We start from the raw sequence: 144,179 nt of genomic DNA on the forward strand, positions 1-144,179 counted from the left end.
CGATCGGAATCTACTAAACGGCGTTCTAAATATTTCCCTCAAAATTACATTTCCTGTGAATTTGAACCGATTCGGACCGATAGATTTTGAGAAATTTTGAAAAATCTTAAAAAAATAAGAAATATTTATTTTTAAACTGGTTTCTTTATCGATCAATTTCAAAAACTAATCCGCCTTTGAGCTTGAAAAACCACGTCGATCGCCACCAAGCTGGTCAAAAGCGGTTGATTCGTTCGAGAGATATCGTACACGAAAGAAACCCGAAAAAGTGTTTTTTCGGGATTACTCCGAAATTTGTGGTTCGATCAATTAAAATTGCAAAATTATTTATGAGGATGATAAAACTGCGTCGAATGCCGCCAACCGCGTGAAAATTGCTTGTTCCATTCAAAAGTTATTGCGGTTTGAAAATTCCAAAAATAGTGTTCTATGAAACTTCTGTCAGACTTTCGAGCTGGGAGAGCTCAAATGCATAGAAATGTTATTTCTTTGAACTCAGCGAGCTCAAAATATCAATTTTAAGCGCCCAGGAATGGAATTAGCGGGAAGTTGCAGGGATGGCCCTTTAGGTGAACCGTTTTTCTATTTTTTTTTTGTCAGATCAGGCGAATCCCTCTAGATAATCGTCAGATTATGAGACAGTACGTTTAGAACATAAAGATGAACCACATATATCTTAATCTGACGCGCTTGAGTATTTCAAAATTGCGATTTTTATTTGCAAATTAAGAAAATGGCTGTGGGTTTGCGTCCCATCGAAATCGTCAGATTAGTGAATGAGAGCTTTTTTTTGGTGCACTTAACACTCCCTTAGAAAATCTGACGCGCTCGATAAAAATTTTTTTTTTTTAATTTTCAACCCTTAAATACAACCACCCGCATCATGCAAACGATCAGATTAACATACGTACATTATTAAAAATACGTAGGGCATAGATGCTATCAATATCTGACGCGCTCGAGGATGTCCATGCAACAGTTTTTTTTTACATATTTAACTATCTATAGCTGCTTCCCCCACCGATGAAAAGGAATTTATCATATAACATTTTTTTCTTCTTTTTATCTAAGCTTTGCATCCCAATAGGTCTCTACGACGCTCGAGTAAATCCCCATTTAGCATCGTGGGCTCCCCTACCATAAACTAAACACAGGATCCAAAATTCAAACAATATTGTATGTATTCAAGTACAAACGATAAATATATATATTCTATATTCATTTTTTCGAAGCAGATGTAAATGTATTTAATATAATTATAATTAATATATCATAAAATCAAAAATGTGTGTATAAAATTAATGCTGCTAATATTAAGGGTACTTCGCTATTTGAATTTTATAAAAATAATTGTATAGGAATTAATATTATGCAGAACTTAATAATAATATTGTAATTATATGGATCCCTCACGGGTAAAAGCTTCGTCCGAGGCATTCCACAATTTTCTATTTAGGAATTCTAAATGAGAACTTAATTATTTGAATTATTGTTAAATAAATTTACGTCTGCTCCAATGAAAAATATTTTTCTTATTTTCAGTAAGTCAGCCATTGAAGTTGACACAGTTGTCGATTAAAGACTTGCACGCTTTCATTTGTTTATACTGAACTCTTACAAAGTTTGTGTTTTTGTAAATTTATGATCTGGAATTTATCTCGAACGAATACAATATTAAAATGTTATCATAATACTATTTGGTAATAAAACTATGTTTAAGACGTTAAATTCTATACAAATGTTATATTTTCTATGCATGACAATGAATTCGAATCTATCTAAATATAATCTATTTTCTGAAGGTGCTTTATTGTGAATTCAATTTTAACATTGTGCTTAAAATACCAATATTAAGTGATTATTAAAATGCTCTAGTAATGTTAATTTAAAATATTATTTTAAGTTATTTATACTTACATTGAAATACTTAAAGAATATTTTGTCTAGAAATTTGTGTCTCAATAATATTCGATACGTAAAACCCCGGAATATTGAAATTAATAAAAGCAGTAATAATATTATTGGTAAAAAAATTTAACGATACAGATCAAAACTGTCTTCCACAAAGTTTGTTTCAGGGGAAATTTCATTATTTCTTGCTAGCGTCATTTCATTAGTCAATGACATACAAAATCCATAAATAATTTGTCTCAACACCACGGGGTTACCGACCAATAGTTTTAGTAGTAATTTCTAGTCTCGACACGCAACTTGATCAGATTATGAAAAGTTCGCGAGAGCCTTTTCAGTAGAAGAAGACACCGACATTTGCATGTAATACTTAATTGTCTAAACACTTCTTGTAAAGTTTTTACTTTATGTAGTATATTACCAAGATAACATTAAGTTAGTATTTCAATGTAAAATATTTTACTATGCATAAATTTATTTTTGACACTTACATTGATTTTACACGATAAAACATTTCTAAATATGTACAGACTAGAAGGCGAGGGGTTTTATATACACGTGGTCCTTTTTCACTAATTAGGCCTTAAAATGGGTAAAAGCCACTTACAGACTAACTTCCGTGCTCAGAGTCGTCTATTAAGAGTTAATCGTTGAGACATTGAGTTAATATTAAATTCGTACTTTATGTACTGTTAATATATAATTGACGATTAGAAATTTAATGGACGAGTCTGAGTACGACAACAAATCAGTACTACTATCGTATTAAGATCGTAAAGTAAACACCAAACAAACAGCAGCTTAAAGACTTCTGTTAAATAAAATGTTGTTTTTTGACAATAATTCAGAATTTAACGGTAAAATATGAAAGAGATATCTATACAGCAAGTATTACTTTATGTAATTTTAATGCCTGTTAAAACATGGGTGAGCCTAGAGCTTTTAATAAACTGAAGAATCTTTGCTGGAGAAGGTTGTATGAACGTTAACCATAGGTAATAAATACATTTCTTTACCGACAAGTTTTTTTAGTCAGCCATATTCTGTGCTTGACAAACATTTTACATCAATTTATGGTTTCCATCATGTGTAATTTGCGTAAAAAACAATTATTAGTGAACTTCGGAGTCGTGAATCGTACGCTGGGCTGAACTATTTACTGACTGGTATTATGCAAAAGTCGCTGCCAACAAGCTTAATAAGCCGTTTTATTAACAGCCTAGCCTCTTAACTAAACAGCGCCGCTTAACTAACAGCCTGAAAGATATTAAGCCGTAGCGTTTGTTACATTTAATAAACTGGCTGGCTAATGATTAGGCCATTCGTACGATAGAGTGACCGTGTTGCAGAAATAAAAAGATGAAACTTCTGACATGAAAAATATTAATTTAAAAATTAAATTGCTTGAGTCAGTCACAGCTAACTTCACATTATTATTGTCACTACACTCTTCCATTGTACTTGTTGTTTTTCATTAAAATTTGGAAACCACCATCAAAGTTGTGGTTTGCCAACACCATATTGACAGCTTGAAGAGATTCGTTTCAAGTTTGAGAGTGGCAGAAAGTGGAACTAAATTTTAATGAACAGTCATCAAGCTAGAAAAGTAATAGAACGTCATCGATCCATGTCATTTGCCTAGCTGTTTGATCAACTGGCTGCATGTCTTTCAGGCCGCTAGTTTAACGGAGCTGTTTAGTTAAGAGGCTAGGCTTTTAATGGAACGGCTTATTAAGCTAGTTGGCTGCGACATATGCATAAATTACTAACAGCCGTTACGGGAGTTCGTCACGAAAGAAATTAATAGCGCATACTATTACAATAATGATAATACTGGCTAGATATTACGCTAGGTTGATGTTGACTCCAACTCCAGTCATGAAATCTTCTCGTATCAGAGGTAGTAGAGCTGGGTGTCTGCGAAGAAATTACATTAATTAATATTTGAGGAGAAATATGTGTCGTGGTAAAACGTGTAATGTATCAATAACTTGTTATACACAAGTAGTATGCTATTGAGATAGTATTAGTATGTATTATTGTAGTCCGTATGTGTTTAAAGTACAGATTATGGCTATATGTGACGTGTGTAATAAAGCCATAAATTCAAGCTTGATTTTAATAATAATTTATTTGCAAAAAGATTATGGTGGTACAATCTAAACTTCGCATATTCTGCCACACATAATGGCGTGCAAATTTGTCTTTAAATGTAGAATTTTACATAGTAGTTGACATTATCATAGTCAATTCGTATATTATTTTATCACTACATCATTAAGTCTAAATTGCAATTGATTTGTTACACTAATTATAATCTCACATATAGAAGATCAATCAGTGGCACTACAACCTTTTTAGGTCTCGGCCTCAGATTTCTGTATCTGTTTCACTATCATTTGTCAATCTAATAGGTAAGTAAGTAATCAGCCTCCTGTGACACTCGCTGTCGACATTTTGGGTCTAAGGCAAGCCGGTTTTTTTCACCTAGTTTTCCTTCACCGTTCGAGCGAATACAAAGAAATAAATTCCAGCAGGTGCTTATCTGGAGATCAAACCTACGACCTCAGGAATGGGGGCCGCATGCTGAAACCACTAGGCTACCATTGCGGCAAATAATCTCTCATATAATATGCCTAATATGAACAACTTAATTTGGGAGACGAAAACGTATCGAAGCCACAAATATCTTAAGAAGCAGCAATAGTAATAGTGTGAAGGCTGAGTAAATTTAAAAGTGGATAGACATTTTAAATTTTCTGCAAAGATAAACTACAAAATCAATACATTAGATTGAAGTTTTGGTACAGTATTTTAAATATTCAATTTCCGAGTGACCAGCGAAGCCGAGCACTTTATAAAATTAAATTGTAAGTCTTCCTAGTTTATTGTTGGAAACGATGCCCTGGAGTAAATCCATTGTAAAATACTGGATTGCATAAATACGGTTAAGACCTTAGGCGGAAAGTTATGAGAAAAAATTACAATTTATTTGTCGTTTTATTAGATTTACTTAAGAAAATATAGCAAGTGTTAGTTGGTAATGTAACGATAAATTATTAAACACCTCATTTAAGGTTTTTTCAGCTTATAATGCATTAACATTTTATAGATTTTTGTAGTAGATATCATATTCAGTAAGTCTGAGAATCGGCTACTGTCTTTTAAACCCCTAAATGTTAAGGGTCCACTCCAATTTTTTTAATTTTATTTATTATATAATTTTCTTTGTTTTTATTTATTTGTGATACAGCATACAAAACATACAACCCTTAATTTTGACCCCTCTACGATCAACCCATATTTTTGATTTGTTAATTACTCGAACTCTGAGGTGTATATAGAGAAAAATTCACAGAACAACCTAAAAAGTTTTAATTCAAGAAAACCGAACAGTCTCTGGTGTAGCATAGCAAAATGTTCCATGTTCGTATGTACTAAATAGTTCGCGGGGGCAGCTAGTGTATCTCTGATAAAGTAATACTTAATATAAAAAATGCCTCACTCGTGTTTGTGCGTGGCAGCCCTAGCGCGCGCCAATAACGACATGACGGCTCGCTTAGTCGGCGAGATGGCGTTCCGCGCGCCTCCCAGCAGCGGCCGCTTGCGGGTGCTCGCTCCACCCGAACCAACACCTGCATTTTAAAAACCCAATATTATTTAAATGCCTTTTTTTGAGAGAGATTAGTATTATTTCCGAACCAATTCGACTTAGGGTCCTTCAAGAAAAGAGCATACCAATTCTTGAAAGGCCGGCAACGCACTTGCGAGCCTTTTGGCAATGTGAGTGTCCATAGGCAGCGGTATCACTTAACATCAGATGATGAGTTTTTTCTAATGAAAATCACAGATAAATTTATATAATTCATATTTTTTTAAATAAATGAATATTTTTGGATACTATCTTGCTCCAGGGTTTATCCCAGTTGCTGATTATGATTTTGTATGGAATGACGTTGTAAAAGGGAGAACGTAACTTCAGTATAAACACCAACTGAGGTGCCAAAAACTAACACAGACAAAGCGCAAACTTATAACCACTCTTATGCCTTGATCACACGTACCGAGCAAACCGGCGAGACAGTACTCTCGGTCGAGTACTCGGTACGTATAAACATAGCGCCGACTGCTCGGCCGAAAGAAGTGGCGAGACAATAGCTCGGCTGCCGTTCTACTTACTAGACCGAGTGACTACCCTCCCGCTTCCCCGCACTGTCTCGCTCACTCACTCGGCAGGTTTGAACGTACACTGTCTCGCCGCTCACCACTCGGCCACATGACACACTGGGATGGGGACACTTGATCCCCTATTTTTATTGTTAATTTTTTTATATTTTTTGCCGGGAGAGTAGTTTTCGGCCCAAATATCATGCAAAAATACTAGTTCACCATACATTTGGGAGATTTCTACTGCTAAGGATTAAAATATCTATAACATTCTTAAAATATGTCCCCTAGGGATAACTTTTTATATTTTCTAATGAAAATTAATGAAAATTTCTAATAAGTAATTTTCTAAGGAATGAGTAACTTTGTATATTTTCTAATTATCTTTTTACGATCCAGCTTGTCCGAATTGTACTGAATGATTTCAAAATGTGTGTGAACAGCTACTCGCTTACTACACTGTCTTGGCCGAGAAACATTTTAGTGTCTCGCCGGTTTGCTCGGTACGTGTGATCAAGGCATTAGCTACACTCTCAAATACATACACACACACCCATTCACACACTCACACGTCCACACATGTCTTATAAGACTTGTGTTTGTCTAAACATACTTTTTCTCAAAAAACTGTTTTAAACATGTACCATGTACGACTGAATAATTATTGTCGTATTATTATTTATTTTATCACTTTTTTATTTAGGTACACATATTTAAATAATGTTATATCGTTTTGAAAAACACAGGTACATTTCTCGTTGCACTTTTGATATTAATAAAATGGATATTAAAAATATATACTCCAGTTGTAGTCTCTAGTACAGCTGATATTCTAATTGAAACAGAGAGGATTCATAATATTGCAATGTTTAATAGCTACATTGTAAGTAATTAGTTCGTTATTAATATTGCCAAGTTATTAAGTTTAAGCTTCGTTACAAGCTTTAAGCTACATTGTGTATGCAGACAAAGACTTCTTAAGTGTTCTTCTAGACAGAATCTAAGTAATTTAATTAATTAAAGTAAAATTTGTAAAAATAATAAATAAACCCTTTACTATTTGTGCGTGATATACAAACGAAACTGCAAATAATTGGTGGAAAAAACCAAACAATTACACTTTTTAGCAACCAGTTCAATTGTCAAGTTGTATTCTGACATAGTAGGCCTATTTCCCATTCTGTTCTATCTCGCGCTAGTCTGCTCCATCTCTTCGACTTCCTTTTACTTTCTCTTGGATACCATTCTAAAAAATATTTTCTCCATTTCTGTTTTTTGCTTCATATAAGGATTTGGCACGTTATATTATGATGTCAATTTTTTGTGAAAAGTACTTTTTTTTGCCCGTAGAGATGAATTAATAGTACGAATTCTAGTGCAGTCTTAAACTCAAACTCAAAATTTATTCATATAGGCATTGATATACAAAAAACCCAAGATGCACACTCAACGTCAAAAAAACGTCCTCCAAAAATGAGCGCAACATTCTAAATTGTGCGCTCATTTCAAATAGTCTCGCGTCTAATAAGTGGAGTCGATGTTATTTATTTGTGTTTTTTTTATAAATAAATTTATGTACTTTTGAACTTTTTTGTGTATAGTTTTTGACAAATATATTTACGCTATATAAAGTGTAGGTCAGGAGGTAGCCAATTTAACATTTTTTTTTTAATTTAAAGAAAAAACTTTTTAACCGGATTAAAGTTATGTATTATTATAAATTTACAACTATTTAACATCCAACACCTTTTGTCTTCAGTCACCGTGACCACGCACGCTGTAAAGCACCCGAAAAGTGGGATAAATGTAAAATTATGTTAAATAGTTGTAAATAAAAAAGTCATGTTCGACTCCACTCAATACCTTGTCCTACCGACCACGGTCGGTCGTAAATTTTATTGCTTTAAGTACGTATACACTGCGTTCTAATAACAACTTTAAGCAATTCGCGTAAGGTTGATTTTGCAATAATATATGCTTGTAACTTATACTGTTATAGACATACTGTTATAGAAAGGGACAGAAATAGTGTTTCGGGACACTTTCGAGCGTTACTTTTATTCGAGACTGTGCATCTTGGGTTTTTTGTATATCAATGCATATAGGTAAACAAGTACACATATGAACGTCAAAAAAGAAGTTAAATTAATTGTAAATTTACATTTACTACCAGGTCGCAAGTCAAGGGCGTAGAGCGGGCAAGAAAAACTGGCAAGGAACTTTCCGCCACTCTTTTTAAACGCAAAGTTTTGAGTCATTCAAATTGTTTGAACTGGAGCAAATCAATCTCAAGGATTAGGATCATTAAAGTATTCGTCAATTTTGTAAAAAGCTTTATTGATTAATTTACGTTTAACGAGGGCTTTGAATTTATTTATTGATAATTCTCTAATTTCGCTTGGGAGTTTGTTGTAAAAACGAATACAATTTCCATATAAGGAGTGTTTTATCTTCTGGAGCCTGGTTAAGCTTCTGACAGTAATAAAATGAAAACAACTTAAAATATAAAAGTATGCTAGGAAATCTGTCTGTTAATCTAACAATAAATACTTAAACCTAAACTATGATATGACAATTCAGGGAATATTTTAAGGTGTTACAAGTATATGACAGTTTTAACAGACATATTGATTATTTTTTTTGCGCCCTTGTAAGAATTGGTACGCTCTTTTCTCAACGCTCAGTTGTCGCACGTCCATGTGAAACTCAGCTGGAGGTATTAATCCGAATGACTCATGAACACTCTCCATCTCCACTCTTCGATAACAGCCCGAGAATTATCTACATGCCCAGTGTAAAGAGTATAAGTGCTATCATCTGCATAGCAATGATTTTTTTAAGTTGCAACATGACATGGATATGCAGAATAAAAGGCTCGCGGATAGAAGACTTGTGCGTTCACGGGTTTTAAGTCGGAACATGCCCCGTCACTGATAACCTTGATATTCCAATCAGCCAGAAAGTTGTAAGCTTGAATGAAGCGCAATCAATTCACAACACGAATCTAGTATTGAAGAATATGACTGCAATAATTGACTGATATGGGTATAAAAAGGAAATATAGTAATATATTTTTGTTCTTTGTTTTTGTTTCCTGTTGAATTATGTATATTGTTAAGTTATTTACCAGAATACTTTTAGCAATATATGACTTAAAATAACTTGAGAATGCCACAACGTAAGCGGATTTGAGAGGTCTCGTTCCGTAAGATTAGAATCGAATCAATACTTACTGTACTGAGAACAAGGTATTTCTTCTTACTGTGATTTAAGAAAGAATATCCTGTTAACCTTATCCATTATTTTCTTATTCAATTCTGATAAATCCATTATTTAGCCTTTATATTATTAAGTTTGTGTTTGCTGTTGTTTTTGTGTATTTGTTGCTAGTTGTCAGTACCGAAACATTATGTAATATTTTAATTCTTTATGTATTAAGTGTTACAATTAGTAAAATAAAACCATTGAGATTAATTTCCGTAATTATGTTACTACACACGCTTTTATACCGTGACCAAGTTTTAATTAATTTTGTTAAAAGGCGATGAAGGCGATGAAATGAGGCTTAAACATTTAAAAAGGCATCGGTGTGCGATATGGATTGTTAGTTATAATGGATAAACTAAATTGATTGTGATAAACCTATCCGAGACATGACTTAGCAGTGAGTAAAGCCATGCAATATATACGTACATATACTTACATCCTTTTGAATTTAAAAAAAAACATACTCAGAGTCATTCATTACATTATCTGTGGAATTAAGCACATTTGCATGGAAATTTAATGTATTATTAAAACATTAATGGCTTAAGAGATTACTTTTTAATAAACAACTTTGAGTACGGCCGTGAAGATATAATGATACCAGTTTTTTGAATAAAATAGAGACAAGTTAATTGAAAAAGATTGACGTACCGACCTTGCGTCGCCAGCGCGTGCACAGCTGTTGGCTTGACACCTCGCAATGCGGGGTGGGTATGGAGCACCCCACCCAAAACGGGGCTGCTTAGACCCAGGATGTCTCCTGCACCTGACCATTGTTAGTTTGTTAGTAAAGCCAGAATGCGGTGCTCATTAAGCGAACGATTTGCTGAATATTTTGGTAATAATTAATTCTTATAAATTTATTTAATAACATAAAAAATTAACAACAGTGTTTTCAATAGATGATTCTAAAAGTTTAACTTGAAGTTTTATTTAAAGAAAGAATCAATTTTCGTTAAAGCATTTTCCATTTAATATATGATCCAGTAACTGTTCGAATAACTTAATTTAACCGCAAGTTGTTCTCTTTGCATGTGAAAAGCTGTATTTATTAAATGAAATTTTGTATTAGCATAATTATACGTTTTGCACGTCTGTATTCACACGAAAGATATAATCAGCATAAGTTTTCATAAAGACATCCACGATGATACTTCAAGAATGTAAAGATCTTTGTACTATTCTCACTTATAAGAATTGTATTTTGCGTTTAATCTTAGATTATTTAAGTGAAAAATAGTGTACAATTGAATTAAAAAGACAGATTGGAGTTGGGTGAAATGGCAACTGAATCAGACAAGAATAAAAGAGGCTTGCTGAGATTAGATATTACTCTTTTGTGTTATGTTCAATGCTATTAAAGGGTTACTAATACAAAATATAAAATGATGTAGATAATATTGCATTGCGTCCCATACTTTAAAGGTTTTTATGCTTAAGCAGTTTTAAAAACAACAATAAATCGTTTATTTGCAAAGGAAGTGGTACATTCAGATTGATTAATTATTAAAACTGCACACTCAGCCATATAAAAATAGGCATGCAATATTAATTATCATAATGTCATAATAAGTTAAGTTATTTTTAATTTGTCAACACTTATGGTCTAAGTACTCGCCCACGCTGTGAAGGTGCATAAGTAAAAAAACGTTACGAATGGATTTTAAGAGTGGTTGTAAATCTTACCAAGAATAGAGTTTTGTGTGAGTAAATGGTGTGCGGGCGGTTGTTGCAAAATACCACCTCCAACCAGCAAGCCGTGACTTGCTGGACTTGTCATCTGTAAAACAAAATTAGCTATGAGTTTACATACATATCAAAAGACGACCTACGATTTTATATAAAAATTAAAATAAATCAGTGGCACTACAACCTCTTTAGGTTTTGGTCAGATTTCTTTATATGTTTCATGATCATTTGTCAATTTAATAAGCAAGTAGGTGATCAGCCTCCTGTGCCTGACACTCGCCTTCGACTTTTTGGGTCTAAGGCAAGCCGGTTTCCTCAAAATGTTTTCCATCACCGTTCGTGCGAATGTTAATGTGGACATAGAGAGAAAGTTCATAGGTGCACCGTTGGGGATCGAAACTACGACCTCAGGGATGAGAGTCGCACGCTGAATCCTAGGCCAACACTGCTCAACAATGATTTTATATAGCTGTGTAAATATAAAAAACAATAGTATTGTCTTTGATTAACATAACTCATAACATTTAAAGAAAAACGCTTTTTACCGCATTAAAGTTATGTATTAATTAGTTAGTAATAATATCCAAATTAAAATCTCAAAAAGAAAAACAATCCGCGAAAATAGAGGACACCGTGAGCCATTTTTGCCAAAACCCTCCATCTTTTAGTCGATACCAACTCCGGGGAAATAAATACAGATAATGCAACTTTCTCTGCAGCTGTGATACTTTTTGACATTCAACATCTTTAGTCTTCAGTCACCGTGACCACGCACGCTGTAAAGCACGCGAAACGTCGGATAAATTTAAAATTATGTCAAATAGTTGTAAATTTATAATAATACATAACTTTAATCCGGTAAAAAGCGTTTTTCTTTAAATATAAAAAACAATACAAAAAAATAACATGTTCAACGCCTAAGTTTGTACATCATGTTTCTTCATAATATCTGAAAAAGTCTTTATTGATTCTTCCCATAAATATTCGGACGGTTGACCTTTGATCGTAAACCCTTAAAGGATTTCCTTAAGAACGTGGTCACGTTTTGGAAGTAAGTACCAATAAACGTTAAGTTGGCGTCAGACCTAGATTTACCGGAAAACCGGGTTTTAGACATCTGTTTATGATGATTTTACGAGTTTGATAAACTTGGAAAACGAGATATGACCAAATTCATCGTTTTTTAAACTAAAACGATAATAATAAATTTAATTTAAAACCAGCGTGTGACAAAATTTTTGAGACAATTGTGACGTAATACATTTGAATGAGAGTGTAGCCGAGAGATAATAATCGTGGTTTTTGTAGAATCAAAGTCAATTCTGGTATCATTTTATGTATAAATGGAGTCCAGACAGGATTTAGTATTGGGGAATAAGTCAACGTTTATCATGATAGAAGGGTTAATCTATATTGAGATAAAAAGATGCTCGCTCAATTCCATAACTCCCATAATATTTTGATGGCTCAACAGGACCGGTGTATGATGGTAGCAGGCGAAATACCAACAGATTAGACCCTGTGCCTGAGATGAACATTACATCTCAGGTACGGGGTCATCGAAAGCCCGCAAACTTCTTGCTCTTACACTTATATTATTATTAGAAATTAAATCGTAACTCCGTTTTTTTATTCGAGTAGGAATGTCCTGAGATATACAAACTACAATGAAACGTTTACCATTACCATACCATAAACCATTAGACCAATTGTTCTTATCGGCACTTATCCGGCTATTACCTAATTTTTTCCATGAAAATAGTGATTTATAAGTTTCGGTTCATAATGGCTATATAATCTATGGCTTGGCAACTGTAATCGAAAGGTTTCAGACGCCCAGTTGGAGGCCTACTTTCACAAATGCTTCGAATCGATTTCCATTGTAACCTTTGATTGGAACATTTTGTAAAGGTTAGTCCAAATTAAGGTAGTGAGGTGAAACGTGACAGGAGAAATATACTCAATAGCGTATAGTAGTGATTAAATAATAAATGGAATTTGCCGACTATGTATTATTAGCACCTTGAATATATAAATCTTATATACGTAATTTTTTAAATAATAATATTCTTTTTATTTATATATTTTGGTATAATGAAAAACCTATTATAGTAAGTCCTGAGGTGAATAGAACTGTTCACAGAACATTAGAGTTAATGAGTGGGTTTATTCAAACTTGTGTAATTGTAACAATTGTAGAACTAGAATAAATGTTATTGTAGTCAGGGTCAAAGTCAGCGTTGCACCGCATATATATTTTAAATACTTGCGTCCAAAATACTTCAAGTATAACTTTAATTTTAATAGATAAAGTCCAGTACTATTTTAAAAGAAAAAGTATATTTGCGTCGTTAATTTGAACACATAGTTTCCGTAGATAAGGAAACGGTTGTGTAGTCAAAGTCTACAATAAAAAATAAACATCAGAAGTTAAACTAACCTAATTTAACGCACCACAGAGCTCGTATCACCTAAAAAGTTTCAGTAAAATAACATTGTTATAGTGAAACCAAAGTAGAGCAAGCTTTTTCAATGTTCACTCAATGTACTAAAAGGAAATTTCAATGAGGTATTCACAACATTGGCTAAGCTTAGCACGAATAAAATCATTGAAAAGAATATTTTATACGTAGTTTTCTGTGACCACTTCTATTAAGCACTTATACACTGCTTGTCGAGTTAGCGAAATTTCCATTCCTCGCGTTAATACTTAAACTATTAAAAAGTACACTTGACGTTTTGAATAACTGTAATAAAAGTTAATAGTTTAAAACCTCGTATTATTAGCTTAGTACATATAGAAATAATTATTTTAATAAAATCAGTTCGTACAATTTTTTCTGAAAAAGTCCTCTTTTGTTAAATTTTCTTGTATAAAAGTTTTAAATTATTATAAGTATCATATTAGTCAGTCTGGTGTCCAACATTAGCGCTATATAGTCTTACAGACTGTGTAAATAAACTTGCCTTTATTAAATTAGTCTAGAACCAAGATGAATAGAACCTATCGATCTTAGTCGCCGATGTTATATCAGTCTTTTAATAAAGATTTAGAGTGAAAAATATTTGTAACAAAGTCTCAGGCTAACTTATTTTTACATTTGTTACACTAAAACCAACTAAAAATATATTTGAGAACGCCTTGACTAGAGAAAGGACCGACAAATATCTATTTTATAACTGAGAATATTAAATTACATCTTATAAGTCATTAAAAGTTACATTACTAATTGTAGTTGTAGATTTGATACGATCGTCCATTGTTGTCTACGTCGTAGCAGAACGTTATTCACTTGTTACGAATTCGTAGCAACGTGTTGTAGCGGAAATCGTAGCTGTGCGCTCTATTGGTTACTTAAATGGGAGTATGTTGTATTGTTAAGACGCGATGAGAATTACAATCGCATTTGAAAAGCGATCGAGGATTAATCTTGTTTCTGAGATGAGAATAAGAAAAGGTTTCTTTTTATAATACTCTCTACTCCCCTCTGCCTTTGTATCCAGGGACTTTTTTCTATCTCTTATATTTTTGCTAAAATGTAAGAGAGAGGAAAAATATAAAAAAATAAATTAAAATCATACTCATTCGTGTTACGCGTCTCGCGAGAGAGATTCACCCCGGCTACAACGGTAATATTATTATATACAATATTCAGTACTGTTTGCCTAAATTCATGTACAATATATTAATGACAAAATTTTGTGTTTTCTTTGATTTATAATACTATAATATTACAGCTAACATACATATTATAAAACAAAACACTTAGATAATATACAAATCCAAAACAGATTACATAGATAAACACTATAATGAAACAGAAAACATACTTAAGTAACTACATTAATTAACAAAAATATTAAAATGATTAAAGAAAACTTAAAAATTAACATTAAACAAATGATAATTAATAGTGCATATTTCAGAAACAAATAGCCAAAGTCTTCACATCCTCTTTGGTGAGGTATTAAAAGTTTATATTTAGTCGTGTCGCATCGAAGTAGTATAATAAATTAGAGATAAACTAAAGTATAAAGTGTGTAAGCTTAATTTGGTTAATGGGACTTAAGCTACTCAATTAAACTCTAATAATATACATATTAATCACTACGCTAATTAATTATTATACGGATTAATTAAACTTAATTTGAATTACGAGTATCCAGTTCTAATTGAATTTAGTGAGCCTTCTGGACCTCAAAATTATTGAAGTTTTGCCAGAGAGAGAACAAAAAGTCGTCATCTATTTTCGTTTTTGAAGTTATACTTCTTTTGACGTGTGGCGTGTTAAAGAAAAATGATGAGAGTAATTTTTTACGATGCGCGCGCACACTGTCACAAAAAACCGACACCCTGAATATCTGTTCAAACGTCGGTAATACAATCTGGGCCGCTAGTTGGCGCTTGCATGATTTTTTAACGAGAAAACCCGTTCCAATGTGATAAAAAACATAGTGTTTATTGTAAAATATCAAGATTAGTACATATTATGTCGATTCGATTGGAAGTGACTATTAAACAAGAAAATTGCAATTCGAAGAGGGAAACGTTCCTCTAAAGTGCTCGAAGAAAATTATTACGCCAAAGAAGTATAATTTCTAACGCATGTACATAAGTACACACACGTTTTTTTATTGTATTCTAAACATCGTAAATAATAATACAGTACTACGTCCCTCGCTATGATTATTTTTATTTTATAGACAAGTGAAGTTTTGAATTATTAAGGAAATTTTGTAAATGTGAAACGGAGTGAAAGACGCTTTGAAAGTGACGGACTTTCGATGTTTGCGAAATATATGGCACGATACTGTTTGATCTTACCTGGTGGTGAGGCAAATGTTCTGGCGCAGGTGTGGGAGCTGGCGGTGAAAAATCGCGTGCGCTGGGGGCGTGGCTGACAGGCAAAACAGGGGCACTAGCCAATGCTGGCTGCGTTACTGGTGCTACTGTTGGTAACTGTGAAGAATAGTTTTTTTTAATGGATAGGTTATATTAAGTGGAACCGTCTCCCAAGGATACTTGTGTAGCCAGAGGACTGACGACTGTTTGTAGAATATTTGGACAAATAAGATTACGGAAATACTACCAAGGGAAATATTTGAGGAAGTATAGTATGTTGTAGTGTAATCCACATTACTCCGATAACTTAAAATAATACTGTACCAACCCGTTGTTTTGCTGTATCTCGTATGGGTAATGTCTCTTCGCTATTGCTTCTAGAAGATTCAGGCGGTGTCAGTCTACGTTGTTCATTCTGCGATGACAATATTTGCATTTCTAGCATTTGTTCCTGTCTTATATCGTCGTTGTAATCCTGAAAATAAAACAAAATTATAACTTTTTAAACTAGAACTCACTAATACTTATTTATTACAGGAACACACATTATCCTTACAGACTATGCCAATACGTTAATGTCGAAAAAAAATTATAATAAAGTATAAAATATTAAACACATAATATACACAATATCGCTACTTCATAGTAGAGTAGTATTCACTATCCGAACATATAAATATGTCGATAGTGTCGGAGTCAGCATTCAGTAGGGTCTTTTAACGGGGATCTGTGCAACAGACTGGTGTGCGACAACCTTGGCCTTCGCCGTCGCACATATCCCATAGGTACTAAGAAACCGGGTTCTTGGAGCATACTTGGGTTGTACAGTAAAGTAAGACTTCCAGTACATTGTAGGCCAACTGGCGCTTTATGCCTTACAGGTGGTGAGTCGGTAAAACGAATATCATAAGTTGAGTCAAAGTCAAAAATCATTTATTCTTGTAGGTAACACAATGTACACTTATTAACGTCAACTCACCGGTACTAAAAATCTTCTTAGTTCGGCAAGTGCGTACGCGATACGGGCGTGGGCTTCTGCTGGTGTCGCGAATGCACTGATCTCCACATGCAACTCCTCTGATAGATGCGAGAATTTGGGATCTCCTGACATACGTAGCTCTTCTTCCTGTTAAAAAATCACTTTCCTAATAAATATTCACTCATATTTAATAACTTAAACGATATCGAAAATTAAATAGATCTTTAAGGAGATTATAATATATTATATTAGATTATTATATAATGGAATTATAATTCCATTCATAACGCTGAAATTGAAGGTGGTATTGGATCGCAATGGGGGGGTCGTGAATTCCCCCAAATAGATATTTTTTCAAACTCATCAATTCTAAAAAAATTAGCGGCTCAGCTGATTAGTCATTAGGATTTTATCAGGGATATTCAATTAATTTTGTAATGTTTCTATTTTATTTTATCTTGACTTTTTTTTTTTTTTTTTAATATTAATTTAGAATGTTGTATGCGCCTATAATTGGGGTAGCACTTGGCTTGTGTTTGTGTTTGTGTTACATGCTTGTATCAGTGTCTACTTTGTTGGTGCATAAATAAACAAATAAAATAAAATAAAATCGATATCGAGTTACAAACTCAGACAGAAAATATTTTAAAAACACAGCATTTTGCAGTAATAGTTCTCAAAGTTTCACTGGTTGACTAGAAACGAATAAATCGATTTTTGTAGAGGGTTTCCGGCGGCGTGGCTAATTCAAGTTGGTATTGCAAGATAGAAAAAATATGAAAAAAAATTATGAAAAAAAAATTGAAAATATTAATTTTGATTAGGCATTATCAGTATATTTATAATTAATAAACATTTCTGTCCACTTCTTTCATTTAAAAAATCTTACCAAATAAATCTTAAATATGGAAAATATTAGATATTTTTTATTAGATATTTTTCACAGTTATCTTATAAACATAAAATAACATACCTTCTGTCTATCTTTCATGGACCCTCGTCCCAGTACAGCCATTTTGCACATCGTGTCTTCTTGTAAACGTTTAAGAGAGTTGCCTTTTGGACCGAGCAACTTTCCCACGAAGTTAAACTGGGGACAAAATGCGCTATTTACATAAGTGAGTTAAAGTAACTTCTATAGTTACAACTTAGGATACGAAACATTACAGCTAAGTAAATTAATTTCTAAAACTCAAAACTGTACTTTGCCACCTAATTCTCACAGTTATTATTATTAAAAGTAATTTATCATAACTTTAAACATTTGATACTTAAAGACAATAATTATGAAAGTAATCTTTGACACTTTTGACACGTTTGACTCTGTATTCGATTCGGGTTCGGTAGCGGAACGAGTTCACGAATTGTCACGAAACTTGTTTATCATAAATTCGAGTTGCTATGAATAAAGGTACGGTTTCAGTTCAATTGAGCGGTCAAACCAAGCAGAACCCTTTAAAAGGTAGAATCTAATGTCGAAATTAAACGGGTGATTCCAACTCCTGCTCAGGTCACTTTGTCTTACCTACCCACTTTTCCCGTCAATTGCTTTGTCATTACTTTCGTCTTTAATCCATCTCCCTATCTCACTTCGTCATATTATTACGTCCATATTAGAACTACAAAATACCGGTTTCCTCACACCATTCCCGTAGAAGCTTGTGTTTGATGGATTGCGCACTCAGAAAGAAAACTTCATTAGTGCACGACCGCTTGAGAGTCGAGGCTAACTCTACTCTAATAATAATTAGTTGCGTTTAGAAAATTTTAGTAAAAAAAGACGCACTAACATGTTTAAATATAGGTTATGATACATTGCATACAATGAGAATAAAAATATATTGTTTAACGCAATAAACTATTAACCCTAAACCATAATTCTTGGTCTTGGACCGGTCAATATTTCTTAGTAGACAAGGCTATAAACATTTCAAGTGACAGGATGAACGTCATTCCGGCCTTGCGATCGAATCCAGGGAATTCGTATCCCGTATCCCGTTGGAGCAGTTTATTTCCCGAGCTCCCCTGTGGTTCTGATAATTGGCGGTTTATAAGGGTACGAAATACTTGACACTTTATTACTGTTTCAAATAGAGGTTGGTTGCAAATGAATAAAATTAAGACTCTGTTATTACTAACCCTCTATATTTATTCATCCCATGAACATTTTAAAACTGAGATTAGATAAACTTTGTTAGATGACGTTTTTTATTTTTTTTTCAACTATAATACTAAGTTTGTGTTCGATTAAAATTATTTCAATTCTTCGATCTGTTACAACGGTGTATGACGGTATAAACATTTGAACAGGGATGTTATTAACTTATTGCCATGTTTAAGTTAATAAATTTTGTTGAGTCACGAACGAGTGGCTTTGGAGGAGGTAAATTAAGTTTTCTTAATAATAATTAATTCATGATTAAGTTACAGTATAAATTATCTTATGGTTAAGTAGTTCTAGTATTCTAGCTTATTTATCAGGGGCATTTCTTCGGATGGGTTCAAATTAAATATCTAACGAAATTGAAATAATTTTGGACACTAAATCTTTATATTTCTTAAAGTAATATTTCTCAAGCACTTTCTTGAACCGTACAAATGAAATGGGAAATTTAGATAAATTGAGGAACAGTTTTTTTTTAACTGGCAAAAAAAAATAAAAAACATCTTCAAATGTTTGATACAACTTAGTATATACAGCGAAGATAACTGTGTGTAAATACAAAAGTGAGATAAATTATATATATCTGAAATATATTAGTGAATTTGATCTATGAGCAAATTGGAATGCGACCAAAAAGAAAACTAAGAGGTAAATAGGATCGAAAGCATCTCCGTCACATGTCAACGGGGCAAGAATAAAATAACATTTGCAGACGACACTACTCGTCACTTCCAACTCAATCTATTAGGGACTCTACAATGTTTAGTCTTGAAAAGGCTTAAGAAAATAGAAAGTAGATGTTAAAATATGCAAACAATTTGAAGCTTAAATAAAAAGGAAATTTAAGTTAAATCCATTTTTAAAGCTTATGGGTAAAAAGAATTATGGTAAAACGAAGAAATACCAAATATTAAATTTAAACCGAAAACTGTGTGTAGGTATACACATAACAGACATTTTACCATGCTAATTTGTTAAATTATTTTTCATAACATTTTATTGGTTAACGGTATTTATATAACTTTAGTTCTTTACAGTACCTACAGCTGAAAAATTATTTGCGTTTATAATATGCAAATTTAAGCCAACATCAATAAGTCTAAATTGAAAGTGATTAGGAGTTTAACATGAAATTTTTGGCCGGCAACGAACTTCTGGCAGTGTGAGTGTCCATGGGCGGCGGTATCACTTAATATCAGGTGAGCCTCGTGCCCGTTTGCCTCCTATTACATAAAAAATATATTTAAAAAGCTAAAAAACACTTTATTTCCCAATCACTTTTATCGCAAACAGCCAACGTCAAAGTGGAATAGATGTGTGTAGTCTCTTATTTCGTTTGGGATAAATCCCAGTAATACCCTGCGCGATGGTTTTGTTTTGCTTGGCAGAGCTACCTCAGCTGTATTGGTACAGGTGCAACAAATTTTCACTAGAATCTGTGCTAAGTCGTCCTTTGTTTGTACCAAATGGAGATTTTATTTTTCTTTTATTTGGTACTGTGATTTATTTCACAATTCCTGAATATTTTCCAGAGTTTACGCTTCTTTAGGTTGTTGTATGGAAGTCGGTGACTGCCTGATTAGTTTTTTAGTATTTAGTATACTTATCAACGGATTTCGATAAATTTATATCACAAAAGTGTTTCTTGTTCTCTTTTTCTCTTTTTTTAGTAAATACATAAATTCTATTTTATAAAGAAAATAAGAATGTATCTCTATAATAATTTATGTTATGTATTAGATACTAATGCTAAGTTTTTTTTTGCTTGAATATAAAAAATTTTAAGAGAAGTAGGATTTCATAAATGGGAAAAAATATCGGCTTTGTCAATTTTTATTTACTTATACTCGTAGCCATGGCGGGCACACATAAAAAGAAGAAAAGAAAACAAACTAGTATAAGAATGAACAGTGGGTCAAACATAATGCTTATAACACAATTGATACAAATGCAACACACAATAGACTAGAAAAATATATTTAATACCTAGACCTACAGAGCAACAATCCGATGCAACGTGTATGCATAAAATTATACAAGAAAATAAGACATCACAAATTTTACACACATACATATCAATGATAAGAACATAAGCAAGCTAGCAAGGGAAGAAATTAAACAGGCAACCACAAAATAACTAAATAGAAACCTCATTAAGAGCATGATAAACAAAAACATATATATTATATTTAGTAAATTCTAATTAGGTTCTGTACCTTTGGATGATCCCTGACGGGTACAACCACTCGAACGCAGACTTTAACCGGTTTGTCCCTCGTTATATCCAACATTCTTCGTTCTCCACGCCATTCGCCTGGAACAAATGTATAATGTCACTCACATAAGTACAACAAATAGTTAAACTACAGGCAGTGAGTGATATTTGTTTATATCACTGTCTAACAAAAACTTTCGTAGGTGTGACAGGTGTTTGAAACGAGTCCACTGCTACTATCACACTATCTCTTTTGGCTACAACAGTTTCACTGTTACATGTAATATTATTTTAACTGTATTCTATTGTAACTATTTAAAAATAGTCCAGTTCGATACGATTAGAGAAGGGATAGTTGTGTAGAAGTTTTTGGTAAAAACTACATGAGCGAACTTTTTTCTTTCTTTCAAGATCTATTTAAACACCGCATAAAGATTAGTTAATTCTAACTATTGTAATACTTCAAGGAATGTTTCAGTATGCAGTAGAAGTATTGTAGTTTGTAGGAGGAAAAAAACAAGATCGGAAGCAAAAAGAAATCATTTATAATATAGCAAACAAGATTTCGTACAAGGTTTTTACAAAAGCATGAAATTATAAACCAACACCCGTAAAGGCCAAAGACAATTAAGTAAAAAACTAATATATATTGTTATTTGTATACTAGTCTATATGTTACTTAAAGTGTATTCAATTATTTATAAAATATTTTTTTTTAATGAATGAAGTAAACGACTGATTTATGGTAGTATAGGGCAATGAAAGCCTTTTTCACTTAGATCTATGTTGATTTTATTCATTTTAAATGAGGTCTGAAGACGAAACCGCTAGTTCAATTTGCAATTCATATAAATATCTTAAATATAGCTGGAAGTATTAGCCCATCGCTCCTTAATCCATTTACAAACGTCACAGGCTCAGGTTCCACAGGATATCCGGTTAGAGCCGGGAACGCCTCCAGAATTAATAGACTATAGTGCATTGTCTATTCTTGCGCTAAGCGGTGGACACACTTTGGTCGATTGCCAAAATTAATTATCTTGAAGCGGGTATATTTAATTTATACACTGTAAAAAAAAATTGTAAAAAAAATGAGCAATGTTGGCCTAGTGGCTTCAGTGTGCGACTCTCATCCGTGTCGTAGGTTCGACTCGACCAGAAACCTGAGGCCCAGATCTAAAGAGGTTGTAGCGCCACTGATTTAAGTCATTGTAAAAAATACAACCCGAAGTTTGATGTCGTAAGTTCGATGTCCGGCTTTGCAACAATATATTTTATTTGAAGGGCTGGACTACAGGTGTGTCAAGGATCAATGGAACGATGTATGATAGGAAATAAAAGAATAAACAAAATAAAGAATGCAGTTTAACGAAAAACAACTAAGGTAAAAAATAAATCAACTAAAGTAAAAATGGGCGGGGTACATGGCAAGAAAGAACAGAAAAGTGAAGCAAAATAGTATTAAACTGGTGCCCAAGGTACAATGAACGAAAAAGAGGAATACAACTTAGAATCTGGATAGACCAAATTTAAGAAAGAGCAGGTGGTATATGGTAGAGAGTCCCACCATTCCTCTCTGCATAGTGCAGAGAGGGATGGTGGGTGGTGGATGTAGAGGAGGCCTTTGCCAAAAAAGGTCACACAGACACCTAAAAGAAGATTGAAATAGAAATGTGTTTAGGTTTAAAGAGACAAAAAAATGTCACTTACATGAGAATAATACCTTAGATTAACATAACATTGTAGTCGTTCTTAAAATAATCACAGTAAAAAGATAGCCGTACAAGCAATAAACTTAAAGGTAAAAGTAACCAAAGAAATATGAATTAAAAGTAATTATAAGAAATGAATTTAAAAGTAATTTTGTGTAACATATTCACTTAGCTTCGATTTGAATGAGTTGATTGAAGTAATTTTTTTTATTTATTTGTGGGTAGTTTACTAGTTTAAATATGGTATTTGAATTAAAAGGCTATTATTATTATTATTTATATTTCCATGCAATCATGCTAGCTACGCGATGATGTTAAAGGTTGGGAAACCGATCTTACACCCAACTCAAAATGGACGACATGTGTCTTCTTAAAACTAACTACCTAAAAAGAAAAATTGCCAATAAAACAGATATTCAATTAGAGGCAAATAATAAAATCACCTTCAGATTATTATTTAATCTATCACGAACAATACAATATAGTATTTGTAGCGATTAACGTGCCAAATAGCAATTATATCACGTTCCAATACATACTTTTAATTAAATAGTAACATGAAACAGTTAATTTCAATTTCAATCTGTAAGGATATATTAAATTACAAAGGGTGGAACGCGTGTTTAAAGAGTCATCGAGAATTATAGGAGCAAGGTATACTGTATACCATCGTCAACAATTTATCCTCTATTAACACATGATTTATGAGTGTTAGAAATAATATGATTTAGATTGGTGAATGTAGGCACAAGCCTTTTTCAACTATTCAAATGCAAGATTAGGCGTGAGTATATCACCAAGAGTTTTCAAAAAATGTTCAAGATAATTTTTTAAGCCCGTTAAATATTTTCAATATTTTAGATTGAATAATAATTCCTTATAAGAATTAACTTTGAAACTTTTTGAATTTATACTAACACAATTATTAAGAAATGTAAACTAACCAATTGTTGTATGGATTCATTAATAAAGCTTTTAATAATAATAGTATTATTATTTGTAAAAGTTATCTTGTAAAAGTAGGCTTTTATAAATTTAGGGTACTTCCCTTCCAGAATGCTAAAAATCTTGCAAAAGGCTTAAGTGTGAGACTTCCAAACTTTTGTGAGCTTTTCTTTCTATACACAAATGCGCTTGAGAAAGTTCTTTGATGATAGCAAATATCGATCGGAAACCGGCATGTTTTAGACTGTCTAGACTTGTCTTTTAAATATAAAAATAACCACTGAATTATTTATTATTTGTTTATAGATAGAAACAGATATCGTTGTTAACTGCTACATGAATGTAAATATCTATGCCAGCTTTAAGCGGTACACGTAATATGTTGGGTGTGGGCCAGAGTATATCGGACGTGTTTATTGGTGCTTACTCCTAAACGACGCCTGATAGGACCTAGTAATCTTCATTAGGAAGGAATTTTTGATATAGTGTTCGGGCTAACTTAGTTTGCACATACTTTAATAAGTTGCTTAGCTAAAATATTCACATTAAAGCTTTTTCTCGACTGTAAAAATAAAAAATGTGTGCGTGTACTAGTGTACACACGTAAGAAGTGGAACTTCTTTATGACCTTATTTTACGAAAAATGATCTACTATATGCAACTTTACAGAAATTGGTTAAATAAAGTTAGATAAAGTTTAACAAAAGGCTTTTATTATCATAGACGTGAATTCAAATAATTACAACTATTTCATTTTACCTTACTACTACTACGATTATTACAGAATTTCATTAATTGCATTTACTTGAAGTAATCCGACTAATTTCAAGGCTTTCTCGCGAGACCATTCCATTTCAAACCTTTCAATAAAATATCGGATTCAACCTGCGATCGATCAAGCAATCGGACGTCTAGGCAGAATACGAAATTCCACGCATATCACCTCGACGTCCGCCGTTGCACAACTGAGCGTTTTAAGGCAGTTTCTGCCGCACACCATCACTATGTGAAACTACACGTCCACTGAAGTATTTTCAAACCAAATCGACTTAGGGTCCTTCAAGAAAAGAGCGTACCAATTCTCAAAAGGCAGCAACGCCCGTTTGCCCGCTGTTCTATAAAAAACACGCTTTTTTCTTAATTTAACATAAAATTTGAATTTTGAGGAGTATTTTCAACGAATTTGTAATATTTTTAGCGACGCGCCGAGAACAACGAAATTATCTTATACAATTTTATTCTAAGACTTTTAACCTCGTTACATTTCCGCGTTGCGCGCTGTAATATTGGTGTATGGCATATATTAAATATATTTAAATTCATACAATAAAAATGCATTAAGTTCCTACAAATTTATTGAAATAAAAATAAATAAATCAGATTTCTGTATCTGTTTCATGATCATTGGTGAATCTAATAGACAAGCCGGTTTCCTTACGATGTTTTCCTCCGCAGTTAGAGCGAATCTTAAATGCGCAGCCGAGGATCGAACCTACGACCTCAGAGATGAGAGTCGCACGCTGAAGCCACTAGGCCAACACTGCTCTCTCTAGAAATTTATTTATTGCTACTAATAAATTTGTGAAGAAACCAGTAGTTGAAATATAAACAAATCTTATGATAATATAGGTATAAAGAATTAATCAAGTCGTTTCTTAGTATATTATCATAGTTCTGCCATAACGATAATAAAATAGCAGTTTTTTTATTATATATAAAATAAGCTTTAATCTTAAACATTATCTATAAGTGATTAAACCTATCAAAGACTTCACTGAAGTATTTCAGAACCAATTCGACTTAGGGTCCTTCAAGAAAAGAGCGTACCAATTCTTAAAAGGTCAAAGCGCTTGCGAGCCTTCTGGTTATGTAAGTATCACTTAACATCAGATGAGCCTTCTGCCCGTTTGCCTCCTGTTGAATAAGAAACGTATTAAGAAAATATTATCAATTTTATGTTATACATTTGTAGAGAACTGTCTAATTATCAAATTTTTAGAAGCTCACGATGAATAAAGGAGCGTTCGAGTATTCAGTAACGAATCTTGTGGGGGGGGGGGGTCCTTTTGTAAAACGTTACGATGCGGGGCGGGGATTGAATTACGCGTTATTGTTAATATTATTTTCGACTTTCCAGCACTTTACACCACATAATGGTATCTTTTAGGTTTAAGGAGTCACTAGGTGGTCACGAAACGTTTTACTATACTTGGTTACAGTACTGTCCTTGGGTACAGAAAAACGTCACGGCGCGTTACACGGGGGGGGGGGTTTGTTTAATAATAAAATTGCATGACGTAATACTTGAACGCTCCCTAAGCAGTATGCACGATAGTTTAATACCAGTATCAAGCAGATAATTCTTGCTTATAAAGAATAACACAGGCGTAGAAATGTGTGGCCCATGCCCCATTTTCGGTTTGTTTCGGTTGCATAAACAAACTCTATTAAATTAACGTCAAGATTGAAATTTTATTAAGTGCTGTATAAATTTGAATATTACACAAGCAAGTTCATTCAATTAGACTGAAAGACACGGTCTCGAGGTAGCCTAGATAACGTTTATTTGACTTGACCTTAGCAAATAGTTTTGGTAACAGCCTGATCGTTGTGGCTTGCCAACTCAAATATTTGACTTGGAATTAAATTAACTTTTTAAATCTTCATTTGCGTTTTTGGCCTTTATTTAAGGACCTATTCGGTCGCCAAACTCCAAAAAAGTACATTGTTTCTTTCCATTTTTCGTCATCGTCATTTCGCAAAAAATCCAAACATAGCCAATTCTTGACACTTTGAATTCATTATATGACGAAAATGTATATAGAACATGATTTTGAAATTTACACAATATATTTTATCGCAAGCCATCCATTTCAGAAAAAAAAAATTGAAAAAATTACATTAATTTAATGTTTTATATAACTAATGGATATAACGGGCCGGCGCGCCTCAGTGCTCCAGCTCTCCACTGCGCCCCGCAGTCCACCCCGAGACACTGACACAGCAATTCGTGCTGGGATAGGGCCTTAACGGACTAATTAAGTTACTGTGGTGGGGTATAAAGCTTAATTATAACATATGCTTAATAAAACTTAAAATAACCTTAGTTATAATTTTGAAGAATACGGAGTACTACGAAAGCGTATCGTATAGATTCGAGCGTATGTAAGGTTTTATAATACCAAATAATATGACGTTGAGTGACGATTGACATTACTGAAGACTTTACTGCACCTGCGCTGTTACTTATAATCAACAACATCCTTTAATTGGGATAATTAAGTATATACAATATTAAACATTGTTCTATTAATATTATATAATACAAGGTACAGTGGCAATCATCACCCACTCTTCTCAATTCGCTTACAATGCGCGACACGCACCATTAAATAGTTCCCGCTATATTTGTGTTTTTTTTATGATACTGTATATATACGGGCAGGAGGCTCACCTGATGTTAATTGATACCGCCGCCCATGGACACTCACAATGCCAGAAGTTGCGAGCCTTTTAAGAATAGGTACCCTTTTTTCTTGAAGGTCCCTATGTCGAATTGGTCCGAAAATACTTCAGTGGGCAGCTGGTTCCACTTAGTGGTGGTGCGCGGCAAAACTGCCTTAAAAAACGTTCAGTTGTGGACCGACGGACAGAATGTCATCCTATCGCTGTATTTGAATACACTGCTTAGGCAAATGTCAACAAAATTAATTTCACATAGTTCGATCTGTTAGTTTACGTTAGTTGTTTGTGTTAGCTTAAACTATATTAGAATATTAACACATTATCAAAATATCATCGTTTTAAAATCAACATAATTGTAATTAATATTTAAAGAATAAAGTTATTCATAAATTTTCAGTAGTCTAAATAAGTTTTGTGCATTGATATAACTGGCGAAGCGTACAGTGATGATGATGATGTCATTCAAATAATAATTTGCATAATAAAAGGGCTTCACGAAAAGTTATAGAACATAAATGCTATGAAAATAATAACATACAAATGATAACAGTTTTTGGGTCAAAATGGTGCAAACCGCATCAAAATCCGATTAGAAGCTTTTCCGTAATAGGCTTATAAACAAAGGGACAAATATTTATTTAATATCACGCATACAATTTATTTCGTTTCTGGAAATTTTTCTTTTATTAAAATTGGTCAAAAATCTTAAATATTAATTATTTACTAATTAAATTTTCCTCACTCGAGTTAAGTTCGGGTGCGGTTGTTGAAGGGAAGTTCAAATAAATGAAACTCTTTGTTTGAAGCTAAGTGTCAACTGTCTTTTAATCGTGTAAAACAACAAAACTAACTTAGGTTCTTAAATCTAAGTGACACATCTTTTACCTATAAAGAATATAAGTGTCGACCTGAATGGACATTATTGGAAACGAGAATGTTATATTACAATTTATGAGAGTATGAAAAACTAAAGGGCATAGACTTTGACATAGACATAACATTTATTACTAACAAAAAGGTCTCATTTATTACCAGCTGCTTATGTAAAATGACGTTTTACACTTTATTGGCTACTAGTGTTAGATGATTGTTAACATTTGGTTTGGTAATTATAATCTAAAATATATGTAACTAATGTTAGGTTACATAACTCGTAAAATTAACGATTTACATACATAAATAAAGTCCCTTTCTATTAATAATGTACCAACATTATTAGGTTTATGTGTAGCTGATAAATATGTTTTAATAGATTAATTGGACTGAAGTGGTTAAAGGCCCTGAATCTGGAAACTCAATTATCACTGATTTGATCCGGCAAGTGATTTAGCATTGTCTCAGCTCTGTGGTCGACTTGCTTCATTATGAATGAACCTCACACAGATTAGGAGATAATACTTATCTATAAATGTTTAGTCTGTTCCTAATTCTCTTTATAATAACACCCTTTATGAAAATTTATATCTTTAATCACAAAGCATCTAGTAATCTTTTGTTCTCAATATTATTAAACTTAAAAATAAGTAGTTATAAAAATAGGAAAACCTTTGCTTTCCACTACAACACTGTTTAGCTAAATGAAACATAAATAACGCGGGAAAGTTGTTTGACAATCTTGACATATGGGATTGGAACAGATTATAACTTGTGTAGCAACCCACAGATTAAATAGAATATTCGTGAGAACAATGTTTGTATTGAATGTTTTTACCGCTGGGAGTTTTAGTTTGAAGCTTGTTTATCTATTTAATTAAGTATTTGCCTCAAATGGATTTATCTGTTAACGCTAAATTTGAGGAATACATTTCATATACATTTGGCCTGTTTTATAATTAAAAACAGTAAAATTATACTTTAAATGATTAATGTACGCATTAAGTAATTTTATTAATACATAATCTTACTTATTCGTTACGTAATATGTTATATATTTATTCATAAATATGGTGGTAATAGTGTTAGTATTAGTGATAATGAAGTTTACCCTGTGTGATTTATTCAGTAAATATATAGAGTTAGATAGCCAAATTCAGTATAGAATATTACATAATATATATATAGGTATATATATTATATATATTATATTTTCGTGTTTATGAATCTGATGAATACTTAACTAATTAAACTTCGGCTTAGAACTTAAATAAAGTACATACGTGCCCTTATCTGAAATCTACCCTTCGTCCCTTCAATGCGGGAATATTGAGATAGCTCCGTTGTCCGTAAAGTTTTAAAGTGATACAATCGTACGGGCTTTGTACTAGAAACATTCGTAAACAGAGACAAGAATTTTCTGATTGTAAAACATGACAGAAGACCAATAAGATAGTTAAACATTTATTTATATTTTTTAGTTTTCCGGCGTAACAGTACGTTACCCGAGAATGGTTAAGATTATATGAGAACAAACATGCATAGCGTATAAAAGATACGCGAAAAGATCTAAGAAAAAGAAGTATTAGATGAAATGAATATATTGGTCCATGTCGCTTCTCCGCCAAAACTGCAACTGTATAGGTAATTTCAGACATCCGAGCGCATCCCGAGTTTAAAACCTTCCATCAACTTGAATTTGCCCAGGGTTTTACGTAAATTCAATTCAAGCACTGCCATTCGCATGCAGCATTCCTGGAACTTCGTTTCCGGTACTTTTGTATATCATGAAAGAAATAAATCAATACAAAACGTTTATACGTATGAGCATCTGTATTAAAGTCAAATGTTGCGTGCATTATTGGGAAAGATGCTCCACGTTTCATTTTATACAATAAAGATACAATGTCCCGTTTTTTGCCTTTATAGCGTGGAAATGTATTTAGACCATAAGTTTTGACAACAATTATAAATAACTGTTCTTATTATTATGACATTATGATAATAAATATGACATTTCCATGCCTATTATATGGCTGATTGTGCGGTTTTTGAAGTGAAACTTCTTTAGAATCGTTGTGATTTCAAACCGGATGCAACGGAAAAAGCGACAGTAAAAAGAGACAGACACATAAATTAATAGGATTTGGCGTGGGAAAGAGTGAGAAAGCGACAGTAAAAAGAGACAGACACATAAATTAATAGGATTTGGCGTGGGAGAGAGTGAGAAAGCGACAGTAAAAAGATACAGTCACATAAATTAATAGGATTTGGCGTGGGAGAGAGTGAGAGAGGAGGCATTATACAGTGTATAAACTTTTTTTTATAACGAATCACTCTGAATAATTTTACTACACAATCTATGTTATTTATTTAAAAGTTCTATTTATTAATAACTAAATAAACACCTTTGCAAAAAACTCAGTTCTGTTTCGCGCAGCCCGGACATACAACGACCACTATTTAAGCGTTGTATAAGCATTCGCGGACTATGCTTAAAAGGACAATTAACAATATCCATAGCGCAAAATCACCTGTACCATGAGCACACTCCACATACCTACATCCATCCATTCCATCTTTGGCTATATGTTTATTATAATTGTTTTTGTTGTATATAATTTATGTTAGTTGTTACGAACTAAGAAACCAACAAAAATTGTGTGGTTGGTACGCTTATGAGGTTACTATATGAGTAACCTCACAACCGTTAGCTAAAGCCATCCCTATATAGTCTCTTAGATGATAATTTTCTTTTATGGTAAATGAAAACTTCTAAAAGGAACATGCTTCTTTTATTCCTAAAAATCAACTGCATGCGTCTCACTTTGTATAAAAAGAAAATTATTAACGACATTCTTTAAACATGGTAACCTATCTACCTACATGGTACCATAAGGTAGTTCCATGGGATTATTATATATTTCGCTTTGCAATACATGCATTATTAAAAGGGAGGTATTATAATTGTAAATGAGAAATATGGCAGACAATGGTCAAAGATGCAGGTCCATTTTAAAATACGTAGTCTAAAAAAATAGTGCTAGTAAAAACATGTAAATATCAAATAGTACGTATATGTCACCGTAAAATTGTAAACACCGTTAGATTGTAATCTATCTCGCGAGATTGTAAACTGTCGAAAGATTGTGAACCTCAACGAACTGCTTACAATTTAACGTATTATTATTCGGTAGATTGTAATCTATCGAAGTGAAACCGTCAAATTGTGAAACGGATCGCACCTCGCGCGCTGATTGGTTTTTCTTTCATTTCATGTCCAACACTAACTTAGTTATCATTCAAACTTCTTTGGTCAATCACAGATTAATTTTACTTCCCAACAATTTCATATAACTAATTCTAAAGCTGTGAGTTACTTTCAACACGTTATCAATTTACATTCATCAAAACAATCAATTTACATTCGACAACAAACGAATTAACAAACAAATATGGTGGCGCGGGGCATATTCCGTTCAACCAATCAGCGCGCGGGGTGCGATCCGTTTCACAATTTGACGGTTTTACTTCGATAGATTACAATCTACCGAATAATAATACGTTAAATTGTAAGCAGTAAGCTGAGGTTCACAATCTTTCGACAGTTTATAATCTCGCGAGATAGATTACAATCTAACGGTGTTTACAATTTTACGTTAACATATATAAGTGATTAAACCTTCTAATAGACTAAACTTAATCCATCTCAACATCGCCCATACACACGATACCGTTGACAATAATTGATGGTTTTAACCGACCCACGGTCTGCTTCAATTAATGACCCTAATCAACAGATGAAGCATCTTGGTAGAAATTTTGTTCCTTGAATATTGTTTGTCAAGTAATTAAAATTAAATGATTATATCTTTAAGGATGATGTTGTAGTAATTATATTTTGATTGGATTGGATTTCCGTAATGTTTAATGTAAATGTAATGATTTTTAAAGTTATTCAGCCAGTGTACTTATGAAGTTAAGGTTGAAGGTTTCTGGAGAGAAATAGATGGAGAATCTAAGAACAGATCCAAATGGAAAGTTCAAGAGGAGGCCTTAACCCAAAAGGGGTTGCAGAACACGAAATAAGTAATAATTATTTATCTATTCCTTGTAGTAGTTTTAGTAACAATTATTCTTATTTTTTTCATTTACTATATACTTTTACACACAAATCTTCCAAGACTTCTTTACTTTTATTGTTCATTTTTACCATTATTATTTTCTCTACTATTATTATTATTAGATTATTTTTCTTTTATTGCGTCTGAGGCGCAAACTAACTGTTGTGGTCTCTGGCAACGCCGTGGAACACGTCTGATAATACCTTATGAACGTCAAATAATTAATATATATGAAATGCTTCTAATTTTACATTTACTCTTCGTCAAGGTAGTTCTCAAGTCAAGGGCGTAGAACGGAAGAGAAGAACTGGCAATAAACAATCCCGTTGTACAGCTACAGGGGGCAATGTAATACTTTAAAATGAAGTTTTACAAGATAACTTTAATCTAGTCAAAATAAGCGAAATAAACCCTGTGACATTTCTCCTTTTTGGACGTTATTAAGGTCGGTTACCTTTCATAACGATTTTGAAATGTCAAGCTTGCAACACTCGCTATCTCATATTACAGGCACTTCATCGCTGCATACTTGGATGTTTTCCAATGCCCACTTACTTTAAGCTTTTCTATACACTGATTGATTAATGGAAAGATATATTATGTACTGAAATAAAGCACTTGAAATACTGTAGAATGTCGTGAATTTATATGTTTAACGATAAATTGTTCTTTGAAAGGTTTATTTTAGTTTCGGGTGTACGAGAATTAATGTTTGGAATAATGGCAATTTTTAATCCGTCTGTGAATTGTTAAAAGACGAAATATATTTATGTATTTGATTATATTCTTTTGTTTTTCAAATGGGGGCATACGGAGGCTCATCTGATGTTAAGTGATACCGCTGTGGAGGACGCGTAGTAGACACAGTACACCGGATCACACATTGACTAACGAACACAAAAGAGGGTTGACGGAGATTTGGTAATTCTCAAGATATGAGGTCAGCAGAAGATTCAATTCCATACATTATCTTAGCTATTGTACTCTGATACTATAAAATATGTTTATCAAACGGTGGCGCTACAATATTTAAGTATTGGCCTCAAATTTTGATTTCCATCCCAATGATCAATGAAAAACAGTCAGAGATGGACTGACTGTTTAAAACAATTTTAAAGATGGTCTAGCTAGCGTCTTTACGCTCACTTAAAGAGGAAAATTTAAACAAAAAATTTGCCCCGGGTGAGGATCGAACTCACGACCTTAAGATTATGAGACTTACGCGCTGCCTACTGCGCCACCGAGGCCATTGGTGACACCGCGAAATTTACTGATTGTATGGAATGTGACATTGATATACTCGACTTGCAAAAACATTTTAAAGGTTTAAGAATCGGAGGAATGGTTAGTGCAAACTACCACTTAGTAAAACTATAAAAAGTTTTCAACAGATGTTTAAACAAAAGCCTCACGTCAAAATTCAATATATTGATACGTTACACTGTACCACTGACATTTTTGTTTGCGTTTTGTAGATTAAATCACGGCAGCTTTTATTTTAATTTTAAATACTAATATTATAAAGAGGAAATATTTGTATGTTTGGGATGTTCGCAAGGAAAACTCAAATTATTTTGTTTTTTCCTATAGCAATGCTATATCCGTAATCAACATAGGCTATATTCAAAATATTTTTAAAATAAATATCCAACCGTGCGAAGCTGGAACAAGCTGAGTACCTACTAGATAGAGTATGTGATACGAAAATAGTCTATACATTTGACTAACACGAAACATGACGCTTTGAATACTCAAACATACGTAGGCTTCGTTGGAATCGTAAGGATATTCGAGATATATTTGAAAGTAACATTTTCACAAAATACAGACAAATAAATAAATAATAAATGTTACTAGAAAACAACTTAAAAGGTGTTTTTGTGTCGTATATTACTTATTCAATTCTATTTCGGACTGGTACAGTTTAACAACGCACGGTATAGTGTCTTTTTAAAATGACAATTTTTTTTAAATACCCACAATTGAACACTAAAATTTTAAAATACCCCCAAATGAACACAATTTTTTTTAAGGTACCCAATGAATGAATGTGAATTTAGTGTTCATCACACTGGTATTAAAAAAATTTGAAAGGAACACTAATTCCTATGTTGTATATAAAAAATAATTTGTTATACTTACTATTAAACAACGGTTTTAGAACAATGTGTAACCACAAAGATCATTTTAGATATTAGATTAAAACCAACACGGCCCTAGCGTGCTCCCATTTCAACAAAAGAGATTTCAATGTAAAATATAAAACGCTGAAACTATTTGAACAAAGGGCTACGAATACAGTACCCAATGTTTGAGTTTGTTACATTCAACACTTCTCTTTTTCACTAGTTTTAAAAACGCGCCGGCAAAAATGAATTCAATTTTATTAAAGATTTTTGCCTTTTTCATTATAAAAAAAAAATATTCATTTGACAACAATTCATTATAATGTGTAAGATTTGCTACTAAACATTACTGTAACACATTTGATGAGATTACTGATTAAATATATATATACTGAATTATTTTACATAAGTCGATTCGAGTATTAAAGATGCCGAGATCGGCAAGATACTAATGTAAAGTTATGTAGTGTGATAAATTTGCGATTATATCCGCTAAAGAGTTCTTAAATGTGAATTCGGGTTGCATATAGGCTCGCGATGCATCTAGAGAGTGAGCACATATAATATAGAACCTTATCGGCCAACAAAAGTATATGTGCCCACGAGAATGTAAGTGCGTGCTCCTTTTTCACCATGCCTCCTTCTAATAAAGGACAAATCCTTGTTTTTAAATTATTTTAATATTATTAATTACTTAACATGTCATGTGGTACATGGTGTAATGGTTGCAGCTCCACAAACATTGTGTAAAACAAAAAACTTGGTTAGTAAAAAGAGTGGCGGACAGTTTAATGCCAGTTCTTCTCTTCCGTTCTACGCCCTTGATTTGAGAACTGGCAGTAAAAGTAAAATTCGAAGCATTTAATGTATATTTCTTTTTTGACGTCCATAAATGTACATTGTGTTACCTGAATAAATGATTATCGATTTTGATTGATTTTTTTATTTTGATATAAGTAGGTACATGAGCCTACTATGCCTGACACACGTCAGTATACATGATCCATCGAAAACATCGCCTCAGGATCAAAAAACACTCACAAAGAACAAATGTTTTAATTAATATCGGTTTACAATTCAATTTCTAGATATAATGATTGTAGCAATAAACGCGGACTTTCAAATGATATAGTTAGTTTCATTTCAGGGTTTGCTACGCAAGCTATAAAAATCACGATTGAGTCACGAAATATACTTCGCTTCGACAAAATTTCAAAGAAACCTCTCGATTAGACAGTCGTTCGCGTCGATTCTCGCCGCAAATTGAAAGACAAACGAATATCTTGGATAAGGTTTGATGCTATATTTCAACAAAAAATAAAACAATTGAAAGCCATGACTAGAATGTGAGTTGGATTCCTTTTTACGTTTTTCGGTTGTTTATTTCAAAAAATGTTTAAGAAATAGTTTTTAACTGTATTATTGTTTTGCTCATTTGCCTATAGCAATGTTGATTGTATTGCTATTATTATTTCAAACGTATTAGATTTACCTCATTAAATATTTGAACGCCCACGCTTATACTCGTAATGGCTCTCTATATCTTTCAGACAACAATTATCAAGGACTAAATTAAATAGGATTACAATGTATTTTTGCATCGATTTCATTGTCCGACAACTCAAAATAATAATCTCTTGGTAGTAAGCCCCTATATTATCCAACCCTTTGGTGTTTGTATTTCTGATTTGTCACGTATGAAAAGCGATTACAATTCTAGCACAAACCTGTCGTCAATATTATCACGCTCAATACCATTCTTAATCAAGTGTAAAAAAGGATTTAAATATACCGTGTTTACTTGAATAGAAATGAATTAAAATCTATTCACTAACATTGAAGCTATAAAACAAAATTATCGTTTGATTTAATATATGTTTTTTTTAATCACCGCCATCACCGCTGACGTGGAACCGGGTGGGGGAGGCCTATGTCCAACAGTGGACAAACCAAAACTTAACAATGCTAGCATATGATGGTACATAAATGTTACATTATATGTTTTACAAAAAAGAGTAATACACGCTATATATATATATAAAAAACCGCTTATCTCACTAAGAAAATTATTTAAAGAAATCAGTATTTTAAACAGTTGCCTCCCAATATGTATATGAAAATATTATGTACGTTTATAAAAACATAAATACATTTCTAAAGCGCTAATTTCTTAAACACAAGAAGTAGGAATAGACTTCCTTTTCCAGCTTTCAGACTTTATAAAACTGCTCACTCATTTATGGGGAAATGTATACAGATTACAGATATATAACAAAATTCCAGATCATGTAACCAAACTTCCGCTTAAACTGTACATCAAGGAAACCCTCATAAAAAAAGGATATTACACAGTTCAAGAATATATAGATGATAACTATGTGTGGGCACTAATGCCGCTATAAGATAGAGATGGCGTAAATTGACATGCATGAATAAATGGCTTTTGAATTGAATTGAAACTTCAATGTTCATAATTAAGTTTCGGAAATAAAGGCTATTGCTATATACATTATACTAAAATTCACGTATATCAAATAAACCACAAACACTATTATGATAACAGCTTCTGTATTGATTATGCCTTTATGGCCGACCCTTGGGTCAAATGTATACAAAGGGTCCCTTTTGCCTTTAGAAAATCATTGTTACGTATCATAAAAGATTCTTTTTACTATCATGAATTAGTTCTGATAGTATTTAAGGTACAATAGAAAGTTATGAACTAATTTAATTGATATTTCAATTCCAATACATGAAATGCATCAGTGTTACTCTAGTTGAGCGTGTGAATCTTTACGCTCTTTAAGAGAAGACTCAGAAACGAGACTTAGCGCTAAGTAATATTGAACATTTAGTCTAAATGTTCAATATTACTTAGCGCTACAGTCAAAATCTATTATAACGACCTCGACTACTCATATTTGTTTGTAAAAACCGATAGGCTTAGCCGATGACGTTGTTATTACTTTGTTATATATTATTATAATATGTACTTATTATTGAATGTGTGATTAATATACTCATGTATAAAATAAAACTAAATTTTATTTATTTCACAAGAAAATTATAATAAAAAAACATTATGTACATATAATTTTCATTTTTCTACATTTACAATATCTGTAATTATTTTTTTATAAGGCGGTCTAATAGATTTCGCTCGAGAACTTTTGATTTTGGTCAATAAAACCGGTATGTTGTTCTAAACGATGTCGTCGTAAAGGGTTTTAACTGTATATAGCTATTATAACTTTGACGATTATTTAAACGATCCTAATCCTTAGGATTGATTGGCTCCAGTTCAAACAATTGATATGACTCAAAACTTCGCGATTAAAAAGAGTGGCGGAGAGTTTATCGCCAGTTCTTCTTGCCCGCTCTACGCCCTTCAATTGCGAACTGGTAGTAAATGTAAATTTAGAATCAATTTAACATCTTTTCTGTTGACGTTCATAAGTGTACTTGGTTACTTATATGAATAAAGTTATTTTGAGTTTGAGTACCTGCATTTAATTCAGTGGCACAAAAAGAAACTCATTATGATTTCGCTCGTTTCAAAATATCTCTAACAATTTTCGCAAAGTAAAGACTTTTAAAGAAATTTGTCACTTTAAAAGCAATTTCCTTCTCAAGTACGAGTAAAGCGAAGTCTCTCAGTTACAAAGGTTTTATCCAAAGGAACGCTTTTATTCACAATCTTTATACACTAAGCAAACATACTGAGGACATTCTTAAATGGAAATCATTCTGAAATTAGGGTTATGTAAATTACGTTTTAAGTAATATTTAATAGACTTCGCTGTTAAGTTTTGGTTTTACTTAAAGCCACATACGAAGTCGAGGCAGTAAACGAATTTTCACCCGTATCACCTCGACGTCCGCCGTTCCACAACTGAGCGTTTGTTAAGGCGGTTTTTGCCGCGCACCACCAATTTGTGGAACCAGCTGCCCATTGAAGTAGTTCCGAACCATTTCGACTTACGGTCCTTTAAAAAAACCGTACCAATTTTTAAAAGGCCAGGGACTCACTCGCGAGCCCTCTGGCATTGAGTGTGTCCATGGGCGGGGGTCACTTTACATCAGGTGAGCCTCCTGCCCGTTTGCCCCGTTTAATAAAAAAAAACATTCCTAAACGTACAGTCGTACAGTCAGTCAAAATAAATTTTAATGTTTCGTTTATAGTTTCTTCAAAATTTGATATAAACAACTCATATAGTATTTCACGATATAAACCATGGCTACGATTTTACATTAACTTCTCTGAACACTGTCTCCACTTGCCCTTTCGAATACTCTTTGCAATGTTGCTCTCCGTTACTCTTTGTCAAACCTCTCTTTAAATCGTAATATATTTTTTTAAATGAACTCTCACAATAACTCTATAATGTTAATAAAAACGTAAATACTACTTCATTACACCATCTTTAAACAAAAAGGGTAAGAGTTGTTAAGGTTTTCCAGAGTCCCATTACCAGAAGGCGCCACGAGAGGTCGTGACATGCAATTTGTTCTCAACTTGTGCTTGTTAGCGCTATTGTGCTGTAAACTGTCTTGACACTTGACTAACTGTCACCCGAGGAAATACAATAGATATTCTCCTTAGGTATTCTTTCATTGTGACTTCTGGATTTATCTTTGATTGAAATAATACTAGGTACTACCCACAAAACTTTGTTATGTATTTAGTGTAACTAGCTAAATGAATGCTTTCTAATAAGTATGAAGAGCAAAAGCGTTTTCGATTGTTTCACTGTTTTAACATGATTACGGACGACACAGTAACCGCAGATTACGACGGCACATTTTGGCGAATGTCTAGAACGTAATAATTTATTACCACTCTTTTCGCTGAAATATTATGACCTTGGTGAAACAGAGATAATTATTAAAACTCTTTATATGTTTTCAAACGGTCGCGTTAACTTTTATGATTATTTGGTAGAATTATAATCTAAACTATAACTATCTTTATGGTTGTTTCGAAAGTAAAATTGTGGTCAGGAAAGTAAAATTAGGTCAACTAGTATTACTAACATTGTGCACAAAATATTCCCCGTGGAATAAAGACATCCTCGTGGTTTTTTATAAATAATGTTTTGAATTTTAATCAAAACGCCAAAAGGAGCTTGGTGCATAAGTTGCAGCTCCTTACAAACACTTTCTAAAATACTTGGCTTGGATAAAAATGGCATAGAGTTTTTTTGCTTGTTTTCCGGCAGTAAATATAAATTTAAAGAATTGAATGTTATTATTGACTTCATAAGTGTCACATATATAATTACATGATATTTATATGTCAAGGGAAACTGTGTGTAATGATTCAAAGATACTTTATTTCTCAAAGAATTACATTCACTTAGCGAGAAAATTTAGAGTAAGTTAGTTATGTACATTGTGTTATGAAATTATTTGAAAATACACTATATAAAATAAAAATATTAGTTTCTAACAATATGTACCATATTTGTTACAAAAGTGCAGGTAGATCGCATCGATGTTACAACAGGCATTATGTGACAATGAATAGTAATAATTTCTAAGACGCTCGTTCGCAGACATAAGTAAATGCTAGAATAGCCTTTTCTTTTTTAGGGGCATTTTCACGAAATTTGTTTCACCAAAAAGTTTCGATTACGAGACTCTGGTTTAATTAACATCGTTACGCAGAAATTAAATAAATACTATTATTTTAAAATATTTGCCTATAGTTCAAAATCATAAGCATGATTGGTACAGATATTTTTATTTTGTTTCTACTAACTAAATATTACTTGAAACCGATCCCATAGCTAATATTACATATATTGAACTGTGAATCAATTTTTAGTTTATATAAGCGAGTGCATAGACCTTTTATTTCGTATAGGCCCTCAGGGAGCGAAGGGGTCTTAAGAATATCTGAGAGGCTTTCCAATTTGCTGCTCACTTGCTGTATCTGGCGCTTCGCCAACTTCCATACCAACCGTCAAAGTATAACTTGACCAATAATAACCGGCTTGGTTTCCGTATTATATTAACTATTAACTGTGGACTGTGCAAACGATCATAATGTATACTAAAAATTAAATCAAAATATCATTTATTCATGTAGGAACGTCGGGACTGGCAGTTCTCAAATCAAGGACGTAGAACGTAGGAGAAGAACTGGCAATAAACTAAATGCAATCTGACGAATATAAAAACTGTTTACATTTACTTTTGGTCATCCTCAAAATTCTTTTATCTGTGATTAAATAATCTAGAACGATGCATAGTTATGATATTAGCTTTAGTGAATGTAGGAGTAAATGGATCTATGGTGAACTCACCAATGTTTGCTTATAAGCATGCTAAGCATTAGGCTAGCAAAATTCATGATTTCACCCGCACGTCTCCCTCCGCCCGCTCTAGTGACTTGTGAAACAAACGTATGCCTGAAGTTCGCGTGAGATGACACGGATGATACAGTGTTTCATGGAACAAAAATGAAGTAAACGTCAAGTCCTTTTAATTTAAATAACTCATAAAATATACAATATTAAAATCGCTAGTAACAGCTCTCGGTCAAAGTAATGTGCTGCAATTCAATAATAATATACTCGCCATGATTTAATAAACATGAAATTAGGTGGTTAAAGGTGAAGGTGTAATTTATTTAATAATTTATATGTAATAAATAACATAATTTATAATGTATTGTGTTTTTAATTAGAGTGAACCATTGAAATTATAGTGAAGGATCAATAGACATTAATTGTTTTTAATGCAAGCATCACATACTTAGATAAAATCAAATCTTGATCAGTGATTTTGGTTAGTGCCCGCTCTTAACTTTTAACTCTTTTTATGAGCGATTGTAAGTACGGTTTCAAGAGTTGCTACATCGAATGCAATCAAACCGAGATAAACCAATGAAGTATGTAAACTTTTAGCGTTATAGATAATAGTCAAAATTGGAAATCAGGATTAAACCAATATTACCGTGACAGAATGTGGTGAACCACAACGTCACACGTTGCTATGCGGTCTGTTTCAAAACGATTTTAAAATTGCTTATAAATTTGATAGGAATGTGGTTTTATTTATAGCCGAATAATGAGGCATTGTGGTTGAGGATTTTTGATAAAAATTTAATATTATTTTAACTTAGGACATCTACAACTTGATAAGATATTAACATCATTATTTTTATTAAATTTATGTAATTTTTTAAACAGTGATATTTTTGAACATCATATTCCATGGATTGTTTGTCGTTAGAATCGAAATACAAACAAAATGTTAAAATTTCATTTATATTACGATATCAATTATTATATAGAATACTGTAATCTAGCACATTGAGGAATGTTTTACCTGGAGACAAAAATCTAGTAAATTTTAAGAGAGGTTTTCCAGCTTGGACTCTGCCGGGAAACCCCCATCGGCGAACAACTCTCGATCCATATTAAGATGTATGAAGCCTTCGCAAAACTGCAGTTTTATTTTGTACCTTTATTCAAGTACATCTATATATTAACTCTTAATTCCACGCTTGAACTTAATTTTTTTTCATAATTATGGCATAATCTAATAGAGAGTCAATTTAAAGAAATTGAAGATTTTCTTTTGATAGAAAGGGTTAAATGGGCCGGAAGCTCAGCTGTGCTTAAGTGACACCGCCGCCCATGAACACTCTCAATGCCAGAGCGCTCGCGAGTATGTTGCCGGCCTTTTATGAATTGGTACGCTCTTTGAATGCAGGACACTAAGTATAGGATTTTAAGTTTTTCAGTTCCCCAGAATACGAAGAGCAGCCTGTGCGTCCACCACCGAATGCTGAATGTTGCGATGGTGGAAGCCCAGAGTCACACCCAGGGTAATACCTGTTCAAACTGCACCTTCACCTTCAATACGCTTCCGAATTTACAGAGTCACCCTACCGGCCCAATGTAGGAGTCGTTCCTTGACACTTTCCTGACATCCCGCAATTTCCGGCTCAATTTCGATTCTTAAGTCTCGCGTATCTTTTTTTATAGAAATAACATCATAAATCTGTTTTATGTAAGTTCGATACAACGTCGCACCCGAGTCTGTTATTTTTTATGGTTCACCGGTCTAAGACACATAACAATATACTCGGGTAGGACTTTTATTAGATAAAGATCTAATAAAAATCCTATCCCAGTATATTGTTAAGTGTCTTAGCCTTATGCCTTTATATTTAGTTTTTTATGATGGTATGCGGCGTCTTAACAAAGTAAATTTATTAAAGACATCCATTAACTCACGTCAACTTACCTGTTTATAATTGTGATATGCGATTTAGTTCAATATAAATTTTCCTGGCTGTTTTTCTTTGTTTTTTAATTAGATTTAATCTGTATTAAGACGAACTTATAATAATTATGTCAACTATCAAAGTCAATGAACTAATGTGTCAAGTAATTTTTGATTTATACAAATCATTAATACGAAATTGATTAAAAGGTTCGATATTTGCTTTATCTGATAAAGTATATATATGTATATGTATCATAATTTAATACTACACCACTCATTATAATCCAATTTAGGTAACTTTAACGTGTAGGAAGTGAAGTGAGCTACACATGACTATATTAACATGTTCCTCACTTCACTTGTCAATCGATGTTTAATATTGTACAATCAGAACTATTATAATCAAAAACCATCAATATCATAACTTAATGTAATCCTGATTTTTGGCGTATACACTTTCGGAAATTCTATAGATTTAGTGCACGGCCAGAGTACAGACAGCATAACAAGCGAGGTTGCGGCGCGCGGTCTGACATTCCTGAAGTGTGGACAGACAGGCCGTTTGTAGGTGAACTGCGACCACACCCTTGATAAATGTTTAGACAAAGCATAGCAATATCTATACAGTATAAAATAGGGTCGTATTTCGCTTTTCTGTTTCACATTCTTTTAATTTACGGACTTTTGATGCAAGTTTTCTATTATTTAGATTTATGATTAAACTTTCGTTTCTTTGTCTAAAATTGTACACTTTTTGGAGGCCTCTTATTTTCAAAGACATTGGCAACCCTATGTTTGTTTTATAAATTATACAATAGTTTGTTTTTATAATAGTACTTTTTTTTAAATTAAAAATTGTAAGATATAACAGGCTAAGCCCATTTTGTTATCCTTCTGTCTGAATTTTCGCGATAAACTCAAAAATACTAGATAGAGTGATAAGGGACAATTGTCAAAATAAAAAACCGTCACACAGTTTTAAGATAATACAGATTATAAATTCTCATCACAGACAACAGAGATCTCACTCAAACATTTATAAATGAATCGTCTATAGAAAGTCAAACTTTTGGTTTACATTATCCAAATTATACAATTTATAAAGCATTGTTGAATTTCTTTTATGTAATTCAGTTCATAATGGAACATGACTAGATTTTCCCTGGTCTCATCTTCTCTCTTACCAATATCGCATTATTTAATATATCCTGATATCTACGTAATTCATTATGAAACTCGATAACAATATAATAAATGTATCTTCTTTCAAAAATATATTTTAGCGTATTTTCTTTACTGAAATATTTCGGTATTGCGATATAATTCTCAATAACGCTTATTAAATATCCAATATTGCTCATCGTCTTATTAAAGAATTGTACTGAAGACGAGTGGAACCATCTTTCATTTCGTAATACATTTTATAACAACTTGATATTGTAATAAAATTCAAAATCATTTATTTAAATAGGTAACAAAATGTATACTTATAAACGGCAAAAAAATGAAATGCTTCTAATTTTATATTTACTGCCAGTTCTCAAATCAAGGGCGTAGAACGGAAGAGAAGAACTGGCAATAAATTCTCCGCCACATTTTTTAATCGCCAAGTTTTTTGTTTTACACAATGTTTGTAAGGAGCTGCACCATGCTCCACTTGACATCTTAAGTAATAAATAATAATAAAATAAATTAAAAACAAAGACTTGTCCTGTATCAGCAGGAGGCATGGTGAAATAGGAGCACGCACTAACATTGTTGTGGGAACAACACGCAAATAATTAATCACTTCCTGATATTTAAATAATACATAGCCTTTACTTAAGTTTCAACCTAATGTGACTTAAGTTATGTTCAGTATGTTTAGATTTACTAAACTATTTATGGATCTAAATCTAAAATCAATTTGACTACGATTAGAAGCACAGCCTTATAAAGAAAGGTTTATGTTAAATAAATTTAAAAAAATTAAGCAGACAGAAATGTACCAGCATCGCATCCCTGGTTGTAGCCCTGGTCTCTGATTAATATGCATAATTAAAAGTATTATCTGTAAAAAGAACCGTCATAAATCAAATACTTATAAATGAAATGCGAAGATGAATGGCGGATTTAGATTTGTGGTCTGGTAGGGAAAGTCAAAAATAATAAAAATTATAAATAAGAGCTGTTGGTATGTTTATGTATTAATATTATTAGTTATATAAAAGCAGTGTTGGCCTAGTGGGTTTAGTGTGCAATTCTTCATCCCTGACGTCGTAGGTTTGATTCCCGGCTGTGGACCAATGGACTTTATTTTCTTGTGCGCATTTAACACGTTCGAACGGTGAAAAACATCGTTAGAAAACCGTCTTACCTTAGACTCAAAAAGTCGACAGCGTGTACCAAAAACGGGTCATACGATATATTAGATTATGTTAGGTTATGTAACTTAAATAAGTGTTTATATATTATACTGGGTGTCAGAAATAAAGGCTTAATAATATGTAATAACTAGCTGACCCGGCAAACGTTGTTTTGCCAAGTATATTATTTCTAGGAAACATTTTTTTAGTTCAATAAAGATAACTATCTACTATAATAAAAAATAGGGATTGGTCGTTAAGGGGTGACAATTAAGGGTTGTATGTATTTTTGTATGCTGTATCATAAAAAAATAAAAATAAAAAGTTTTGTCTAAAAAATAAATATAAATATTTAGGGGTGGGACCACCCTTAACATTGAGGGGTTTGAAAAATAGATAGTAGCCGATTCTCAGACATACTGAATATGCATAAAAAATTTCATAAGAATCGGTCAAGCCGTTTCGGAGGAGTATGGCAACGAACATTATGACACGAGAATTTTATATATTAGAGATATATACAAAAATGTATGCTATGGAGAAAGATAAATTTATTTTGTGAGTCATATCGTTATTTACATAACTAAGAATTTAATTCACTGGATAGATAAGAATGAAAATTAAAATAGAAGAATCAGAATTACAATGTCTCGCGTCAGTAATGGTCACTAATTACCAAAGGGAGCTCGACGCTCCAATAATCCAATCATGAAAAAGCATTCAAAGATGAAAGATATGACCCTACCCTTTGAAATGGTATTACTAGCTTTGATGAATTTTCTATTTTTTGTGGCTGAAACCCGGAAGGTTGATTCATGGAGAAACTATAATTATTTGCGCATCTTAAGAAAAATCAATGAATAGAACTTCTAGAGGTCTAGATTATTTTAATAAGTGTCTTGGTAGATTAATAAATCTTTTTCTCTTTTCTGTAAAATTTAGTTCATATTCCCAACATTTCGACATGGTTAGTTTTAAAAAATTTAAATCACATAATTCAAACTTCGTGAACGCTCCTCGCTGTTAGATTTTAGACGGCAGCGTGTTTACTTTACCCAACTCATGGCTTAAGCTACTGTAAAGAACTCCTAATATTTGCTTTTCTAACAGTTTCAACTGAAAACCTTCCTTAGCTAGTCGTTTATTATACGGATAAACTTGTACTTTTCAAGGGATTTTAAAAGCGTCATGATGTTCCTAGCTTATAAGACCGATAGTGAAGTACGGCAGTTAGATTAAGTACTTAGCCTCCTTTGTGGATCACACCATGAGACCGTCAGATAAAATCAAAGATGTGTGCCAAAAGCTTGTCTAAAACAAAGATTAAAGACAAATTTTTTTAATGTAAAAGATGGCAAACGGGCAGGACGGCACCTCATGTTAAGTGATACCATGGACGATGAAGTCACATTGCCAGAAGGTTTGCAACTGTGTTGCCGACCTCTTAAGAATTGGTACGCTCTTTTCTTGAAGGACCCTAAGTCGAATTGGTTCGGAAATCCTTCAGTGGGCAGCTGGTTTTACATAGTAGTGGTGCGCGGCAAAAACTGTCTTAAGAAACGCTTATTGGACCTACGTCCGTCGAGGTGATACGAATGGTATTTTGTATTCTGGCTTGACGTCCAATGCTGAAACTCAGCTGCAGATATTAATCCTAACAACTCCTCTGAACACTCCACCATGGTAAATGCGGTAAAAGATACAGATAGACTCCACATCTCTACGCAACGCCAAGGGATGAAGCCGTTGCGAAAGTGACTGCTCGTCGCGACTCGAATCGATCTTCATTGAATATTAAATAGATATTCCCTTTTCGTTACGAAACTATACAAGAAGTTTCATATTTTTTTGTTTAACGAAAAAATATTTTAATTACGTTTAATCAAATAAAACCTTACATGTGTTACATAATAGCGTGACTGACGACAAGCAATTAAAGTGAAAAATTATGTTGGACTACATAAGTCACAGCATAACACTGATTACGCAAAACAATGTAGCAGTTCCATTGGAACGAATCGTTTCTATACACGCGTTAATTTTATAAGGCAGAAACCTTTTAAATGTCTTCAAAAATAACGTAAATTATTTATATCTATAAAACTTTATTTAGCACAACAATTTCTTCTATCCGTTTTAATAGGTTTACTCTACGTGAGACACTTAAATCTGATTAAATTAGAAGTCCCAAAAAATTATTTAACTTTGTCAACAAAAATGGCTGAGAACTAACTTCTAGCTATGAGTGAATAATGAATTGAAGTAGAATACGTGACTATCACAATTTAAACACAAGAAAAAAAAACTGCTCATTCATTTATGGGGAAATATATACAGACAGAAATAACAAAATTCTCATGTAACCAAACTTGTACCTAGATGAATAAAAGGCTTTTGAATTTTGAATGTTTTTTAATAGAAATCCTGTATTTTAACGGAAAAATTATATACTTTCCATCATGTGTTAGGTTGATTTATAAATATTGACTCTGGGAAGTTATAACCTTTTTAAACAACAGCAGCATTCTCCACCGTTTGTTGCGCACGGGGGCAAAGGCACGCTGGCTGAAGTAATAAAAGCCACCGGATTAAGCTTCAATCGCCATAGGCGCTGCGCCCTTCTACGAGAGGATCATCAATCTCCACCTCGATCTCCCTACCATAGCCCATTGGATGAAGTTGGCGTCCACATGCCACCTCGACCAGGCTAAACACCACCACCAACCCTCTCACTCTAGTCAGCTTCCGTCCTGCCCTTCAGGCGATTGACCACTCCGTGGCAGCCCAAGCCGAGTTTTGGGTCTCGCAGGAGACGCCCTTGCGCTAGTCGCGGGAAAATGCCCATTTCGGTCGAGTTAAGCTCGCCAAAACTGATCTTTCAAGGCCAACAGCGAAATTCCATCAAAAAAAATTCAAGCTGCACCTTTACCTCGTGTGAGTTCTCTTAGTCTAGTATCTTAGTTTTCAAAACGAAAATAAATCGTTGCAAAACGTGCCTTTAGAGTGTGTTTGCACATTCGTAACACACGTGTGTTTGCACATAAACATCTACATTAATACGGTATCAACAATAGCTAGGCAGTTGGCGAGCAATACGTATATGATTCGCTCGTTTTTTTTTAAATTTTCTAAATGAATTAATGTTTAAAGAACTTTATTTCTTATTACAAAAAAATGTATTTTTTTACATGAGGAGACACTTAATATACGTATATACGAACGAGATACACGTCGCCATCGTCCCAATTACAGTCTACTAGGCTTATTCTGATTTGTATCTTTAATGCCCTTTTGAATTGGTTAAACGCGCTAATATAACGAATTTTAGACGGTAATTGTTTAAATAATTGCACACCCTCATACTTATTAGACTTCTTCAAATAATTTGTACGCGGCTTCGGCAAGATAGGCAAACTCGCTCGACGAGTATTGCGTGTAGTGGTGTGTTTCATTTTTTTAAATGATAAGCAACTATGGAGAGAGTTTATTTTTTTAAATTAAGATACAGGTGTAATAAACAGTCTGAATTAAAAAATTATATCTAAATATTTAAGCTTGTACATTGCTGCGTTTTTAAGCTACAGGGGTTTAAATGTGTAAAAACAATCGAATACGAGCAAATGATATAGTATTGTTTTTTAAATTTTAAGGGGGTTTCAATTGACAAAGCAGCGCTACCATAGTGACAGACGTGTTCCTTAATATTTCTTTTCGTATAATTATGGCTATTAAAAAAGTCTGAATACTAGATACGTATAGACATTTTCCTCCCCAGCTCCCTAGCTACAATAACAACTTGTACACGCCCCAAATATTGCATGTTGTATCATAACAAAATTATATTATGTAAAATATGCGTGATTAGAAGTGAAACCTCCATAAAGGCATAACTTCTAATTAATATTCTTGGTAAAGTTTGCGTGTTCGAACCCCTAACGGGTCCTCAAGATTGATTACCGTTTATACTGTGATGGACGAAGGGGTTTGATGGGGCTAAGTGTTCCTGGATATTAGACAATTTTAGCAATAACTTTCCAAATGTTGGGAACATTACAACATTTGGGCAGCGACGTTTTTAAGTCTGAATGACTACTTAATTTTATTTAAGTTTTTCTATAGTATGGTAATTATAGTAAATTATTTAGTGCCTATGTTCATATATATATAGTATTGACTTTGATTTACATAACCTTTACACATTTAAAGAAAAAACTGTTTAACCGGATTGAAGTTATGTATTATTATAAATTTACAACTATTTAACATAATTTTAAATTTATCCGACGTTTCGCGTGCTTTACAGCGTGTCACCGCACCGTGACCACGCACGCTTTTTCTTCACATATATATATTATAAAACGCAATCGTCAAATATGATAGTACTTAAATAAAACAGTGTTGATGTGATTGGCGTATCACACTCCATGGTGACAGTGGTGGATTAGATTTTCAAGTCTACCTCTGCAGGGATTCCGTAAACTCCTTACACAGCCATGGTTTCTATTTCCAAAAAGCGTCATTGTGTTGACTATTATTCTATAAAAGCATTATTTAAGGCATTTTTTGCCGCGCACCACCACTATGTGGAACCAGCTGCCCACTGAAGTATTTCTGAACCGACTTAGAGTTCTTCAAGGATAGAGCGTACCAACTCCTTAAAGGCCGACAGAGAATTCGCGAGCCCTGTGGCAACGTGAGTGTCTATCGATGGTATCACTTAACATCAGATGAGCATCCTATTGTACAAAAAAAATCTTGGATGCCCAAAAACCTTAGATATGCCATCCTTTGTTGGTTGAGTTGTTGCATACTGCAGAATATGGGATTCAAAACATGGGTGATTTATCTAACTAAAAAGCAAATCAAGCTCTAAATTATAAGGACATTAGACGCATTTTTTGCCTATTGGCTAAATATACTAACCTATCTCAAAATTGTTTTATACCAATTTTTTGCAAAAAATTACTGTATAGAAATAATACTCCTACACAATTTGTCCCAAAATTATCTCCGCCTTTGTTAAATTATGGAAACATTCAAATGTACCTAAATTATTCAACTCTATGAAGCGTTTCCTTTCAATTAAACGAATAAGCCGCCATAATGCATCATTATATTCACGCCTTTCATATCCTCAGTCGTTACAAAGAAATATGGCCGGCAAGGGATGCTTTAATGTCTTGTAATTCCAAATAATTTTTGCTCATACCATTTTATTTCAAATTGTATTATCCGGGGTTAGGACTGAAAATACCATTACATATAAATTACGCATTTCAAGTACTTATTACACGTGTTGTGTGTATGTATACTTGTAAGCTTAGCTATAAATACATATTATGTATAAACGTTATTCATAAAAACTAAATACTCTTACAAAAGTACTTTTTCGTCTCTTTCTGTCAAATTGAGTTTACGATGCGATGATAAGGGACAGATGAATGCTTCAGATGAAATACAATAACACTGGTTTTTCGTCAATAAGGTATATATTTAACTTAAGCGGAATTCCGATCCCAATAAATAACGTGGCGCCGCAATTATTATTTCCTCTCTAACTATGATTATTCAAATATTGAGCCCATTTTTTGTCATTGCAAGAATGTTAGTATTTTACGACATTCTTGCAAAGTGTGAATCTGAACAGTACAATAAATGTCATTTTATTACTATAATGTTATTTTGGATCAAACTTAATGCATGAATGCAACTATTTCAAATTCTTACGTCTAATACAAACTATTAACGTAACTCAGTCATGTATCGTATACCTTCAGATTATAACAGAAATTACCAGCAAATATTTAATGTAACTAAAAAACTCTGGTATCTTTTATAAATAATGGCTTTGTTATTCTTCCTTCATATTAAATATATATTATAATGATCAATGAATCTTAGAACTTAGAATTTATTATAAATATATTTACTCTGTTATATTTTTTGTATAAATAGGTAAAACTGTGCTTAATGTTTATGTTTCAATGTGTATTCCGTTTTTGGCTTTTGTTTACAATGTAATTGTTTGGATATTGTTTAGTGAGTAGCTGTAGGAATACTGTTGAGCAAATAAATAAATTTTAGTAATAATAAGAAGAAAATATATTTGTTTAATCTAAGCTTTATTTAGTAAATTTAGGCCCTATAGCATAATTTCACTCGTGGTTACCTTTTAATTACTACCGTGATATGCATAATTTGTCCTATTTAAAGGGCGGGAATTTTGACAGTTGACAAATGAGAAGTGACATCACAAGCGGAAGTTGACGTTATCAGTTTATATTTACGTTCAATTCAGAATAAATTATGTTATAATAAATTTATCAACAAAATTGGATTGAAATGTGTACGCTTATATAATAATTTAAATTCCGCTTGTAATATGCCTATTTCTACATATTAAAATAAAAAATATTTATTTAATAGACTTAAGAGTTGCTTTTCTTCTATACTAAACAACACAAATATGAATATGTTTTATTAAAATGAACTACTTCAAATAGAATTATATAAATAATTTAAGGATAAACGCAACGAAGAAGCACACTCTTCTTTACATTTTCAGTAAAAAAACGGACTCACCATTCTTATGCCCATAGTATCCAGCGCCTGACGACGCCCCACTTCCCGTGGAAGAAGCCTGCTGGGGCCGTCCCTCATCATCCCCCTCTAGGGGCAAAGCTGTCGTCTCCATCCTTAAGCACTCATCACTACAATACTTGACAACACTTCATGATATTCACTGGATATAAATCTGAAAAAATAAAAATGAAAAGATTTAATAATGTCATTATATTTGTTAAATAAACTGTGAAAACTGTTACTTCAAATCTTATATCTCAATTCTCATTGTTGTCAGATAACCTTAAGCTATAAGGGTCTCTTGAAGAAGAATAGACGACATATATGTATATTGACTATATCTTGGCACTCAGTGAGTATAAGCCCTCCCGACAGCACATGGTGACGCTAGGCATGGACAATTACCTAATATTCTACCTCTTCATACAAAACGTTCGAATATACACAAACATATAGTAGTATATCTAGGTCACATCACTTTATAATTGAGCTAAAAGTTTCAAATTATTATTATCAAAATCTCTTTGAGAGTTCTGTTTTATCGTAAGTCACATTTATATGGGGTATATTCGTTTTCTTTCTTGCAAAGAGCAATATGAATAAATAAAAAATTTAAAATCTGTTTATTCATTATAAACAATTCATTACAATGAGTAAGATTTAGGAACCCTTTTTAGTAAACAATACCTGTGTTAGGGTTCCCAGCATTACCAACAAACAGACTTTCCTTTCATAACAAACTTAATAGTAAATTTGAGAACATATTAATATTTTAAATTATGGTCACTCAAAAGAGATATAAAAGAGTATTTATTGTAGTTTTGTAAATAATAGTCAAGCCGATTGTGTGATGTTTTTCGAGTAGTCACGCGGGAAAATTTCCAAGCGTAACAATCAACCTACGATAGAAGTGTCCTGGGTGTATCATGGCATTCTGATTGTGGTCAAATATTGTTTGAAAATATCGATAATATTACGATGCTATTATTTTTCGTTCACCCCCTGACAGAAAGAGATTTAGTTTACATGCATAAGACGGATAATATACAAAATTACCTTGTTTTCAACAAAATCGTTCCAAGCAATATTTAAGACGTTAACTATTAATGTTTAAAGAACTTTATTTCTCATTACAAAAAATATTTTTTATTTACATGAGAAATTTAATATTATATACGAACGAGATACACGTCGCCATCAGCTAATCCAATTTTAGTCTAATGGGGCTCATTCTGATGTGTATCTTTAATGCCCTTTTGAACTGATTAATCACGCTATTAAGCTAGAAAACCCTGAAAGTCTTGCCCGAGCATTGAATAAAGTTGCACATAGTGCTTTACATTCTCTGTACATAATTCAGTTAGCTGGAAGCATTAAATGGTAGCTGAAGCGAACAAAACACTTAGCCGAACATGCTAGGAATACATCGTTTTAAGCTACACTATGGGGCATAGAATGTAGGCGAATTTTATAACGGGGTTTATTTATGTGTTTTAAGGTATTCCGTCGGAAGATTGAGTATCAAAGCTACGAGTTAGTTAAACAAGCTATTTTAGCTGTAATTTATGACAGTCGGTTTCTTTGAATGTTGGTAAAAAAATAATGTTAGTTGTTTAGCAGAATTTTGTTTATTGTATATACTAATATATTCTAAAACGGTGTGTGAGTTAGTAATAAATAAATAGATGAGACAATAAAAGCACTTCTATATATTCAATGGACCAATAAATGCGTTATATGATAGGGAAGAAAAGAATAAATACAATAAAGAACACTATAGATGCTATAATAAAAGTAACTAAAATTAAATGGAAATGGGCACATGGCAAGAGGAACAAACGAGAAAGTACTAAACTGGTGCCTAAGGTACCATAAACGCAAAATAAGAAGACAATTTAGAAACTGGACAAATTAGGGAAAAAGCAGGTGCTACATGGCAGAGTGTCGTAGTGTAGACAGGAATGACGGGATTTGGAGGAGGCCTTTGCCAAAAACGGCACACCTTAGGTAATATGAGTTTATATGTATGTAAAATAAAAAATGATCCTTTCAGATTATAAAAGACGCCGAGAACAAATTTATACAACGTTACAATGTGTTTTAATTGATTTTGAACGTTCTATTTATTTTGCCCCGTAGTGTATATGGGTTAGTACAAATAGCCGTAGTTACAATAGAATTCCCCACATCATATCGACTGCTTGCATATCGTTAAAGGCATTCTATTAGGTTTTGCACATCAATTTGCTTATCCAGAGTAATTTCATTAACTATTTGTGAAAATCCGTCGCTCTTAAGCGTACTAAACAATCTGCAAATACTTAAATTATTATACTAATATACTTTGTAAAACTCCTTATTAGAGAATTTCCGCATCCATTCATATCGACATATTATATCGATATAGACACTCACATTGCTCGCAAGTGCGTTTCCGGCCTTTGAACCAACCAAGGAACGTTGGTAATAATGGAGCGCAGTGTTGCCCCCCCTCCCAAAATTCAAAGGGCAGCCAGAACGCCCAGACAAGGATTCACCGTGATTGCGTGTGGTACCCGCCTGGGGTAGAATGCCTTTCTATCAAAAAAATAATTTTTATACATACATATATCGTTTTTTTGTTTCGAGATGACATTAAAAGACGAGCGGTAACGCAAGTTCGGCTCTGTACGTCGAGACCAAACAACGTATACGGCGAGAGAACGTTGAGCTATTTGCTACTGCGGCTAATTAATCTACTACCCAGTCAGATATTAGATAGCCTAACGTTAGCTTACAAAGCCAAAAAGTAAATTAAAAGAACTACTTGTCACGATCCTAAACAAGACTGCTATTATATGGTTCCATTTATACAAACCACAGCGGTTTTCTTATGTTACATCGTGATTATATTATTATGAAAAATTTATAAATAAATAAAAAGAAGTTAATTCAGTTAATATATAATTATGCTAAAGTTATACGTTTCCTACTTTTCAAGTAATGTTTAATTACGTAACAATTTCAATTTAATTGAAATGATGTGTATTTCATAATGACAATAAAATAAACAAATGTTTTTTAGTGAATTTAGTGAAAATTCAATTTGGTTTATTATGTTTAAGCCATTGAATGACGTTTTACAATTAAACAGAATTGTGTATTATAATTAATTAACTGTATCGTGCGTATTATAATTTAATCATGCAACTTCTAGGTCTTTTCGATGGGCCGAGGGAAGGTTGCGGTTCCGTATTCGTTTTTAGAGAATCTTATTTAGACGACAGAAAAGGTAAAGGCAGGGTTCTAGAATATAAAAAATGATACACATCATTTAAAAAAACAGTAAAAATGTGTAAACAACAGGAAACGAACTTAGTTTGATATTTTTACTGCGCTCAAGACTTCCTTGACTATGGACAGTGGGAAAATTATTTGTAATAGATCAATCCGTTCCGCCATAAGAACATAGTAGCTGTCGCATTTATTAAATAGCAAACCATCACAGCACTGCATTAATACGTAAGCTTAGGATATTCAAACAGTAATTTGAAATGCAAACTGATTTGATTTTAATTACGATGAAAATATAATTGGAAATCATGTTCGTTCATATTACATATAATGATAATCATTTTGCAATAATTAGGACGAATTATGAATGTGAATTAATTATACGTTATTAATATTATAAATTTAATTATATTTTGTATCATCGAAATTCTGCAGTTACCTTGTTAATTAACGTAGCTGTTGCCTGCGAATTTTTCGTTAAAATAACAGTTACCTTATGTCTTAAAATCGAGTGGAGTTAACCTTTGACTACTGAACACATGGTGAACACATCTCCCGTTTGTGTCTTTTCTGTCTGTACTCTGTAGTCTGTATATACAATTATCGTATAGTTAAGTGTCAAAAACAAATGACCGTGGTAACAACAATTTCTTATTTTTTCGCCCATGGCGCAGGCTATAGTCTTTCGACCATACCGCCTAATCTTTCGTAGAATTTTTCCTTTAATTATATATTAAGATCATTTATGACTTAATGTACTTCGTGTTTTTGTGGCACCAACAAGCACAACAGGCTGTATCTTCCCTCTTCACAAAGAAAAGTATAGATTCAAATCTATGACATCATGTTTTTCCTGGAACTCTATTCCACTTAGAATTTTTTTTTTTTGGAGTTTATGGCCTGGTATCTAGACCTTTAGGCCAACTTAGAAATATAGTCTACTACACCCATAGAGCTTCAACAGACATTTTACAGCTGTTGCTTTGGTAAAGATAACAGACCTTTTGGTTCGTTCACTATGTATGCAAATATTTCAAATACACCAAACTGAATTGTTAATTGTTCATTCATAAAGCCGTGCCAAATAGTTGGCTGAATTAATGATAGTTTATGAACTCCGGTCGTTTGATGAATCAAATCTCACAGTGAGCGGATGTTAGACACCTACGTCGCACAATGATAGCCACAAATTTATTCGAACACATTTTTAGTCTGTGAAGCACATACCTACCACAGATTAAAAATGTCCTTTGTTTTTAAGTGTTCTAATAGAAGTGAAAAAAAAAACAAAAATCTTCGGGCTTTTTTGTTTTTTTTAATGTAATTCAGATAATGTATATAAAATATTTTTAATTAGTTCGACCAAGTGCCATTTGGTCTGCACTGAATAATAGAATGACAACTATGTATTGAGATTTCCCGATCTTATATAAAAAGTGACAGAATCCCTCATTATATAGCCTGGCCCGTTTTAATAAAATTGAGAAATAAATAATCAGAAATTACCCTCCATTCCAAAAACATGCAATTACTAAAGTAAGAAATACCGAATCACGATCGCTCAGCAGATAATAATGTAACATTATGTAGTCACGATATTTGAAAATCAGACTCAGACGTTGCCAAAACTATAGTAATAAGGGCTTAAGCTGTATTTTGAGAGCAAATTATCGTACATTATCTTTTTAGGCTGTTATAAACAAGACATTCTCGGTGCGTGAAATAAATTACTGTTTCGACATTTCCTAATTGCTTGGCATATTTAATGAAGATTAATGAAGTTTGTCAGCCTTAATTTTCATAATAGATTTGTAAATTGGTCGTACGTTTGGTTTGCACCAATAGGTGCATGAAAACTAACACGTCTAAGAACCAAAACGTCACAGTATATAAAATTCATAATTGAAACAGATACAAAATTATAAGAGCGATATCAACTGTAACGCTATTATTTTTATTAAATCGTGTATTAAATGTTAAATCTGATGTTAAAAAATAATTATAAATGGCGTAACTCGTAAGTACGAGTTGTAAATGAATTTAGTCTTAAAAAACCTATTTAACAAGAATGAATAATAGATTCAAAATATATTAAGCCTCCAAAGTCTCTAGGGGATATAAAGTCGTTCGTGGTTCAGAAGCCTAAATCGTAGCTAATAACACGCGTAGCGAACAAACAATGCTGTTTATTCAGAGCGAGATAATTATGCATGATTTAAGCACACATCAATTTTTATTAGTTCTAATTACTATGGCATAACAAGAAGTTTGCCATTACGTATAATGTAGTAATATATTAGTTTGCTGTTTCTGAGGGTTTTGTGTTTTAGGACACGACATAGTTTCAAATACAATAAATATATGTGATTAAAAAAGTACAATATAATTCATTGGAAGTAGCTAGAACCAATTTTCGAAGTTTCTACTGTGCTCACTACTTTTTTTTAAATTGGATCTTTATATCCACAGATTGAATAGTTTCATTAGTTTATTGGTAAAATTATGTCTAATGTCATAGATACATACATATGTAATAAAATGACAAGGCTTTTGAGACACGTATTTAAAACTTGCTTATTAAATTAAAGCAATCCTTATATTTTTTTTGGCTATTTCTTAACGATTTAACACTATTTTCTGTGGTCACTTCTCCATTATCTATGCTCCAAGCATACCAAATTCTGACAACCTACGCAATAGTTAAATGTCATGTTGCAATAGACCGTAGTGATGCGTATCTTTGACAACCATCAGTCACAAGTGACACTTGGACGTCAAAAGCTGGCTTCCCGCCAAAAGTTATTATTTACTAGGTGAATCTTTATTTTTGTTATCGCAAAAATAGATTTCCGGTTATTTTGTCTGGAAGATGTTTGTTGGGATATATGAGTGCGACGCAAATTGGTTTAGTGTTATTTTGATAGTTAGTTTCATTTATTTGAATGTAAGAATTGAAATAATATGGTACATATTATGTTTATCGAATAATTGGTAAACTTCTATAAAATTTTACATTTATCATATTTAACTTGTTAAAGCTTATAATCTGTGGTATAATCATTCATTTTAATAATGAAATATAAATAATAAATACTCTTTATTGGCCTTAGATTGTTGAAGATTCTTTAAATGTTTTTTTAAAGAACGTTATCAGCCTTCTGTTCCTGTCGAAATTCTTGGGTCTAGGATATATCGATTTCGTCATTCACTGCTACGCAAGTGTCATGCTGCAGCTGGGATTTGAAAGCACGTTCTTAGGGTTGAAACACTCTCAGTTATTCACTGGGCCAGGGGCCTATAAATACAGTAATTTCTGTTATCCATAAATTTGGAAAAGAAATGTTTTATTTTATTATTAATTAGTAATAATAAAACCCTGATAATCCTACATTTTTAATGTTGTAAGGGATCGTTATTGAATATTGAAAAAACATAAAAAATTACTGATAATAAATTCGAGCCTCGAGTATTTTTATAAGCTCGACGTAGGCGTTCCATTCTTACAAAACTCTAATAAACCGTTGCCAACAGGCCTACAATGACAAGTTTATTGAAATTATTTATACTTTATTAGTCGAATGTTATTTTAACAAGGAGTTTTAGTAAATTACTAATTTAATGGTTTAAACATCACTATTCGTAGTACCAAACTTCTTAATTTAAAAATAATAAATTAAAAAAAATATAATTCGGTAGGTCCTAGTTCATCACAGCAATCTCCTCATCAATCTTACGACATTGATCAGACAAAAAAATTAAATCGTTGGGTGCGCGTAACATACGTAAAAAGCATTATGATATAGCAGTTGATGTGGTATAGTACATTTTTACACGCAATTTTATTTTGTATACATATATATGTTAGAATATTTAGTATGGTTAGTAAATATAATATTTAAGAATAGTTTATTTGATAATTTCTAATTTATTGGTTTATTTATATTTTTTTTATTTATCCGCTTAGGACTACCCATATGTACTCCCCTCCCCATAAGTGTCCCAGTGGCTTTGAAGTAAGTAGCCTTGGACACCATGGCCTACACTGCTAAAAGAGTGCAGGTCGTTATTCTCGCCATGCCGCGCTCAACAACATACGCCGCTTTCTTGCACCCGTCAACGTTCCAGCAATTTTGGAGCCAACAGGCATCGCAAGAGACGATGGCAAGCGGCCGGATGGAATGTCGTTGATCCCTTGGAAAATGGGACGGGCTTTAGTATGGGATGCTACTTGTGTGGACACGTTTTCCCCGTCTCACCTCCTTCGGACAAGAAAAAAAGCTGGGGCGGCCGCAGAGCAGGCAGAAAATAATAAACGGCACAAATATAAGAGTCTTTCCTCCAACTTCGATTTTATTTCCTATGCAATTATTGAGATTGTAAATATGAAATTTGTTAAATTTCATTTATATACTCTTAATACTAACATAAAGAGAACGTCTCACTTCCCTTTTTCAGTTTTGCATTAAAACCCACAGAATAATAAAACGAAAGTAACAAAACGTTTCGTAGTTTCTAAATCACTAAATTCATGATTTCGGGTGTAGTAACAGTCACTTTTGGCTTCACTCCAACTATTTTATGTGAATTAGATGAGATTTGCTCTACTCCATTTCTCATAAATATATTGCAATCTACCTATCAGATAAAAAATTCAACCAAATTAATATTTGGCTACTGGCCACTTGCTTTGAATAAAGTGAAAAGTAGTATTGCTAGTATAAATATTTCGATATTTACATCTCGTCTAGGAGGTGGGCTGAAAAGTTCGAAGGCTAACATAGAAAAAATATTATTTTTTACAGTATTTGATTATTATTATTGATATAATATATTATTTCGCCTACGAGAGCAACGTATTATATATTATATTATAGCGGTGTCCTCGATGCCTTATAGTTGCCTTAATAGTTGGTTTTCCTAGGGCAAAGTCCGAATAATGTTTATCAAGCTCCTTGGCTTCAATAGTATTCTTTTCGCCAAAAAGCAATACTTTATTAACACGCGAAATTCATTTTTATCCATTTTTTAAACAAAGAAAGTACCTCCTTCACTCAAAATAAAACTAATACTCACAAACTAATAAACCTAATTTAATTGGACAGTTGTGAAATTTAAACACGTGTCTTTTGAAGGTTAGGGCTAACTTAAAATTATAGCAATTTAATGCTATTAGCGCCCATCAATGTGTCAGCCTACGAACTATAATGTAAGTTTCAGATAGCGCCTACGCATTGTGAAGAACTACACGAATAATAGCTTTTGTTTAGTTGCAAACGATGATTTACAATTTATTGTTACAATAGTTATTGTAAATATTTTATAACCTTTTTTAGATTTCATGCATTAGTCTTATCTACGCATCTCAGTACAGCAAAAAGATGAGCTTATTAAGCTGCTCCACGCATTCAAGATGATTCTGGAACTGCAAAAAAATTAAGTAATTTAAAAGCTGAACAATAAAAACCGCTTTTAGTTATTTAAAATTATAAGTTAATTTTTGGTAATCAAGAACATACAAAGTACTTATACAAGCAAAATGATTCGACGACATACCTATACCTCAGCTCATACCAAGAAGTTTTGTCAACTAACGGTTTGACATACGAACAGGTAAACAGAATACCATTCATACATTTTCAAACAAACATTTGCCGCCTTTTCTGAGAAAAATTTAAAATATCCAATGTTTATTTTAGAATAATATGTCACAGAGCAGTTCTAGCTTCACTATATTCCGTCGTGAAGCGACATTTCTATTTTACATACTTTCCAAAGTTTGCAGAATATATCGACGAAGCAATGTATTCCCTATCTGCAGATAGAAAAGGCACATTATCATATATCTTGCAAGCCGATATCCGCCCGGATATAAAGGATATTTTCTAACCGGGTTCACCCAGGAGTTATCTAGCATATTGATGGGATTTAAACTGGATATAATATTATTATAATACAGCCAAAAGCTGTGATGTTATGAAGATTTAGGAAATTGATAGCAAGTGTTTGAAAGCGGTCTTCTATTTTTAAACTGCGGAACGATTTGTTTGTAAGAGTAAACTATGAGGTAAGAAATTTATCTGTACTGATTGAGTATTGTATGCGTAAGTAGCTTCTACCAAACAAACTGAATTCACTTCGGAGGTATATGATACATGAAACTGAATCAATGTCCCTGACACAATTGATAAGCTTCGTGGTACCTAGAACATTCTTACGTATTATAAACAGGCCGCGTCTGTTTGTATAAAAAAACTGCCGAATGGATTTTTGGTTTAGGTGTATAATTGATTATGTTTTATGTAAGTTGAATTAATGTTAAAGAGGCAAATGGCACAACCTCTTTAATGAACCGGGGGCACATGGGAGGAGGCTCACCTGATGTTAAATGATATGGACACTCTCAATGCCAGAGTTCTCGCGAGTGCGTTGCCGGCATTTTATTAATTGATACGCTGTTTTCTTGAAAGACCCGAATTTTTCGAATTGACTAAAACTTGATTACTTACTGTTAATTTTTACTATTAGGTATTATTTTTACATTCTTTTTCTTTTTTTGCGTCTGAAGCGCAAACTAACTATTGTGGTCTCTGGTATAATGGCCAGCGCTGTGGCACACGTCTGCTCCACAGCATTATAATGAGCCAGGGCCAGTTACAACCACAACACACACACATTACACACTTAAAATGTACCTTATTCCTTTTCGTTTTCTTTCCATATTTTATTTATATTTTTCTTTTTTGATTATTACTATTGTTATTATTTTGTGTGTTTCTGTGTGTGTGTTTCGTTAGTAATAAATGTTATGTCTAACTGGTTTGGAAATACTTCAATAGGTAGCTGGTTCCACATAGTGTTAGTGCGCAGAAACTGCCTTAAAACACGCTCAGTTGTGGAACGGCGGCGTGTAGGTGATACGGGTGGAATATTCTGCCTCGACGTCCGATGATGAAACTCAGTTAATAATAATAGTACAAACTCCATCCACAGTTAATTATAATATGTCAGATAATCCAATTTGAGCCCAACGCGATTGTACTTAATCAAATTACTTGTTTCGTTTCAAAAAGGAAACTCATTTTATCAAAAACATACTAATAATCTAAATAAACGTTTTTATTCGTACAATTTTGTTTGGCTACAATAAATCTAATTAACTTTGTCGAAATTGTAAAAGTCTTCTTTATTACTTTAGGTCTTTGTCCTATTCACTTACCAAAGTGGAAAATGGCGATGAAATAAAAGTTAATGGCCCGCTTTATTCTGATTTTTCAGATTCAAGCAATGAGATTTTTATCTACTTAAATATATAAAATAATTGAATAGGTTTAGCCCTAAATTAATTTGAGGGAATTTGAGGTATTATGGTTAATTAGTACAACTAACTAATTTAATGTGGGCCTAGTACTTGTCTCTCAGTGCCTCATATAAAATACCTTCTTCGGATAGTATTAATACGAAAAATCACTTAAGCCATTCGACTAGCAAACAGGAAGTGATAAAGCACTTTAAACCACGTTCCAATTTCAAAAATGCATGCGAAAGAATTTTCAGCACTTGTTTCAGTCAACTATCCATTTTAGCGAACATTTTAAGATCCAATCGAGTTTCAATCTAGACCGAACGAGTCCCTGCGGAAGTTTTATGTCTTTCTAATATATGAGACAATGACTTAATGGAATTAAAAGAGTATCTATGGAGGCCAATTGAATTAATTTTGTACGTTATTGGCTGTAGACTAAAGCTTTTGTTGCGGGTTTCGACTAACCCATAAATATCATGAGGATATTTCCGGAGTCGCCCGGGCCCGGCGGAAGACGCCAAGCCTACCAAACCTAATATTAAGCAAATTAAGTCCCTTTTTATAAAAGGGAAGATGTCACTCCCCTGCTGCCTTCCTTCTCGGCCACATCTGCCTGATCGAGAGGTCCTATGTACAAAAAAAAAAACTTCTGTTGCTAACTTATGAACATAGCGACATCCTTTCAACGAACACAGTCTAAAAAGTAATTCATCGATATATGTATTATGAGATATTATTATTCATTTGAAGCATGCTGCTGCGTGCTGTTTGAGTACACAACTAATATAATTTTATGAACTATAATTGCCTCCATAAAGATCGGTGAGCTCTAAAGAACCTCTGTGGGTTTGTTTTTGATTATTTGTTTTATAGAACGAACAAAGAACTTTATTTTCATTTATTTGTTTCCTTATTATGAATGTATTACTTACTACATTAACAAATAGCTGTTTTTTTATTAATATGTTTAGCAGAAATATATACATATATTTTATATATATTATAGATTTCTGATTGAAGGTAAGGTACAGCTTACAAAACGAATATCAAAAACAATACGATAAAGCCCCAAGTTGGAGAATTAATATTAACTTTGGAAGTCCAAAGGTCAGATGCTAATCTTCGCTGAATGTCAAAGAAACATCGACAGAATTACCGTTTCGCCAAGCTTACGTATTCCATCCACATAGTAGTTAATTTAATTTATAGTTTGGAGTATACGTCAAAAGACAAAATATATTTATTCATTTAGGTTTTTGTATACTAAGGGTCGGCGAAACAATCATGAGAGGACTATTAATGTACATTTACTTCCAGGTCTCAAATCTCAAACGAAAGAGAAAAACCTCCTTTTGATTGCCAACTACTTATAATACAAGATACTTGAAACCTGAGCTGTAACCATCACTCCACATACCATGGATTAAAACAATAACAATAAGGATTTTCAGCACTTGTTTCATGTCATGATTGTCATGACATGTCATGTGGAACATGGTGTAATGGTTGCAGCTTTAAACGTTGTGTAAAAAAAACATGGCGCTTAAAAAGAGTGACGGAGAGTTTATTGCCAGTTCTTCTCTTCCGTTCTACGCCCTTGATTTGAGAACTGGCACTAAATGTAAAATTAGAAGCATTAATATGTATTTCTGTACTGACGAGTCATAAGTGTACAATGTGTTACCTATATGATTAAATGATTTTTGAATTGAATTGAATTAACAATTACAAAAAACAAACGGCTCGTCAGTAGAGCAGTTTGTAACGATTGCATTTAATTTTATATTTCAGTCATAAAATTTATATTTAAAAAACAGTTTCACCAATCTAGCGACCACTTAATTATTGTAAAACGTTTTTATATCTTGAAATATATTCTAATATTAACTTTGGAAACTTGTTTGAATTGAATGTATTTGTTAATTTTCCTTTATCGAATTTCAATATTTTTTAAGTTAGCGGTCTACCTGGGCCTTTCTTCCAAGAAAGTCTCCTAAAATCGGAATCCAGGGGCTTTCTTTTTACGAATAAATCGAGGGGAAAACCCTAAGCATAATGTTGACTTGTTAGAAACAAAATAAACAGAGAATTTATATGTGAACACGTAATTACTACGCACCTATACAGTATACATCCCCTTATTTTGAATGTAGGCGTCGAGATCAAAAGGCTGAAAAGCAATTTAGTTTTTATTATTTACTCGCGACTTGAAAGATTACCTTTGAGTTTCATAGAAATCGTGGGTGGATAATCAATATGCGGTGACTGTAAAATAATAATAACGCAGTAAAAGTAATCCCAGATATTGTAAAAAATATAAAACTATAGTGATTATGTAACCTAACATTAGTTAATTTATATATATATATATATTAGTAAATAATTAGAAGCGTAAATCAAAATATGTTAGCAATCGTCACACACTGGAAGCCAAAAATCACACTCATAAATTGTAATACAACATTATTTTTTCCTATAATCTCCAAAAAGGTCGACTGTACTTGTATTGAAGTGTCACTTAGATTTATGAACCTTAGATAAACCATGTAATTTTTTTTAACGTCAATACCCCACTACCCCTAATTTTATCTTAGATATAAGTTCATATTTTAAACGATTAAAATCAGTTGTTACCCAGCTTCAAACAAAGTGTTTCATTTAACATATATCTGGACATATACAACAACCGCCACCGAACTTTTCTTGTGGAATAATTTACTAACCCAATATCATATTACTTTATCAGAGTAGGTACACGTTAAACAGGAGCTTAGCTCCTTACAAACGTCGTGTAAAAAAAGCCTTGGCGATTAAAAAGAGTGGCGGAGAGTTTCTTGCCAGTTCTTCTCTTCCGTTCTACGCCCTTGATTTGAGAACTGGCAGTAAATTTAAAATTCGAAGCATTGAATGTATATTTCTTTTTGACGTGACAACGTCTTATAATTCGATGGAGCCGGCTACACGCACGAAAAAACATGACTCATGCGGCGTTACCTCTGAGGCGTTCCATTTAGGCTTGATGTGCAAGCGAGAGCGCGGAACGAGCGAGAAAGAGGCACAAAAACTTGACATAATTGTATTTATGCGTACAAATAAATGTAACTTGATCAATTCAATTGTGATTTCCATTCCTCCTTCTCTATATCCATACAAAATATCTTTCAGACAAATAAAATTAAAATGTTCTTTTGAAAAATGCAACCATTCCATGAGTATTTTCTTATGACGTTGGCACGTTCAACTATCGTCAGTAAACCGACTTTACGGACAACCGATTTTTTTTGACGTTCATAAGTGTTCATTGTGTTACCTACATGAATAAATGATTTTGGACTTTTGACTTTTATATGAATAAATGATTTTTTACTTTAGTTTAAACATAAATCAACGCAGTTCCCGATTAATGATTTTTTTCAAATGAATGCCAAATCCTACAGATCAACTGTCACATTATAAGACAGTGTTGTTGTCTTAGTCTAAGGCCGTGGCCCCATGTCTACGGCACGGCACCGGCTACCGTGCAACGGCACGGCGCCGTCGCCGTGACACGGTACGACGCCGTGCCGCACCACGGTGCCGCGGGCGGTGTGCGCGGGGGGCCAATTCTCAGTCGATATTTCGCAGGTGGCGTGCGTGCATGTGTTTAATGTGTTTAAAACAAAATGGTGGAAAATATCGATGTAGATTTCTTTATTTCGTTAGTGGAGGCACGTACAGTGCTCTGGGACAAGACAAATGACAATTATAAGGACAAACATTTAAAAACAGAAGCGTGGAAAGATGTTTGCCGAAACATTTTTGAATCATTTGATGACAAGGACATTAAAGAAAAAACAAAACTGGGTGAGTACTAACATTTATTTGTTTTTAATGTTTTTATGATAATGGAGTAGGTACAGTCGTGGTCTCATCGAGATATATTTTTATGCAGAAATAGAACTTGCGCTGCTGTAATAAGATCTATAATAATGGTTGTACACCATACAGTTCCTGTGTACTTTGAGATGACGTCTCTTCCACATAGGAATTCAGTCTTGATAATAGAAGGCAGGTAGGAATTTCTTTTTTTTTCGTGACTGGTTTTGAGTTATATTTTGGTTAATTGCCAACTAAGCGCGCCAATATCGCTATTAAAATATTTAGAAAACTCGTCTCTTATATTTACTGGATTTGATAAAGAAACGTCATCTATAGTTTGTCGCAAGTCCAAAAAGGAGTCATCGATATACAGTTCTTCGGACATTTTACTTCCATCTCGAGATACAACAAAGTTGTGCAATACACAGCATGCTTTGATAATGTCTGTTGCAAAATCATATTTGACGTTTAAAGGCCTGTGAAATATACGCCATTTATTTGCAAGTATGCCAAAAGCACACTCGACATTTCGTCTGGCCCGACTCAAACGGTAATTAAAAATTCTTTGATCAATACTTAAATGTTTCCCTGAGTATGGACGCATTAGATTACTCATTAACGGTAGGCCTTCATCTGCAATAAAGACATACGGAACTGGTTTTTGAAGGCCTGGCAAAGGCTTTGAAACTGGTATGGGGAGTCGATGTTGAATTAATAATTCATATAGTTTTGTGTTCTGAAAAATTGTCGAATCACATTCTTTTCCATACGCTCCAATATCGACATACACAAATCTGTATTTAGAATCGACTAGTCCCAGCAACACGATAGAATTATAGTTTTTATAGTTGAAAAAAAGAGATCCACTGTGGGCGGGACTGTTAATGCGAATGTGCTTCCCGTCTAAGGCCCCCATGCAATTTGGGAAATTTGTTTTTTTGTCAAAGTCTTCCGCTATTTGTTCCATAAGCTCTTCGGTTATTGTCGGTATACATTCAGATAAAAGAATGTCCCAAATAGCACGACATACTTCTTGCACTATTCTGCTGATTGTACTTTTTCCTCGATAATCTGTGAATTCCATATCTCTAAATGAATTCCCTGTTGCCAAAAACCTGAAAAGAGAAAATATATTTACTAGTTTCTTAGAACAGTGTTACCACAAACTGTTTAAGCAGCTCAATTTTCGAATTGCTTTTTTGAATTTATACTTTGGCTAACACTTTGTATACCCTATGATAAATACATGTAGTCATGAAAATATTAACCTAATGTTTTATTGTTGCAGGACATGACATAATTAAAAAATGGACAAACATCAAAGACAACTACATGAAATACATGAAAAAGAAAGAGCTTGCGAACAAATCTGGAGCTGGTGCAAAGAACTTGAAAGAATATCATTTGCACAAACAACTGATGTTTTTAAAAAAAAACGCACCAAATTTAACAGACTGTAGTATATTGGAAGAAGAGTCTGAAGGTCCAAAGACAAATGAAAATACTAGGTCACGATACCGACCTTATGCTACACCTACGCGTAAAAGAAAATACGTTGAAGATGATTTTGAGAACAAAATTATCGAAACTTTAGAAATTGCACAGAACAGACATGTGTCTTTTTTTAAATCAATTTTACCATTTCTGGAAAAACTAGACGACCACCAAACATTGATCTATCAAAGTCGTGTAATGCAAATATTGACAGATTTTAATCAACCCACATATCAATACAATCAACAGTCATACAGCGGCTACCAGACAGCATATCAAAGTAGCTACCAAAGATCACAAGAAGCTACAGCGACTTATCAAACAACTCACAATCCATCATCTACAAGCGTCCGTGACCAAACTTCGCCAAATTCAACCATAGAAAACATATCTAATAATTTAAGCGATATCTTATCAAACACACAGGAGTCCGAATACGATTTTTCTTAAATCTAGTTAGATAATTTAAGAACATCGCAGGGGACCACGACTCTAGAGCGAAAAAAATCGCATTGAAACTCCTGTGATACAAATAATAAACATATTTTGATTTACTATAAGTTCGTTTTATTCTTACCTGACAGTTAAACCAAGCTTCTCAATAGGATCAACAGGTTTTCTGAACACGTATTGTTTTTGTAAACGAGGTGCTAATTTGGTAAATAGTTGTTCAAAACTTGTTATGGTCATTCTAAAATATTCAAAAAATTTCTCATTCCCACATATTTTTAGGGCTTCATATTTCCTTTTGAAATGACCTCCATCTTGGTTCATTGTAAGAATATATGGATTTACCCAAAATTTCCTCTGTTTCTGTTTTTTTTTCATTCGTCGTCTTAGTAACATCAGGAGAATAATTTCGTGATCCATATCCAGATAACCACGTCCGAGTACAACAACTGCGAAATATCGACTGAGAATTGCCCCCCGCGCACATCGCCCGCGGCACCGTGGTGCGGCACGGCGTCGTACCGTGTCACGGCGACGGCGCCGTGCCGTTGCACGGTAGCCGGTGCCGTGCCGTAGACATGGGGCCACGGCCTAAGATCCCGCTATACAACGACCTTCACCGAGATGCTTATTTAATGAAACTTATTTTATATATAATTTAATATGTCAATAAATATAATCCATATGGGTTGCCTAGCAAATTTCAGTCCAGAGTATTTTTAATTAATTTAAAAAAAAAATATTTTTTTAAACATTTCACCGGTATGATTATTAGATAAATTCTATACCAATCGAAAGTATGAAGCCCATAGAATATGCAAAAGTTAGGTTGTTTTTAATCAATTAATTATTTATGTGTATATTTTTTATGTGACACTAAAGTATATAATATACATCTTTAGTATAAAAGAAGGTTTTAGTGATACATATATAATACTACCCTGATTAAAAATATTGATTGAAAAAAGTTCAAAAAATTTACTACATGCAAATTATAAAAAAAAATTTTTTTTTTAAATATTAATTAAACATACTCTGGACTGAAATTTGCTAGGCAACCCATATGGATTATATTTATTGACATATTAAATTAAATATAAAATAAGTTTCATTAAATAAGCATCTCGGTGAAGGTCGTTGTATAGCGGGATCTTATACTATCTGTTTTTAATAAATTTAAGTAACTAAAATATACCCTTAGTAAAATGTTTGTTTTCAATTTTAACAGACTCTCTCAGATTCTCTTCTGTGATGTCTGTGTACAGGTCAGCGTCAGTGCCACAATAATATAAAGTATTTATAAAAACCGAAATTTATACTAAACTACTAAAGAAAGGAGGAAATGAGACTAAAGAAGCATTTACGTACATACATAGGTTATAAATGCACTTATAACATATATGCATGCTATTATTAGATTTTAAGTACTATATTTTATATTTTCTATTGTAATTAATTAGATTTAATTAATTGGGACCATCTTTATTCCTGAAGTGCTCTTGTAATTAATACAATCTATAGAAAAGGCTCGTTTACTTTAAAATCAGGAAAATTATGTGATCCAATTTGTGGTTTTTATTGATGGAGTTTTACAGATTTTAATTAGAGGCACGTCTCGCGTGTTTATTGAACTGCGAGATCAAACGAAACCGTCGTAACAATTTCACATTTTTATTCCAAATCTATTTTGAGAAAGGTCGAGATTCAAAACCTTTGAATCGATTGAAGAAACAACAATTAATTAATCTTTGATGTGTCATTAATTGTGCCGTAAGCTTATAGCTTGGAATGTTTGACATTTAATTTGTTCCCTTTAATATAGTACAAATTCCCTTAATAGATTTGTCTTTCGTTGGATTGAAATTCCCAATCAAAATTTAATAACCAAATAGATTTTTCGTGAAAATCTATTGATAAAGTATCCTTCGTGTGATGGTAAGTGTAGTCTAAGTGGTCTATGAATACGTGGAAGTGCGGTGAATGACAAACAGACGGCGGGAAGCAGTTTTATTTTGTCCTTTGTCCCTATATAAAAACTTAAAAATATTAAGCAACAAAAAATATTTCGAGACGGGTACGGTTCGAATACGGTTCGACGAAACACAAATTTAATAAGTTTATTTATACATTCTATAACAATGTGTATGCCTAAAAATATAAGAAAATATGACATCACAACCTAACTTAAACTTAAGAGCCTGCAAAACAAAGATACGGTAAGTTGGTAGACTGTTGTAAAATATATCAATATTTTCATCAATGTTTGTAATTAAGTTGTAAGAGCGAGATAGCCTATTCACTAAAAGTAGCAGATAAGCGAGCCGTAGTACGTATAGAAGACTTTAAGTTAGTTCGTTAGTTTATTATTTTTTTAAAAGGAATGCTGTTTATTTATTGACCAACACACCTTGCCATACAAAAGGCAGAAGACGTTAAAATTAACTTTTGGTCTAAGCCTCTGCGGCATTTTTAAAAAACAATACCATAAAACCTTATTTTTTATTAAAAAACCAATGGCTCGTAAGAAATTTTCACTAAAATGAAATTTCTTAATAATACAGTGATTCCTCTTTGACACCAATTTATATTCCAATCTCCCTTTTTTCCTTCGTGATGCACGATTCAATTTATTTGTTCTGCCCTAATTTATACGAAGGCTGTTAAATCCCAAAGGGTTGTGTTGTTTCTCATACTCGTACATGATTGCATAAACTAAAACCACAGAATATAAAATGATTTTCAAATTACATGTCGATCATAATGTGTGTTCGTAATAGATACCGTTTTTATAAATTTTATTGAGGGTAACACAATTTTTTTCTTACACACACACACACACTTCACATTTTTTGGCTTTGTTAACGCACTTGTAATTGGTAAAAAAAAAATTACGCCCTAAGTACTGTTTTGTGCGTGTTATGAATTTTTAGCAATTGAACTCAAAGGAATATATTGTTTCTGTGATAATTGTTCCCTTATCCCTACGACTGACATAGCTTTATATTATGTATTGCAAATAGAAATCGTGTATCAACGCCTGTTATTTGTGACACTCTGATAAAATCAATTATTGAAAATTACATGATATAATTCTTTCTCTTTTGTGGAAAAATAAATTGTTTTGTTCATAGGCTGTAACTCAAAATAAAATGTCCGCCTAATTCTGAATATATCTAAATGTATACAAACAAGTTTTGTAGCATATTTTTCATCTCCCCGTAATAAATTGAAATGACCCAATTCGCGCAAATTATAGGAAGTCGTAAATATGAGATGGAGGATGTAATATATGAGTTAATCTCAACAACTCATTCATCATAAACAAACACACAAATTGCTTTCAGTGCGTTTCACTTACGAAGAAAATATTATTCTATTTTCGCACATTGTTCACCAAATTTTATTTTACGTTACTATCACTAACACGACTTTAACTAGGTAGGAAGTAGTTTGTAGTCTTAATTTACTGATTATTATTGGTTTAAGATACGCGAAGTAGAAATCACCATAGATTGCAAACATTTATAACACGAGATAATAGATAAAATGATACTATTGTAAATGTAATGATTGAACATTCCATTTGAGTCTCGTATATCTTCACGTCACGTCATGTAGAGGAGTTTTACGTGCTGACTAATTAGTCTAGTCGACAAGTTGAAAATGGAACAAAATAGAGATACTGCTCTTAAAATTATGTGCGATAGCTCATTGGATCCGGAATGACGTCTAGAAAAATGTGCTAAAAGCGTGTATTAGCACATAAAAAATTGCAAAAGTTATAGACAATTAAAGATGAAAAAAAAATGGCATTTAGTTTTTTGCCAATATTTAATAAACTATTAATATTTAAGAAATTTCAAATAAAGATTCTGAAAGAGGAGGATTTTTCACTTACAATTAAGACGGTCGTTCGAGAAAATTTCGTTAGTTAACAATTATTTAACTTGTTGAAAAATTAACTTTAAGTAAAATTTTCAACGGGAATAAATTAATTATAGTGTTCAGAACACACCATAATTTTTTCAAATTTCAAAAAATATATTCAATACCTTAAATAAATTAATTAATGTGCCGTAGTCGCTTTTGACGCCACGCGCGAATCCTAAAAATGTCACCCGCAGACCTATTTTCATATAAATAATGGAGATAGAGTTCTGGGAGTTTAGAGTTTTTTATTGGAAATTTCCTCCTCTTTCAGAATCTTTATTTGAAATTTCTTAAATATTAATAGTTTATTAAATATTGGCAAAAAACTAAATGCCATTTTTTTTTCATCTTTAATTGTCTATAACTTTTGCAATTTTTTATGTGCTAATACATGCTTTTAGCACATTTTTTTAGACGTTATTCCGGATCCAATGAGCTATCGCACATAATTTTAAGAGCAGTATCTCTATTTTGTTCCATTTTCAACTTGTCGACTAGACTAAATTTACCTGCTTTTCTTTTCCATTCCGGGGCTTGGACCCAACGGACGTATCATCATATTCTATTAGTTTGTTTTCTAAATTTAATACCCTTGAAAAACGCGTTAATCTTAACTGATTCAAATTGAAAAAATATATTTTTTAAATTTTCATATATACACAGCAAGTACATATTACCGGTATCAGAGATATTACGAAGGTAAATTCAAAGGATTACAACTAATAAATCGTTTCACAAATAACAGAAACACGAAAATAACATGTAAATTTCGCCATTACTCTATTTCGATGTTATTCATATAGCGCGACTCGTAAAAACTTCTTTCATAGCTATAAAAGTCGTAGCCAAAATAAGTATGTCGACGTAACGCACGGTAGGTTGGTATTTCAACCGATAACATTCTACGGATTGATTTCGATAGAAATCACATTTTTTCATCTCTTACTTGATTATTCATTTTTTGTAATAGGCAAATAGGTAGGGAATGAAAATAAACGCCGCGAAAACAAAAAATCGTCAAAAACACCCAGTTCACGCACACATATCAAATTAAAAAAAAACGGTACAACCTTGGAGAAAGTTACCAAATTCAAGTACCTTGGGAGCATAATGACCAAGTGCTGGAGGAGAATGATGAAGATAAGCTGGACCGGAAAAAAGACCAATGAAGCGGTGCTGGGTATGGTCGGAGAAAAACGAAATCTGCTGAGTACCATAGAAAACCGGAGAGGGAAGATGATTGGACACCTGGTGCGACACGACAACTTCTTTGAGACCATCTTACAGGGGAAGATAGAAGGCAGGAGAGGATAAGGAAGACCGAGAATAGCTTACATAGACCAGATAGAGGTATATATTTCCAGGAGGTCAAGACACTGACGCAGAACCGCACTGAGTGGCGATCAATCCACAGACAAGAGCCCGGCTCTTAAATTTGGGGAAGAAGTAGGTAGGGTAGGTAGGGACTGACAATGTTTTCCTTAATCGTACGAGCGAGAAGTGGACCTCAGCCCTTCACCTGGTTTACATATTGACTTCTTTATTCAAATTTTTAGAGTAGAGTACAGTACAGAACAGTAGACAACATAGAGTAATTCTATATGTGTACTCGTATCGTAATATGTATTCGAATTGCAAATAACAAACAAAAAAATCAATGCAATCACATTGTTCAAACAAACTAATGTCACCATGTTTATTACTACACAGGCTAAAACTTCTATATTTGTTTGTTTCTACGCCAGTCATACGTTTAATACATTGATTTGCTAGGTTCAATCAATAAGCTATGCTATAAGTTTATATAATGTAAATGAATAGGTATAAATACTCATTTAAGGCTTTTAAAAATATTATTATATGTTTTATAAACTAACGACACAAAAATTTAAACGGAAAGTAGAATATCTCGAACACATTTTGCATTATATCGATACGAAAAATGGATAAATTCAAAAATAAAACAATTTTTAAAAGTTTGGTCCCTGTGGCAGTGTAACATACAGGGAGTATTGCAATACTTATTCGTTGTGCAAGGAAAGCACTACTATCGACCAAGACAACTTGTCTTTAATTAGTGCCTGTGCTCTTGAACCCCACGGCCCAAGAGTCTCAACTCCAAAGGGAACAAAATCAAAGTTGGCGGAGAAAGTCTTATTGAGCCGTTTATTTTTCTGCCTGCTCTGAAGCCGCGCCAGCTTTTGTGCCCGGCCAAGGGAGGTGAAATGGGGCTAACGTGTCTAAACAAGTAGCATCCCATACCAAAGCTCGTCCCATCTTCGAAAAAAGAAATAACTTCTTTATTATTACTACTAGGTACTTATTACTTCCTTAAAAAAATCTTAAAAGTCCAGCAACGTACTCGCTAAAAACTGAGTTTCAATAATAATATTATTCAAACAAAAATCTTTTAAGATTCAATTCTACACAGACAAAGTTGTGAACGTATACTTCAACTTAATAGTGAGACGGTGTCATAGTTATTGTTTGTTTAATAAACTTTGATTAAATCCCGGGATTTATATAAAGAGGACTCAGTGGAAAGTGTGAAGATATTTCAATTAGAAATGTGATGCCCACATCTTCGTAGGATCCAGACCTGATGTATTGATTATAGTAAGATGTAAACATCATATGACTGGTGAAAGCTTTAGTCCACCAAAGATGGAGGTCATCTAGTTATATAATATCAATAATGATACTAATACTAATAATAATTTATTTGCATGGATATGGTAGGTACAATAATGTCAAAATCTAGCATATTATATTACATTATTAATCATTATAGTCAATTCTTATATTATTTTATCACTACATCATCGCATTATTTAAATATATTTTTACTTCATCAAAATAAAATTAATGTTCCACGCAAATAATTATTAATAAAATAATATTTATTCGTTGTAATACTGGCATCAACTTCTAAAAAGTAAACAAAACATCCTAAAAGAGTATACATATTATAACTGTTTCGAATACACAAATAATTCATACATTAACTGAAAACCTATAAAAGATTTCCATCGTGTTAATTTATGCAAATTAATTAAAGAAACACGAATGCCGCGTTACGGCCCGGCTGTACCTAATTTAGATTAATAGTGGTTGGTCTGCGTTATAGCCTACTGTAAAATATACAGTTTTTAACCCTCTGTAATAAACTGTTTTATTCACTCAACGCTCTTAAAAGCTCGGTGAATTAATGGCGAAGATTTCCGCAGCGTAAAAAGAAACAGATTCGCAAATATATCTAAACAAGGTACCTGTCCTTACACAACACAAACTATATGTATGTAGGAGCAATGGCGCTGTCATTGTCATTATATTTCACAGAGCTCGTAAATTAACAATGTCAAAGTTTAACCAGTTTTATAGCTTTAATACTTGTGGTTTATTCGATTTGCCAATATTACTAGATCTTCAAATTAACGATTATTTAGTAGTCTATATTAATTGTAATTTCATAGTCATTATTATTAATGTCGGAGCAATGGCGTCAGTACCAGCTGCCTTTCTCAATATAGTTTAATAACATTTTATTTGATCTGTTAATGTTGCTTTATCAATAAATTAACGAATATTCAATGGTCGATAATAATAGTGCCTCCATAGTCAATATTATTACTATTTTTAAAGTTATAATAAATTAGTTTGTATAATAATTTGAAACTTAAAGACAATTAATATCAATGTATTCTTTGACAATCGTTCCTATCACTGACGTTTGACTCTGTAGTTGATTTGGGTTTGGTCGCGGAACGAGTACCTACACAAATGGTCACAAAACTTGTTTATCACAAATTCGGCCCTCAATTTGATTGAGCGGTCGAACCAAGCAGAAGTCAGTCAATAGTGGACTCTAATGTCGAAATTAAACGACTGATGCCATCAAAGGTCATCATCTTCAATAATTTATGTGTAGATATTAATTTTGTTAAAATTCGTGCTTTCTCGTTATTGTGCCTAGTTCCCCATTTTGTCTCTCTTACCCTTTATTCATTATTTAATTCATTCCCCTTACTCCGTCATGTATAAGCTGGACTGTTAAGTATTAACAAACAATATTAGATATATCCAGACGCGGTGTAGCCCTTTTCATAATGGTGATGCGCGACAAAAAGAGGTTTAAAAATATTTCAGGTGTGATACGAGAGCAATTTCGTTTTCTGACAATAATCGAATTCAACTGTACTGTCGAAAAAACTCTTCTCAATATTCTACAAACCCTATTCCTCAGGTCAATGTGGTAGAAGCAAGCGTAAAATCGCATGCAAAATTAGTTTTTCCGTATAAAATACATAATACGTATTCTGGCTCGCAGTATTTCGGCCCTATCCCATTTCTTTCACACACATTATTGACAGGCGTCAATCTCACAGCGTAACCTTATTCCGGCAAACAATTTGCACTACATTTTATAGTTCGTAAAACAGCTATAAGATCGAAGCAGAGGTCAGCAACTATTCAAACTTTAGTCATTAATAACAACACAATGGCACATAAAATAAGATACGACAGTTTATCTGTTTCTCTCAGTAATACTGCTGTATCAAACCAAAGTTATAATGCTAAGTTGTTCTTACTTCTTGTTTATGTGGATTCAGTTATTAAAGGCGGGCAAGGATTAATGATTATTAGCGGACTTGGTTACCACAATGTCAACGACCCGCATATTATCCTAAAATATTATAATCGTACAATATTATAAATCTACTTTACCGCCTCACTCTACTTATGACAATAACGGATGGATTCCTGTATTACTGATACCGAAATATTGAAAAAGTAGCACTTATTGTTCCAGAATACAATCCCCAATACTTTTAGCTTTAGCGATTGCTTTTTTATAGAGCAGTGTTGGCCTAGTGGCTTCAGCGTGCGACTCTCATACCTGAGGTCGTAGGTTCGATCCCCGGCTGTGCACAAATGGACTTTCTTTCTATGTGCGCATTTAATATTTTCTCGAACGGTGAAGGAAAACATCGCGATGAAACTAGGATCCGTATGTGTATGTACGTATTTATTTTATGGGATTCATATTCCCACCATGTACATCAATTCACTAAATCTTGCAAGCCCTGGCCAAGTTATGCTTTAAGCGTTTTGGTAATTATATTATTAAAAGACATCAAGTCTTTTAATAATAAAATTACTCACTTGGTTGTCATGTAATTCTGAAGAAGCCTTTTTTTTTTTTTTTTTTTTTTTTTTTTTTTTTTTTTTTTTAAATTTCCCACTATCCCCGACTCTTGTGGTGCGGGACCTTATTTTGTACATATATTTTGTAGAAACATATACATACATACATACACTAAGAGATTTCCTAATATACATATATATCCATATATAAAAATACACATATTTCTATTTTATATTCATGGGCCAGTGGGGGCCCGTCTCACCTCTGCTACGCTCTTGTTGCAGCGAGTGACACATCTCACTACCTTACTGCAGAAATCTTCCAGTTGCGATCTGAAGTTTTTTAATATATCCGGTAAATGCTCGGTTGTTACCTTTGTATTGATTTGTTGCTCGAGATCGCACCTGGAGGCTCCGAATACAGGACATTCTACAATGAGATGTATCACTGTCTGACTCGTTTGTGAGTCGCACGTACACGACGGATCTGACTTCAAGCCAAATCTGTGCAGGTATTCAGCAAACGCCCCATGTCCTGTTAAGATCTGCATCATTTGTGGGCTAGGTCTTTTTTGTCTAATAATTTTGTACCCGTCTATAACACTACTTATAAAGAATTTTGTTGTTTTAGCGGTATGGGTATCTTTGTACCGTTTGTCCCACTCCGATATCGTTTTCTGTCTAACCTCTTTCCTGATGTAAGAAAGCGGTATCTTTACGTAATCCACTTTTGTCCCCAATGTTTCCGCCGTCTCCTTTGCTAAGGCGTCCGCTCTCTCATTTCCCGGTATACCGATGTGGGCCTTAATCCAATGAAGGTCTATGTTGATGCCTTTTTCTCGGCTTGTTCTTAGCTTATGACGAATTTCAACTACCTGAGGATTTAGAGAGCGTTCGCCCGTGACGGCTACCAGGGACGCGCGTGAGTCACTATAAATTGCGGCATGTTTTTTGTTTTTGATGACATCATCGACTGCACTGCGGATGGCTATTAATTCAGCTTGGTATACAGTACAATGTCGTGATAGCTTGATTTTTAGATTTTCCGTTTCGCTTCCATTTTCCCATTTAGACCAAGCCGCGCCCACTCCGAGGTTAGTCTTGCTACCATCGGTATACATTTTTAGGATTTCTTCGTTATCCAGCCGTTCGTGGTTATCAACGATGTTAAAATGTAGGCCTGTTTGTTTTGCAGGGTGTGGTAGATCCTTAAATGATGACCTTCGTTCTATCTTAAGATCCTCTAATCCACTCGGAGATAAACCCCTTCTGGCTTCATACATAGTAGCTTCCTCTTGTACTCTTAAATCCAGAGGCAGTGTGCCTGAGAGTAGTATGGAGGCGTTCAGTGAAACCGTCCGGTAGGACCTACATATTTTCTGGGCAAAGCCTCGTTGTAGCTTGCCCAGTGTTTTGCGTACATAAAGCTTTTTCACAGATGGTGCCCAGGCCGCAGCAGCATAAGTAATAATAGGTTCTATTACAGTGTGATATATACTGCGATAATATCCGAATTTAGTCCCCAGTTAATTCTGGCTGCTTTAGATAGCTGTTTGTAAATTTTGATTGCCTTATTACAAACGTTTTTTATATGGCCGTTAAATGTAAGTTTTTGATCTATTTCAAGTCCCAATACTTTAATTTGTTTATCGATGCTGATTGGTTCTGAGTTCATGGTAAGGCGTGGGGTATAAAACTTATGTTTGCGCGTCACCACCATGGCTTTGGTCTTGTGAGGCGCAAATTTAAGTTTGTTTCGGGCACCCCACTCGTGTACGAAGGCAAGGACACGGTTGGCTTTCAATTGAATCTCCTGCCCACTGTTCCCTTCAAATATTATCAGTACGTCATCCGCGAATGCCTGCATATATTCCGTTCTATGTGCCAACTCCTTAAGAAGAGGGTCAATTAACAGGTTCCATATGGTAGGGCCTCCGATAGAGCCTTGGACGCACCCTTTTGTTGTTCCCTTGCTTATCTCTTCTCCAGCATATCTTAGTGTCACCTTCCTATTTTCTAAATAACTATCCATAACTCTTCTGAGGTTTACCGGACAGCCTTCTTCTGCCAGACGAATTTTTATATACGAAGAAGCCTTTGTAATAGCTGTATAATAATCGCTTTCGTCTGTTTTAAAAATTTTATACAAAGTTTTAACACGAATATAATATGTACAAAGTTCACCGGGTCACCTAGTCTACTTATGTGCTTATTTCTAATGCAATCCTAATTACATAGTAATATGAGATTCATGTAATGAGAGAGTTTCATTTCCTGCACCAGTTCATATTTTATTTTTAATTCCACTGCGGCATGCACTTTGCGGGTATTATTTATAGTTTTATTAGCTTTTTATTTCTTGAAATAAATGTGTTCTCTACTTCTCAACTCGTAAAATTTGTTTTATAGTATTTTTAGCATGAAATCGTGAAGTTGACGTCAGAAAGCAAATGGGGTTTTTCCATTTGTCTTTGTATGATGTAGGTTTACAAAGAACTACATCATTTTCACTGAAATTTTTAGTTCTATTTGTGGTTTATGAGTTTTTTATTTATTTAAGTTTTAATTCGACTATAATCGAGGAGTCTTTCAGATTGAACAGATTTCTATTTATTTAATTTTAATTATTGTATATTTGTGTGTTGGAAATAAATAACTATAATTAAAACAAAACTTTATTAATATTATTTATTTAAAGATAGTCTAGAAGTCTTCAGTCACCGTAACCACGCACGCTGTAAAGCACGCGAAACGTCGGATAAATTTAAAATTATGTTAAATAGTTGTAAATTTATAATAATACATAACTTCAATCCGGTTAAAAAGTTTTTTCTTTAAATGTGTAAAGGTCATAGACTTAGTATATACTGGCGTATATACGCCAGTATATACTAAGTCTATGGTAAAGGTTATGTAAATCAAAGACAATACTATGGTTAAACCGTTTTTGACATATAAGCACCCACGCACTTTGAACACGTATAACCTAGTTACCTAGTTATGTTGACAAGTCAATTTAATTTGACTAAATTTTTTACGTTCACTATTAGTTTCCCCGGTCATTTCTACATTTGTATTTTATAAATTATTTTAAAACGTAACATCCTTGAAGATGAAGTATGTTACGATATTTTATAACAAGGAGGATCTCGATAATATAATATATGCATACTAAACATTGTATATTATTGTATACAACAGTCATACATGACGAAGCAAGTATTTGTTTAGCCTGTGATGTAGCTATTCGTAGATGCTGTAGCAGATTCGTAGCTAGGTATTCGTAGCAAGCGAGCTGTAAACCTAATCGGACTGTAGTATTTCGATGTCTACCTTGTAGACCTAGAGTCCTTACGTATTATGACCAATTTTAAGTGTTTACGACCAGCAAAGTTACTTTAGTTTATTTTACGAGTGGAAAGACTCAATATTGCGATGTTAAAGTGATTTTAGATGGAACAGTATGAAACTTATATCATGTTAGAACTTTTACTAACTTTGGAACCCGCATTCACTTCTTTGTATGTGAGATAGATAAAAACTAAAAATGTTCCATCTTTCACACAGATAAAGAACTAATATTTTTTACTACATCATAGAAGTTATTTATTCATATCAACCAGTAATTTAATTTAAAAGCGCTACTGTAATCAAATATGTTTTATTAATGTAATAATACTATCAAAGCATAAAATATTTTCACTATCGTGATTCATGTGCATTTTTCTTTTTCATTTGTCCTTTTTTTAAATAATGTCCTATTCACTGTATACATATGATTCAATTGCTTTGTTTTGTTCCATTTGTTTTGTCTATATGTCTTATGTATACTTCTAGCGCTTGCCTTATCTAATTTTTTTTCTCACTGGCAACCAACGGAAGAGATCGCTCGAAAGCGATAAGGCCGTCAGTTGCCCTCCCCTTCATTTAATAATGTCAACTATTTATGTATTCTATTTTTGTATGCAACACAGTGTTAGTAAATCAGTAATTTTATAAATTACTTCCAACTTTAAATAAAAACTAGGGTCTTGCTTATTAAATGAAAATTGGTGGTTAATTGAATGGTTCCCGATTTATCTTATAAAAAAAATTAGACACACACAATATGAAGTGAAGTTAGACAAGTTAGAAGTGATAACAGAGAATTTACACTGGTTTAAGTCAGTAAAAGTCGTGAATCACCGTATTATTATGTAAAGATAAGTTAGTATTTCAAAGTCACGTTATTTTTGTTCGGAGCCCTTTTGATTTATTCGTGACGCGCCGTCCATGCTAAATGGGCCAAGTTTGAGGACCGTAACAAAATATAATTTACATATTTTCACAATCAGGACCACCCTGTATAATGTTGAATACTCCGGAAATGTACATTTTATTGATTTACGCCATTTGAATATTTATGTATTTGTCACGCATTTGTGGAACATTTTGTTATGTAAATTGTGATATAAAACTTTTTTCTTTATTTTTCCTGTGTGATATAAAATAATAAAGTGAATTTTTATACTTTGCGGTAGGTGGTTGAACTAAATTAATAAATTAACCCTGCAAAAATCACCATATGGGTTGTTATCATATGTATAAGTAAGGATAAACACTTTGTGAATTTAATATATGTTTTTATAATAAAACTAGCTGACCCGGCAAACGTTTGTTTTGCCATGTATATTATTTCTAGGAGACATTTTAAGTCAATAACAAAAACAATCTACAATAATAAAAAATAGGGGTTGATCTTAGAGGGGTGAAAATTAGGGGTTGTATGTATTTTTGTATGTTGTATCATAAAAAAATAAAAACAAAAAAAATTAATAAAACATTTTTTTGGCCTGGACCACCCATGACATTTAGGGGTTTGAAAGATTTTCACACTTACTGAATATGCATAAAAAAATTTATAAGAATCGGTCGAGCCGTTTCAAAAGGGTATGGGAACGAACATTGTGACGCGAGAATTTGATATATATAGAGATATATTCGGAATATAATAATAAAAAGATACTACAAAAGCGCTATTAATATTTACAATAAAAACATTATTTACAATATCAAAAAGTAGAAAATTAAAATCGAATTATACTTAAAACCCTATGTTCATAGATGTTTCCTTCAGATAAGATGATCAGTCTTTACTGCGGCACGTCGCCAAGTTTCCTACACCGTATTAACTAGTAGGGTATACGCGTATAGCGTATATATACATATATTACTATAGTAGCCAATTTTGAACCAAGAAAACCTTCGATTTGTTTTGCAACTGTTAGAAAAAGTAAGTAAAATACAGACTAAATCCATATAATTATTATGAATAATAAAATATTGAAGTACTAAATAAAATGATTATTCAAATAATGAAGAAGCAATGTTTTTGATAAATTAAATTGGCCTAGTTATACAATTTTTTTTGAACATATTTATATAATAAAAAAAAAAATAGAACTTGTTCGCATGTAAAAATCTGCATACAATTGTTCTTTATATCTATGTAAAAAGAATTATATAAACTCGAATGCAGTAGCCTCACACAATAGTAGTAACATGATGAAAAGCTTTGTGCTAGTTCAATTACTGATGGAATTTGTTTTATCTATTCTATTGTTATTTTAATTAAAACTGACATATGCCTTTATCCTTTATTTTATATAATTATTACATGCAATAGATTATTACAAATTTATTTCACAATGACATAAGGCCAAGTGCTCTGTTTTACTAAGAACAAACTAAGAAACTCTGCTGTCTCTGAAGGAAAAACAAATGACATATACAAAATCTTATTTTTTCAAATGAATAGTCCTTGACATTGTAATATACCTAACTTGAAGCAGTTCAATCGTAATAAATGCGTATTTATTCCACCGTATTCTCCAGATTTGGCCCCCAGTGAAATTTTCCTGTTCTCATACCTCAAGAGAATGCTCGCTAGACAGAAATTTTGCACTGATGAAGAGGTAATCGCCGAAACTGAAGCCTATTTTAAGGCTAAAGACAAATGATCTTCGAAAAATTGTATAGCTGCTTTAATCGCTCTCGAAGGCAACTATTTTAAATCAAATGAAATTCTATGTTAGCCTACGAACTTTTCAGTCCACCTGTTAGAAGTTGTTCAAAAAACTATAATCATTACTTCAATTAGGTCATGAATCGATTTAAGAAATTAATTAATTTCTTTAATCTGTCTCATTACATTGTTAAAAGCGAACACTCATCTGTCCTGTTCTATCACTGCGAAAACACTATTTGACAGAAAGAGACGAATGAGTACTTTAATTGTGACGGCGTATTAAGATTTATTTAGTTTTTATATTACTATTTGGAAGATTCAAATAAAACTCATAACATTTGTAAAAAAATATAATTGGTATGCAGTATTATGGAGAATAAATGTGTCTACTTTTTATTATTATATGTTATTTTTTACTAGCGTTATACCGCGGTTTTACCTGCATCGATTTGGTAATATCGTGATGTTTTATGTCCTCTAGAATTCATCTATAAATTACTATTCAGTAGCTTGTAAGTTTTGTCCGTTTAACCATAAGAACAAAAGGAAGAAGAGTTTGAATTAGTATAGATTAACTCATTTAATTATTATAATATTATAGTAATAATGATTAACAGTAATCATTCGAAAAGAGATAATAAATTGTCTAATACTTCATTCGTAAAAAGCGCTTTCTCCGTATAACGACACTCCCAGAAGACCAAAACAGGTGTTGTGTTGCTCGATTCTATATTATACAGGTGACAATTACTTCGAGTCTATATATGCCAGAAGCTTTTTTAAACTAAGGTTTTTAGTATGGATAAAGTTGACTTTTTATTTACTAAAAGCTATCTCGAAGCTTTTCACGAGGAACTAAACCTAGAACCTTAGAGATAAAAAATTCTAAAGCAAGCTCGAAGTGACCACTGACCAGTGTAGCTTATGCTACGTGCTTTTTAATTAAAGCCTTGTCTTACAGTATAATCTATGTTGTACACTTTTTTGCTGGAAACATTTCAAAGCTTGAAGAATTAAAAGTGCAAAAACAAGTGAGCTTCGGAAATAAATTAAAACTTAGGTTAGACAACATTTTATAAAAAATAGAACGGAAAATGTTTTTGTTCAGGTTATTTAATAGGACGCTATATCTATGTTTTATTTATATTTTGAATCTGTGCTTGACAACTGATTGATAGGTACTATGTAATCTGTTATCGGACGTAAAAAAGGATTTTTTAGTTTGTCCCGTATATGTGTGATATTGTTGGATTCGGATTTTATTTGAGTATGACGAACTATTTTAACCTTAAATGTGTGCCCACTAATTTCATAGACGCTAAATTCATATAGAGATGATTTTAACGAAGTTATAAAGTAGGTATTTGTAGGAATATAAATAATATAAAAAATAGGTCTTTTATATCTTCAAAATCAAAGTAAACTTAATTAATAATATATTATTTCAAAGAAAATAAATTATTTTATGTTTTGAATTATTTTTATCTATACTAAAATATATAAATAAAATATATTTTCTAATTTGTTTGCAAGAACCCCACTCTAGGTGAAGGCGTCGTTGAAGGATCTTCAGGTATCACGGTCATGGAACAGCTGCATCCACTCGGGCCAGCCGTTTTGATAATCCCCATGACCCATCTCGTGAGCAATCTTCCTTTATATCATTTCTCAATAAGCCTCCCCACCGGATCGCCCTCATGAGCCATCTCTCGTCTGACCATCTTCCTACATGCCCTGCCCATCTCCATTTAAGCTTTTGTTTAGAAAATAGTTTTGGCCTAGTGGCTTTAGCGTGCAACTCTCATCCCTGAGGTCGTAGGTTCGATCCCCGGCTGTGCACCAATGGACTTTCTATGTGCGCAGATAACATTCGCTCGAACGGTGAAGGAAAACACCGTGAGGAAACCGGCTTGCCTTAGACCCAAAAAGTCAACGGCGTGCGTCAGGCACAGAAGGCTGATCACCTACTTGCCTATTAGATTAGCAAATGATCATGAAACAGATACAGAAATCTGAGGCCCGCACCTAAAAAGGTTGTAGCGCAATTGATTTATTTTATTAGAGCATAGTTTAGGGCATCGATAGCTTTCACATAGTTAAATAATGACAGGTTTTTAATTCTTTGAGGTATTTTGATCGTTATAAAAATAAAGACAGTCCAAGTACATACATATATCCGTGGTTACGATTAACACAAATGACACCTACTTTATACTACAATTATTAAAGTAGCATAATATATAAAGTCAACGTCACGTGCTAAACAACAATTGTAATAACTCGTGTTCTCTTGATTAATATATTAATGTCTAAAACCAAATTTTACATTAGCTTAAAACTGAACATTTTTGCCTAAAGCTAATCCGATTTATATTATCTGAATAATAAATCGTATTAGTGTTATTTTTACAAAGAATACTGAGTTTTATTACTTAACTTACTGGTTGGACCTAAGTGTGGTAAATATAATCACTCGTAGGTGTGCAACTATTTTCTGTTGACATATTTATATATATAATTTGATATTGGATTTTGGTGATATATATCTCTTAGAATGATCAAGTTATTATAGTAAAAATAGCTATCAAGGTATTTTTCGGAAACAATTATTGTTACAAGACAGGTCTATTGGAATTTCTAGATGGGCAATTAAACGTACTAGGTGATAAGTGTGAAATCCAATAAAGATATAGAAAAATATCAAAATAATATTGCAAAAATACTGTTTTTACACGATCCGCAATCCCGTGATGTGTCATAATTTTCCCCAATTCACGGTTAGCAGGTGAATAATAGCGATCTTGCTCCGTCATTGCGTACCAATTACAAAATAGTTTGGACAAAGATTCACCCTCTTTTATTCAGGCGTGATGCGACAATTTCCTATTCTCCCATATTCTATACATACAAAAAACTCTATGGATAAAAGTATATTGTTATTACCACCACATCGGGTTGATTGGAATACTAATAAAATGTTATTGACATCGAGTACATCATATTTAAAAAAAATCTTTAACGGTGATAAATGCGAATTTATTACATTATATACACGATGTTTCGAGTTACGACTGCAGTTATTTCATACTTTACCTATAATTTTCAACACCGAATACGTGTAAAAGCTATAATGAAACAGGCAACGTGGTAAAATAACATACAGCGTATTGCTTAATAACGTCCGGTTTTCCAGATAACAGGTCCGCCCAAACATTATTTTATTTATCACTAGATGAACTCGTGAACTTCGTATCACCTACATATATTTGTGTCAAAACGTAATACAACATTTTTAAAACAGACCAAAGACAACCTCGAACTACACATATATATATATGACATCCAAGAATACACAATAGGAACTGATTTTATTGGAAAATTTAACTGTCGTTTTTAGTATTTTTCTTTACTTATTATTTATGTCCACTGTTTTAACTTTCTCTGGACTTCCACAAATAATTCAAGACCAAAATTAGCCAAATCGGTCCAGCCGTGTTCGAGTTTTTGCGAGACTAACGAACAGCAATTCATTTTTATATATATAGATAGATATCAGAATCAATTAACACAATATTGCACTAACGATTATTAAACAGAAGGCTCTCATGATAATTGATTAATATGTGAAAGTATACTTTGTTATAGTCAAGCATTAATTAAATTACTTCATTTCACGTTTACCCAGAAATATAACTAAGTATAAAAACAACTGACGATATTACTGAATTTGGATTATCAGTTTATCACTAATATATAGACAAAGGCTAACTCATACTACTAATAGGCTTAGCTACATATGATACGCAATTATTTCGCCCTAAATCAAGTCATACAAAAAAAGCGAAATGGACATAAAATTCCAATTCATTAAATCTCAAATATCCAAATTGCGCTGAAAATCACGCACCGATTAAAGTCATTTTGGCTTGAATAATATCCTAAATAATAATATATAATTAATACCACATACCTTTGGATTTATTAACACCTGTTTCAGATAAATTTCACTAATAGTCGCACAATTATAAGCACTACGATACACGCGGTTTTCACAGGACGTGGGCGTGACGTCGTTACTGATCTACAGGCGATTCGGCACTGAAGCTTTCTCAGCTCTAGGAAAATGATGGAACACCGGTTCCATTCAAATTTTCATATAGAGCGCATGTCTAAAATTATCTGCGAAGTAAATACGACTCTATTTCAGTGTAGCACAGTAACTTTCTTTTTGTTTTTATCCCTTATTAATACTATAAATATATAAATAGATAACGACAAATCTGACCCACCTATGGGAATAATTAATTGCTGTTTTAATTAAGTATTTACGAATAAGTCATGTAGACCCTTAGTGAGTTCTTAATATAGAAATCTCTGAAAAAGAAAGCTTTTGTCATTTTCAAATTAGAATTGAATGTGATATTGAGTTTTCGATTTCGTTTTTAAATTTCAAAACGTTTTTGACGATATTCGTTTTCTATTGTAATATTACTCTTTTCTTCCGCGTCTTTTCTGAACTTTCTCAAAGAGAATAAAAAAGTTGTCAATACAAAAAGTTGTCAATACAAAAAGTTGTCAATATACGAAACCAGGCTAGCGCACTTAAAGATGTTGTCATTGGAAAATTGTAGAAAAAAAAATGTTATATCGATTGCATTAAGATATTTAACAATCAGGTTGATTGCCCTTTTAACTAAATTTGAATTTCGTGTCCTTTTAACTAATTTATTTTAATTAGATAAGGCAGGCATCCCATCTTCCCATTTTCCATCCTTTCAGTAGAACGCATTAAGTTCGAAACTCGACATTGAGATTGAGCATTCTGATAAACGAGCTAGGTCTGGATATCAATAGTTGATCCCCTCACACTTTGAAAACAATTTTCGTTTAGTTTTTATAATTTAATTTCTTTGTTGATTTTTTTTATTATCTCTTCGTTTTTTCGCCTATTAGTGCTTGTCACATTAAAAATGTTATTTTATTTTCAGTGTAGGTTCAGTCAGTCAGGTCAGTATGCCGAACATAATTAAATAAAATTTCTTCAAACCATTTCACCTGACAGTTATTATATCCGTCAAAACGATTATTTCATATCAGTTATAGTTATGATAAGTGGTAACAGAATCGTATTTCGTGGTTTATAATTATATTTTAATATTTTTTGAGATTACGGAGATTTCATTACAATAGATCTCTGGAAATTCACACACTCACATAAATAAAACCAATTTGTTGCAAGAATTTCACTGTCCCTGACTACGACTGCTGTTTAGTTTAATGATCAATTTGTGTGGTTTTCACCTATAAATATTGTCATGAGGTGTAAGTACCTATTAATAATTAATAATTGACTAAAATTTTACGATTCTTCTGAAGAGGTTGGTTGGTTGGCTTAAGCGTGCGATTCTCATCCTTGAGGCAGTAGGTTCGATCCCCGGCTGTGCACCAATGGACTTTCATTCTATGTGCGCATTTAACATTCGCTCAAACGGTGAAGGGAAATATCGTGAGGGAACCGGCTTGCCTTAGACCCAAAAAGTCGACGGCGTGCATCAGGCACAGGGGGCTGATCACCTACTTGCATATTAGATTGACAAAAAAATTTATCATGAAACAGATACAGAAATCTGAGGCCAAGACCTAAAAGGCGCCACTGATTTATTTATTTTTATGAAGAGGTTACCAAATGACAAAATACACGAAATTCACTAACGTTCACACAGTTATATTACAAAAGCGATGTGGTTTTTAAACCTCATAAATCTTTACGTTCTTAACAAGAACAGTCTGCCTATATTTCCCGTAAACGGGTTCTCAGTACGACCCGTATATTTGTCCTATACACGTAACTTTGGACAGAGCAAAGTTCGTTTTTTTATTTGTTGCAAATGGCCCCGATACTATAAAGCCCATCGTTTACCCTTTATAAAATGGAGTACATTTTCCCGAATATACTCTATGAATAAACCTCGTATTTAATTAAAATTACTTACTTAAAAAATGCACAAAATAATTATCCTGAATCTATAACTGTTTTATTTAATTTAATAAATAAACCATAGACTTATAAGCAACCCATCACGTGTCGTGAGTTTTGGATCATTCACTAGACATTTCAGCTAATACCTTGAAAACTATCAGTCTGATGATAATCCGGTGTATTAGTTTCCTATTCGCTGCCGTCTCATTCGACAGATAGATCATCTAGATTGGACGGATCTACGGACTGCTATGCTTGAACATGACAATTTCTTCGTTCGGGTTTTTTGATGTCGGTAGAAATCGATTGATTATTCAATATTTCGTGAGCGATACAACGATTATAGTGGACATACAATTTTTTGATACCATTTTTATAAATGATTTGCCTTTAGCCTTAAAATAGGCTTCAGTTTCGGCGATTACCTCTTCATCAGCACAATATTTCTGTCGAGCGACCATTATCTTGAGGTCTGAGAAGAGGAAAAAGTCGCTGGTTTTTTTTTATCTAAAAGGAGACAAACGGGCAGGAGGCTCGCCTGATGTTAAGTGATACCTCCGCCCATGGACACTGACATTGCTAGAAGTCTCGCAAATGCGTTGCCGGCTTTTCAAGAATTCGTACGCTCCTTTCTTGAAGGACCCGAAGTCGAATTGGTTCAGAAATCCTTCAGTGGGCAGGTGGCGGCAAAAACTGCCTTAAAAAACGCTCAGTTGTGAAACGACGGAAGTCGAGGGGATACAGATGGTAACCAATCTGGAGAATACGCTGGATGCGGAAGCAATTCGAAAACCCAATTCATGGAATTTAGCATTATTTTGATGACGTTGAGGTTATTTTACAATATTAGTACCTATTATATTCATAAGACTGTATTTGAATGAAGATGAATTAGTTCGCTTTCACTCAAGGGTTTCATTCTTGGGGAAACAAAGATTGATTAGATGCCAATTTATTTGCGAGGAATATGAAGTAAATTTAAATGTAAAAAAAAATTATCAATACTTAAATGAAAATTAACTTGAGAGCACTTTATAATGAGGGTTATAACTGAGAGGAATATTATACTTAAGATTTGTGCTAACACACCTTAATTGCTCTCCGGAGTAGGCGGAGCGTAGATGTTCATTCAGATGCTGGTAATGTTTAGAAGCTATTTCTGGGTAGAATTTAAAAAAATAGAATAGAAGTTTTATCGCGTGTTTATAAGTGGATTAACTAACTAATCAAAATCAAACAAAACGCGCCGCTGTCTTGACTTTATTTCTACGTTATTCTCCTCCTATTATTTCAATCAGCTTCTACAATCAACTGGTAATAAATATTTATTTTAATTGCTTTTCACAAGCAAAAACACAATATACCTTAATTGCTGAAAGTCTTCCACAGTCCGTTTCACAAGGAATTTTATTTTGCGAACTGTGGAATCGACTCCCGGTGGGGGTCTTCCCTTCCCTTCCCTCCAACTGTTCAAAATTCGAGTATACTCCTCCCTCAAAGGCCGGCAAAGTACCCACCAAAATTGGATGTCTATGGGCTGCGATGACTGCCCTTTTTGAGCGTCCCGCAGGCTCGTTTGCCTCCCTATTATATAAAAAAAAGGGTTGATTGCATGCAAATAATTAATTACAATTAAATAATCAAAGACTGGAAAAGGAGTCATTATAGTCAATAAAGTTCAGTTTACATTTGAAAAATTAAATAAATAAGTATTTATTATTATTCTCTTACATTAAGTGTACACTGTACATGTCATTTGTTATGTCAAAAAACAAGATGTTATTATTCTACGTAAGGAATAACTTTAACAGACATTTTAGACGTACGTTAAGCTGCCTGAAACCGTAGTATAAACGAAATAATCAAAACAGCTATGAATAAAATATGTGTACATGCCTTTAGCCCGGGGAGCCAACACTTCTAAACTTTGGTGGTTAAAATTAATATTGAATCAATTATTATAACTTTGCGAACATGTGCGACTGAGGTTACGTGTAACAAAACATAAGTTTTATGTTTTCCGTAAATTTATAGGAATGTTGTATTTTAATAATGTAACATCTTAGATAAGTGTCTTGGGAAGCTTAAAAGTATTCCCCATAACAATGTCTTAGATATATAAAGACACATTTAAGTAAAACTTCTTATAAACACAATACAATTATTACATTATTTACATAACTCAAAGTGTCGATCAACAGTCGTGGTCAGCTAGAGCCACATCAACTTGACAGATATCTATTTGATTTGTACAAAGAATTTTAGAAATATTAATTTCGTACAGATTTTTGTAGGTAGAGTTATCAAACTAAAATAACAATTATGGCGTATGAATTGCGTTCACTCAACCTTAATTATTGTGTCGTATCGAATTACACGTTATACATGTTAATTCTATCGGACAATTAACGTTGTACTAATGATGACAGGATTCGATTCGGCTGAAAGTCTAATTATAACCTACCAATACAGCATGAATATAATCCTAGCTACTTTCACAGCGTTATGTCATACGGTATTTTACTGTGGGGTGCTGCTGCAGAGGTTCAATCCATATTTGTGCTGCAGAAGCGGGCTGTTCGGGGTATTTGTTGTGTTTCTCCGAGGGAGTCAGAATTAAATATTATGACACTATCTGGTCAATATATTCTTGAAGCCTTGTTGTATGTCCAAAGAAATATAAACGATTTTAAAACAAATGGTGACTTTCACCAGTATAATACGCGAAATAGAACTAATTTGAGTGTACGACCAACCAGGCTCCAAAAGATAAACCACTCCTTATATGGAAATTGTATTCGTTTTTACAACAAACTCCCAAGTGAAATTAGAGTATTATCACTAAATAAATTCAAAGCCCTCGTTAAACGAAAATTAATCAACAAATCTTTTTATAAATTTGAGGACTACTTAAATGATCCTAATCCTTGGGATTGATTTGCTCCAGTTCAAACAATTTGTATGACAATAGGTACTTGGCGTTTAAAGAGTGGCGGAAAGTTTCTTGCCAGTTCTTCTTACCCGCTCTACGCCCTTGACTTGCGAACTGATAGTAAATGTAAATTTACGATTAATTTAACTTGATGATTCAAAAGTGTACTTGGTTACCCACTTGAATAAAGATATTTTGAGTTTGAGTTTGAGTTTGAATAAATGATAAGTAAGAAAAATAAAAATTTCATCCAAAACAATGCTTTCTCGAAATGTAATAGGCAGATGTTTGTTTCATAGATTGTTATTTTTATTTATTTATTAGAGCTTTATTAATAGTCCCCAATCCGGCTGGTCCCCGTGGGGAAAGCGACACCCTCCATTACATATGGAAAACGAAGAACAGAAAAATTATAAAAAAAGATCACACACGTCACATTAATTAAAATTAAGATCATCAAAACAAGACAACTTGTATTGAAAAAAATCTGATAAAAAAAAAGAAAGTGAAATTGAATAATATGGAGGAAGCTTTTACAATTTACACTAATACAATAATCATTTTAAGAAATATTAACTAATCAATTTTTGTATTATCAAATTTAAGAGCCGGGCTCTTGTCTGTGGATTGATCGCCACTCAGCCCGGTTCTGCGTCAGTGTCTTGACCTCCTGGAAATATATACCTTCTCCGGCTTTCTATGGTACTCAGCAGATTTCGTATAATATACAAAATTTTACATTGTAAATACGATTCTAGCACTGCTCTATATCATACACCAGTTCCAACGTTTAAAATAAATTAATTGTAATTAGTTTATCGGTTGAAGCGTGATGGAATAATCTTTCGCGTCTGTAGTTAGATCCAATATGGTGCCTAAGCTCTGGATTAGACAATCCATAAATTAGAATTCAGATGTCTATTAATCATCTTCGAATACTCCATTAACTATTACAAACTAATCGGATGAAAACGTGTAATTCGCAGTTTTATTTTAATCTCATCTCAGGTTTGGTGGATCCGTTGTTAGTATCCTTTTGTCTATAGACAATTTGTATGAACCTTTAACGCCTCTATAAACACTACTAACTTGGACTACCTGATCAACGGAGATCATTAAAGTGTGCCTTTAATTCCCACTGAAAATCTGTGTCTGCGAATGCTGAAGGCAAATTAACTCTGATTTTTACTAGTTAATTACCATCCCTGTATATTACCGAGTGTGTGTATATATTTCTTTGTCTATTTAAGAAAAAAATATTAGTGATACAAACCAGAATGTTTTATTACTAGTTTCATGTCATTATTTAGGAGTATAGTCAATAATTACCAGTGCAATATCGCATAAACGCTAATTTCGAATTATGTAAACAGATAGGTCCGTAAATAAACATTGTATTTATATGTAAGGAATATATATGGGAGTTAACAGTTCAGTAGGCTAATTTATTAAAAGTACCATTATTATATTTGCCTTGGCTGTGGAAAGTATTATGTTGACAGATTAGGTCGTCTCTCAATATTTCAAACTACACTTTACAAAATACGTTCGCTAAGAAGTTTGCGCGATTTTTGCGCTTTTAATATTTCCTTCCTTTTATATCTTGGCCTTAGATCTCTGTATCTGTTTCTTGATTATTTGTTTTTTCTTATAGGCAGGTACATAGGTGATCAGCCTTCTGTACCTGTCAGATGCCTTCATGAGTACGAGTCCTGCTCAGTCGGGGTTCAACCTCAGAAATAAAAGTCGCTCGCTGAAGCCACTACCCCAGCACTACTTACTGCTTTTTTGATAATAAAAACCAGAAAATGTACCCATACCGTCCGGGATTTTTGCAAGTAATATAATAACTTATAACGGTCACGAATATATACTATTATAATACGAGGGCGGTCCGATAAGTACTTAGCCTCACCGCTCGATAGCACCACTATCGCAATAGCAATTTTTCATCGCTTAGAACATTCTCGTAGACAGCTACTGTAAAAATTTCAGCCGAATCGGACGTGTAGGTTTGTTTTGACCGCGTGTGAAAGCGAGCGTGTCCGGGGATTACGGAAAAATCGGCCCAAAAAGTGCTCTTCCATCAGGATACCGCACTGGCGCAAACCTCCGCCTTCACCACGGCCAAATTGGTAGAATTAGGCTACGAACTTCTGCCCCGTCCACGAGTGCGACTTCGTTTTGTTTCCATATTTGAAAAAGTCACTCGCCGGGTAGAAATTTCAGTCGAATGAGGCGGTTATCGACGCCACGGAGGCCTCCTTTGCACACCTCCAGAAGACGTATTTTTCAAACGGGTTAAAGAAGTTAAAACATCGCTAGGTCGAGTATACTCGATATATGTAGTTCAATATATTGAACTAAAAGAATATATTGAGAAATAAATCGCCAAACAAATTAAAAAAAAAAGGGTGCGTGTACTTATGTACGCGCGTAAGAAGTTATACTTCTTTGGCATTATTAAAAATAGTTTTGGATTGCATGCAAATAATTAATTACAATTAAATAATCAAAGACTGGAAAAGGAGTCATTAAAGTTCAGTTTACATTTGAAAAATTAATTAAATAAATATTTATTATTATTCTCTTACATTAAACAAATAAAACACTATTTATCTTTAAAACATTTTTATTTCATTATACTATTTATTTTTAAGTGACTCTAATGTCTTCATCAGAATTTCGGTTTGTAATTTTAAATTAATCATTACTTGGTTGTGCATCTACGAGGTTTCTCCAAAACTACTTGCTTTCTGCAACAAATAAGAGAATATTAATTTAAGCTCTGTCCATGCAAAACTTAAAAATTTTTATAATTCATATTATAAATTTTTTAACACATTTATATTAATATAATTATATAAATGTGTTAATAATATAATTTGTAGCACATGCTACAGACCTGGATAGCAACTTTCTTTTATTCTATTTAGAGATAGAGATAATTTAAATATAATACCGGTGTCTTCCTTGTAGGTTTCTTTGGAGTTGTTTGGGGATTCTTGTTGTTCAGTTCGACATGATTTTCTTTAACCTTTCTTTAATCCTACAAAATAATGAAATTGTTAAGTTATGTTGTCACTGTTGTGCACACCTTTGTTTGGCTTTTTTAGTATTCAAGTTATGTCAAAACTGATTTATTACCTTGTCATTGTTGGCTTTATTTGCTTTTGGGATATCAATTGTTTCCAATATGATTTTATTTGTAATAACCTGAAATATATAAATAACATCTATTAATTTAAGTATCATGGTGAGTGGTTCGCACTCAGGTATTAAGGTGTATTATACCCACTGTCCATTATAAGTGGGAATGGGCTCACTTCTGGCAGGACAGAGTTTCGGTACTACAAGTGCAACATGGATGTTTTGAGGTATTACAATATCTCTAACTACCCTGTAGGGGAATAAAGTAATGTTGTAAGCATATGCCTATGCTTGAAAGGTTGAACCTTGAACATCACCATACATCATATTTATAATTAACATTCCTACCTCGACACCATCACAATCAAATTCATTGAAATCTACTTCAAACCATTGTGTCTCGAGAAGGTGATGGTGGCTTTGTTCCACCTCCAGTTTTTGATGTTTCACGGCGATAAGATGACAACTCTTTTTTTGTATTCAATTTAGTGCACTTCCACTGATTCATCAATTGTTTTTTGTCTCTTGTCCTTATATTTGCTAGATTAAATCTGAAAAATTACATGTTTTGCTTAAATAATGTGGTCATTTTTTTGAGATGCAGGTACTTATTAAAATGTTTACTTCTCTGTTATATCGCTCCAAGCCTTCATTTTCTCCTTATTAGTATTCGTGCTTAAATCTTTGTTCTCAATTATTGATATATAGGGTCGTAGAATATTTCTAAAAAGTTGCTGTAACAAACGCAATAAACAAAAGCAATGAATAATGGTTCATGTTTCAGTTTTAATCAACAATAATACTCGATAATACATACGGATAGTTAACCTCAATTGTATTGAAGCACTCAGGAAGGTTAGCACAGTTTTTTCACAAATATTTTATATTATTTCACAAATATTTTGTATAATGAAAATAACTAGGTATATAATTATTAATTTTAAACAATAATTAAAACTCCTATATTTGTTTAAAAGGTAAATGTCATTGTCAGATGTCAATTGTCATGGTCATTCAAAATTCTTGTTAAGCTGCTAAGCTAGAATATGCGTGAAGTTAGCTTCACGCATATTCTATTTCTTTTTACTTGTAGTTTGTCTTATTCCCATCTCGCTCACGCACGCTATATCACACTGCCAATTTTGTGTCATAGGTGCGCGCGCAATCGTAAAATTTCACTCTCATCAATTTTTCATAACGCGCCTAAAGAAGTACAACTTCAAAAAATAGGCTTGTAACTACTTATCGGACCACCCTCATATGTACTATGTGTTTACTATGTATATCACTACTCTACTTTATTTTACATAAATTAAAAGCATAATATCATTAAGGAAAGACTTCATTTTCAATTTAACTACTGAAATCCGCGCTCCAAAGTCTAAGTAAGGACAAACGACATTATACAGTGGTCTAAGTGTGAAATCGAAATAAACAACCCCAACTTTCTCAATATACATGAATTAATTTATTAAGTAGTAACACTTGTACCCATTTTGAGGGGAAAAATTAGGTCAAGCGCAATCAGATGTTGCCAATCTCATTTATTTCTCCCCTTTCTGGTTTATTTCAATTACAGCAATTCGTCGTAACAAAGCGTGAAATTATTATTGAATAAGTGCTTTTTAAAATATGTTCGTTCTTTAATAATTTATGATATTCATGATATTGTCACATTGTAAAGCAGCAGTGTTGTCGTCATGGTTTCAGCGTGCACTTTTTATCCCTGAGGACATAGATTCGTATCCCAGTTATGCAACAGAATTTATATGTGAGTATTTTACACTCACTCGTACGGTGAAGAAAAACAACGTAACAAAACCGACATGTTTAGACTTGATAATTAGAAAAAAATGGTTGTCCGTAAAGTTGGTTCACGTCACAACGTTATAACAAAACATTATTTTCATTGAATTATCACTATTTTGTATGGATACAAAGAAGGAGTGAAATGGAATCTACCATTTAATTGATAAATTTACTTTAATTTGCACGTACAATGAGCGTAACGGGACAATGAGTCATGATTATGCGTGCGTGCAGCCGCCGTTCAATTATTAGACGTTGTCACGTCAAAAAATGTTCACGATATAAATAAATATCTTAGGCCAAGATTAGAAGAGAAGAAGAGATTCCATAGGGAATCAATGTTGTTTTACAACATGTATTGAAAGGAGAGACCAAGAACCTTCATTATTTTATTTTATAATGTTAAGTGCATTTTGAATTTATATTGAAAAGCGCCTTACAATCTCTTCACTCTGAAATCATAAGCGAAATCGTTGCGAGCCAAAAGTATGCAATCAACAAGTTCTTCAAATTAAAATGAAAATCTCTCTCGTAGTTGGCTGTATTGTTACCGTGGATATTGGAATATGTTTAGTGACTGAATATACAAGGCTTCATGTATAAACCACAAACAAACTTCGTATATATTAGTAATATGGTTTAGTCAGGTGCGCTGCGCTAGTTCACAACTTATTAACTTAGTTTCAGTTATACAACGTGACACATGATAAACGTGACATAAGTTCTGACAATATTAGTACAGTCTGGAGTATCTATAACATATATACCTCGAAGGTTTACTAACACTTTGGTTGGTTACTTAAAGCCGCACCAACAAAGCCACATGTTATGTACCTACACTAGTAATTCTAAGTACCAGTGGTTCCACGATGTCAAACTTTGCATACGGCATAATGAAGACCGTGGGACACTTTACCGTAACTACTTAGAATTTAGATATAATGTAGACACTTAAGAAAGCAAATGCAGAATCGAGCTGCCACAATTTGTAATTAAATTATAAATTTTATTTTCATTAAAACAAAACTTGTTATTTTAGACCTCCAGCGGAAACCAACACAATTCACACAAGAAAAAACAAATAAAATAAGAAACAAATTACTTTTTACAAAACCTGACTTTAACAAATGGTTGCGATCAGTCACTTCCAGCCCTAAATCCTAAATAATTCATTTCTAAACTGAGGTCTAGAGTTCACCAATTATCTATGTATTCGCAACTATCACATGCTCGTACGGTAAACGAACTACAAGGGCTACTACTCGCTGATCCAAGACTGGATGACGAAATTATTAATGAAATACGAACAGTAATTGCGAATATAAATCGCCACTCGTTAAAATCTCTTCATAAATATACTGACCCTAATACATTTCACTCCTTTATTGAGCAATCGTAAAAGACTCGTAGTATTTTTGTCACGCATTGAGTTTGATTCATATGTTTTGCTTTATACGCTGTGCTAAAGCTTGTTCTTTTAACAGTTTTAACCACTGCCGAAGTAGTTGTCAACCGGGCATGGTGGGTCACCAAACCTAGTTTAAGTAAGAAAAGTCCCTTTGTAGGAAAGAGGAGATTGACTACCCAGCTGCGTAGCTTCTCGGCCACAGATGTGCCTGATAGGCTATTTGGGGTCTATTAAAGTTGGGGTATATTAAAAAAAAAAAATTAGGTTAGGTATTTTATTAAATAAGTGAGTGTAATGATAGTTCAGTCATAGTCGACCTACTTAAATAAATAATGATATAAATAAAAATGAGTTTATTCATTTTAAGTACATATGCATTACAATGTGTAAGATTTGGGAACCCTTTTAAGTAAAAAATACCTGTATTGTGGGGTATGTAGGGTTCCCAGCTCTTCCATAACAAGCTTAATTATAAATTCCTTAAAACATTTATTTATAATTTAATTACATATTTTATTTAATTTTGTTATTGATTTTTCAACTGTAATCAACACGCTTGAGTACATGAGTGAGTGTGACACTTTAATAAAAGTAGGCGGTATCACTTATCATCAGGTGAGACTCCTGCCCATTTTCCTCTATTATATATGTCAGGGAATGCTCCGATTATTAGGAAATGTTGTCGTCGAGTCAATTGACCATTGATTTTTATAATTGGTTTAGTTAATAATTGAGATTTCTTCTTTTACTTTTGAGAATCATAATTTACTTTGATTCGATTTGTTTTGTTACTATTTAATTGTTTTATAATTTAGAATAATTACTTAACGAATATTTTACGATCAATCAGAGCCGAACAAATGTCTCGAGCGGGGTCGAGACGCCATCTTGACTTTGAACAGTACGTTCAGGGAACTCAGGGTAGTTCTGGGTATTCAGTGGAGCATTGTGGTGATGAGACGTTGGACCGAGTTGGGTCTATGTGATTTGTGGTTAAGTAGATTGTGATTAAAAGAGATCGGTGCCTTGAACCCACTGCTCGTTAATTTAAGCTAAAAGTGTTATTTGTAATTAAAATTAATCAATCTAAATAAAATAGTGTACGATAATTATTCGTGTCTTTTGTGCTCGCACTTTACCGACATGACGCCCACTAATGACGAAGTCTATATCGATGGAGTGACGATATATTTCTTCGACATGTATTTTATAAAGGTACTAATGTCCGCTCTGTATCCCTAAATCCCTTTGATCGTATCGGGTTTTAGCCCAATAACGAAACACACAAATATTTAAACATCCACGCGAAAGCTTCTTAAGTACTAAGGTTTAAAAGGCCCATAAATACAGTAGATTTACGCAGGTTACGCAATTATAAATCAGAGGACGTGTGCTCGTTACTGCGAGTACTCAATTTGAAACGTTTGCCCCATTCTGCGTGATTGGCTTGCTAACGTGTTAATAAAATTGACAGGTCTTGACTTTTGACAAATTGAGTTTGACAGGAGGGTGTTTTAAATAACCAAAAAGTTTTTATGTGTTGTCTGGTTGTTCTTTTATTACGCAGAAATAAATACAATTATCATTACATATTTTATATTTGCATATGTTTATTTCTAAATTACAGTAAGGGGTGCGGTTATCTTGAAATTTTAATTACATAGTAAGCGGTAATTGTGATAACAATAGAGACTATATTGCATATTATACATAATATTTGTTTAAGTTAGTTCCATTTTACATTTTCGCAACTAATAATTATAATAGATAGACTTTACAATACATACTTTTACATACATTATTAAGCCTTTATAGCTGATAGTACAATATAATAACACTTATTTAAGTTACATAACTTACTTAATCTAATACATCATATGACCCGTTTTCGGTAATCATCGTGTCCTGTGACACATAGACCTCTTCCAGCTGCTTCCCTTCTTTTCTGATGCTAGCTCCTCTTGTCCAAAGTGCCTTATATTCTCTTTATATCGTCTGCCCATCTCGTGCTCTGTTTTCCTCTTTTCCTTTTTCCATCGCGTGGTTGCCATTCTGTTATAATTTTTGTCCATTTCAACGTGCTATCTCTCGTCATGTGTCCGGAAGTTAAATATCAAGTCCTCATAAAATAACCAATTAAAAATAGAAATAAAGGAAAATACACAATAACCAGAACCATATTAATGTCTTGTTTTCCTGTGGTATAAGACATTAATATAATAATATGATAATATAAGCCTTTTATTCAGACAAGATACAATTTTACTTAAGCTAGAATAGTATTGAATTAAAGTTTAGTATTGAAAATAAATTAACTTAAATATATTTAACTAAACTTTAATATTAACAGTCCCTCGACAACCACGTGTGTTTGCCTTTTGTTGGCAAAGGCCTCCTCCAAATGCCACCATAAATTTCTGACCTGGGCACTTTGGGTCCATGTGCCACCTGCCACGGCTCTTGTTTCATCAACCCACCTTAGGAATGGTCTACCCCTTTTCCTCTTCATGTAACCTGTGTACCAATGCGTTATTGACTTGATCCATTTTGACTTTCCTCTGATGGTATGCCTACTCCACTTTCACTATAGTTTTTTAATCGTAATAGTTACATCTTTTGTTTTTGTGTGATTTTTTTTGCAATAAAAATTACATTAATATACCTTCTATCAAATATATTTCATTGGATGCAATAAGAGCGAGAGACTTTTTCTAGAGATTTTCCTTGACGTACTCGTAGTAAAAGGAGATGAATGTACATAGAAATTGGACTTACAAATACACACTCAACGGATATTACTCGCAGATTCACTGAAAGAAGTCAGATGCCTGTTCTGTGGTTAAAAAGTCCGATAACGTAAAGTAAAAAATACACCAACAAAAGAATGAGCGAAATTACACTCCATCGAACAAAGACATCAAGATTCTTCATTTTCTTCAGGTAAATAGGGAACTGATGAAGCGAGCTATACAATACATACCGCAGTAAACAAACTTTGTTACGATATCAAAGTTCCCATCGGACAATAGACCACTGAAAATTTATACTGTGGCTTAAGTTATGAACTTAAGATTATAATTCAATGTTAAACTCTTTTACAATTTGATAGATTTTTCTTCAAGACATAAATTTCTAGATTTAGCTTGATTCAATTAAGTCGTTAATGTCCGGGTTCTGTAAAAAAATGCAGTCTTTATTTCGTTCGTTAGTTGGTTTTGTATTAAATCTGTTGAACCAAATTTAAAGAAAATTTGACGACTCGTAATAATTACTACTACTTACTTCAGTTTAATTATAATTTTTGAAGTCATTGGTCACAAAGTAATCATTCCAGTAGCAATAAGAAATCGTACTTTGTTTTAAGTTAAATAAATCTGTAACTGTTAGTAATAATAATTTATTTGCATGAATATGGCACAAAAATATTATGTTGGTACAATCTAAATTTCGCATATACTTCCACACATAATGGCGTGCGAATTTGTCTTTCATAATAATTATTAGGTAGGATTTTACATAGTACTTACATATAACATTACATTATTAACAATCATATCATCATAGTCAATTTTTATATTATTTTATCACTACATCATCACATTATTAAAATATATGATTACCAGTCAAATTATCATTAATAGAATACTTTTTTAAAGTCAATTTTTAAAACTCCAGTATGTAGAATGTTTTTGGTAAATTTTTATAAACCTTTATTGCCATACAAAAAGTGTGATGAAAACGCTCTGATGAACCAGATAAATGATTGTGTATGAACAACACAATTACCCATATTTTAGGGCAAACTCGATTTTCTCATTACAAACGAGATTTACGTTGAGTTAGAATTTTTGAAAACCGCAACAATCGTTTGAACAATGGCAACTGTCGACAGGCAATCTACGAACAAAAGATTTCGGCAATCATACAATATTCGTACTTGTTTGTGGGATTGTACCAATTTTCACTGCTAAAATTTTCAGTATGTTTACGGATTGTCTGTAATTAGACTAGAAATGGTACACCATAATTAAATTAATTCTTATAATATGTAGGTGTTTGATAAATATATTAATAAATAACATAAATTTACATAAATTTTGGGTTTTTAAATTGGGTAAATTATATTTCCCTCAATCAAATACCTTTATTTAAGTTAATTATAAAACATAGTTTTATTGGCATTCGCGTAATTGTTATTAAATTAATTTATAAATTATAATAGTTTTGTTTTTTAAATTATATTTATATTTAGCTCCAACACAATATTCAGTATTTATAATATTCTCAAACAACTTAGTAATAATAAATATAACAAAAAACCAATACATAAATAGAAAGTTAAAACAAATTTCAAAAGTTTGGTTCCTGTGGTAGTGTTTGTTAGTTTTATGTTCTCTGATCGTTTGCTTCTCTGTGGAAGTTTTAACATTCTTACACGAATTATTCATTTAAAATAAAAAAAACACTTTCGATTTTTCGCGTGTTTTGTTGGTGTATGTTGTATATTCTATTTGACATTTACTCCTAGCTAAATAAACAGGTTCCACAAAAACTCTTACTTCGCCATTATTTTAATCATATTTATTATTTTGATAATAAATAAAAAAGTAAGTAAGCATAAAATATCATTTTTATATCCCTTAAAACCCAAATACATAGTAAGTCCAAATAACACAACAATTTCTCTTATTTGTAAATTCTACACACACATGTCGGTCAATGACCCTAATTGGTTAGTGTAAAAAATTGCTTAAAAATGAATGCACCTACACCTAACACACACCTAGATCCTACAAAGTACAATTTAGTCAGACGCTTAGGCACTTGTAGAGTTTAATTTCGAATGCTAATAGGATTTCTATGAATAAGTAATTGCTCGAGAAGCGTCCCTAACAACGCTCTGTCATTTAATATACTTTTTAGCAATTAACTTTCGTTTCGTAATTAGCGTTTAAGGTTTTGAATTATAAAGATATTAGAATACTGACTTAAAAAGTTAATAATGTTTATTTGAATTATACTATGAAATATGAGAAGTGAATATTGGACTGATATTACATGCAGATTTATACACTATGGATTTATGTCATTTTTCGATGTTTGTATCAAGATTAATTGTACAACGACTATCTCTATGTTTAAAGGCGTAAAAATCGTATCAACACAAAATACAAATATTTTCGTATATAAATATATATCGTATCAACTACATATATATACGTAGGTACCCCGTTTCAATGTAACTACGCCGAGACTCCTGATACTAAGAATAAATTGCTAAAAATGCTTTGTTACACACACGATATTTGGCGGCAGGTCAGTACCCTCCTTCCACTTCCTTTAATGTATAACATGATATCTACACAAAGTTCTAGGTATCTATAGACAAATTATAAAACAAAAGAGCTCTAAAATTTGGTGACGTCAATGATATTAAACAAAAGCAGAACGTCGTGGATAACAAATTGGCTCTCATAGGCTCATTCAGAGGAAATGACATTTCACAGACTGACATTATACTGAAAATTCACGCCGTTTCATTACACAATTCGATAGCGGTAAGGTTATCAAATACGTCACGGCCAGGTGTTAAGCTGCTGGTGAAGGCATTGCACATGGGCGGCGGTTAGGACTTAATGGTTCCTGAGCTTTGCCCATGCCCCTAAAAAAATAATTTTGATGTCAAGTTTTAAAACTATAAATACAAGATAATATACGGTTTTTATTCATTAAATGATTCTCCCAAATGTTAACAGTTTTAGTCGATTGATACAATTTAATAAATAACATCTGATAAATATTCCATATCTTGTAAGACACTAATCAAAAAGGATTTTTTGAAGTGAAAATTTATCTAGCGGCATTGTACACTTTTTTGGAATGGGTAAAAAATGTTGAACTCGCGTCGGGACAAATTCGTAAGACGGATGTTTTTTTAAAAGATTATGAACCTTTGTGCTATATAGTTACGGTTTTAATTCATTTGTCTCTTTCCTCGGATACATTGATGCCGGTGAAATTTGACCTTAAGTCAATACATAAAGGTTTAATTTTGCGAAACGTCTAAAGCTTTATTATTAACGATTTGGTCAGACTGACGCGAATAACAGCTATTGGATGGAAGTTGATTTTTCTGAGAGATAGATTTCCGAAAGGGCAGTCGTCGTAGCTCATGGACACTATTTTAGTAGGTGCGTTGCCAGTCTGAGGGAGTCGTGTCCAAGGAGTAGTTAAAAATCTAAACATACAACAATAGAGACTAGTGTTAGAAACATTTACATATTACAAATATTAATAGTTTTTAGAATTATTTGCCTATGCAGAAATAAATAATAACAAAACTAACACCCATCTAATTTGTAAGTTTCATAGTGTGGAATTAAAGTAACTTTATTATTATTATCCAGGTGTATATACTATTTTAAGTTGTACGAATTCAAACCCGTATGTTTCCACTTTCATATTGATTTACGATTAAGGTGCTATCCACATAAGGTTTGCGATTTGAATTTCAATTGAATTTACAATGTTGAAAGCCGGCGCCCCTTAAAACGATTTTACTGCTAATAACAGAGATTTTACATAAATTTTATAACATTAAAATATAATATGTCAATTACTATGATTAATATTATTTTTTACACTAACGAATTAGTCTTTTTAAATTGAAATATTTATAGTTTATATTGAAATGGAAAATAAGAATTTTATTTACGCGAATTTATCATTGATCACAAGAATACTACGTCATTGTAATTATTGGCTGGCTAGTCTAGTTTTCATAAAAGTCAAAAATCATTTATTCATATAGGTAACACTATGTACACTTACGAACGTAAATTTACTTCTAATTTTACATTAACTGCCAGTTCTCAAATCAAGGGCGTAGAACGTTTGTAAGGAGCTGCGACCATTACACCATGTTCCACGTGACATCTTAAGTAATAAATAATAATAAAATAAATTAAAAGCTAAGATTTGTTCTCTATCAGCAGGAGGCATGGTGAAATAGGAGCACGCACTTACATTCTCGTGGGAACAATACATAACAATACATAATACATAGTCGAAATAACTAACATCACCGCATACACGAATTCAAGTACGACCAGTCACCACAAGTAGCACCCGTTCACGAGTATGACGCATGGCCAGTCATCATAGCTTTTGTTTCGTTTGTAAATTTCAAAACAGTGTATTTGATATAAGTAGTTACTAGCACGCAATTTCGAACCATTATCTCGAATAGACGACGCATAATATTGGTTCTTTCAAGTATTGAGAAAATTTTTGTCGTATTTTTTGTTACGGAATAAGGTAACATTGAAATTTGCGTAAAATAATATAAATGATATTATATTTCCCTTAGCCCCAGCCCTCGCAATGCCATAATCTGAGCGCATGTCACATAACTTACGCATAAAATGAAAGGGTAACAGAATCTCGAATCTTTGATATTTTTATGAACCCTGAAAGATAATTTATGACAGGTAAAATTTACGTTTTATCCGCTGGATGTATAAAGCCCGTTTTATGGTTAGTTAAAAACCAAGGGTTATTAATAAACCTTTCATTTGAAATAATTAAATAAACGTAGGTAATAAACGGTGCTTTGTATAAGCTGGATCCAGAAGGTTCTTAATCGAGTTGGAGTTGGCCACATGGTGTGCCATGACCGTTAAAAAAATCCAAGGTAAACGACGTGTTGGTAGAAGAAAGAAATCATGGCTTCGCAACGTTAGGGAGTGCAACTGCGGAAGAGTTTCTGCATCTGGCACAGGACAAGACATGCTTCACGAGACGGCCAACCTCTAGTAATGGAGAGGCACTAAAAGTAGAAGGAGAATATGTATTTATTTTCCTATTAATTACTATGCATGTAACATATTGGTTTAATAATAATCGGAGGGTTTAGCTCTGTTTAGACGCGCTAGGTCTTTAAATAAGATAAAAGTAGTACTCATTTCACAATAATATAAAAGGAGCAAGATTGTAATATTCGTTGTAAGTAAGACTTCCAGATGTAGACTGTAGATAGTATAGAGAATGTGTAGTCGTTTCGTTTTAACTTAAACCCGTGTGGTAACTTCAAATACCCCGAAGGGCTAACGTACAAGAGACAAGCGGTGCTATCTTTTGCTAATATGGTTATACAGCCTTTTATGGATTAAGTTAACTAATGTGATCTAGAAACCTAACCTAAATTGCTCAAAACTCTGCACACTGTCTTATATCGTTTAAGATGACGTTAATAAATTAAAGGAATTGTTTAAACTTAAGCGAGTCCTTTACTCGTGAAGGAAGAAACTAAGAATACAATTTAATCAAGAACTTTTCTTGTATAAAAGTAATTTTTGATCACATTTTAATTTTTTAAATTGTATATAGTTGATTATTTTTCCGACCCAAATATCGGCCAATAGAATTGCACCATTCGACGTCACGTGGTACAACCTACATGGTATTATACTGATAATTTTTTGTGAAAATTTTCTCTGGTCGTTGCTTCAAGAAAAGTATTAAGTAGTTGTTTTATTCATTATGAAATTCTTATTTGTTAACTGTACATTTCGTCTCATGGAGCAATTCTATTGGCCGACATTTGGGTCGGAAAAATAATCCCCCGAATACCACACGAGCTTCAAAATTATCGGGTATTTCCCGTGGTATTATAAGTGATAAATAGGCGTTTTTATATCTGTCCAAACTAATTTAAAGAGAGGAAAAGATATGTTAGGAATTTAATGAATTTATTTGTCATTATTAATATTAAATTTGTCGAAAATTAATACAAATTATTTTTTTTATTTTTATTTATTCATTTTAATTTACAATTCGTCATTTGAGATTTCAATAAATTATTTTGCATAAAATATAAAATACTCTAATTTTAAAATAAAATACGAAAATTTAAAAATAGAATTTCTATAAGGTAATTCGCCCGTCTCACTCTCTCTCAATCGGTCTCAATCGCTTTCTCCCTTTTCTTCGACAAAAACGCTGCACATCTTCGTGAAATTAATATTATTATTATTGCGTTTCATCAATAAAAAAATAACCCTCATGCGCCTAAAGAAGTTTCACTTCAAAAAAAACTATATTAGCCTCACTCAACTAAATGTTTTCTCCCAATTACTCTAGTTTAAATAAACAGAGTACTAGTTTTATGAATATAATGGTGCTAAAATCGCAAAAAAAATACTCAAAATTATTAGCCATATTGATGTGCCAGTTCTTTTGCGGACCTCGATTTCTTTAGGAATTCAAAGCAATGGAGAAAACTGTGACTATAACTTAATTTTTAGATTTTTTAAAAACGGGAGTGAATTCTATAACTTGTACCAAGAGCGACGTACCATATCGCACCGCACTGCTTCACAGCTCGCTTCACTCGTAAGAGATGTCTTTGAAGTTTTACAATTTATAAGAATACTCGTACTAACCTACTTTTGAACTACACCAAAAACCAGACACGCCTTTCACGGTCTGTGTGATTCTCAGGCTTGATTTGGTGATCCAAAGTTTGTAGTTTTACTTTTGGTAAATAAAATATACACGTTTAGTATCACTGATAAATATTACCGTTTAAAATTGAGAATAAAGATAACAAAGTGTTTCTTATAGTGAGTTTATATCCATTTGTCTTGCATGTAAATTAAATTACAAGCATTTTCATGGTATATAAATAAGATCCAAAATGTTCGGAGTTTTCGTTACAACAAATATAAAAATATTGCCCCGGGTGAGGATCGAACTCACGACCTTAAGATTATGAGACTTACGCGCTGCCTACTGCGCCACCGAGGCCGGTGACGATGATGCCAAAAATTACAATTATAAATTACTTTGTATATGTATATATCCCGGACGAAATTATCCAAAAGAATAATATGTGTTTAGATAAATAGATAATACATTAATTATATTTTAATTACCTATGATTATAATATATATACGTATTATGCTAACGTTTTATTACCGTGGAACCGCTTCCACCTCGGTTAACTGTGTTCGATTTACTATAATACAATTGTGCCAGGTTGTTAGGTACAGAAAGCTGATTGCTCTGAAAATATCTTTGTGACTATTACTCATGGATTTCTAATGCATGGTTACCATTAAAGTAATATTTTAAATTGCGTTTCACCCAAATACATATTTTTTAAATAAACAGCTGTAGAAATATTATTCCAGTTAGATATTGAAATACAATTTTACTGCCGTATAAACAATATTTTTGCAGTGTAGTTTTTCATATTCACTATGTCTTGTAACAAATACGCCAGCTGAAATTTGAATTCCATTCGTGTTTTTACGCGTGAAAAATACAAGAAAAACATTTTTTACAATTTTTATATCCACGGCGATTTTTGGTAAAAATATTTTCGTCCACATGTTGGATATATATTTTCTTTATTCATAAAATAATGTTAAATTTAAAAATAATAGTTATCCAGTTGCGGTGTAACGCTTTAGTGATATGCTGTTATTTTTGAATGTTGATTATTTGTTTTTACTTGTGCTTTTCCTGTGTCTTACGCTAAATCCTATTTACACTACAATAAATGAAGACAGGAGGCTTTAAATAAAACATTGTTTTATACGTGATTTAATTGTTATTCATGTACCTTACAAATAAATAGTTTCGCGAACTTCACTTCTCACAAAGTTCTGTTTACTTCAACTTGAAATTCCAACAAAAAAGGTCATAAACGAATTTCCCACGATCGCTCAATTATTATTCTCAAGAAAAAGTTCCTCATTCTTCCGGCTCAAGGATCTCCAACAAAAAAGTAATCTTAGTTCGGAACTATCGTAAAATGTCGTCGACTTCACGCACTCGAAAAAGTTCTCGTTCACTACACTTTTTACGAACATTTTTGTCGCATCGTTTTATGGAAAGTAAAACGGGTGGACAGTAATTATATAAATCGAAATGAAAACAGTTATTAAATATTTATTTTATTTTAATTTATTTGAAATAGAAAGCATGTGAGCTTAATTATACAATATTGTGCATGTACACAATATTATTAATAATAGTTTTTTCCTTTCTAATATATTTATTTAAAAAGTAATATTTACAGTATTCTTAACCTACATAGTAATAATAATAATAATTAAAAACGGAAATATAGAAAATTAAAACAAATTTAAAAAGTTTGGTTTCTGTGGCAGTGTTCATTTTAAGCTATCAATTCTTCACTGTATTGCTATACTTACTCGTTGACCGAGGAAAGCCCCAGCTCTGAAGTCACCAGTACTTTCAACCAAGCGCCAATTTAAATCTTTTATTAGCGCCTGTGAACCCCACGGCCCAAGAGTCTCTACTCCAATGGGAATAAAATCAAAGTTGCATTAATAATGTTATATTAGAAATGTAGTTTGACACAGAGTCGTTAAATAATACCCAAATAACAAAAGATAAAAATCTCAGAAGAAAACCGTAATTTTGTCGTAAATATGCGTCCAAATTCAACTTTTATCAGATTGAAAGTTAGGAAAAATTGCCTCAAAACGTAGCAACGAATGCTTGTTTATTACAAGATTGTCATTATCTGATCCCGACTTATTGCTTTGGCTTTTCCACATTTATTAAACTTGCTAATGTTCCTGACTTCACACAAACATTGTTAGTCATAGGTCTGCCTAGAAAACATTACATCTTTATTTCTGCTAATTTTACAAATACGTACAGTTTTAAAGTAATATAGTAATAACAGAGAAAGCATAACGTTTTTAAGACTCAATTTATCTATACATTCACGCCTTATTCCAGGGGTAGATAGAGACCAGGGGTCCCCACCTGCTACGGTCCTGACATCTCTCGTCTCGATTCTTCCACATTCATGACATTTTTGCCGCGAACCACCACTATGTGGAACCACCTGCCCACTAAAGTATTTCCAAACCAATTCGTCTTAGGGTTCTTCAAGAAAAGAGCGTACTTTTTCTTAAATGGCCAGCAACGCACTTTCGAGCCTCCTGGCAATATCACTATAAATATTATATAAGTCCATGGGCGGTGGTATCACTTAACAACACGTGAGCCTCCAGGCCGTTTGCCTTTCATAAAAAAATCACCATGAAAGCTCGTCGACTATTGGTGCTTTTGACTGGTCCTTTCTCTAGTTTGCAACGAACTTTGGAGCCTTCTGGCAATGTGTTAGCCCACAGCGAATAAATAAAAATAGTACATCTTGGATTAGATACAGGTATGTACGACAAAGCCTACCCAACCCGACTTCAGCATCCACGGTTGTCTACGCGTAAGCCGCTGCTCAGTTATTCGTTCTAAATGGCCAAACCACCTAAACATCATTTTCTTCTCCTCTTTTAACCCACACTCACCTATCTCAGTATACCTATATCGCTTACTTGGCAATACGCATCAGGTACAGTTATAACTTCATAATTGAAAAGCCTAGAAGAGGACACAAAAAAGGACTTCCTAGATAGGATATCTCTAATATTTAATTACCTTAAATCATTAGTGTAAGACTAACAACTCTTTTTAAATTTAACTGTTTGTTTTTTTTTTAATTCAAAGTGCTGCTTTTGTGTAATAATTGTCATGCGTAGAGTAAAAAGTTCATCGTTAACCACTACATTCAAAAGTCAATACAGTCTAGAAATCGTTTAATCGTAAAAGGTTTAAAGACACCGACTTCATACAAAAAGAACAGCGGAAAGTTTTTGAGTCATGTGTTGCGCCTTGACCGCTACCACCTCCTTCAATTAATATTGATGGGTAAAATCCAGGGTAAACGGCGTGTTGGTAGAAAAAATCATGAAAAGATCATCAATACATGGTAAGATGGGGACTGCATCTGGCACAGGACAAGACATGCTTCACGAGAGTGATGGCCAACCTCTAGTAATGGAGGGGTTCTAAATATTTTCAAGAACTAGTGATTATTCTTATCACCACATATAAATAATATACTCCAATGGAATTAACTTGCAATAAGAGCAAAACCGGGTGATTTGATAGTAAACAATAAATCTTGTGTTAATGAAACCTAACGCCAAAAGTGACGTCAGAAATAGCGCAACCAATAACAAAATATCCCGCCTGTCTCAGATAATGAAAATATATTGCTAATGGTCTTATAATTCTTCAGAACAATCGTAACACAAAAACCTTTTTCACTAAACCTAATAATAACAATTCCCGAAAAATAATAACACAAACATACGACTTTGAAATGACAATATTTCTGATTCGGAAAATCAGATTTTCCTCTTTATCCAGAATAAGTTTGGCCATAAATCATAACTCGATGACTCCGAACTCAAAACAACACTTACAAAATACACTTGCGCAATCAGAAATTATTTTAGCGTGCTCTAATTCGCTCTCAAAAAGCTGATTTGCAACAATAATATAAATCACACCGTACTCGTGGAAAGTACACACGCTGGTAAATTAATAGAGACATTTGTTATAATGAAGCTCCCGACTAAGCGTACACTTGGCAGGTTTTAAAATGGAACATATGTAACGCGATAGTTATATTTTACTTTATCATTTCATTAAGCAATTTATTTAATATTTGTCCGTTTTTTGCTTTAAAGCTGTAACTATAATATTGTTTCGATAATTTTACTTTAGGTGTTGTGAAGTTGTTTATTTTCTATAACAATAATTTTTATTATCTGAGCTTACTTACTAGTTTTAGTGTGTTTATGTAAAATCTTTATACAAAATCCCCGAAAGTGAAAACATATATTTTATGTTTAGCTGGTGTTAAGTGATACATGGACACTGACAATGTAAGAAGGCTTACAGCTGTATTACAAGCCTTTTAGGAATCGGTACGCTCTTATTTCGAAGTACCCTAAGTTGCATTGATTCGGAAATACTTCAGAGGGCAGCTGGTTCCACATAGTGGCGGTAACACAAAACAGTATTTATATTAAAAAATACCTAAATGCACTATTGTTTTAAATTAAGTGTAGTAACGTGTACAAAACCAAAAGCAAAGGTAAAGTTTGCAAGCGACGCGACAGTGGCACAGTTGAATAAATGAAAATTTGGATTTAATGAAATCATTACGAAGTCCCTTTTTGCCGTAGCTTTATAATGGATTAATGAATATTCGTGTATTTGCATGGTAAATACAGTTCTATTGAATTGGATAGGACATAATTACCATATTAACTACTGGTCTAAGATCCCGCTATACAACGACCTTCACCGAGATGCTTATTTAATGAAACTTATTTTATATATAATTTAATATGTCAATAAATATAATCCATATGGGTTGCCTAGCAAATTTCAGTCCAGAGTATTTTTAATTAATTAAAAAAAAAATATTTTTTTAAACATTTCACCGGTATGATTATTAGATAAATTCTATACCAATCGAAAGTATGAAGCCCATAGAATATGCAAAAGTTAGGTTGTTTTTAATCAATTAATTATTTATGTGTATATTTTTTATGTGACACTAAAGTATATATACATCTTTAGTATAAAAGAAGGTTATAGTGATACATATATAATACTACCCTGTTCAAAAATATTGATTGAAAAAAGTTCAAAAAATTTACTACATGCAAATTATAAAAAAAAATTTTTTTTTAAATATTAATTAACCATACTCTGGACTGAAATTTGCTAGGCAACCCATATGGATTATATTTATTGACATATTAAATTAAATATAAAATAAGTTTCATTAAATAAGCATCTCGGTGAAGGTCGTTGTATAGCGGGATCTTATACTATACGTAAAGTTATAGTCGATGAATTTTTGCCCCTGACAGTAACCGGCACCCTAAAAAGATTACACCACTAGAAAAGACCCAATACGACTTAGGGTCCTTCAAAAGAGCGCACCAATTCTTAAAAGGCCGGCTACGCACTCGCGAGCCCTCTGGCATTAAGAGTGTCTATGGGCGGTGCTATCTTTTTACATCAGGTGTGCCTCCTGCCCGTTTGCCCCTTCTTTAAAAAAAGGGTCCTTCAAGGTTTAAAGTTTGACATCTATTTTTTTAATTTTTTAAGTTCTAAAGCATTGTAATCTTATTAGTACACCGACTAATAAAAATGACAAATCGTAGACAATTATGTATTACGCTAGACATGCTACGACATTCGTAGCGCCAAATGTAGAATAACATTATCAGTGCAGAAGCGAAACTTGATATTCCCTACGAAATTCTTAGTTAATAAAGGATTCTTTAGCTTAAATATCATTAACAGCAATGAGAGTTATTTTTAAGAGCGATGAAACTACGTTCTTGCTTATTTTACTAGTGTTCAGCTTTTGGTAGCCTTTGAAGATATAGAGAGACTTATGAACATGGGTGGGTTACATTAACGTAAATCTATAATAAAATCAAACAAGAAATAACCGTATATTATTCAGAAAATATAACCTAACCTATTCAACAAACGTATATAAATCTTCTAACTTGACACATACAAGGACACTAAATATTGACATCAAACGTGGACAAAAGACTTTTTGTAGCACGTATACGTTATTTTTCAGATGTAGAGCTAGAAATAATGATATATTTTCTATTTGTTGCGATGTTTTGTATAAGAAACTTAGATGTCAAATAGACTTGGGATAAATGTAACTTAACAGTAAAAGTGTTCTATCGAAAGCGAAAAAAGATTTTTAAACAATATGAAACAAATCATTTTCTGACAAATTAAAAATGTACACTTTTTCTTTGGGTATACTACTACTACTACTACTACTAGTCTTTGTCACTGGTCCTCTGTGTGTGATAGGTATCACTGGAAGCAGCTGGAGGAGGCTTTTGTGTCACAAAGGCAAGCTGTACAAGAGGACAGCTGTGCAACAAAACCTTATTAAAGATCTTTTCTATATACATTTATATTTTTGTAAACTTTCTCTTGTATTAGTTAGAAAGATTCAAAGCAGAATTTTCAGAGAAAAATTAACAACATTTGTCCGAACAATATAATTAATAATAATTACCAACAAAAATCCGTATTTGAAGGGACCGAAAGTCATAAAACATTGGAATAACTTCAAAACCGGGTCGAGTCTCTTGACACAGAGAGTTTTTTTGGAGTGCTTTGCAACACTTCTCTCTATTCTCTTCAATTATGTATGCTTAACGCGTTAAAGAAAGCCTTTTGATCAATTTTTTCACATTTTCAAAACTTCCTTTGTTTATATCTCTTAAAATAGACTTTGTGTATGTGCAAGGCTCCTATCATATAATTATAGTATTCAAATAAACATGACTAGTAAGTAATGGCATAAATAAGTGTTCTAGACACAGCGAAATTTACCCATAGCTACATTACGATAATTTAAGACTTGAGATTTAATAATGTTCTTTTCCACTCATTAAATTTTGATACAATATTAATTATGTTGGTTGCCGATAATTTAATAAAAATAATAATTTAATTACAAATTGTGGCAGCTTTATTCTGCATTTACTTTCTTACATTTCTAGTATATCTAAATTCTATGTAAATTATGCTAGGGTCCCACGGTCTTCATTACGCCGAGTATTCACAGTTCAACACCCGTGAAACCACTAGTACTTAGGGCTACACAACATATTTGTAAACATAAAAATGACTAACTTACCTCAATTAATTTAAAGTCACTCTAGAAATTTGATATAAATTATTTAGAATAGGTTCTAGGGAAAAGATTTTTTTTGAACCTAGACATTTTAATTGTAGCGCAGGTGATCTGTATATTCTGTAAAAGAGAAAGAAGATAATTAACAAATCAGTTCTTCAGGTTCGTACATGAAATAGACTAAGGTATCGGAAAATTCGTTCTTTTTCAAATAGTTACGTGAAAGTTTCAAAAGCTACCCAACAAAATTAACTTGAAGAAACGAAAAGATTAAAACAAGTCACCCTTAACGCTGAAAATCAATAAGCGTATTGGAATGCTGACCAGCTAGCTTTGAGAGTGGAAATCAACTAATAAAATGGTGTAACGGAAAAATTGTACCTTCAAACCCTCAGGTAATCTTCTCACGTTCCTCTTTCATTGGGTCTTGGTGCAATTTATTAGATTTTCAATTACATTTCCTATTACAATATTAATATCTTAGAGAGTGTTTCGGAAATGATTTTTTAAAAGCCTATCATTATAATATTATATTTAAAGTATGAAATAGTTTTATATAACAGTATTATTTAAATGACACTTAGCGACGAAAAATAATTAAATAATTTAATTTTTACTCAGGTAACTGAATCTAATTCAGAGAAAAGAACTAAAACTATCTTATCCACATATTGAACACAGACCTGGAATACTAGCAATTTTTTTTTCATATAAAATAAAACACTAATATAGTTATATAACCTTTGACCGTATTTTATTTATCTCAGACGTCAACTTAAAATTTATTTTGTATAAATATATGTTTTCACTAGGTAAATATATCTCTTTTCGCGGATTCTTATCGCTTAAAACTCTTCAATATTAATACAGCTTAAGATACTTACTTCTTTGCACTTTAACTAATATTTTAGTTTCCTTTTTCTCTCGCAGGTTGAAACTTCGAGAACTTTCCATTATTAACTCTTAATGAGTAAAAAGTTCGATATCAAACTTAAATAGCCTATTCATCGATGAAATACGTAAAGTATTTTATTACTTTCAATTATTAACAGAGAGAAAGTTGTGACATTCAAATAATAAACTTGAAGGAGACTGCTTTTAATTAAGTTGCTATTTCAAAGCTCAATTATTATATATTCTTATCTTGGCGAAACTTCTCTATCGACGAATACCGAAAGTTTAGTGACAATTCAAACTTATACTGAGTCGTGCCCTTAAGTCAAACGGTGATCATCAGTCTTTAGGTCTAAGACCCCAGGCATCCCATTATTCCATTTGTCCCTCCTTTCCGTAGAACGCGTTTTGGTCAAAGCTCACCGATGTCCAGATTAAGCATTCTGATAAACGAGCTAGGTCTGGATATCCATAGTTGCACACTATAAAATCGATTTTTGTTTAGTTTTTTGTAATTTTAATTGTTTTTGATTAGTAATTGTTTTTTTTTTGATGTTTGTTTTGATTAATCTCTACATATATGTCATGTTTACTTTTAGGAGCTTGTCACATTAAAAATTGTATTTTGTCGTTGTTTTACCAATGTATCAGTGTGCCGAGCGTTGGCAAGCTTTTTTTCAATAAAAAAAAGATACGCTGGTATCCTTACCATGGTTACTTTCACCTTTAGCAAGTAGTAAGAATCGCACGCGTTAGTGTAAACAAATTTAGAAGTATAGAAATAACTTCAATATTTCACGTACTACATAAGAACATATGTTTTAATAACCATCGATAGACTGAAATGGAATAATTACGTTCTTTTCCATTCACCTATGAATTGTATTGTGTAGTATGAATTAGTCGGAAACTGAGCGATCGAAACATATAGAAGACACGATCTCAAAATACTGTTTCAATAAAAGGGAACTACTTGACGATAGGTATTTGTAAGTCAAATGCGAGGCCTGCTGAAATGGAGGAGCCTAGCTCCAATTAGCCGGCTGCCTACAGTCGTAATTTCAAAGTTAGGAACACAGTTCAGTGAGGTTTGAAATTATATTTTGAGAATTCGTAAAATCTCACTTTTTGTATATTACCAAGATGGAAAACGTATAGAGGTTCCTCAATCTTCATATTTATAATAATACATGGACAATAAACAAATTCCTTTATTACATATATTGTATGTAGTGTATAGTTCACATTTGAATAAAATTTTAGTTCTGCCTAGCTGCTTATGCAAAAATTTCACCAGTGTTAGAATCGTGATTGCGCCTTTTTCTAATTATTATTTGATTAGGATCATTTGGTAATACCCATATTTTAAACTACTTGCCACTAAACACTTTGTACAATTCTACTAAAATTTTATTCATATGTGAACAAAACACTACATACAACAAAGTATATAATAAACTCAAACTCAAACTCAAAATATCTTTATTCAAGTGGGTAACCAAGTACACTTTTGAATTGTCAAGTTAAATTAATTGTAAATTTACATTTACTACCGGTTCGCAAGTCAAGGGCGTAGAGCGGGTAAGAAGAACTGGCAAGAAACTTTCCGCCACTCTTTTTAATGGCCAAGTATTGTCATACAAATTGTTTGAACTGGAGCAAATCAATCCCAAGGATTAGGATCAAGTAAATTAACATAAAGTAATTTGTTTATTGTCCATGTATTATTATAAATATGAGGATTGAGGATATTTTGGTTTATTCCCAAAATACATCTTTTGTTTGTATATTAACCAGATTCTAACGCAAATGTTAGCACATGTACGATAAACCTTAAAGATTTAACTGCTACAATTTTTGCGATAACAGTTGTGGTTTAGCCGCATTCGGCTTATTTTATGGTTTAATTTGGCGCTACGTTCAACCCACACTATAACTGTATTGTAATTACTATTTCAAGCAAACAAGGCGTTGTTAATCTTTGTAAAAAATCTCGTAACCTCATGAACAAACGGTATTTCATTTTATTCTTAGGGCTTGCTAATCACGTGGTGAAGCGGGAGATGTTATTCTCATAGAAGTTCCATTGGTGGTTGTGAGTCAGAAGTGTCGTAAAATATTTAGGCTCTAGCTTCTGTACTGTCCAGTGCTCACACGCTTCTTACGGGGAAATTTATGAATATATTTGAATTTTATCTAAGTATGTTTGATTTAACAATAAATATGTTTTGATCTTTGACTATAATTTAAATGATTGATTGTAATAAAAACACAATACAATAAATATAATAATTTAATCATACATGATGGTTACATGTATTTATCTATTTCGTCTATACAAAGAAACCAGAGATATATTAGGAAGTTCTTTATCTGCTACCTAACCTATAGAAAGGTTGTGGATTATTTAATCAAAACCTTTTTATCAGATATAAACGTCAATTACATTATTTAGTGGTTGACCCGGCGAACATCGTGCCGCGTAACGTAATGTCGTGTTACAGATAAGCTGAACTTAATTTATGATTTTAAGTAATACAATGAATTCAATATTGAGTTCACTACTTTATTAAGAAACTTGCCCATTTCCATCATATTTTCTTTGTTGGTTTTGTATTTTTATAAGGGCACAGAATCAAGACCGTTTTGCTAAGGTCCAGTTGGCTATTTTTGTTCTAGTTTTTAATTAGTAAATATCATTCATTAATATAGAAAGACTGGCAAAATTAAATTATGGGAATTGGGCAGCTAAATTACTCAATACTTAATTTACACAGAAGTTTCATTTCTGACATGTGTACTTTGTACGCACTTTTTTTTATACATGTGTCATCATGGAACATTACGATCTAGCCCAACATAAGACTAATAAGTAATTTAAGTCTAACCTAATTTACTAAAAAGGATTTTTATCTTAAGGAAGTGTCTAATATGCAAATATGTGAACGAAAATTTTATATTTTTCTACACAATTCACGACCTACCTTTAATAGAACACGTTTTAAATTAATTAATTTATTACTTTTAATAAGAGAAGTGAATTTTCCACAATCACAAATTCGTAATGAGCGATCGCTACCGACATCGGACTGTCTTGTTAATTAAAATTTATAATTAAAACAAAATTCCATCTCGAAAACTGTGTTGTGATTGAAAAGTTGTTTTATTAAAATTTTAAATTAACCAATTTTACTTTTGAAATTACAGTTGCTGGTTTACATAGAACAAACATTTTAATCAAATCTATATATATATAAAGTCGTGCTAGTTACACTATTAATGACTCAAGAATGGCATGAATGATACAAATCCATATCTATAAGACTATTTACAAATAATATAATACTAAATAAAAATACCCTTTATTTTGAACATGTTCCTAGAACTTAATCACTACGATGTATTTAAAACAATTGATACGCTAGCTATCAAACTATTTAATCACCTTCCTAGATGTTATTGATCACTTCTGTGTAATGCCTTCCCTGTGATTAGATTTTTAATGCAAGGTACATTTATAGGTAGACTATTTAGATCTTCAGTGTTGACAATTATAAATAAGTTAACTGTTCTTATTATGATATTATGATTAAGACTATGAGATTTGCACACAATTTTTTTTATTGTACAGCTGGTTGGGTGGTTTTTTTAATTATGAATCAACCTGAGTGTACCACTTTCTTTGCAAATAAACGATTTATTACTATTATTACATTTGCCGTTTTAAATAACTTTTAAAATCAAATGTATTATTTCCACTGATTTACTTTGGAACAACTTTTCTTTTAAGAAAAGAGCGTACTAATTCTTGAAAGACCGGCAAAAACCGGTCTATAAAATATATTATTTTAGTCAAATTGGCTCGCTTTCAACACCGAATCGTATAAATTATCAGTTCGATTTAAAAGTCAAAAGTCAAAAATCAATTATTCATATACGTAACACAATGTACACTTATGAACGTCAACAAAGAAATATACATAAAATTCTCCTAATTTTACATTTACTGTCAGTTCTCAAATCAAGGGCGTAGAACGAAAGAGAAGAACTGGCAACAAACTCTCCGCCACTCTTTTTAATCGCCAAGTTTTTTGTTTTACACAACGTTTGTAAGGAGCTGCAACCATTACACCATGTTCCACATGACATCTTAAGTAATAAATAATAAAAGTCGTCAAAGTCAGAAATTATATTTAACGTTCTTTATAAACACTGGCTCAAGTACTGAGTCAAAGAGATCCAGATTAATTAATGCTTTCAAGTTATATTTTTATACTTCAAACATTAATTATCTAGGTTCATGCCGAACTGTCGGTAATGTCGTCGTGATATTAATAGTAAATACTGTTCTCGATTGGTTTAAGTTATTAGTCGAAGCGGGTTCTATACTTTTTGGTATTCACACTGGCTGAAGATATTACAAAAGTGAATTATTCGATTAATGCACTCTAAATGTAAAACACAGAACAGCAAATTCGAATAATGGAATTTAATTTGTTTTTATTTTAACTTTTTCTGTAACAAAACATTTATTAAGAGTCTGATCATCGGATGTCGAGGCAGAATTCAAAATTCTACCCATTATTATAATTCTGCGCCCCACAACTATGTGATGGAACCAGTCGTCTATTTTACTTTTACTTTTACAAAATATTCCCGAACCAATCCAAGTTAGGGTACTTTAACAAAAGAGCGTTTCAATTCTTTCGTGGCAGAGGGCTCGCGAGTGTGTTGCCGGCCTTTTGAGATTGTCCATGGGCGGTGGTATCACTTAACATCAGATGAGGCTCCTGCACGTTTGCCCCCTGTCCTATAAAAAATTTATTCATACGATTTAATTTTAAACAGCTTATTAAAACATTCGTTCATTTCCCGTGACTTTAATGATAATATCGTAATTCGTTGCAGATTAAAATATTGCATTATTTCTAGGTCTGAGTAGACATAGACATAGACATAACATTTATTAAAAACGAAAACACACACATAAACACACAAAATAACAATACTTAAAGAAAAAAAAATAAGACATCAAAAACAATAAAAAATTAAAATTAAAAAATTCCCTTTTGCCATTCGGTTCGCTTCCAGTGTGCAATGTGTGTGTACTGTGGTTGTAATTGGCCCTGGCTCAGCATTATGCTGAGGAGCAAAAAGTTCCACAGCGCTGGTCATTCTGCCAGAGACCACAGCAGCTAGTTTGCGCCTCTAATAAAATAAAATAAATAATAATAATACCAAGTAGAAAATAATAATAATAAATTAAAGTTAGAAGTGTGAGTAATGAAGATCGTGTGTAACGGTGTATAATAAATAAAATAAAATAAAAAGTTAAATTAAGAATAATTGTAAATAAGAAGATATTTTTTAGTAATAACAAACATATTCCTATCTCATGCGTATCATATATATTTCTTTTAATTAATAAAATATGTATACGCTTCCCCCTCTAACAAAGACCTTAGAAGTCCAAGGGGAGGCAACACGTTCGAGCGCGGGCCCAATTAATATTACATCAACTAATCCAACTTTGAGACATGAAGCAGGTGTTTTAGTTTCATTAGCCCACTCAATTATCACATACAACTTAGTACATTTTAAATTTCTTGAACGCATCTGTGTCTGGTCCCCAAAGGATATAACGTCAACATTTCGCGTCGGTTTCTTTGAACAATAACAAAAATTGGGCTTAATTTTTATCGAGCACTATAGAAATTCGTTTACAGGAGGTTGTATGTAATAAATTAGAGTTTAACCTTGAACTTAGGTTAGGTTAAGATCAAAATGTGTCTATTGGTGTAGACTAAAGGCCCATTTACATGATGCCATTTTCTTGTACATACCAGAGCAATAATTGAATGCAATAAATGAAGCGCAATAATTGCCGTTCAAGAATTGTATGCAACTGTTTACACTTGAAAACTTGAATGCAATTGAATGCAAATTTTTTTGTTTTTAGTACTTCTATTCTAGACGCAGATAGTGTAACATCTTTGGCTCTTTATAAACATAAATTATTGTTTTTTTTTTAAATAGACCCTCACCACCAGAGCTCAGTTTTCTTAAAAGATTAGAACCATCCAACAGAGAGGTATGAATATGAGTAAATAATAAATGAAGAATCAGGTAAAACGTCTGACAAACGAACTGATTATATGTTAAAAGTTAAAGGGAAGTTAATAAAATCTGACCCAGAGGTAGCTTCTTCTTTTGAAGAGTTCTTTACAAATGTACCACTAAATACGACCAAGTCCCTGGATTCTACACCTGCTGCTGCGATCTCATTGCTAGAAAAATGTGTACCTGAATGTAATATTAAATTTCAGTTTAAACATATAACTTGTAATGATATCGTTAAAACTTTTAAGCTTATTAATTTAAAAAAAAGTAAAGATATATGGGGTATGTCAACAGTCATTTTAAATTCCGTTATTAATGTAATAAGCTCTGAATTGTCTATAATTTTTAACAGCTGTATCGATTGTGGAGTCTTTCCGGACGAAATGAAATTAAGTAAGATTACACCGTTGTTCAAGGCAGGTAGTGAGTCTGATCCGTCAAACTTCAGACCTGTTTCCGTGCTCCCTGCGTTGAGCAAAGTTTTTGAAAAGATAATGCTAGACCAGCTTTCTTTACATTTTAATAAAAATAAACTCTTACATAATAAACAGTATGGTTTCACTAAGGGTCGCTCCACAATCGATGCCGGTGTGAAGTTGATTTCGGACATATTTAACGCCTGGGAAGAATCATATGATGGAGTCGGCGTCTTTTGTGACCTGTCAAAGGCCTTTGACTGTGTTCATCCTGATATACTCGTTGGAAATCTTCAACACTATGGCGTTGATGGCAAAGCTTCCAGCCTGATGAATTCATATTTAAAGGGAAGGATCCAAAGAGTTCATGTCAATGGAGTCACCTCTCCGGGTTCGCAGGTATCAATGGGCGTCCCCCAAGGATCGATTCTCGGGCCTTTCTTATTTCTGATTTACATAAATGACCTCCCATTCTTTGTCAACGAAGTTCATGAGATGGTATTGTTTGCTGATGACACTTCACTTCTATTTAAAGTGAATAGGAATAACGTATTATTGGACGATGTAAACAATTCTATCTCTCGTATAGTTAACTGGTTTAATGTAAATAACTTATTGCTTAATGAGAATAAAACAAAATGTATTAGATTTACAACTACTAGCGTAAAGCGAGATATTGGTAACCTGAAAATTAAGGACAGTGAACTAAACTTTGTTGACAAAACTGTTTTTCTAGGCATAACAATAGATAGTAAACTCCAATGGGGCCCACACATAGAGACTCTTTCGAATAGGCTAAGCTCTGCAGCATATGCAGTAAAGAAAATCCGACAGTTTACTGATGAGGACACGGCTAAAATTGTGTATCATAGCTACTTTCATAGCGTTATGTCGTACGGCATTTTATTGTGGGGTGCTGCTGCAGAGGTTCAATCCATATTTGTGCTGCAGAAGCGGGCTGTTCGGGGTATTTGTTGTGTTTCTCCGAGGGAGTCGGTACGGAATAAGTTTAAGGAATTAAATATTATGACACTATCTGGTCAATATATTCTTGAAGCCTTGTTGTATGTCCAAAAAAATATAAACGATTTTAAAACAAATGGTGACTTTCACCAGTATAATACGCGAAATAGAACTAATTTGAGTGTACGACCAACCAGGCTCCAAAAGATAAACCACTCCTTATATGGAAATTGTATTCGTTTTTACAACAAACTCCCAAGCGCAATTAGAGAATTATCACTAAATAAATTCAAAGTCCTCGTTAAACGAAAATTAATCGACAAAGCTTTTTATAAATTTGAGGACTACTTAAATGATCCTAATCCTTGGGATTGAATTGCTCCAGTTCAAACAATTTGTATGACAATACTTGGCGATTAAAAAGAGTGGCGGAAAGTTTCTTGCCAGTTCTTCTTACCCGCTCTACGCCCTTGACTTGCGAACTGGTAGTAAATGTAAATTTACGATTAATTTATCTTGACTATTCAAAAGTGTACTTGGTTACCTACTTGAATAAAGATATTTTGAGTTTGAGTTTGAGTTTGAGTAAAAAGGTATTTAAATTCAGCTGCTGTGCTGATATAATAAAGTTCATTGAGATTTATCGCAGTCATGAGTGTTTATGGGATACCGAAAATGTAAATTATAAGAACCGATGCACGTAATGCTGCGCTAGCAGCATTTTCACAGGAATTTGAAGTTGACGGTTTCGGACCGAAGGAAATAACAAACAATATAAAAAATTTAGACTAAATAAATTTTTAATTTATTTAATTTAACACACCCTCACTCACTGCACTCATGTTTGCAAATGAAGAGATAATTGCGTACAAGAATTGCGTAAGAAATTATTGTACGTGCTGTTTACATCAATAATAGTTTTGAAAGGAAATTTTTCCCATTGATCAAGAATGTTACGTTTTGTTTAGACTACACAGTTCATTTATTGCGTTGATATAATTGTATGCTACAGGCAAGAAAATGGCATCGTGTAAATGGGCCTTTAGTCAATGTCAATGTCAGTTATGTCTAGTTACAGAACATTAAAAACACCAAAAAACCTATAATAAACGTATGTAAACCTATAATATGCATATCTAGTAATTTAATAGAACATAATGTAAAACATGGCAGAAGTCGGGGTCATCCCTACATCCCTGCATTGAGACAATCTGAGGATAGAATGGTGTGGAGGCAACACCTGGATGTATCGGTTAGGGCTTTTTAAGAAAGACACGACCGTCAGTAATGAAGACTACGAAAAAGAGAAACGTCAAAAACCTTATCGATAGCATGCTTTTCCAAGCAACTTTAAAAATTATATGAACTGTTCCTGAGTGAAGGACAAACACAGATTAGGTACGAAAATTTATTAACGTCTATCTAGGTGTCAAACTGACACTTGACATGAAGCGCGAAAATTTAAAAGTAAAACTTTTATTAATACTAAAATGGCAAAAAGTGAAATAACAAACAACGAAAACTTCTAAATGTTCTTTCGAAGTTTGCGTTAGGTAATCATTTATTTTTTTGTTAATATTTGCGGTAACTTTCAAGTACGAAAATATGCAAATTTTTTATAACTTATGTTCAACACTATGTAAATGATTTTTACACAATAGAACTCAATGCACAGGGAAATAAGAGCATTCTCAAAGCACTTGCAAATATTAAGCACTATTCAATAGGAATAATAAATGAAAAGTATAGCGCTGAAGTGCGCCCCCGCGGGAAATTAGTCCCCGCTACAATAATATGCACCTCATATACTTTGTAGATTTATTTAAAAGTCGTATTGTTGAACGACAATGAAACATACCTTTTACATTAGACGCATGCTATTATCGTAAGTTTTTCATACGTTATCGGCCAATGTATGAGTGAAGTGTGTACTTTGTAATGAATCGAACGAATCGAAATATAAGTTGGTTTAAATTCGGGTGTCATAATAATGGTTAACGTACAAATTTTGTTAGAATTTGTAATTGTATGGGTTGGGTCGTTCTTTCAGTGAGGCAAACCCAGCTTGTTGATTTTAAGCTGAATCATTACAAAACAACTTGATATCTTTAATCCAGTTAAAAAATAAAATAATTCAGTGGCACTACAACCTTCTTGGGTCTGGGCCTCAGATTTCTGTATCTGTTTCATGATCCAATGGACAAGTATCTGACACACGCCGTCAACTTTTTGGGTCTAAAAAAAAAGTCCATTGGTGCACAGCAGTTGATCGAACCTACGACCTCAGGGATGAGAGTCGCACGCTGAAGCCACTAGGCTAACACTGCTCTTTAATCCACTTAGGTTTTTAAATTCAACGTACGATTTATATGACATCATAAATTCGGAAAAGCCCAGATAAGAGATTGCTTTTTTCTATTAAATTATGTAACACATGACGAGCGCGCGCTCGGCTCATTTGTTTTATATTGAATTTTTGACAACACGGTAGTATCAGCATTTGCTTCAGTACTATACTGAGTGAGATGAGAAACATTTTACATAATCATTCACATGTTTTCTTGAGAATAGACGCAGTACGGAAACCTTTAGTACCACCTTATTGCGGGCCCTACAAGGTTTTGGAAAGAAATAAAAAGAATTTTAAGATTGCGATAAACGATAAGATTTCTTATGTTTCAATAGACCGTGTAAAGCCAGCGTATATACTAGATGAGTTTAATAGCAACCAGGTTAGCGGAAACTTAGATCAGCATAAGCAGGTTAATGAACCTTTAAAAATTACGCGTAGTGGTAGAAGTGTTAAGCAATCCGTTAGGTTTATGTTTTGATTTGTAAGCAACATACTTAGTATTGCAAATTCAGCGATTGTTCAGCTAATTGCAAAACCAATTTGTATTTAGATTTAAAAGAAAAATATGGAATTCATTTATAACTGTGTATATATTTATAACATTTACACTTTGTCATAGTTTGTATTTAAAAGATTCAGTAGTCAATTTTTTTTTGTGTGTTTATATGTATCTCATTTATTTAATTTTTTTAAGAAGGGGGTGTATGTAGAGGTGTAATTATTGTCTATATAGAAATTTCGTAATTGTATTTGTAATATTGTCTACGCATCATTATTTCGTAATTCCACTTGCACGTGGATCAATCAGTCGCCCTATAACCGCCATGTAAGTCAGAGGACAATAAAGATAGTGAATTCTATTACGGTTTTCATTTGGTGTACCTCAAACACTAAAGTATGTTTAAATATAAAAAGGAGAAATTCTTGTCCACCTTTAGGTTAAGAAGATTTTAAATATTTCCCGCCTTTTTATTCTTTGATAGATAGGTAGTAGACGTATCGATGCGTCTGAAAACCACAGAGCCGTAGAGCACAGACTAACTAGATCTGTAAAAATAAGTGTATACAGATAAATACATATTATATAGTATTGTACAATGAACAAAAAAATAGCACACGCCACAGGAAGGGACAAGGAAAGGAAACTACAAAATGAGATTTACTTGAAAGCCCTCGAAGGTTTTTTGCATTTGTTGTATAATATTATGAAGCTATTTTTAGAATTTTATAATAACCAAATCATACATTTTTATTTTGCTGATAGTACAAGGGATATTTTAGACGCTTCATACGCAAAACGTACCTTAAGGCCTCTATAACATCTATTTTCAATATATAATTTTGTATATATTATGTATTTCATATTTGGCTATATGTTTAGTATAATTGCTTTTGTTGTATATAATTTATGCTGTAGGAATACAAAATAAATACATAACAAAAGGTGTATTATAATGTGTATAGTGACTGAAATTAGTTTAGAAAACAGTTCAATTTTTAACCGATTTCAACAAAAAAAAGGAGAAGGTTATCAATACATATATTTTTCTATACGCAAGTAGATCGGGCATCAGAAATGTCTACGATTGTTAAAGATATGCCGTTTTCTCATCCATTCGCAGAAGGGCATGATCCAGAATACTCTTTGTCCCATACCCCATTGGAGCACACTGCACTGGAATGAAAATAGTGTGTTAATGTTAAACCTTGTGTTAAATTTATTGTTCAGTATGTAAGCATTCTTCACAAGCATTGAAAACTTCAACACAAAGCAATACACATTAATTTTCACCACCCGGGAATCGAACGCAAGGCCGCTCATTCATCTAGCGAGCTTAGGGGCTTAGTCGGAAGGTAACTGAAAAATGGCCACCACCTTCTCTACCTCCGATGTTCGAAACACGGGAATTATTATTATTATTTCGTCTGAAATTTAGTTTCACAGGGTTAAACTGGAAACAAATGATATTGGTAGTTTTGGGGAATTGGCGTGTACACGAACGATAAAGACAGATAGACAAAATTGTGTTCAATTAATGTCTTGTAATTGCTCTCAATTATTTTTGAATAGATTTAATAAATGTACACGTGTGCGTTTTATACTATAAATGTACATAATAGTAATTGTTAATAATCACTAAAAATATTTTAATTGCACTCATGAATGTCAAGTGTATGGAGAATTGTTAAACAAATTGAACTCTTGGAGGCCTACATATGTATATAAATATATATTTATGTCTTTAAGTGAGTGTTTTTTGTGTAAGTTTATTTATATATGCTGGTAATTTGTGTTATAATTTGAATTTATTTTTTAGGTAAATAATATCCTAAATAATTTTCTGTAAATACATGTACGTACCGTATCCGATTTTCCTTTATCTTCAGTCTCCCTGCGGTCGCGTTATCTCACCGATGTCCAACCCGTATTGCACCATTTATTGCACTTTTATTGCTATCAATTCTGTTTTGGATCTCAATATATAACTTGTTGCTCTGCGAATGTAAACCTTACTTTTTCTGTAAATACTAAAGTTTATCAGTTTCAAATCATTTTAGCATATTAAAAATCATTATAGAAAATAAACAATGAATGAATTGAATACATCTTTATTAATTAGGCATGGAATACGTAGCAGCCAAAAAACTTTGATTTGAAAATGCTAGTTTATTGAAAACTCGATGTAATTTCCTACAATTTAAAGTAACTTTATGCGGAAAGCTTAACCTAGGTACACATGAGTTGGAAACTCAAACTTTAAGCTCAGATTAAAAGAGCGAAATAAGGGCTTTCGAATTTTAAGCGAGCTTTGACGTTTTTTATTTTTACATTTTAACAATTAAACTTTTACAATTCAAGATAGACTATCTTTTATAAATGAGAAACACATTTTGAAAACAAACACTCTTTTACCGGATTAAAAGACATTAATTTTAGGCAATATTATAATTATTCATTTTTGGTTTAAAATTAGATATTTTTCACGACGACGGGAAAAAGATAATGATCAGGATGTTTTAAACTAATAGAGGGAGGCGGCAACACATTTTTTAAAGTTAATAGCATTCATAGAAACATAATATACGTCGGAGCAATGGCGCTGGTGTCAGCTGCCAATGTTTAATCAGTATAAATCATTAATATATTATATACTCTCTCTCGTGTTTTACCTATGTGCAAAGTTTATTAATAATTCACATCGGAATACAAAACTTAAGTTAATGTCTTAAGTTATGTTTTCAAACATGTATTTCCTGTGATACTCTTCTGTCTAAGATTGGGTCAGTAACATAAAAGCTAAATGTCAAACGAGTCGGCCTTTGAGGTATCAAACCTCTATTTACTAAAAACAAATAAATTATGTATGTATTAAGCGAGGCATCACTTCAATATTATTTTTAGAAAAAGGAAATGAATTTCTTTTTTCGATCCGCTTTTGTTTGAAACATAAATAATTGACTGGGAAAGGCTTCAAAGGAACTCGAAAAGGTGTGTTTGTTTTCATTGGGCGGAACAATAATATTATTCAACGGTTTGAAGTATTATGATAAGTTTGTGAGTGAAATACGAAAGAATCGATTAATTCCACTTGCATAATTCATTTTAAAAGCAAATATGCATTAATAAATGATTAATGTATTATTAATGGAAAATTACAGCATTGTAAGCCCTATATTTTTATTTAATAATACTTTTTTTCATACATAAAATAAAAATTACGCAGCTACTTAAAGGATTTAATAACATAGATAACAATATATACAATTACAACTAATAATACACCGTACAATACAAAGAAGTGTTACATCCTCCATGGGAAGAGTTAAATACTGGTAGGTATAGCCCAGGCATTACATATAATAATGGGAATAAAAACGTATTAAATTCTCTTTTGTTTTTAAAAATAAGTCATTATTTGTTTGCGACGTATCGGAATGTGTTTAAATATGTGTGGAATGTGTGTAAATTTGGATAAAATTTAAGTTCAAGTGGTTGAATTTTTTTATGAGCTACGGAGTTTGCTTGCCTTTAATTTATTTTAATTTTGAAAATAATCCAATATCAATAGTAGACGGTATCAGTTAAAGCATGGTCTACAAGGGTTCTAAAGGCTTTTGGGGTCAAAATGCGGTCCGCATAAATTTAGTTAGGGAAAATGGATGGTGGCGATGGCCGGCTGTATTGTGACAGAATTAAGACGATTAAACATACATTAGAAGCTTTTCATGTATAAGTACGGTGAAAGCATTGAGCCCATTTGTATGCAATAAGAATACTATATATGGTATCTTTTGTATAAAAGGTATGCGTAAAATAGAACAATAGTGTTGATTAATTTAAAAAAAAAAGGCACTTAGCCTGTTGTTAATCTGATTAGGGTAATTCCACTGTTTTGCTAGTAATATTTTATTTTATGTAATGTTTATGTTTACCATTATTGTCATATATTTTAGAAATATAGCTTGTAACATATACTGTAGACATAGACATTAGACATGTATGATGTGGTGAACTAATAAATAAATAACAACATTACAAAAAAACTTACTTGCTATACAGCCTTCTTTATTAATGTGGCACACATTGAATTCTATTAAGTTTACAATATAATTGAGGAAGCTTATCAATAATATTTTTTTAAATAAATAATAGTTTTTGTATATAATAGTTTTTTTAAACATATTGTTGGTTTCTTTTTTACAAAATTAAATGATAATAATAAAAGCCCGTTTAATTTCCCATCAATACAAATGTATTAAACTTAGATAAAGCTAAGATTTGTTATATACATTGTTTGTCTTGTTATTGTTATATCTTAAATTCCTTCAGTACCATTGATCAGAACCCCTTCCGGGTAAAGGCCTATTTCAGCCTCCAGCAACTTGAGGAAAAGCATACGCAAAAAAAATTGCTAGCTAATTGCGTCAATCCTTGATGTCGATATTAGTTTTACGTAGTAGCCTCTATCTATCTATCTTAACACATATGTGTTATTCTGAAATATATACACGTTGCTAATAGTCACTTAGGTTGTTCGTTAATTATTAAACATCAATTATTATATTCCCCAGTTACAATTTAATGTGATGATGAATTAATATTGCAAATGATATAATTTGTACATTTCCTTTGTACTAAATGTATATGGATTTTCATGTTGAACAATATTAATATTGTGTTGTAGTTGATAATATGAATTTAGTTATGCAGGTACAATTAGATACAGTAATATTAATGTAATAAAACTACCAATGAAGTTTTCATATAGGCATAAAAGTCATATTTTTCATATCCACGTTCTGTGGACCTGTACCGGTGATACATTGAATATGTGTTAGCATAAACATAAAGGAATTTACGAAGAACACCCGCCCGAAGAGGATGGTCTAGAATCTAGACCAGTGTTTCCCAACGAGCCGCCTACGCCCCATAGGGGGGCAATTTGAAAATTTATTACATTCATTTGGAAAATTATTTACTGTGTTTCATTAACAATTGCCTAGTAATTTCTTCCTAAACCCAATCATTTACGTTTCTAAAGTGAAAAATTGCATTGTTTACTATTAAAAATTATATACGAATTTTAAAAAGGCTAAAGTGGGGCATGGGACAATAAAGGTTGGGAAACGCTGGTCTGAAATATAAAAGATAGCATTCAGTTTGTAAAATCAGTGAAGTGAATAAAGTAAATTCTGGTGAATCAAGTAATTAACAGAGTGTTTTATTTCCTATCTTTGGTCTAACTTTTATCATATTTATCATATGTCGCATATTCATATTTTATCATATGTCGCCCATGTTTCCACTATGTACCACTGTAATCTATGGTAATTTAGATAGAAATCACTCTAAATATCTATTTTAAATAACGAAGCTCCTATTTAATTTTAGTCGACAAATTGTTAAACACAATATATCTCATAACATCTTCAATAATAAACTTGACATGAAGGAAGGGCGGTGCCAGCCGACTGTCAAGGAGGGGTGAAAAGTATGAATTGTATAAAGCAAGTGAATTTCAACGTTGTCTTGACTGTAGAAAATAAAAATAATAATAATAAATAATAGGAATAAAAGAAAATGTTTTTTTTCTAACGCCGCCACCCCTGCGACCCCCTTGGCGGGACGTATCAAAGTATATCGTTAAAACCCTATAAAGATACAACCGAGCCGGTAGAAATGTCTCGATTTATTAGATTTAGGCCCTAATCAATGATCCGTCTGTCGGAGTAATGGTGGAAGGTACAGTGAAAGCTTTCAGAACAGCGAATGTGAAATAGCCATTATATATCATAAAATTAGTTGTTGTTTATGAGTAAGAAAGTGTAATATTATTACATATTGCTCTCGGAGGTCGTGTGTTCGATACTGCTTGTGAACCAATAGATATATTTTTCTATGAACTCTGAACCTAGATCCGGCATGTGTAGACCCAAAAAAGTGTAAGAAAAGATGCAGAAATGGCACATTGAATTATGATTTCGAGAAATTGTACATACAAAAAAAAATATAATAATAAGCCTACATATTACGCTTATATAAACGCAATAAACCTCACTTAAATCAATGCGCAACTCATCAGATAATGTAAAGCAATTTTCATAATTTCACAGCGAAAACCTTCACAACAGGTATTTCAAACTGTCACGCGCGTAAAGAGCTTGTTAAAATTCAGCGCTGAAAACTATCCATTATAACTGGATGGAATATTAACAGCGCTTTGTGATGTAACGCTTAAAAAGTAAACCGAGCATACAGGAAATTTCAGCTTATTAAAAAATTGCTTTAAGTCTGGTTTAATTTCATTTTTCTAGACTGATGCCGTTCAACGTAGTAACTATAAAAGATACTTTTCTCTATTTGCTTTATGAAGCTATGTACTCTTTATTGAATAACATATATTTTGACTTAATGTAATTATTTTGACGTGAATACATCATCAAAAATGATACCATGTGAGGATTGCCCCTAAGAAACCTAATAATATCAAAAATCGAGAGACACAGTAGTTCTATGCCCTAAACCCAAAATTAAATTATATCACTGGATAGCTAAAGGATCAAAGAATTCATTACGATAAGTGAAGATCAGCGACTCATCGCCCTGGAGGGGAAAGCGTCACCATATTAAAGTTATATTGCTGTGCAATTAGTATAACTTTTGATTTCATGAAGCTTCGATGTTCGTTTAAGTTTTAATCATCAGTTGGGGCAGTTGTCAAAATCGATTATAATACAAATGTATTCACGTACAACACACGGCGGTGTCCGTGATACAGCCACAGCCCGTTTTGTTTACCAATAAATTGCGAACAAAAAACTAAGCATATTTTAATTACATAGACATGTATTTTATAACAACATAGTAACTTTTATAGTTAACGTCAAATGTCTTGACAAAAAGTTGTTTTCTTTTCGTGCAAAAATAATACAAATAATATGTGAAGGTTCAAAGATCACTAACCTTCCACTAATATAATTGTAAAATAAAAAAACCGTATCTATGCGCACTTTAAATGTGTATTTATTTATAAGATATTTTATGTATTTATTGGAGTACACCAAGCTATCTAATCTAACACACACAAGCTATCTAAAATACATGACGATTATAGTTGACATAAATTTTACAAAAAAATAATTATTCCAATTTAAGTTTTTAATAGTATATTTTGCTTAACAATGCAGATTACGTACCAGATAGGCACTTACTCTATAAGTAGTGTTTTAAATTCTGTTATATTTTCGAAGAATTCGAATGAAATATGACTTTATATTTACTATATTTTTGTTCATAACCTATTCCACCCCGCTTTAGTAATAGTGAATAGCGAATGCCTAACAAAAGTTCTCAGAAAACCTGAAATCGCAGGTGCGTTTTATGCGTCACGCAACATTAGGCGCTTTGTCTGACAAACGATCAAGGTTCATAATGGTGTCACCCGCAATGATGGCTATGATTTATGTCTTGAAGGCTATTGTTTCATTATACTATTTTATACACCTGCACCCACTTTGGGTAATCTATATTCACTAAAAGGGCCCTAAACGCGAGTTAAGTTCGGTGGCGGTTGTTGGAGGAATGTTGTTGATATGTTGAAATAAATGAAACACTTTGTTTGAAGCTTGGTGTCAACTGACATATGATATTATAATATGTGAGTGTGCGATGATTCCTAATATTTAGTTTGCGTTTCTAGTTATTTACTAAAATATATATAAAAATTATCTAATGTTAGGTTACATAACTCGTGTATCATATCTGTTTTACAGGTGTCCAGTAGTCCATGCCTTCTCAGAAATATATTATTACTTTGTAATCGAACCCAAGCCATTAAACAAATGGGCGACACAGCGACGGACGTAGTTTGAATAAGTACAAGAATATAGGCGACAAATTTTCTCATAATAATACGACTTTTGACCCCGGTTTTGTTTTAGCTACCTTAATTCAATATATATAGAAAATACATTATAAGCGTTGCTTAAGAACTCAAATCTTCTACCGCATTTACCACGGAGAGTTTTCAGGGGAGTTATTCGGATTAATACCTGCAGCTGAGTTTCATCATCGGACGTCAAAGCAGAATACGAAATTCCACCCAACTCACCTCGACGATATGTAGAACCAGCTGTCCATGCTGTGACATGTCGTGTTCCTCACGATGTTTTCCTTCACCGTTCGTGCAAATGTTAAAGCCGCAGATATGAGAGTCAAGCTGAAGCCACTAGGCCAACACTGCTCTGCTTGGAAAGATAACTCGAAAATAATAAGACCAGCACTTGTCCTCCTTTTTATTTAATTACTTAAATTGTACTGTATTTATGTATTACTCCAATGAATTGTAAATAAGTACTCTTTTATAATAATTGTGAACAAATAAATAATGTCTATTCCAAACTTACTACGAGAGAACATTCGTAATTAATCTTCTGAGCAACTAATTATTATGCATGCAGTTGTCAGTAGAAATATCTCAAGAGTGACTCCTTTGTGAAGCCAGACCGAATCTACAGATAAACTTCAGCAAGAGCTCTAGTCACATACAGAAGTTTTTGAAACGATTACAATTTTAACACAAAAAGAAGATATAGTTAAAATATTTTAAAACTCTTATTTCCTCCCTTATGTCGTCCAACACTCCGTGTTTTTAAAGATTTAATATTGAACGAGCTCCTCGTCGAAGTATCCTCGAATCAGTTCCATTAAGGGTCATTCGAGTAGAAAACGTAGTATTAATCAGGTGAACATTATTCTACGTCATATCCCGTAAAACCTATCAGTAGGTCTCGTAAGATAGATCATGAATCCGGTGAAGAATTAAACATTAATACTGATCTCAATTTAGGGTATATATCTTAATATATATAAATCTCGTGTCACAATGTTTGTCCTCAATGGACTCCTAAACTACCGAACCGATATCAATCAAATTTGCACACCGTGTGTAGTTTGATCCAACTTAAAAGATAGGATAGCTTACATCTGAATTTATACCCGCAATATTATTTTATTGCAAAATATTTGTTTATTATTTGATACAATTCTAACAGATGGCGCTGTGTTAAAAGTATCAACGTTTAACATAAGCTGTCATCTACCTTTCACATAAGTTCTCCTACCGTTTCCCTTGAATAGCTTACTACTATGTAATATAACAAAAACCTTAGCCACAGCAACGCTTGGCTGGTCTGCTAGTTAATATGTATAAATTACGCGTCACGTTGTTTGTCCGCTATTGACTCCTAAACTACTTAACCGATTTCATTCAAATTTGCACACCATGTTCAGTTTAATTTAAATTAAAAGATAGGATAGGATAGCTTACATATTAATTTGTACCCCCAATATTATTTTATTGCAAATTATTTGTTTATTATTTGACAGTCACAATTCTAACAGATGGCCCTGTGTTGAAAGTACCAACATTTCACATAAGCTACAATTTAATGGCATAACCACCAAAGAAGTATGGTGGTCCCATGACTGGTGTTCTCCTACCGTTTCCCTTGAATAGTTCACTACTATGTAATATAACAAAAACCTTAGTCACAGCAACGCTTGGCCGAGTCTGCTAGTACAATTTATATATAGTTGAAATACTGAAAGATTAATTTAAATCGAATAGACTTTAGTAACGATTATTCCATAAAATTCCATATTTTAGCGAGTTTAACGAAAAGTGTTCGTTGCTAAATGGCTTCTGCTCAACCCGCTTAAAGGCTTAGATACACTAATTCCTTTAATATTTAAATAGCTACATTTACAATTCACCTTAATGGGATTACGGCAATTTAAATTTCTACTTTTACACTACTATTTACAGAAATAAATATACGTGCTTTTATAATGATATTAGGTTCAAATATTCCTAGACATACTTAACAGTGTGTACCAGGACGTGGACCGACCCTCCCAGCTGACTCATTAGTTATTAGGTGGCTGGCTGATAGGGGAAATTATGGGCCACTGTTTCCTTAATAAACATCTTTTTGTCCTAGGAGTGACAGACCCTAGTGCAGAGATTGTTTCAGCGATGATTGATTGATTGATTCCTCTGCGCTGAACTACGTGGTCGTAGTCCTGGAAGACTTCGCTGTGGCTTCACAACGAACTGAAATTCTTGGAGCTGTGAGGTCGCTCCGTGATGCCTGCGAAATGCTCAGGAAACTTCTGAGCTTCTGGAAGGAGCTAGGCTAGTACTTTACGCACAACGGTCCATTTGAGCGTCTAAGGGTGAGATCTATAGTGCGCACTTGGACTTTGCTCAGACTTTACTTACGAAAAACACTAAGGTTAAACTATGATTTAGTATATTTATAGACATTTTAACGGTGAGATTAAGCTAAGCTCAAGCTAAGACAGAAATTGATGTTTCATTTCATGCAATACCTTCTTTATTATCCTTTAAAAAAGTAAAGAATGGTTCAAGTTAAGTCTGAGCAAAGTCTAAGTGCGCTCTATAGATCTCACCCTAAGTGCGGAAATTGTGTACACACTACACTCTAGACGGCAGGCGTTCGCAAACCTCTAAGTAAAATCTTGAAATAATAATCTTAGGACGAAAACCCAGTTGATTTCTCGACTTACGTGTTACGAAAACACAATATTAAGTGAGAACGGAGTATTAGAAATTACTTATTAATACCGATGTTATAAAACCAATTTTATTCATCAATAGTAGTTTAAAACTACGTAAAATAAAATATTTTGGCTATTTCAATTTGGTGTTAACTACTTCATAAAAGTTCGCACGAAACTTCACTCCTTCGAGAACTCCATTTGAATTATTCAGGACCGTAGTAATATTGAGTCTGAACTTCTAGATTTATGCATCGTTTCACCTCATAAATAGAATCCTAGAAAGCAAGACGTATAATGAGGACAGGTTTTAGCGCACAAATAGTTGAGTTGCGGGAATTAAGTTTTCAAAGTCAAAAATCATTTATTCATGTAGGTAACACAATGTTCACTTATGAATGTCAAATCAAGGGTAAAAGAACGAAAGAGAAAAACAGGCAATAGACTCTCCGCGTTTGTAAGGAGCTGCAACCATTACACCATGTTCCACATGACATCTTAAGTAATAGTTGTGTTATGATTCTGACAAGAAATTTAATAAGCAGCAGCACATTTGAAAATAATAAAATTTTTCCTCTTATTCTATTGAATAAATGATTAAAATGTTATGTTCTCGTATAAGTATGTTAATTATAATTTGTTCTTCTTTGACCTAGTGGCGTGTGACTCTCCTGAGAACTATGAAGTTCTACAGATGCGTATTTAACATACGTGCGAGCGCATACGCGCGCGACCCAAAAAGTCGACAACGTGTACATATATACAGGGATGGAAGGAAGATCACCCAATCGCATATTAGAAAAACAAATGCAGAACAGATACAGAAATCTGAGGCCCAGCTCAACGGTTGTAGCGCCACTGGTTTATTTTTACCCCAAAAGGCTATTTAATGAAAAAGTCAGGCAATACTAATAGACCCAAACGAACGGTATTCTGCCTCAGTACTTGTAAAGTTAATCAAAAAGTTCGACAATCGTGATTTAAAATTGTAGTGAGGCAATTAAAAAATTGCATTGAACGCATACATTATTCATGTGCGGAGGGAATTAAGCCAAGCGGATGAAACAGTTTTTGGTAATTCCGAATTGTTTGGCGGACAACGGTGGATTAGTGGAATCCATTTTGATTGGTTTATTAATAACACGCTATACTCGGATTTTCGATTGCGATTCCTTTGAAACTAGATTTTGTTATCATGAGTTCGTTATGTGTAAAGTACATCAACCATTGGGAAGTTGGTTGATTGGTTCATAATTATAATTTGTTGTCAAGAGCAGTGTTGCTTCATTTCGTGAATCTCAACTCTGAGTTCGTAAGTTCGAACCCTAGATGTGCACCAATAGACTTCTTGACTTAACAAAATAATTGTTTCGTATTGATGGACAGGGTAGATCACAAGTAGGTGGAATCCCATGCTCCCCTTACCTACAGGTAAGGCATTAATTGATTACCAACTTGAACCAGCTCATGCACAACGATTTTCCGAATAAAAAATAGCAGTAAGAATGTAAAACGAGTTTAACCTTTGTCTTAGATCAGGAAATGTTTCCGCGCAGTTTAACAAAAACATTCCAAGCTCAGTGACCCGTAACATAACTTTGATATTATGCTGTGTTTTATGAGATACTTTGCTGTAGTTCTGTTTAATGTGCTATTGTTAAACTGGTTTGCATACGGGGTTTATCTTTACATTGTAAAAGGGGAGACGCTCATCTATCTTTGGAAGACGTGTTTTGACATTTTTGCAATTCAATTTATATACGTTAATCTTATGATTATTATCAGCAATTATTATGTAGCTTTGATAGAGTTGTTTTAGTTATGATTTTGATTGATTCTTTGCTTAATAATTGAGATTTCTTCTACTACTTTTAATAGCTATAATTTAATTTAAATGTTTCATAGTTTGCAATCATTACTCACCTACAAATGCCTGGAGTGGAGTCGCGGCGCCATCTTGACTTTTGACAGTGCGTACAGGGAACGCGGGCAGTTCTGTTTAGCCGAGTTGGGTCTTGTTGATTGTGTGTGTTATTGTAATTTATAGTGTTAAAAGGACTTAATCAAAATTAAACATTGTACAATTATTATTATTCGTGTTTTTTGTGATCGCACTTTTCTCACACGACGCCCACTAATGACGATGGAGTGACGATATTTCTCCGACATACAAATAATATATACACTATACAGTACATATTAAAGGATTAACTTAAATAAGACGCGTAATACAAAGTATATTTCAAACTTTTCAATACCTTATTTCATCCGATTATACTTTAATTTGAACAAAACAAAACAAATAAAAAAAAAAAAAATCACGAAATAATCACTAAAGCCTTGTGTATTGTGTGCACAGAAAGCTGCGTCCAAGATAAGGTGTGACTGGATTATTTATTGATTACGTTTTATGATTTTTAAATAACAAAAACGTCCTTCTGTAAATAAAAATATTCCCATTTAAAGTAACTGAAATTCAGAGCGCATCTTGACATGCTTTTTAAAAATTCGACACGTAACTCGAGTGCCTTGTCCAGTGCGAAAATTCAAAATAACGAATGTTACTAACTGTAAAATACTGAGTGGCTACATAGTTACATTAATTAAGTTTTGCTCTTTCTCCCAGTGTATAAATAACACGTAAATTATAATAGTAGCATTTAAGTGCCTAGTATTTTTAATAATATATAGTTACGGTAACATATTGTATATTGTAGTAATTTATTTTGGTAGGCAGAATAAATAAAATAAATCAGTGGCACTACAACCTTTTTCGGTCTGGGCCTCAGATATCTGTATCTGTTTCATGATCACTTGTTAATCTAATGGGCAAGTAGGTGATCAGCCACATTTGCCGGACACACGCCGTTGACTTTTTGGGTCTTAGGTAAGCCGGTTTCCTCACGATATTTTCCTTCACCATTCGAGCGAATGTTAAATGCGCACATAGCAAGGATGTCCATTAGTGCACAGCCGTGTATCGAACCAACGACTTAAGGGATGAAAGTCGCAAGCCACAGGACCGATATTGCTCAAGGCAATTTCTGATCCACCACCTGGAGAGAAACTACACTAGTCTCGTAAATGTGTATTTAAGAAATAGTTTTCTAATAGAACCATAGAAGTATTGGTGTGAAACTAATCCGGCAAATTGCAAGTATTAAAATACATATTGGAACGCCAAAAAGAGATTTTAAATGTCAAAAGTTAGAATATATGGATGAGTGAAAAAAACAAACCACCTCAAGAACGTTTATCCAAATCGTTTTTGTCATACGGAACTCATACTTGACTCTTTCGTTTCTGGAAAAAACTTCAATTTCTATAAAAAAAACTATTAAAAATATATTACACGGTAAAGCACTTTGTCAATAATAATAGTTTCTTTTCATAATATTACTATAGATGTAAACCATAATAAATAACATAGCCAGCAGTTTGCCATAACAGATGTTGGTACAGACAGTTAATTTATAAAATGTATGAGTCCAATTTTATAAAGTGCTTACCCACGCTGGACACCTGCTATCTTCAAAACTAATAGTTATTGTTTCATACGTTCTTGTCTTCGATATATAAATTGTAACCGCTCAATAACTACATATTTGTATTTATTATATTATAACGAGTCAGTAGTTTATATTATTTATTTATTCACAAAAATCCTTACTATATACTCCTTATAAAGTTTCAGTACTAATCACAATAGACCAATACGATAATATCGAGAGAAAAGATGAAATATAATAAAACATAAAATATTAAATACATTAGATACACATAATCGCTACTTAGACTCGCTACAAAGATGTCGTGAGATGAACGGGGATCTGTGCAATAAACTGGTTCTGGTATCACAAACAACATAGGCCGACGACGTCGACGTCGCACATATCACCTAGGTACAAAGAAATCGAGTTCTTGGGGAACACTTGAGTCGCTCTCCATTTCCCCGCATAGCTTTAAGTAGATAGTAGACCAAATCCAAGCAACCACTCTAAAATATAGTGGTTTGATAGACGTTAAAAAATAAAGGCTTAAATTCATGTATCGCAAAACAAATATTTGAAGATAATGTAATGATTAATTTAAAATTTATCGTAATATTTGCCTCTGAATCTTAGTGTTTAATTTCGCAAAATCAGCTTATCACCTGTTATCACGAGTGTTTCGTTCCAACCCTATGTACAAACAAGTCGTCAATACTTAGTAATAATAAAATCATAATATGTATATTGCATTATTTCCTTCACACTCGAGCTGTGTTAAGTGTTCAATGTTTATACCTATATTTGTTGATAGACTTCTAATCCTATAGATTAGATAATACCACAGAGCATTATAAATCCTAATTAGCAGACTAGGCCGCGGGCATCACTTAGTACTGAATATTGCAAATTGCGTTTCGATGCATAATTCCCGTAACATCTGAGTTTAATAAACCATTAAGCTCAGCAAGCGTAAACAATTTACTCAACAAACATTGTAATTATGTTCCACATTTTATTGTTTACTCAATATATAGCTCTTGTTGGACACTGTACTCGCGAATATTTCGTTTGGATAAAGAGCAAAAATACAAGAAATAAAGTGAGATATTTAAATTATTTTGGCAAGTCATGGAAATATATTATGTAAACTAAATTATAAAGGATAAGCTTTCGGTTATAAATACGTGTTTTATATCTTTTAGGATTTGTAATAAAATCTATATTAGTTTGCAAAGTCCGGAGCGATACTATATTGTATTTGTGCCAAGGCATGTCAAGTATTTAGCAAAACTTAGTACAGTAAGTGTAATGAGAGAAGTTTGGACTCGCAGGACAAGTTTTTATCGTCCTTAGAGACACTTTGAACATAATTAAATTTTCCCCTATTTATTTTACATTGAATAGGATAACGTTGTTGAGAAGAAAGTGGTGTTAATTTAGGAAAAACCTTCGCTTCGACAAATATATTAAATTACTAGATGCCAAAAGTTTTATAGAATATTAAAAATCGCTTTTTCTGTTGAGTTTTTTTTCCTTAGCTTTTTAGGTTGTACTACATATGTAGCAAAAAAGAAAAATGGACAAAACATGTATTTGAATGGTATCAAGTTAAAAATCAAAGTCAACTAAAAAGATCGGCGGATGGTCTGCCGAAGAGATGGAGCAGGATAGCTTGGGATAGAATAGAATGCGTTTAAATAGGGGAAGCCTATCCCACACGACAACCTGAACATAAAACTGGTTGGCAAAAAAAATGTTATTGTTTTTTCTTACCAATTATTTATTATTCGTTCGGTCAGAGAATAAAGGCTTTATTTCTTTATATACGTACGGACAATATTTTAATGTTTTATTATGTGAAAAAAACTCGGCTTTTCATGCACGTAACCCCCTCTCCCACTGGAAAAGAAGCACTTAAAGTAGATCAATAGGAATATTAAAAATGCAATTTAACCATTTAAACCTATTAACGAAGTTTGAGCCCAGATTTTAGAACGAACTGTAATGATAATCAGACCTATTTCTTTAGAGACGGAGGGTTGAGAGACCAGAGTTCTTGGACTCCCATTAAAAAATATTATGAAGCAGTGTGGTTGTAACGACACTAGTCGTTCTAAACAAAGCTTTCGCCAGGAAATTCTAATTCATTCCATGACGAAGACAGTGGTCGCAGTAAATAACGTTTCGTAGTAACGATCTATTCTTATTCATTTGGCAGTAAACAAAAACAATAAACAGATACAGATCCAAGAACAAAACAGACGCGACAGCAATCAAATCCTCGCACGTATAAGGTCATAAAAAAGTCATGTTCTCCCCAGTGAGTACTAAATGGGGCGGGTAATGTATTTTCAAGTATGCTTTCAGCTTCTTTTAGTTAATAATATCGATTTTGTGATTTGTGTGCGATTAATATAACTATTATTGTTTCTTACATTCTTTAATTCTTCTCTTAGCGCCGTAAAGATCGCATATAAGGTCGCCTGTTGCACTCAGCCTTTTAGATTCCATTTTTTATTTTTCTGATTTCTGAATCTGTTTCATGATCATTTTTAAATCTATCAGTGATCACCCTCCAGTGCCTGACACACACCGTCGACTTTTTGGGTCTAAGACATGTCGGTTTCCTCACGATGTTTTCCTTCACCGTTCGAAATGTTAAATGCGCACATAGAATGAAAGTCCGTTGGTGCACAGCCGGGGATCGAACCTACTACCTCAGGTATGAGAGTCGCACGCTGAAGGCACTAGGCCAATACTGCTCTGTTTTCTATGTTTATTGTTAATAAATATATTAGTAACTTTTCTGTGACCACAGCCCTTTTGGGTTTTGGCACATTGCTGAATATGTGTCATTGACAATTTTTATCAACCCTATGAGACTAAGAGAGCAAGTATCACTTAACTAGGGCGATACGTGTCCGATAAGCCTAGTGTACACCAAGAACTCGGTTTCTTTTTACCTATGGGATATATGCGACGGCGAAGGCTAAGGTTGTTTGCACCAAGGGTGCCACCAAACACCAAGGGTCAGAACCAGTCTGTTGCATAGATCCCCGTTAAAAGACTCTGACCCTACTGAATGCTGTCTCCGACACTATCGACATACATATTTATATGTTCGCGGAGTGAATACTACTCCACCGTGAAGTAGCGATAATGTGTATATTATGTGTTTAATATTATAAATATTAAAATAATATTATAAATATTTAAATAATATTATTTAATATTATAAATATTTAAATAATATTATTTAATATTAAAACCGAACACAAATATTTAATTGTAAACGTTTTTAAATTGAATACTGAGTACACTTTCAACATATTTAAGTTGTAATAAAAGTATTAGTTTCAACTTTTATTACAGCTTAAATATGTAAATGTTCGTAAGCATTTATGTTAAGAATAAACGAGTTCAAATTGCATTTAACCTTAAAGAGAGCCAGTATATCTTCTGATAGCACATCAAATTTGAATTTTAGATAGATTTTCTTTAGTGGCTCCGTTCTCGATTACTTTCACGTGAATTTTTAAAGCAATGGTTTTGGTTCAAGTTCGTTAACCCATCTTGAAAATTAAGTCCATTGGGGCATGTTACATATATCTTCACGTTGATCGATTGGACTGCATTGATCGTACATAGGTAACACTATGTATTCTTATGAACGTCATCAAAAAATAAATAAATAAATGTTGCCAATTACCATTAGTAGCACCCGCCAGCATCGGTCCATATTGTAGGGAGAGATAAAACCGGCCGCATAGACCTCACAAACAATGACATTTAAGTGAGCCCGACGATCCTTAAAATATCGGCGAGATATAAACAATACATATATTCATTTCGTAAAATTATAAAGAAATCAAAATTATTTATT

At 32.8% G+C, this 144,179-nt stretch overlaps 2 protein-coding genes and 2 non-coding genes across 7 annotated transcripts; all 4 read right to left on the reverse strand.

The window, feature by feature from the left end:
- Window positions 1-2,979: 2,979 nt before the first annotated feature.
- Window positions 2,980-87,195, reverse strand: LOC125050288 (KH domain-containing, RNA-binding, signal transduction-associated protein 2-like). Of its 4 annotated transcripts, none has more exons than XR_007117123.1 (11): window positions 87,079-87,195; window positions 51,649-51,820; window positions 21,237-21,334; window positions 17,830-17,946; window positions 16,857-17,003; window positions 16,206-16,352; window positions 15,860-15,994; window positions 11,032-11,125; window positions 9,997-10,111; window positions 5,417-5,546; window positions 2,980-3,828 (listed from the first exon to the last, which is right to left on the reverse strand). XR_007117123.1 is itself a non-coding variant. In XM_047650019.1 (11 exons), exons 2-11 carry the CDS (start codon window positions 51,758-51,760, stop codon window positions 3,756-3,758), a joined length of 1,158 nt encoding a protein of 385 aa, XP_047505975.1. In that variant the 5' UTR covers window positions 51,761-51,820; window positions 87,079-87,195; the 3' UTR covers window positions 2,980-3,755. The 4 variants fall into 4 exon arrangements, 3 of the variants coding, with proteins under 3 accessions (XP_047505975.1, XP_047505974.1, XP_047505976.1); XM_047650019.1 differs by having other exon boundaries at window positions 10,001-10,105; XM_047650018.1 differs by having other exon boundaries at window positions 10,001-10,111.
- Trnam-cau lies at window positions 33,529-33,601 on the reverse strand. Its single transcript has one exon. It is a non-coding gene; the product is annotated as a tRNA-Met (tRNA).
- LOC125050287 (protein ALP1-like) lies at window positions 66,065-68,575 on the reverse strand. Its single transcript, XM_047650017.1, has 2 exons — window positions 68,154-68,575; window positions 66,065-67,197 (listed from the first exon to the last, which is right to left on the reverse strand). The coding sequence occupies exons 1-2, from the start codon at window positions 68,444-68,446 to the stop codon at window positions 66,312-66,314; spliced, it is 1,179 nt and encodes a 392-aa protein (XP_047505973.1). The 5' UTR covers window positions 68,447-68,575; the 3' UTR covers window positions 66,065-66,311.
- Window positions 87,196-108,121: 20,926 nt separating the features above from the next.
- On the reverse strand, window positions 108,122-108,194 carry Trnam-cau. The gene has a single exon. It is a non-coding gene; the product is annotated as a tRNA-Met (tRNA).
- Window positions 108,195-144,179: the final 35,985 nt, after the last annotated feature.

This window comes from Pieris napi, chromosome 6 (genome assembly GCF_905475465.1).
Source record: "Pieris napi chromosome 6, ilPieNapi1.2, whole genome shotgun sequence".
Classification (NCBI taxonomy): Eukaryota; Metazoa; Arthropoda; class Insecta; order Lepidoptera; family Pieridae; genus Pieris; species Pieris napi.

Bases quoted from the DNA above. Each gene is read 5' to 3' on its own strand.
- LOC125050288 (XM_047650018.1), bottom strand. From the start codon at position 51,760: ATGGAGACGACAGCTTTGCCCCTAGAGGGGGATGATGAGGGACGGCCC. The intron at 21,335-51,648 runs GTGAGTCCGTTT...CATTTGTTCCAG, and splicing joins ATACTATGGGCATAAGAATG to GCGAATGGCGTGGAGAACGA. The intron at 5,547-10,000 runs GTCGGTACGTCA...TTTAAAATGCAG, and splicing joins GCACGCGCTGGCGACGCAAG to GTGTTGGTTCGGGTGGAGCG.
- LOC125050287 (XM_047650017.1), bottom strand. From the start codon at position 68,446: ATGGATCACGAAATTATTCTCCTGATGTTACTAAGACGACGAATGAAA. The intron at 67,198-68,153 runs GTAAGAATAAAA...TTCTCTTTTCAG, and splicing joins AAGCTTGGTTTAACTGTCAG to GTTTTTGGCAACAGGGAATT.